The sequence below is a fragment of the Rhipicephalus microplus genome, chromosome 5, assembly GCF_043290135.1.
Source record: "Rhipicephalus microplus isolate Deutch F79 chromosome 5, USDA_Rmic, whole genome shotgun sequence".
Classification (NCBI taxonomy): domain Eukaryota; kingdom Metazoa; phylum Arthropoda; class Arachnida; order Ixodida; family Ixodidae; genus Rhipicephalus; species Rhipicephalus microplus.
Window position 1 is genome coordinate 119726681 of NC_134704.1, and position 144179 is coordinate 119870859.

Here is a 144179-nt window from a genome sequence, read left to right on the forward strand (position 1 = left end):
CGCGGACACTGCTGTCGACGTTGCGGCTCCCTGAGAATCGGTGAGGGCGAAGGCATTGCTCGCTTCCACAAATTCGCTTAGATGTGCTACCGTCGTGCCCATATTCAAGTGCCTATATTCATTGCTGAAGTTCGTCACCATTACCTTGGCTTCGCCGTTATGAAGCTTGGCTATGCCTCTTGCGACGCACATCTGACGGTTTAGGAGCAGGTGCTGGTCGCATTCGATGACACCTTGTAAGTTGGTAGACGCTTTGGTGCCGACGGAAATGATGACGCTTGACAGTGGCGGGATGGTTACCTGCTCTTCTGTCACATTCAAGGCATTGTGAGCGACGTTGCAGTCTGACGCCGTTGCATTATCCGTGGACAGCGTGATTGACCTGGATATTAGGTCGATGACTGCGCCTTGCTGGTCCAGGAAATCCATGCCTAAAATGACGTCTCGCGAGCATTGCTGCAGGACCACAAAATTCACAGAATACGTCTGGCTGTGAATCGTGACTCTTGCCGTGCAGGTTCCAGTCGGTGTTATAAGGTGGCCCCCTGCTGTTCGGATATCCGGTCCTTCCCACGCAGTCTTTACCTTCTTGAGCTTAGCGGCGAAGAGACCACTGATGATAGAGTAGTCGGCGCCGGTATCGACTAGGGCGGTGACGATGTGGCCGTCGATGATCACGTCGAGGCCGGTGGTTCGTCGTCTGGCGTTCCGGTTAGGTCGGGGCGTCGGATCACGGCTGCGTCGGCTTGGTCCGGTGCTGCTATGTCGCGTCGGCGGCGAGGCTTTGTCGTAAAGACTCTGCTCAGGCGGCGTACTGCGACTACGTCGGGAAAGTTCGTGCGTCGTGGTCGTCGTCATCGGCAGCGGCGGCGGCGGCGGAGGAGGATCTTCGGCATTGCGTCGTGCAGCAACCGCACCTCCATCGGTTGCTGCCTTTAGTTTCCCGGGTAGGGGCTTGGGGATCGGCCCCGGTTAGGGCCGGTGTACTGGCGGCGATCCGGGGAGACGTAGCGGCCAGGCGAAGGTGAACGGGATGGTCGTCGTTGTTGCCACTGCGATCCGGCGATGTAGTTGGCGATGTCGCGAGGTCGCTCACCTGGGCGCGGACGCGGCGCGTTCACGTCGAAGCCACGCAGTCCCATCTCACGGTACTGGCAGTAGCGGTAGCTGTGCCCGGCTTCGCCGCAGTGGTAGCATAGTGGGCGGTGGTTCGGGGTGCGCCAAACGTCAGTTTTCCTCGGCGAGCGCTGGATTACTGGTGAGCGGGAAGGTGTCGGGGGTGGCGGCGGTGGCTGGCGACGAAACTGCGGAGACGTTGGGTCCTGGTGTTGGCGAGGAGCGGCGACAGGTCGTCGTGCAGTAGCGGCGTAGGTCATCGCCTCCGGTTGGGGCTGTGGCCGTTCAGGAACGCTGAGTGAGCGCTGTAGTTCCTCGCGGACTACGTCTTCGAGAGAGGCGACTTGGGGCTGAGACGATGGCAACATGCGGCGCAGTTCTTCACGAACAATAGCGCGTATGGTCTCGCGCAGGTCGTCGGGGCAGAGTCCTCGGACTTCTGCGACGTCTGGCGACATGCGCCGATCGTATTGGTGGGTCCGCATTTCAAGAGTCTTCTCGATGGTGGTAGCCTCGGAGAGGAACTCTTGTACCGTCTTTGGTGGGTTTCTGATCAGTCCGGCGAAGAGCTCCTGCTTCACTCCTCGCTTAAGCAGGCGAACCTTCTTGTCCTCAGACATGTCGGCGTCGGCGTGGCGGAAAAGTCACGTCATCTCCTCCGTGAAGATCGTTACGTTTTCGTTGGGGAGCTGCACCTGAGTTTCAAGCAGTGATGCGGCTCTTTCCTTCCGCACGACGCTTGCAAAGGCGCGCAGGAAAGCAACGCGGAAGTCGTCCCAGGTTGGAAGCGTTGACTCGCGGTTCTCGAACCAAGTCCTTGCGGCGTCTTCCAGTTAAAAATACACATGACGCAGCTTGTCGTCCGGGTCCCACTTATTGAGGGCTGCGACGCGGTCGTAAATGTCAAGCCAGCTTTCCGGGTCTTCGTAGGTCGATCCGCGGAAGGTAGGCGGCTCTTTGGGCTGGTTGACGACCACGGTTGCCGAAGACCTTGCTTCCGTCATCGTGGATGCCGGCTTCGTAGCAGCCTTTGTTTTCTTGTCCTTGTCGGGGAGCGGCAGGTATTCGGGCGGTAGTCCTTGTTGTCTTCGGCTCACTCGAACGACCGGGTCAGCGTCGTCCTCTTGGCGGCTTGGGCTTGGCTCACGGCTGGACGGGGGCGTACGGTACATGGACCGAGAAGCACCTCCACCAGATGTCACGAGGTTGTGATACACGCAGCACTTGAGAGGAAGCACGCAGGAGTCAGGGCGGTGTCAGGTGAACTGTTTATTGGGCGAACTTGTGCCCAGCAAAACAAGGCCAAACACAACTCACCGCAACAGCGGCGTGAACAGTCGTCGGCCGACGGAAAAAAAAAGACCCCCCAGTGGCGCACGGCGCCGGCTTTTATACACGCATCGTAACGCGTTCCAGAGTGGCATACAAGATAAACGCGGCCTGCGTTGCGCTTAACAGAAAGTGATAGCGGCTTCCTTCGTAAACCAAAAGAACCGCACGTGTCAGTCTTTTATACACGTGTCATAACGCGTTCCAGAGTGACATACAAGATGAACGCGGCCTGCGTTGCGCTTAACAGAAAGTGATAGCGGCTTTCTTCGTAAACCAAAAGAACCGCACGTGTCAATATCAACAATAAAGAGCGTCATTCTTTTAAATGAAAGAAGCTAATGTATGCTTGCAATCTGGGTACTCGATTTTCTTGGTTATAGCTCGCCGGGCCTTCATCGGGAAAACACAGTTCTGTATTTCACTATATTTATCTGCTCGCTCATGCATTCGCCTCATATCGCCCTTATGTAACCGGATAATACCCGTGACACACGGGCAAAAGTGAAGTACTTTGAAGTAAACCCCCTTTTGTCGCCTAAGGGGACCATTTGCAGAAAGGAGTGGCGCTGATGACACACGGCACCGGACTACTGCTTTAGGCGGTGCCTCAGAAGAACGCTGCAGAAACAATGGCGCTGTTTGTGGAAGCAGCAAGATTGGAAATATTAAAAAGAATCTGCGCATGTACATCACATTCAGGGACGCCGGAGCATAAAATCGTTTTTTTTATTGTCTAGTGGCTTATAAAGCGAATACCTGTAATTTTATTTCGCTTTTTTGCGTTTTTAGCAGCAACTTAAGTTCGTCTGGCAACTATGAACAGTCGGTGTCTTGCTGTTTTTTTTTTGTCGTGCTTTTTACATGGCTGCGTCCAGCTTGGTCAGTGACGACATGCCGCGTTTCATTGTGGTTCTTCGATGTCTCAGCGCAGAGGCAGAGATAAAGCAACAGTTGAGGTAGGCCTGACTCTTGTCGCTCTCGGCTCCATCGAGGATTAGCTAAACGCTGCGAAGGCAATTTTGCTGTGAATTTGCGCCCGTGTACGGGGAATACCGGCGTCGGTGAGGCTCTCGGAAATCGCCTGGTACACTCCACCGTTGTGCTTTTGCCCTCGCAAGGCGTCCAAATGGTCCTCCCATAGCTTTATCAGCGCCCAGGTCTTCTTTTCAGTCCACTGGACGCGCGATTTTTTCTTCACCGACTGAGCCGACTCCACTGTTACAAGATACTACGTCACCGACACAGCAACTGCCGCTGCCAACCCTAACATGATCGCGCTAGTGACGTAATGCAGGCGTTTGAGAGTATGGAAAGACTATAGGCCTTCACTTTTCAACAAATCGCACTGCTGCTGAAAACGAAAACATTTTCTGAGCGCAAAAAAATACTGACAGGGCACCGCAGTGTTGCGACACGTTTTCTTCTATTGATAAATTATGCACACTGTATGCGAGAGTACTCCCTTCCTGCCAGAAAAGTAGATGCGGGATCTGCTTTTGCGAAAAGGATCTTTGCCGGAAAGGAGTTACTCCTTTGTCGTGTGTCACTGCGCCCGAACGCCTTTCCGAAAGATGTCCCCTTGTCTAAAGGACTTCAGGGTGCCCGTGCGTCAGGGGCATAGGTGACTGTCAACATGTGCGACGAGACACTGCCGGTCACAAAAATAGGTATTACGCTCCGTCTGAGCAACTGAATTGCTTATCTATGAAGGCTCACTTTCAGTCACTGTTGCTAATGAATAAAACGAAGGGTTGAAACATGTCGCTTTTACACCGAGTTCCGAAAGAAAAAAAATGTTTCTTGCGCAGAACGTTTCAGAAGTCAGGTACACTATTAGTCGAATCCTGGTAAGATAATAATTGTTGTGGTTTAACATCCCAAAACCATCATATCTTTATGAGAGACACCGTATAGTGGAGAGCGTCGGAAATTTAGACCACAAGGGGTTCCTAACGTGTGCATAAAACCAAGCACAAGGGCCTAAAGCATTTTCGCCTCGATAGAAAATGCTTTGCGAAAATGCTCTATCGAAAATGCTGGACAGGAGCATTACTTACCGTTCAGGTTCCGAGCACTTCTGAGCATGCAGCGTGCGCATCATCTTGCATTCTATAGTCGCGGTGACAGGTTCGCTTGAGGCCTGAGAAACATCACGAAAGGAACGTGCTTCTGTTGCCGTCACCAAGCACCGTTCACGTACTGCAGCGTGGTGAACACAGTCTAGCTGCTAACACAACACACCAACACGACACCACCGAAGTGTGGTGAACACATTCTGGCTGCCAACACAACACACGCACATGATACCGCTGAAGGATGGTGAATACAGTATAGCTGCCAACATAACAGCTGCAGCGGCGGCTGGGATTCGATCCCATGAAGATCAGCAGCCGATTCCCTTAGACCATGAATAACCAAAGCGGGTCGATATGGTGGCTAGAATACACACCAGCAAGCAATAAAGCCAGTCAAATTTTGTCCGTTTCAAGTCAGTTTGTTGTCCAGAGGAAGCGGCCCGATTCTAAATGGCCTTCGAAATAGACGTGACGGCATTTGGCCAGGATTTTAAGTCAAATAACAAAGAAATAAAGGTTAAGGATATCACATATAGAATTGAAGTCGAGAAGAAGAAATGAACATGAGCCGGGCGCGTAGCACGTAGACAGGATAACCACTGGTAACTTGTTCAACTCCACGGTCACCTAGTGCAGACTTCCCAGTGCAGACCATCCACCTGTTACAAGCGCCACGAGCGTGCATTTGCTCTGCTTTTTATACATGTGATTTCTTTTGAGCAGCTGGTGCGAATCAAAACTCGAAAGGTGCACAAGCCGTCACACGCAATGGTTCATTGTTGGAAAAAGTATACAACGAACGGGATGCATCTGCGCGATAACGTAGCCACCAGTACATTATATTCTAAGCACTGTAGTGCACGCCATCTAGTTGATGTTCTTCACCAAGTCTTAACGCGGGGTAAAACAACAATTTGTGATAACTAGCGTACACTGTTCGCAACTCTTTTATGAAAGGTGATTTTATATAAAAATATTTGTTTCATACAAACGATTGTGTGGTGGAACAAAAACTTCCAGAATAGTTCTCTTCTGTATCAACTGCAAGCGCTGGGAAACGTGGGCTCATGGTCATGCAACATAGTATTATCGAGCATAAGTCAACACAGGATGAACACAAGCAAATCAATTATGGGAAGAGAGCGAAATGAAAAGAAAAATCGGCGTAAAGGCCATGTGACCAAAGGAGGGCACAACAAAGTAGGTATTTCACTTTAGTACTTGTACAAAGAACTTTGCTTAAGTTGTGGTTCCTTGAAAGGAATCATATCGCACAAAATATCTTCGACAATGCGCGCATGCGTGTCGAATAAGTGGCCGTATGAAGTATTAAGTTCTGCCATCGCAGTAGTCGTCACATGCGCATCAGGCCCCGCCCAGTGTTGCTGTGTGCGTGTGATGTCCTTTTCTTTCTTTTTGTTTTTAATCTTTCTTTCCTACAACACACAGTGGAGAACATGGAGGAAGGAAAGGTAGGAGAGGCCCTGCTATCATTCGTTGTGAAGCCGTGATGAAGCCGGAAGTCGGCCATATTGACTGGGGAAATTCTCCTCTCTTGCTTACATCCGAAAGCAAAGCAGAAAGCACGACTCTCTCTCTAGCTCGGAAAGCACATGAGCTACGCAGCACGCGTGTCGTGACGATCCGAAACTAATGCAATGGGGCTCAGCACTCTGGGCCAGCGCGAAACCTTCAGCGAATTCATTTCGTCGAAGTATAAAAGCGAGTAACAGCTCACCGACAACAAAGCAAGTACAAGAGAACGCGCGCTAGATGCACTGACAAGGGCAAGTGTTTTCACGTCATTGATTGAGCAACTGTACCAAGAACACAATCGGTCGTGCGCCTTCTACGTTTGCATTCCGCCACGCGGCCGACGCAGCGTCCGGCCCCTGTGTCCGTATTCCGCGTGAAACTCACTGGCGTCAGCATTTTGCGACCGTGGTTACTTTGAGCACGGTGCAAGTGTCAGTTGAACGTGGTTGCTGTTACGTTGAGATTACATGTAATGCTGGGGGAGAATATACAAAGCGAAACAGAAAAGGTGTTTTAATACGCGCATGCAAGTTGTCACTGTACACACAACACGAAACTACGTATGTGCACATGGTCCTCATTGCGTCTTGCTGGGCTTAACAGCATCGTCCGTTGTCACAAACAGGAGCACTGCCGAACCATCACTGACCTGCAAGGCGTTCGTCGTCGTTCCGCTTCGTCATGGCGCCCAACGCAATTTCACTGAACACTATTTGCTTCATCCACGTCATCCGCCGCACGACACATGGATATGCACTCGTTCTACGCACTGTTCAGGCCTCGTGGTAGACGAAACGTTTTGTAAACGTTGCTGAGAGTACAGTAACTGCCAGGAGAAAACAGCGTATCCACTAAAGCGGCGCAGAGCACGTATATTGTCCACCACGGCTCAGCACGAGACCTGGGGAGGCACACATTCCACTACTGCCAGCCGCGGCCACTCGTTGCTAGACCAGCTCCACTGCCCAACACGAAACCGTAGCAACACCGTCATTGTGCCCACTGATTACAGCCGCCATGATGTCATTTCCTCCACACTTTTCACGTAGCGCGCCGGGGGGACATGCCCTCTCCTATCTTTCTTTCCTCCGTGGTGCAGAACAATAACTCTAAGCACCCGAGTTACAATATGGATAAGGACACGGAAAACAGGAGCATTACTTACCGTTCAGGTTCCGAGCACTTCTGAGCATGCAGCGTGCGCATCATCTTGCATTCTATAGTTGCGGTGACAGGTTCGCTTGAGGCCTGAGAAACATCACGAAAGGAACGTGCTTCTGTTGCCGTCACCAAGCACCGTTCACGTACTGCAGCGTGGTGAACACAGTCTAGCTGCCAACACAACACACCAACATGACACCACCGAAGTGTGTTGAACACAGTCTGGCTACCAACACAACACACGCACAAGATACCGCTGAAGGATGGTGAATACAGTATAGCTGCCAACGTGACACGCACACACATGACACCGCTGAGCCATTCAGAAACGCTGGTCACAAGATAACGGAACGAATTAACTACGCTATGCAAGCAACGAAGTATCCGTGAGCACATCGCTGCTGGCGTTATCTAGCACTGCAGTTCTACCGCGCCGCGCCGGCCCATGCCAGGCCAGGCCCGCACTGCGGCTCTCTCCTTTTTCTTTATCTTTTTTTGCCGTAACGTGCGCTGAACCCACCGTGCACGCAATGTTAGGCTTTCATTGCAGGCAACGTAGTTCTTCAGACGCCTGTAGGCAGGACTATCATAGGGACTACTGCTTAGCGTGGGGATTCGAGAACCTCCTCGGACATTGTTTTATGCCAGGGTCCACCACGGCTCCGAAGATATATTTCCGTCACAGATATGACGCGGTAAAATACAAACGAGTACTAACAGATGGAAAATGGCAGCATATCCACGGAGTGAATGATGGGGAGTGGGGCGAAGCATTCGTCCGTCCATTCGTTCTTGCATCTCTCCATTCCTGCGTACGTCTGTGTAACCGTCCATGCGTCCACCCACCCGTCCGTGCGTGCGTCTGTTCGTGCGTCCGTCCCTGCGTTCGTCCATGCATCCGTGCCTGCGTCCGTTCATGCGTCCATCCATGCATCTGTCTGTGTGTCCGTTCGTCCATCTATTCAGCACTCCAAGTACCACCATCTCGCATCTTTTCATCATATATTCTCCATATAGAAGCACCGCCATCCAGCGGATATTTCAAGGACTAAACGGGAGGTGGCACATGCACACTTTCTTACGGCTTGCGCTTCGGGTTTACTTCCCACCTTGAACCACCTCGAGTTCATGGTATATACTAGTTCACTGTATTCATGGCTATGCGGCCCAACGCTCGCTAAACCTTTCTAAAACCAAGGAGGTTACACCCAGCGAGTATAACGTAGCAACCTTTTCTTGTCAGATCGTGCTCAATGTACATGCCAATAGCTGCTAAGGGGGATCGCAGCGTGCGCGTTACCTAAAGGCCGAATGCTCCTGTCTCTCATTCCCCCTTAGTAGCCATTAACATGTGCATTGTGCACTATCTTTTATTGTTCAACAACGCACAGAAGAAATCTCTCACCGGAACCACCTTGGAGGTCAAAATTGTAGGGACCGCTACTTCGGGTATGTGCCACTGGTGGTTACGTACTACGAGGGATGCACAAGCCACGCCATAAGGAGCTTCGCCCCTAAAAAAACGAGTCACTGGGGTGCGTTGAACCAGTCACCTCAAGCCGTTAGGCCTAGTTCACACTGAAACATCCGCTTTCTACAGCGACCGAAATTTCCCTGCCGCCGAAACGCAGCGCTGTTCGCACTGGACGTGCCCCGAGCCGCCGAATATGCCATCTACCACCGGGCGAACGCGGGGTAGATGCGCTGCCACCCAGTTGTTGTCGCGGCTCGCAAATGTCACTACGATATCCGGTGGTGTATACTTCGATGATTCTCGTACGCAGGAAGCAAGAAAAGACAGTACTGCTTAAGTTGCTGGCACGTGGCTGTCTTGTAATGCACGAAGAGCAGAAAAAAACCACCGACTCCAGCGGTGTTGATAGGTTCGTTTTGCACTGCAAGACCGCAACAAGCTCGGTCACGCCAACAGCAAGCTCGGTCACCTCTTCCACGAAATACGGACGCGAAGTAGGCACAGAGTAGGTTAAACTCTCGTTGGTTTCAACATTCAGTTACGTGCACTGCGGTATAACAAGTGAGTAGGGCTTGGCCGCCATTTTTCAAAATTCCTTGACTAGCGCTCTTATTGGTCCGCGGTGACCGATTCGGCGGCAGACGCCGCAAAAATTGGTCCGAGAGCGATCGGCGTGGAGAGGGCCCTTTCGGCGGATCTCGCCGCCGCCGAACCGGATTCGGAGCACTTTGGGCGGCCGGAATGCTCAGTGTGAACGCGGCCTCAGTACGCCATGCTGAACACTAAGCCAGAGAGCAACCTTCTCTAGCTTGCATAGGGCGAGCCATTTCTATACACGACGTGCCGCTGGCGTTCCTCAGAGCTCAGCAAATTGAGCGCATTTTCGTCATAACTACCCAGATGGCACGACGGGTGCGCGTGGCCTCAAGGTCTTCGTGCCGCGCCACATTACGCGTCGCTGTGCATGTGCCTCCACGTGGCATGCGTGGTGGCTCCGAAAATTGGGTGGCTCACTCAAGCACGCGCTTCATTTGGGTTTTTTACCTCTTGTGCTCCCACCGCAAGTTTGCTTTGAAAATACGGTAGTTAAAGAGCGCAGGAACGTCACTTCGCTCGCTGCCACAGCCGCGTTTACGAAAACAGCCTGCTGCTCACACACGAAGTAAAAATTGTGGCAGTTCATACTCGTTCTGTGTATACGTATGTGTTCATTTCGTGCGAATTTCTTTCTGTTTGAGCAGTGGAAGTTTCGAGCTATGACAGTCATCTGTATGCGCTCGTCCTTTGTATTCTCATTTAAACCGTACTTTCTGCTTGACGTCTGGACTGCATATTTCGAGCTGCTTGCCGTTTCTCGCTTGACACTGCAATTTCTCGCTTCAGCATTCATTCCACACTGGAGCATTCATTTCACATTCATTCCAATGTTGCATTCAATGCACTCTAAACTCTCAACTATTTCTGCCAGGACACGTTTCACTTTCGTGTTATACCAATTCCTAAAAAGAGAGATCACCCATGTTTTTTTTTTACAGCGAAAGCTGTTACGAGATCACTTTTCCGGTCACGCACAGTTGTTGTCCGCCGCTACCACTGCCGCCACCGGTGTTCGTAAGCACATCGCACGAAATTAGAAAAAAGAAACCTTGCACCAAATACAGTGGGGCTTGAACCCGGGCCCGCTGGGTACCAGCCCAATATTCTACCACTGAGTTACGCCTGTGCTTGTAAGTTATTTTCAAACTTGCCTTAGGTAGGCCTGACCTAGAACCAATGGCACAGTAGGGCTGAACCCGCGTCCGCATGGTGTTAGCCCAGTATTTTGCCACTGGGCTAGACGGGTGCTTTTTTTTCTTTATTACATGAAAACAATGCAATCAAAGGTTATCAGAATCATGTATAAAATTAAACGTTCCAAAATTATGCTCGCACGTGGACATGTAGAAGTGACTTGTCAAACTTGCCTTAGGCAGGCTTGATGTCGGGAAACCAATCGCGTTAATACGACTTAGAAAGCGATTTACAACAGCGAAAGAACGATGAGTCGTCGCGAAATTCAAATAGCGTAACGAGTGGGCCGTCCAATGCTCTATACCATCACACAATCTTGTTCTTGTTCCCCTTTTAACTTTGGTGCATACCTACTTCAGCCATAATTCCTCATCGTCGTCAGCCACTGCATGGACAATTGGCAAAAGTTTCTTGCAAGTGTTTAGCGGATACCATGCTTCTCAGAAGAATCGCAAAAATAGCATAGCGAATGCCGGCCTACCACTCAAAAGGTTATTAAAAATGCCGCCCTAGTGGGTACAAAGCACGTGTGCCTGCAGTAATTACCCCATGAGTGTTTTGAAAAGGCTCTGAAAGGCCGCTCTTCTTGCTTTCGCTGTGACTGTGCTGCGCTATACCACACAGGCCCCGGTGTTTTTCTTTTCCTTCACTGCACTCCTACAAGCAGGATTTTATTGAGTAAGTGAGTGCGCACCGCTTCTATGCAGTTCGTTATCCAGTAGCTGGCTGAGAGAGTGCGCAGACTTATCAGCCTTTCTGAAAGTTCTGCACACACAAACATGCGTGCGCACGCATGCACGCACGCGCACCATTACTATATGTAGTCCAAGTTGTCATTTTGTTCTCTTACCGCTTTGCACCTTGATAACTCAGGAATTTTTATGTTCGCTTTGTATGATGCACACATGCTCTAGTCAGTGAGTGTTTATGCCCGCAGCAATAAAGAAAAAAATGTTGCTATCTACGCGAAGAAAATAATGATGAGGGAGGCTTATCGACCAAACCATGGACCCACATTCGTCCACAGATCACATAAAGACTCGACTCGTTGTTATAGAGATGTTTCTATATAAACATTTACACACGATGAATAATATTTAAATATGGATAAAAGTACACACACTTATATACACAAAATTTATGATCATTTACGTAGCGATGAAGTTATAGAGAAGGATGGCATCACTGATTCCAAAACTGCGGAATGCGTTTTCCTTTGAAGATGAAAATTTTGTAGTTGGTAAAGTACGAGGGGAGAGGATCTTGGATGAAATGTGGTATTTAAAAGCTGGAGAAGGCTATTTACACCCAGGTCCCTCTGATGATGGTGGGACGCTTGTGGCCGTACGAGCTGCACCAGAGACCGTAACGGGACATCATGCGCGAAACTATCCCGCAGCCGTCATCCGCCACGATGTCCACGTTGAAGTCTCCGATGAACACGAATTGACTGTGTTTGAATTCCCCCTTATCTTCAGCTACTGGAACTCTCGACGCTCCCACTGCATGCGGAACGATAATTGTGCCTAATCGGGAGTGCTGCCGACGCTAGCGTCTATCTTCGCTCCGGCGAGCTCTTACCACGGAACATTGGCGGCGGGCGCGCATTGCAGCCGCGTTGCGAGCTCTCCAGGCGGGCCACTGTCTTCTTTTCCAAGGTGTACGTACATACTGAGTAGCTGCGTAGAGATAAGAACTCATTGAGATACCGTTTATTTGAAGAAAGCATGCCAAAAAGCTCAAGTCGAAAACTACACGGCGTGCCGAGTAGCTTGCGCCGAGCAAGAAGAGCTTCGCCCCTGAAAGAAAACGCTAACCTAGCGGGTACGTGGTGCTTTGTTGGCAACCCGTGTAATAAAAATAACAACAAAAAGTATCTAGTAACGTTGAAAATAACTGTTGGGCGTTTCTATCAGCAAAACACGATGTGCTCCACAAAACGCGATGGTATACACGACGCGGAAGGCTCCTGAAATACTGACCACCCGAGGTTTTTCAACGTGCCATTTAACGTGAGTACGCGGGCCTGTGGCGTGTCGTCGCTCTCGAAAAATTGCCACCGCGGCTGGAATTAAATCCCCAAACTCTGTGTCAGGCGCCGGGTGCCGTAACCTCAAGACATCTTCAGGTGACAATGCTACGTTGAACAAGATAGTCAACTGCAAAACAGTACTAATGCTCGAACAAATATTCCACTTCGAATTATTGCTTTCTCGTGGAGTCTTGAACACGAGCTTTAGGTGGCACGTTCGATACGGCAGATCAGTGGCTAGGGTAGTCAGCTGCTGACCCGAAGGTCACGCGTTAGATCGCGGCAACGGTGGCCACATCTCGAAGGTGGCGAAACGGTTGAGGCCTGTGTACTATGCGACGTTAGTGCACGTTTAAAAACACCAGCTGGTTAGAATTTCCAGAGCCCTTCATTACAGAGTCCCTAATAAACGTATGTTGGTTATGGGGCGTGAAAGCCACCTTGCTTTCTATTGCTCTAGGTGGTTCGTTATCGCTAGACTTTATAACGTGTAGCTTTCCAGACTAACAATGAATATATACTGATATTATAGGACATCATACAAAAACTAATCTGTTCTTTCACTTGAAGATTTCTTGCTTGGCTATTGGAAAGCCTGTGCCTTAATTCTCGGTGTCTATGCTTAACAGTGTAGCAAAGTAGGGTACAGTGTATATCTAGCATGTATATATAAGGTGCAATGTTTGCAAAAACATAGATGTAAATAGGAGACAGGGTGACAAAAAGACTCTCTTTCGCGTTTTTTATTTGTTGTTTCATTTTGCCTAATTACCCCGATCAGAAAAGCTTCAACTTGTCTAACACAGTACTCTCCTAAATCACCGGAGGGAACACAGCGTATAGAAAACGCGGACGAACTAGGATGACATACAGCGCTGAGGGTGTCACCTTTTTTTGTCCTGATCTTACGTTGCATTGCGTTCCTCCCAATGTTTTACAAACACATCCATGCATCTTTACACTAGCTTTCATAGTGGTTGTGATCCTGTATTCTTAGGAGTTCAGGTGTTCCTTGCGTCTGAAATGAAATCTATAAGATGCATCGGTGCAGTGCTTGCAAACATTAAGCATGCCCACTACTCAACGAATATACTTGCGACTGTCCGCTGTATAACATCCAGAGACAGTCACTGGCGTTCATTTTTGCGCGCATCGACAACAGCCAAATGTCTGGGGACACTATTCTGTCAAGTGCCCGAGAGAAGACATTTCAACAGAAGCCGACAAAAGTTCTGTTGAAATTCCTACGCAACACGGACTTGAACAAGCGGCTGTAACAGCCATGTCACACACCACGAAAGACAAGACTTGACTATGACGGAGTGTGCACTCGTGTGCTGCCAAATGTGCTGTGTTTATCTCTCTTCCCTCTCTGCTCTCTATTTTTCATCCCCCTCATCCCCTCCAATGCGCAGGGTAGCAAACTGGCTGCCTATAGACTGGTTAACCTCCCTGACGTTCTTTTTCTCCTATTTTCCTTCCTTCCTTCCTACAGAGACCACTATGAAGATCAGCAGGTGCAGTTTCCTTAATTTGAGAAAACAAAAATATCCTAGCCTTCAGTCTAGCACGAACTGCTTGGAGCAGCAATGTCTCGGCTATGGAAGAACTACATTTTCTGCGACACAGACAATTTATTGTTTGTCTTTCTGTCAAATGACCGCTCAACGTTATCTATTAATGTACGCGGAAACCATAACAAACGGGCACTCGCTCTACGCTAAAATACGAGTTGCGGAAATGTCCTCCATGAATCATGAGCGTCTCCTTGGCACACACAAAAGCCCGTAAACCTTACTGTTTATTGTAGACCTCGCTGCCCTGAAGCATGCAAGCAATATGACAATTGTACGTTTGGTGAATCCCGCATGTAGCGTTTAAGCCCCAAGCAATGTTGCAAGAGGTTAATGTAAGCGTATCTTCGTCGCAAATTCACTAGAAAGAGACTTGGTCTATCTTCATTTATCATGCAAGATGGCAGACACACGGCTGGATTAGAGCTGAACCTAATTAAAGCAGAAAGTTGACCTGTTTGTTCAAGATTCATCATAACAGCTAGCATGCGTGGAAACATGGAGAGACAAAGGGCATTAAACAAACGCTAACAGCGTTTCTTGTTTCATCGCTTTCTGGTCTTGTACCCGTGTTCGTGAGCTCACCTTATGCTATCAGGGATTAAGTGCGCTTTCACTGACGGTGAAGAGAAGCCGAGGAATATAAGGATAAAAAAAATATCAAAAGGAAAATCACAACGCCCTGTATTTCTTGCATGGTATTGTATGATACGCTGTTGTTCAGGCATTGATTACACACTAGCACAGCCAAGACAAAACTAGTCCCTGCACTCAAGTTTCGAAGATTGCGCACCTCCGGAAAATTCTTGTGGCCTGGCTTAAATTTCTATGCGGCATTTAGTGAACCCGTGCGAAAGCCAAACACGCATAATTGTTTTCAGCATTTTACGAATTTCAGTCGAGATTAGCCAATACGTTTGTTTATTTTTTGTTTTTAAGAATTTAGCCACGTCATAACGTTATTGCTCACTGAATGTTTAGCGCTCCTCCATGGTAGTTCTCGGTGATATGCTATTATTTGTCCTCTCCGAAGAGAAACGTCGTTTTTTATTTCTTATACCTGTGTCACACGGGCGCGCAAAAAGTCTTTTAAGTAAGCGGTCTTTTACGAAGTTGAAAGACTTTTAACCAAGAGGTGTTTGCGGCGCAGACACACGGCAGCAACGATCTCCTTTTAGTGTTTTCGTTCGAAGACGCTAGCGAAAGCGTGGCGCTAGCAGTTAACAGAGAAGCAATGAAAATTGAACGATGTATCACGATGTACAAATTAAAGACTTGTTGCACTGCTCGTTTCTTCAAATAAATTTAAGAATAAGAGAAGAAGAAACACCAATGTAAAATTTTTTTGCTCTAGATAAGGAAGCATTCCCATAACTAGCAACGTGCACAAGTCCGTCTGGCACCACTGTGCTTTTATTTACCGTATTTGTTTTTCGCTGCTCTCGACACGTTATGGGCGACCGTACGGGAGAAAAAGCGAGGATCGCAAGCCTCACAGCCTGCCTTCTCGCTCTGGAAAGCGAGGCAGACGCTGCAAAAGCCGCCAAGGAGAGGATATAGCAGCGCAAGACCGAGCGTCACCACGTGATATTGCCGACGCGTTGTAGCTGCTTACGAGAGTAGAAAAGGAAATAACCATTAAAAGAGTTCATTACACCGTCTGCAGGATATGAAATTTGTTTTTACAAAGAGTTTTGGTGACAGAAAAATAAGCATTCGCTCTTTTTTTCCCACCACTCGAAAATTGCTGGCGCCCACTGGTTTCGAGGCTACTCATTCGGAGCCGTAAAAGAGATCGACGAACGCAGTTTACGAAAAAGACCGCTTCTGAAAAGGAGTTCGCTCTGTGCCGTGTGTCTGCTGTCAGGAACTCCTTTTCGGAAAAAGACCGCTTACTTAAAAGACTTTTAAGTGCCCGTGTGACAGGGGTATTATACACACATTGAGAACGCTTTTGAAAAACCAGCCAGAACTCTACAGCGAAATACTCCAACTAGGCTATTCCCACCAACTCCCTACCAGAAAAAAAAGAAAAACAGAAAACATATCACGAACGAACTTTTCAGTATGTTCGTTCTAAATATTATGACTTTATGTGTATTGAAATATATTGGTTATTTTGTTTTTAGCTTTGATGTGCGTTATCACTTCTGGCTTTATGAATCTCAGTGCCTCCCATTCATAAATAAAAAATGGATGATACTGGAATATTTATGAAGCATTAGCAGTGACCATTACCCAAATAATAATTGATATTTTTTGGTACAATGACTTATGCTAGAGTAATTTTTAAAAACTGTTAAAAAACGTTAGACGTTAAAAAAACCCAAGTGGTCCGAATTTCCGGAGCCTAGCTTCCACTACGGCGTCCTTCATATTAACACAGTGGTTTTGGCACGTGAAACCCCAACAAGTAATATTTTTATTATTAATAATTCTACATAAACCAAGAGCATGGACTTTGTGGAAGCATATCGCCCAATACTGTCAACCGGAATCCTGTTTACCCTTGCTCTTTGCCCTAGCACTCGCAACACTCCTTCACACTACCCAATGTTCACCTTATCAGCACATCACATGACTTGGTGCAATTTAGTGATGAAAAAAAAAGGATGCACCCAGGCTACGCTTTTTTGCCTATACCTCGGGTATCATTTTGTATTCAAGCAGTGTTCATTAATTTTTAGCTCAGTTCATTGCTTCCAGCTCGCCGGAAATATTTTAAACCTTAAAGCAACGTTTCTAGGGTTCTGTAATAATACAAACTGGGTGTGCCGAAAGTACAAGTTCTGAATGCACTGGCGCACAGTCTTTCTTGAAATGGAGGCTTGTTCATATTTTTGCGATATTTATCAAAGGCTGGCGCGATCGCTGCAGCGAAGGCCTTTTTTATTTCCTTTATTCAATTCGCAGCGTTGGTGCGGTTGCGCAGCCTCTTGCAGTTGACTCAGCCTGGCAGTGTCCCGATTCCGGTTTCACTTCGGTTACTTCCGGAGAAGATGAACCCCGGGATCGTTCTGCGGGAGATCGCAAAGAACGGCGAAAGCAACATCGTGCTCGACGTGGCGACTCACAAGCTGGGTGATTTGTTGAGACATGTACGGGAACATTCATAATTTGATATGAGTATAGTGTACGCCTCTGCTTACGTTTGTTTACTGTCGTTTTCTGGGCTATCGGGTCCTTGAATTTATATTTCAGTCTTACTGAAATCTGTTGAACTTTTTTTCAGTCACTATGTTTAAACTACCGTCCACACGAGAAAAGTAAACAAATCTTTGAACACCGACCTTCATTCGTATATCACCCTTAACTAAGCGAAACGTAAATTGGTACGCACTCAACTACGTTGCGTTGTTTAGTTTCTTTTGGGTGTTCAAAAAATAGAAAATAGAACCATAACTTTTTGTCACTTAATCCTATCGGCATTTGAGCACTTTTCGAGAGCGTCATTCCTGTTTGATTTGAGGTATTCGCACGAGCAGTTTTGAGCAATTCTTTTGTCGGAAATTCATTAGTGCTGATACATACTCTTGTGTTCTTTTAAAATGCCCTTATTCTATGAAACACACATCGCATCTCACATAATGTGAAAATATTTTTACAGGCACAAAGAGTTGGAATCGTGAATGAGTATCACAACTTCATTGTCACCACACTGGTAAGCGCCATCGACAATTTTTTGCAATGACATTGGTGTCCTATCTGTCGTGCTTTCTTTCGATGTTCTGTTTACAAAAACTGATACAGCAGGGGCAATAAAATTATCGATTACAAAAGTTATTTCTGCGGACCAGCTTGTTTATCACCCAGCCCTAGATGGTGTTGAAGAGCGGACCGTTCCCGCATAATGTCTCAAGAAAGTGTTCTTTAGAGCATGCGTCCACATACATAACTGAAGAAATGCCGGACATCAAAATAGTGGATTGTATGCAAGGGTCATCTTAGTGTACACTTGCATTCATAATTAAAAGCTGCAGTGTTTTATTGCGATAAATAAAGAGAAACACAGATGCAGGTTCACAAAAACCAATCTCCTCGTGGCGCCATCTCACTTTTTATTCTTCGAGATGTACTTTTCAGTTCATTTAACTTGTCTGTCTACAAGTGTGGATCGCCAAATGCCCTTTTCAGCTGTTAGTTTGTTGTGTTGCCTTGTGAAGATACAGATTTATTTAACCACAGGTTTTTGCTTGGTTTTGCACGATATGCGGAATTTTTTGTTCATTACTGCATTTCAAAATAAAAGGTCAAAATGAGCACTCTTATTACATAACGTGCTATAGCGTGGCAGAAATCAATGCCTGACTGTTATATCCGAGATTTTGTGGAAAAATATGATAGAGATGCATTGTCGCCCATTGTCAGTGATAAAGAAATAATATGTTCTGCACTTAACGCGTATCGATCCTAAAATAATAGTAAGCTATACGAGTGAACTTAAGTCAAAAGATACAACCTATAGAAGTGTAAATTGCACAAAAATGTTGCCATATTTATGAACCTAGATTCCTGGTTTCGCTATTTAAACCAAGTATCTGGATGGCGCAGGACCTCCACAGTGTCGACCTGACAGCCTTGCAAAAGTCTGCGACGAATTTGACTGGCTTCATGCTCCTGAAGAGAGAAGTCTGGGAACAGGACATTGGAGCTGTACGTGAGAAGTACACAAAAACTGGCTTATACCCACTCTTCTTGACTCATCGAGTCTCCTGGAAGCAAATAAGGGTGAGTTCTTAAAGCCGTGCACTCTCATCACCACTGTTTGCAGACTTGGTTGTCACAGTTAAAGGACTCAAGCTGCTTTGTAAACAAGGTGGAAAATATTATATATAAGTTTTTTGCATCGTTTTACGCGTCTCAAATACACTCTATATCTTGTGACTATATTCAAATAAAACAGCGCATCAGTCGAGCGGCTTGAATTAGGTAGTTAGTTTAGTAAGGGTTCAATTTCTCTGTTGAACATTTATAACAGTTACAGAAAAGACTACATCATACTCAAACCACAATTCGTCACGAGTAGATATATTGTAAAATTTATACACTTAGCAGTAGTAGCATAATCACTGAAATTACTCGTTTATATTAGGAGCATCAACCACCATCTGTTATAGCGATAACACTGTGTCTCCATCAGTAGAAAATAACATGGTGTTCGGTACTCCCGCAAGAATAGATATCAGTTTGCACATCGAGGTAGATATTAGCCCCGAAGAAACTGCACGCTTTCGGCAGATTCTGCTAAGCGATGCACTGAATCTTAGTCGAAAAACGGTGTCATGAAGGAGAAGTGAAATTTGCGTGTCTTAAACCATGAAGCTCGCTTAATATAATTGATCTGCACTCACTACAGAGGTTTAACAAAGCATAATAGTCACACTCTAATGTTATGCTGTAGAAAACACCGTGTTCTCAAAAGCAGTGTACTAATCGTGAAAAGCCGTGCACTGAAAACTCATATCTGCAGCTGCTACCACGTTTCCATAATCATCGTCATCATCAGTCTGACTATGTCCACTGCAGGACAAAGGCCTCTCCCATGTTCTGCCAGTTCACCCGCTCCTGCGCTTGCTGCTGCCAATTTATACCCGCAAACTTCACAATCTGATCTGCCCACCTAACCTTCTGTCTTCCCCTAACCCGCTTGCTTTCTCTAGAATTTCAGTTAGTTACTCTTGATGACCAGTGGTTATCCTGTCTACGCGCTACATGCCCGGCCCATGTCCATTTCCTCTTCTTCATTTCAACTATGATGTCCTTAACCCACGTCTGTTTCCTAATCCACTCTGCTCTCTTCTTGTCTCTTAAGGTTACACCTACCATTTTTCTTTCCATTGCTCGCTGCGTCGTCCTCAATTTAAGCTGAACCCGCTTTGTAAGTCTCCAGGTTTCTGCTCCATAGCTAAGCACCGGCAAGATACAGCTGTTATATACCTTCCTCTTGAGGGATAGTGGCAAACTACCTGTCATAATTTGAGAGTGCTTGCCAAATGTGCTCCACTCCATTCCTATTCTTTTATTTACTTCAATCTTGTGGCTCGTTTCCGCGGTTATTACCTGCCCTAAGTAGACATAGTCTTTTATAACTTGAAGTGCAATATTACCTATCTCGAAGCACTGCTCTCTTCCAAGGTTGTTGCACATTACTTTCGCTTTCTGCAGAATAATTTTAAGACCCATCTTTCTGCTCTCCTTGTCTAACTCCGTAATCATGAGTTGACATTCGTCTCCTGAGTTACTCAGCAATGCAGGGTCATCGGCGAAGCGCAGGTTATTAAGGCACTCTCCATTAACTCTTATCCCTAACTGTTTCCATTCTAGACTTCTGAAAACCTCCTGTAAGCACGCCACGCTAAATAGCATTGGGAAGATTGTGTCCCTCTGCCTTACACCCTATTTCATTGACATTTTGTTGCTTTCTTTATGAAACACTAAGGTAGCAGTTGATGCGCTGTACATTTCTTCCAGGATGTTTAAATATACTTCATCGATGCCCTGATTTTGCAGTGTGTGCATGACGGCTGATATTTCTACTCAATCAAACGCCTTCTTGTAATCAATGAAGGCTATGTATAGTGGCTGGTTATAATCTGAGCATTTCTGTATTACCTGATGGATAGTATGAATGTGGTCGATTGTTGAGTAGCCTGTTCGAAATCTTGCTTGTTGCTTTGGTTGATTGAATTTTAATGTTTTCTTCACTCTGTTAGCAATTACCTTTGTAAATAGCTTGTATACGGCAGAGAGCAAGCTGATCAGCCTGTAATTCTTCAAGTCCTTGTCATCTCCTTTCTTATGTATTCAGGTGATGATAGCATTATTCCAAGACTCTGGTACTCTTCCCGTCAGGAAACATTTCGTAAATAGGGTGGCTAGTTTTTTTAACACAATCTGTCCTCAATCTTTCAGCAGATGAGGCGTTACCTGATCCTCACCAGCAGATTTGCCTCTTTGCATGCTTCCCAAAGCTTTTCTGACTTCTGTCATTACTGGTGGGGTGGCAACTGGGTTACTGCTAGTTCTTACAGTATTAAGTTCGTGGTTGTCCCGGCTACTGTAAAGATCTTAGTAAAACTCCTCCAATATTTTAACAATCCTATTCATATTGGTAGTTATTTTGCCTTCTTTGTCCCTTAGTGTATACATCCAATTTTTGCCTATCCCAAGTTTCCTCTTCACTGCTTTGACGCTTCCTTCGTTTTTCAAAGCGTGTTCAATTTTCTCCATGTTATACCTTCTTACATCGCATACTCTACGCCTATTAATTAACTTCGAAAGCTCTATTATGGGCAGAAACAGCGCACAAATTCACGGGACGAATAGAAGAGACACAAACAAGCGCTGCTTTGTGTCCCTTCTCTTCGTCCCGTGAGTTTGTGCGCTGTTTCTGCCCATAATGTATCACCAACTAGCCCAACTTTCAGTATTGCGTCCAAAGCTCTGCCAGTTCTATTTTGTCTGTTGGGTTTGACACTTTCATGATATGATGCTTCTTAATGAGATTCTTCATTTCCTGGGACAGCTTGTCAGTGTCCTGTCTAACAACCCTGCCTCCAACTTCCACTTCACACTCCGCAATGATACTCGTCAGATTATCATTCATTGTATCTATGAAGAGGTTGGTTTCCTCACTAAGAGCCAAGCACCTGTTTTGAAGCAAAACTCTGAATTATTGTACTTTCCCTCTCAGTGCTAGCTCATTAATTGGCATCTTACGTATCAGTTTCTGTCGTTCCTCCTTCAAGTCTAGGCGAATTCGAGACCGCACCATTAATGCTCACTGCATCGTACCTTGCCAACCACTTCCACATCCTGCGTGATGCCTTGGAGTGCACTCATTATGAAGTCTATTTCGTTCTTATTTTCTCCATAAGGGCTCCTCAATGTCCCACTGTGGTTTCCTCGTTTTCGGTAGAAGGTATTCAAAATCCGTAAATTATTGCGTTCTGCGAGTTCTACTAGTAGCTCTCTTCTGGCGTTTATAGTACCGATGCCATAATATCCTACTGCCTGGTCTCCAGCCTTCTTCTTCTCTACCTTTACAATAAAGTCTCTCATCAGTATAGTATACTGTGTTTTTACCTTACCCATTGCCGATTCCCTGTCTTCATAGAAGCTTTCAAATAAAGAGTCATCATGGCTTGATGTAGGCGCGTAAGCCTGTACCACCTTCAACTTGTATATTTTATTCAGTTTAATCACGATACCTACCACTCTTTCATCAATGCTATAGTATTTCTCAATGTTGCCCGCTATGTTTCTGTGAACTAGGAACCCCACTCCAAGTTCTCTTTTGTTGGCCAAGCCCGGATAGCAAAGAAAGTGCCCATTCTGTAGCACCGTATATGCCTCATCTGTCCTCCTAACCTCACTGAGCCCTATTATATCCCATTCATTTTACACCTTCTAGATTCTCGAATATTACAGCTAGACTTCCCTCGCTAGATAAAGTTCTAGCGTTAAACGTTGCCAAGTTCAGCTTCTAATGGCGACCTGTCCGGATCCAAAAATTCTTTGCACCCTCTGCTGCGTTGCAGATCTGACTGCCGCTGTGGGCAGTTGCTTCGCAGGTGCTGGGGACTGAGGGCCGTGAGTTAACTGACGTATGCATGTGGGAGGTAGTGGCCAGATACTGCACCAGGGTGGCTAATCCTTCTCTGGTGAGGGAGTGCGTTCTCGGCGGTGGTTGCAGGTGGGGCCGCAGCCCAGTTCTCTCTTGATGCAGTGTTATATTCACGCGGATTTTTATGTGCGAAACGGGGAAGTTTATTGCAAACTGGTAACAACATTTCAGGTGAGTACAACTGTCTGGTGTAACGAAATTACTTTAGTGGCGTGTAGAAACAAGAGAACATAGACCGAATGTAACACACAGCACTTCCAATATTCTCACAGATAACGAATCACTCAAGAAAACAAAGAGAAGCTCCTTATAGCGACACCCGTTCGTCCCTCGTAGCCGTCGTTGTAGTGCGTAACAAGTATAACATTTTGACCTCCAAGGTGGTGCCGGTGAGAGATTTTTTCTGTACGTTGTTGAACAATAAAAGATAGTGCTCAATGTACATGCCAATGGCTGCTAAGGAAGAATGAGAGACAGGAGAATTCGGCTTTTAATTCGGCTTTCAACGCGCACGCTGCAAATTTTTCATTGTTCAACAACGCACAGAAGACAAGAAAGGGTTGCTACGTTATACTCGCTGGGCATAAGCTCTTGGGCTTTAGAGAGGTTTAGTGAGCGTTGGGCCACAGTGCCATGAATACAGTGAACTAGTATATACCATGAACTCGAGGAGGTTAAAGGTGGGAAGTAGACTCAAAGCGTAAGCCGTAAGAAAGTGTGCGTGTGCCTCCTCTCGTTCAGTCCTTGGAATGTCCGCTAAATAGTGGTGTTTCTACATGAAGAGTATATGATGAAAATTTACGAGATGGTGGTACTTGGAGTGTTGATTAGGTGGACGACCGGACACACAGACAGATGCATGGATGGACGCATGGACGGCTGCACGGACGGATGGACGGATGGAGGGGCGCAGGAGCGGATGCATGGATCGACGCAGGAGCAGATGCATGGACGAAAGCAGGGATGAACGCTCAGATGAACGTGCGGACGCACGAGCAGACGCACGCACGGACGGGCAGATGGACTCACGGGTGGCCACGCAGACGCACGCATGGATGGACGGAAGCAAGAACAAATGGATGGACGGATGCTTTGCCCCACTATCCATCATTCACTGCGTGGATATGCTGCCAATTTTTTTTATCCGGTTGGGAACTGCGTTGCACCGGGATTTGAGCCCCGGGCCATTTGCATGCGAGGTGGATGCTCTAACCACTACGCCATCGCCGCATTAACTTGGTATGGCTAAGTAAGTCGTTGTACATAGGCACATCACATGTCACAACAAGTGCATGCCTCCAATCAATGAAAGCTGACTACACCATGCATCACAACCACTGGTAGGTCAAGCTGAAAGGCTTCACTGCAATACTTAGTTCTGAGAAGCATCACAAGATAGGTCGAGGTTCCCTGTTTAAGACTGACTGTGACAGAAGGTGCGTATGTGCAGCTTCTGGAGCATATACAACCTCGATTTAGAGCAGCAAATGAGCTTTTACAGCAGGTAACAGACCCAATGTTAGAATGCAAACATTGTGTAATATATAGCAGTTTTATGTTTAATGAAAAGAAGTTATGCACACATGAACGCATATTTATAAATAAAATTCCGGAAGATGAATTTTTTAATTGAATGTATGTAAGGAGAGATTGGCACCAACCTCTCGTTACATACATTTATTAATAAAAAAGGTCATTGTCTTCGGTTTTCTCGTGCTCATTTCTCGTGCTTAACCCTGAGCTTCTTAGATCACATGACTATTGATCACCCCACATTTAACTGCAAGCAATACAATTTACATTTGTAAAAACATGATGCTCTTCCGATGCCTTGAAATTACTCGTTTATATTAGGAACTTTGTCTGCTTACCCCGTTTGCACCCCGTTTACCATGACACAAATAGCTCCATAGTTTTATAATACTCTTCTCATATCCAACGACCGCCTGTAAACTGTGTGTGCTCCCCGAGTGTGCTCGTGATTGTGTGTACCTTCTCATCTTTCCGCAACCTCTTTTCTCCCCTTTATCCCCTCCCCAGTGCAGGGTAGCAAACCGGATGTGCGTCTGGTTAACCTTCCTGCCTTTCCTTGCATCTTTATCTCTCTCTCTCTCTTCTCATATCCAATATCTTAGTTCAACTACCTTTCGCCATTGCTATTTCGCATTCGCTATTTTTGCCGTTGTACCTGTTTTGGTGAAAATAAAATATATAAAACAAAATAAAATAAAATAATAAATACCTCGAGAAACAGAGAGGATAATTGTTTTTTCCTGAATACATAGTTAAGACTAACAAAAAATTTGGGGAGCTTAAAGTTTAGCCTTCACAAGTTGAATGCCATAGCGACAGCTTGTTCTTAGCGCGTATTGCAGATATTTAGTGCATGAAACCTTTTCGAATTAGCCATGCCTCCACTATACGTGACCTTAAAGGAATAGGTGCAGTGCCATGTGGGCCTTTTGTAGGGGGGTACTGGCTTTCAACCATGGAGCTATTATGATAATCACATATTCTGACGCCCTTTGGCAATGGAAGCTTGTACCACGCAATAATACTGCAATATTGCATCTTACATCTCGATGAATGTATACAGGACGCGTGTGTTTGGGAAGCATGAAAGCTACTTTCACCGAATTAGCAAGCAGACGAAGTTCTTGTCGCTGTTTTCACAAGCAGAGGGGTGGTCATGTGGTAGAATATCCGCCTGCCACGCAAACAACCCAGGTTCGGTCGCCACTCAAGCCCAAACAACCCTGGTGCGTTCCTTACTCTTCTTCAAGATTTTATGGCGTTTACTTACTTTACTTGCATCAATCTCGATTTTTGAGTAACGGATAAGATGATTTTTCGCTCACTACCAAAGACTCCAACACCAGAATTTATGCGAAACGATCTCTCTAATGCTTTCGCGTTAAAATATTATCTTTTGCACGGTAGTGCAGAAGTGGTTCGGAAAAAAGTTCACAAGAGTGGAAAGACGCCCACTTGCATGTGAGCCTGTATCTTGTGTACTTTCTTCCAAACCGACTTGTGCCCCCTCCTACGCAACATGCTCCGCCAACGGACCCAAAAGTACAATATTTTGCAAAATTACAATAGGTGTGTGGTGTAAAATTCAAAACTGCCTGAGTTGCTTGAAACTCGGGGTGACAAAGCTTCAAAACGGGAACGAGAACACTGGGTAGAGAAACACGCAGGATGCAGGACTAAGCGAGTTTGTAATGTGTTTATGTACAGCCATCGGCACTGCCTTTTAGAATAACTCTAAATAAATTTCAGGCAATCTGCTTTCAGCCAAGCAGCTTCACGTCCTCTTGTTTCGGTAAATGTCCTCGGGCTCATGGTGTACCCGTGTCAATTGGATTTCTTTATCCGCTCTCAGTGAAGATGAACCAAGTAACTGAGAATGAAAGGCACGGAGATCAAACAGTTTAGAGCAACTGGTATGCTACTTCACATATTGCAAAGAGGATCAGGAACATTGCAACTTGCAAAGTATTGAGCATACGAAACAGGCGGTATATGCTATGCGTGTCGGTCTCAGTCACTATTGGATCACTCTTTATAATGCTCTCCTGACTCAGAAATCAGTCATTATCATGAATAAATATCCGGCTTCCTATATTGTTGTCGATGTGCTGCGAATTCTTGCATTCCTTCCATCGAACAAACTGGTAATAGACAACCACAACACATTTTAGTATTATTTTTTATTATCAAATTATCTCTATATGAAAATTTACAATTATAAATTTCCTATGAATTTCGAAATATGGTTGACCAAGTCAAATGTGTGAAAAACTTCGAAATGAGCACTTTGAATCAGCGTTACTCACAGCGTTGCAAGTGAACAATCGCAAAAAGTCCTGGTGTTTGCGTCCAGACAGACGTGGCTCTCACTCAAGATGCTCTGATCGTTTTGGTGCGAGCCATCGAGAGCCTAGCCAAGGCGCGTGCATTGGAGGCACCACCACGATTCAACTGCCATACAAGCTCTGCGGAAAGGAACCTGACTCAGTCAAACATGCTTAAAGAGGCAGTGAGAAAGGTAAGCCCAATATCTTGAATATACTTTCATACAACCAGTTGCGACACTTGTTATATGGATATTAAAACTTTTTATTGGGGTCCTGAAGAATTCCAAGCATCATTTTAATACGATACCATACCGTAGGTGCAACACGCACAAAAAGAGGTTTGTTTTGAATATGACGTCTAAGAGTGATTTTGAACGTAACAACGCGTCGTGAAGTTGCGTCATCAAACCTTCTCAATAACTGCCGTAGAGTTTTCAATCTTGCCAAGGTGGCATTGAAATGTGCCTTGTCATTGTTGCAATATAGAGCTAACAAAGTGGAATGCGCAGGCCGAAGGTTCTTTATAGAAACCTGCGTACAATACAGCAGCGAGATTGCTCATATTCGTAAAGAATTGTGTGTATTCATTGCAGAATAAAACATTGTCTCGGGCTTTGACTCAAAGCCATGCTGTGTGGCGGACACCATGCAGTTTTTTTTTATTTTCAGAAGAAATCACATAACGAATTCGTCCAGTTCTAATGGCAATTTTGCTTACTTCGTAGCATATATAGTAGCACCACCATATCGGCCATATGACATGTACGGTCAAACTAAATTTTAACATAGTGATCTCACTCGTAAGCCTAACCATGGCTTCTTTGAAAATGCACTGTGTGTTGGTTGAAAAACATCAGTTCCATGTTTAGGTGCTAATAGGAGCAAACAATTTGCCCATGCTCCATCATATGGTTTGACGCTGTTGGACGAATAAGCCCTTGAGACCACGGCCATAATTTTGTGTGTATCACGCAAGAAGCACTAACTCCCTTAAATCAAATATGTCAAATAGACGTAATAGCTAGAGCTCTGAAGGAGGTGTCCTTAATGTGTAATTTTCTTGTCCACAGTGGTAAATTTGCCGGCTGTGGACATGTTCGAAGTTCCGTCACATTAGAGCGCTAATGACGTATGAGAGAGAAACAAGAAATGAACGTTAGAGATGTTGTATTTCGTGGTTCGAGAAACCAAACGTTACTAAAATTTAGTGATTTTTTGGTAACATGGTCTATTTCTTCACAAATAAGGGGCTATTAGTCAAACTAATCAGAAATGTCTGGCACCGAACATTGTTTGAAAGGTAGACAAAGATCTTTAATTTCACGGTTTCAAAAAAGAACAGGAGATAAGTAAGATTTAGTGATTCTGATTGCAAAGTCTACATCTTCACAAATGAGGGGTGTACTTAAAGTATGAGTAGTGAAACTGATAGAATATATTTGGTAGCGAACCTTGTTAGGAAGTATTACAGGATATCGCGCAGACTGTACGCGAGATATACAACGCCAACATCCTGAGCGTAAATCAACAAATTGTGTAGTGCTCATTCGTATACATTGACCTTGATAATCCCTCGCGAGACTTCACCTGCCAATTTGATAGCAAGGTGTACTTCTGAGTGCTCGCATGACATTCTGTGCTGTCGCTGCAACTGAAACCGTTGAGTCACCTAACAACGCGAGGAAGACTAGGAATGGTACCTTGTCGTTCGGGGTGTTCTACACTATGAGTAGTACCACCTTTGCGCATTAAACCTCGCTAAGTCGCTTTCTCGTCACCCACACTTTTTACAGTACCTTCAACCATTGCATGTAGCAAGATTACTCACGGCAGTGGTACCTTCAATTATTGCATGTAACAAGATTACTTACGGCAAGCCTCGTTCTCCATACTTTCTACAAGTACCGTTTGCTACGAAAAGCAAACATTTCTCTCGTTTTCGCGTTGTAACATGCAGTCGTCACGAAATAACGAAAGCAGGCAGTCTTCAATCTCATTTCTTTTCATGAGTCAATAGTAATTTTAAATGCGAAGCATTTCTTAGCGAACTTCGGCGACTTTGAGCGTATCTATCTATCTAGCCGCCTACGACCTTTAGGTCTCCTGGCCGTTTCAATAATGGTATCGATACCAAACTTGGTATGGTATAACATGACTCTATCAAGAACTTATTTGAATAGTCATGACATGAAAATGATGATATGTATGTCAAGAATGTCATGATTTACATTTCATGGTCCTGCAGCTCTTGCGGTGGTTTCGTTCACATGGCATATTGCAAAACTGGTACAGCATGACATGATTGCATGGCGAACACAAGCGACATACCCTGACAATAAAATCATGACTTGCGTGTCATGTAACAACATGAGTACATGTCACGCTCATGATGCGCTCGCGGCGGTTTCGGTATCGTCACATACCAAATTTGGTATAACACTACGTGAATCGATGACGAAGGTATGCAACTGGTGCAAACATGATAATCATGAGATGTGTGTCATGCAACAACATGACTACATGCCACGCTTATGATATGCAGGAAGCCGTTTCGCTAGCTTCACTTATGGCAAATTTGGTATTACGGGACGTGAATCGATGACGAAAGTATGTGACTGGTGCAAACAATATAATGATGAGATGCGTGTCATGCATCATCATGACTACATGCCACGCTCAATATTCGCTGGCGGCCGTTTCGCATGCTTCACTTATACCAAATTTGGTATTACGGGACGTGAACGGATGACGAAGGTATGATAATGCTGCAAACTTGATAAACATTAGGTGCGGGTCATGCAATAACATGACTACATGCCACGGTCATGATGCGCTCGTGGCCGTTTCGCTAGCGTCAAATATACCAAATTTGGTATTACAGTAAGTGAATGGATGACAAACATATAATACTGGTACGAACATGATAAACATGAAATGCATGTCATGTATGACTACAAGCTACGCTCATGATGCGCTCACGACCGCTTCGCTAGCTTCCCATGTACCAAATGCGGTATATCGTGACGTGAACGGATGACGAAGGTATGATAATGGTGCAAACATGATAAAAATGAGATGCGTGTCATGCAATAACGTGACTACATGCCACAATCAAGGCACCAATAAATTTCGATCTGACGCTGTGTACGTGCTCGCTGGCGTTCATTTCGTCGCGTCACGCCGGGGTTGCCACGCCAGGCGCCGGTCCTGCCATATACTAGAAGGAGTGCGCCGCGCTGCGTTGCTTTGACGCATGCACGTTTCAGCGCGTCCAGCGTCCCTTCATCATGAAAAGAGGGAGACGCAGTGTCGTCTGGGTAAGGCATCGGCGCGAAATGCAGCATATCGCATTTCGCGCTGGTTGCTGCCGGCCGCGCCAACGGATGCTGGTCGCGCCCGGCGTCAGACTATAGAGTGCTCGCATTTTGCTAACGTAGCGTCGTTATGCCCAGCGTGCGCGCGCGTCAACGCTAAATTGGAGCATATTGGGCAATTCATGATGCGCTCATGGCTGTGTTGCTAGCTCCACATATAGCAAATTTGGGGTTACGTGACGTCAATGGATGACGAAATATATTACTGGGGCAAACATGATAATCTTGACATGCGTGTCATGCAAGAACTTGACAACATACCACGCTCATAGTGTGCTCGCGGTCTTTTCGCTAGCTCCAGATATACTAAATTTGGTAGCAAGTGACATGAATTGATGACGAAGGTGAACGATAAATACAAACATGATAATCAAGACGCAAAAGTCATGTACAGCATCATTTACCTTCACCTCTTAAGGTTGTGCTGATTTTGAAGTGACATATCAACAGTTGTCATTCGTACTTCTCATATCATCGATTCCCTCTTCACGTGGGATCTGCCTTTTTTTTTTGTATCTTACACCGGAGCTTTTCTATGTCAGAGAAATAAAAGTGTCGTCACAGTGTTTTACTTTACAGGCCACTAGATATTAGGTTTATCTACAAAAGCAGCTAGCAGCTGCAATATAGGAGCGGAAGTAAATATACTAGAGCGACAAATATCGCGAGCAGCGACCAACGTTTGTAAAGTTATCTTCCGCTCCCAGTAATAAGGAACAGGAAAAGTATATGCGGCTGTAAGCGCGCAAGGCAAGCTTTTAACGATAAGGACACTGAGTATACACATGGTTCAGTGTACCTAGTCTAAGAATTAGGCACCAGAGAAGTGGCTGCCTGAAGGGCTGTACTGGATAATACTTGATCAGGGTTTGGTTTTGATAAGGCACCTTACCAGATTCTCCACTGTAAAAGCATTTAAAACTCTGCATAAACAGAGCCACAGGCGATAGAATTATATTCAGCAGAAACTGACTAATGAGGAGTTCGTAGCTGTACAGGAGTCGCGAACAAGCACAGCCAATTACCAGCGCTATGTATGTGTGCGGAAGTTGGGAAATTTACTTTCTCGAAAAAAGGCTTGCTGTTATTTCGGCAACAACACATGGTGCTTTTCGCGTTTGTTCTAAGTAGATCCATAATACATGCTCATGCTTACTATTCGCAGAAGGACCGTTTTTTATTTACAATTAGTAGAATAATGAGGATGTTTTCAGGGACCGGAATATTTTATGCGGATGGGAAGAAAATTAGGCGAAATGATCAGTTTACGTTACCCATATAAAAAATCAGAAAGACGTCCATGAGGAGGCTGGGTTTTCGCAACGACGACGACGTTCAAGTACGCAAGACATCTTGTCCAAGACAGGTGTTTTTCAACTTCATACAGATGAGCAGAAGCTTTTTTGGTACTCTTGCCTAAACCATTGTTTAGAAAAAAGGTCTCGAAAATTTATTTATCGGCGAAGAACAAAGAAAGAGAGCCACTCAATGAGAAACATTCCTCCTTGTTTTGTCTTTGCAACGTCACAGTATTTACTAAAGAAAGTAGCCCATTCTCATATTTTAAGCTTTGACTTTATTAAAAAAGCGGCCTTGGCTAAGTGCATTTTGCCACTAGCCGGCCAGCTTCGAAAAGTGACACGCGTGAAAGTGTTATTTGTGAAAATGTTCGCTGGAGGACATTCTGAGTGTGATACATTTTGGTAAACGATGGCAAGCTGCTGTCAGCCCAAGCAAAGCACAACCTTTATTATTGTTTTGTATTCAAAGTGCCTATGCTCAGATAATTGCTAACCATTTTAGACAAGGCAAATATAACTTTATTGATGGTCGTCAATGGTGTCCAAGGTGGGCAAGGTTGCGACTTCCTTGCCTCTCCTTTCATACATTTCCCGGTGGCCCTTTTTCACAGTGAGGAACTGGTTGAAAGTTGTTTGAAATTTCATCTCACTTAATCATGTTTTTGGCAGATACGTTTCTCGGGCTTGAGTGGACCAATGTGGCTGGATTCTTCGGGCCAGTGGAGAAACGTGTCACTGTACGTAGCAAAACTCAAGCGTACGGGACTCACTTCGGTAAGTGATGTCGAATACTAATAGCAGACACGAGCGGTGGCCCAGACAGCAAAAAGAGCGCGCAGATCTAAGCCTGGTATCTCACAAATCTGCGATTGGAACGCACACATCTCGACTGGAGCAGTTTGTGAGCGGAAATAAAGCAAATGAGCATGTCAGGGCGTGAGTGAGCGCAAAGCGTTTTACGGACATCCATTCATGATTGGATGAAAGGCGGGTGCACAGAATAGGTCCCGTGAACTTCCCGTCAAATTCGCCGGTTTTGGTGGAACAAGAATTCTTGCTCCAAAAATCAATCCATGATCTGCGGTTGCTCTCAATCTGCCATTTGAACACACAACGCACGCTTCTGATTCACGATTGGAATGTGATTGCTCCGCTTAGAGCAGAAAATCTTGATCTAGCTGTGCCATTAGAATTCAACATTGAATGCTTGGTTTTTATCAATGACGTGGTTTACAAGTGACATTTAGTTCACTTGTTCACATACAATATTACCTTGAAACTATGTTTTTTTTTCACCACAGTGTTAGACATTACGTGCATTTAATTTTATAAGGGGAGGGACGTCGCGGATAGTTAAAATTACATGCAATCGTGCCTGCTATGAGATGGGTGCACCTATGTTTTGTAGGGTAACAATTTTATACGCGTCTCTCGAGGACTTAAATTGTAAGCCATTGAACAGGTTCAACACCAGCTGACGTCAGTAAACACCGGTTTACTTGTTACCTAACCTTGCATACTGAAGCCACTCAGGCGCAACTGTGGTGGATCGTAGGACAGAGTGTCAGATATATGTAACATATGACAACAAAGACTGCACTACCTACGTCACAACTCTTATTATTAATCTGGAGAGCACTTTATTTAGCTGTTATCAGCAAATTTGCCTGCTGCCGCTTTGGTTGAATTTATGTAACTTGTTTACTATTCCACATTATGAACCCTGTTACGCAAATTTTCAGCTTGAATGGTGAATGAACGAATAATGCGTGGCCATGATGTAAGTATAACCTGGCGTTGGCATGCGATACATAGAACAATGTGATTTTCCCGTGGTGGTTGAATTTCGTGGACAACAAATCGCGTTTGCTCAGTTAAGTAATATATCTTAATGTGCAACTGTAGCACAGCATCCTCGTGTTCCTTTGTTAATATCTGATGCTTTTACAGCTCGCCGAATTTTTTTCTGCAGTGAAGATATTATAATGTGATATCATTAGGGGGAGACAGAAGGTTAGGTGGGCAGATATGAATAAGAAGGTCACGGGTATAAATTGGCAGCAGCAAGCACAGGACCGGGTTAACTGGCAGAACATGGGAGAGGCCTTTGTCCTGCAGTGGACGTAGTCAGGCTGATGATGATGATGATGATGATGATGATGATGATGATGATGATGATGATGATGATGATGATGATGAGCATTAAACGGCTGGTTTAGCTGAAATTTTGGCATCGGTGTTGGCAATGAATACTTGGTAGATAGTGAAAGTGGTCGAGAGATGAAATTCGACATACATGCGAATAAAAATATCTTGAAAACTTTGGTCAAAGTTAGAATCGAACTGGCACTTTCTGAGGCTAGTCGGTGTTCTTTCAGAGAGCCATTTCCACCCTTCAGACTGTTTAAGAAGAACGTTATTATAATGTTATCTACCAAGGGGTCATCTAGATGAAAGAATTATTACGTTGCAGAATCTTACCATTGCACCAGGCTTAAAAACGTGCGAATTGCGCAATGAGTCAGCTGTTTAAAGCAGCCCGCTCATTGCAAAGTGGGTTGCTGCGCAGATGCGCACGGCGCCTTGCGGGCGGGTACTTCGCCAATTTTCTAATCGAATAAGTATGACGTCGTGAACACATCGCAACTGCTCTTGCAGCAAGCATGCTGTAATAGCTCGAAAAAGCCAATGCCACGTGCATAGACAATCATTGCCTATGGCATTGTGAAGCATGACGAACTGAAAGACAGAATGCGCCATGTCATCCTACTTCAGAAGGTGAAAGTTAGGGGTGCTCGAAGTAACTTTTTTTTTCGTTTTCAAATCGTGCGTACAAACTAACTTTAACTTAAAGTGCCGCCCTAGGAAGATTGCAAAAAATTGTATTTTTGCGATAGCATTTTTTTGTCTAATCGTACTTTTTATGTTTCTGTGTTTATTCTCAGGTTGGAACGTGGAATATGTCATCCGGGCTAAACATTACTCGAGCAGAAAAGATGTTTGAGGACGAAATACTCAGCGTGTTGAAGAACAAGACTTTGAGAATAACGACGATATTGGTGAGCCCGTCGTTCACTATTATGACCTGGTGGAAGTTGTGGCGCCTGGCTTAGTTATCTGTATAGTAGGTGGTCGGCCTGGTAAAGCCTGCATTTCGTGAGATCATAGTAGCATATATATATATACGTGTATAAATATATATATATATATATATATATATATATATATATATATATATATATATATATATATATATATATATATATATATATATATATATATATCCATATATATATCCATATATATATATATATATATATATATATATATATATATGTAGTAGGAGTAATAATTCAATGGGCCAGTTAGTCTTTGTGAAGGTATGGGATATGGCACAACGGGAGCGTTGTCAACAAGGATAAATGTATTTATTTCCAAACAGTTTCGGGACTCATCTCCTGCTGAAGGGAGGACCCCTCCCGAAACTGTTGGGAAATAAATATATTTATACTTGTTGACAACGCTCCCGTTGTGCCATATCCCATACCTATATATATATATATATATATATATATATATATATATATATATTTATATATATATATATATATATATATATATATATAGTGGGAGTAATAATTCAATGGGCCAGTTAGTCTTCGTGTAGGTATGGGATATGGCACAACGGGAGCGTTGTCAACAAGGATAAATATATTTATTTCCCAACAGTTTCGGGAGGGGACCTCCCTTCATCAGGGGATGAGTTATACTGACATGAACTGACACACGCCAAGAACTGAACAGCACGTGATATGAACCGTAGGTGGATGTACACGGACAGTTGGCCTCGTCCTCAGTGTTGACAGTGGTTCTTCCTGTTTTTTACTTTCTTTCTTTTCTTTCTTTTTTCGTCTTTTTTCTCTCTTTTTTTCCTTCTTCCAGTTCCCTCTCACTCTCGCAAACGTCTTTCAAGGCGAGAGGGACGCGGCAGCAAGGAAGTTCATGTTAGTATAACTCATCCCCTGATGAAGGGAGGTCCCCTCCCGAAACTGTTGGGAAATAAATATATTTATCCTTGTTGACAACGCTCCCGTTGTGCCATATCCTATATATATATATATATATATATATATATATATATATATATATATATATATATATATATATATATATATATATATATATATATATATATATATATATATATATATATATATATATATAGTTTTGCCTTTTTGAATGTCAAAGGTTAAATTGGCCGACAGATGCTAGTGTGAAGGACTGTGTACCCAAAACAAAGTACAAAGTGAGAGATTTCAAGCAATTTGGCAAAACGGGTATCTGCATGTTAGATACTGTCAGAAGCAGGCAAAATAAATTACATGAAAAGTGTTATTAGGTTGCTAGAGAGAGAAAAAATAAGTAAGGGGAAAGATGGTAAGATCATTCAAAATCAAACATCTGGTTTACTTACTGCCCTCCATTTTTTCAAGGTGAATATAGAGGGGAAAAAAGCGGAAAGAAAAATCGGAGGGAAAAGGCGGGCTACAAGATAACACATTAAATCAATCACTTCAGACCCGTAAAGCAGACCAACATAAAAATAGTGTTCAAATGAGCCATTCACTTGAGGTAATGTAAAAAATACGTGGTTTCGCATATTTACCAATCTTATTTGCATTTACGGCAGCTCCCAGCAAACTTCGCAATCAACGAAAACCTAGTAGCTAGTTTAAACGTGTTTAGTATGTGCCAGCCGAATGTGCGCCAAGTGTAAATACTTGCGTAGTTGTGCTCATTCTTGTGCATACTTCTGCATGATTATTAAAGTCTACATGCTATATCGTTTCAATACGAAATTATCAAGTATGCTACACAGTAATAGGGGCTCTTAGCGTATACGTATGTTTTCTGACGTTAATGTGATATCAAATATCGTCTTGAATCAGCGCTTGCGCATGTGTTTATGAAACTTATACTGGCTTCACGGAATGTAAACTAATCACCAGGTATTTTTCACGTCCACTACCATACATAGATTTTGAATTCGCCTTCGTTCACGGCAACTTCCTCGCTTATCCAATGGCTAAGGCAATCGACTGCTGACCCGTAGGCCACAATATCGAATCCCGGCAGCGGCGGTCACATTATCGATGGTGGTGAAAATGCTTGAAGTGGATGTGCTTAGATTTACGTGCACTTTAAAACACACCATGAGGTCGAAATTACCGCATGCCTCCACTACGGCGTTAATCATAATTAATAACTTAAACTCCAATCAATATTAATTTTTGTGATCTAGAAAATGGAAGCCGTAAACGTGAGTGGCATAAATCCCCTTAAAGGTTTGATTGATATGTGAGGTTTAACGTCCCAAAACCACCATATGATTATGAGAGACGCCGTAGTGGAGGGCTCCGGAAATTTCGACCACCTGGGGTTCTTTAACGTGCACCCAAATCCCCTTAAAGGTTTAATTGGTGGTGCCATCTATAGCGAGGAAGACAAAAATGGGGCAAGCATCAAATTATTTTTGTAGAAACGCGTTGCAGCAGCGTAGTTAAGAATGAGTGTCCTTCGTATTCAACAGAAAAAAAAACGTGTTCATGTGTATGGTTCCTCAAGTGTGGCAAAATTTCGGCACCGCCGGGCGGTAACACGATCTTCCAATACCTCTATGCGTAGCCTGGGACACCGTACACGCTAAATACGGCTAATGTTATTTTTCCGCAATGGTGACTGCGTGTTATTAAAGGAAACGTAGTTTTAATAGAGTTATAAAGGGCTTTTAGCTTCTATGTATACTTTTTTAGTTTACCGCGTAATCAGACACCAGAACTAAAATGCGCATGCACAAGCCTCTACAAGACGTGAAACTTTTATGAACCGTATACTACTCTCCCGAAAGATTTTACGTTTTTGGCCCTATCTCACTAAGTGACCTTCGTTCGTGGCTAAGCATGGTTTGTAAGGGATTCTTGAGAGAGAGAAAAGAAGATAAAAGTAAGCCCCGTAACTGTCTGCATCGTAGTGCGACACCTCAACAGTGACTCACTAAGGATGGTGGTAAGGAGTATATAAAATGGATATGGATAGAGATAGGGGCAGGGACAGAGAGATACACATACAGAAAAAAGAAGATAGAAAACATGGACACGGTCGCATGAGTCCGAGGACAGGGCACCACTCAGTGAGAGCTTCACGGCGTGAGGAGTTGGTGGGGGACAGGCCGGTCGGCCATAGCTGCGCTGTCATCAGAGATCGAGGAGGCAGAACTGGTTGGCACAGAATCTAACGAGCGAGTCCAAGCCCAGTTTCCATCTTGCGGAGACTCAAGCCGCAAATTTGAGTGCGAATCGTTGTCAGCTTGCTTCACCCACCTTACTGAATCTGGAGGACCTGGAATGCCGCAAACATAAACGTAAGAGACCTTAAGCCCCCCGTATTGCTGGATAGGTGGCGCCATCTAAAGTGGTCAAGCAAAACCAGGAGAGCACAAAATTGTTTTGCAGAAATTTCATGCATTCCACTCCCTGAATAAATGCTTTGTAGCGGGACAATGTCGAAATAGTTCCTTTTTTAGTTATATTTCCTTCATAGCATTTTATTCATTGATGCAATTTACCACGCTTTGTGAGTGTGTTTATTTTGTATATTTTTGGATGTAACCCCTCTGCTGTAATGCCAAATGAGGCGATGCAGGTATACAATAAATAAATAAATAAATAAATAAATAAATAAATACTAGGTGCTAACAAACGTGCCCATGTCATCACGTGGTGTCAATACCTTCGTACAGTAATCCAGTGTTTTTATACAACAGCATACGTCAAACAGTAAAAACATCTAATATTCTGCCTCAGTTATGATTCAATTTTGACTAAATCAAATATAATGTGAGACGGTGTCAGGTATGCGAAAGAGCCACCGTTGTATTTTCAACACAGATGCGTGAGCCAGCAACCGAACACGCGGCGAGAGAATACGACGATCATGATCATGATTTGTATGCGCAGGTGATGAATTACACGGTCAGCACTCACACTTTTTCTTCCCTACACGAAAGCGGTCAGCCAGACCCCCATTTAGTAAGGGTACGAGCGTCGGATATAAGGCTTAAGACAAGACACATGAACAATCTTGGTCCCGTGACGACGGCGATCAGAAGCCGAAGTAACCAGATAGACGCGATAATTCATGGCCGATGTTGGTTCAAGCACGGTGTAAGGACCCAAGTATCTGTAAATGAATTTTTCACTGAGGCCGGGTGTACGAACAGGTGTCCAGAGGAGCATTTCGTCGCCTGAGTAGAAGGACACAACTTGACGTGTCAACTTGACGTGTCCCATCCCAATGAACCTTTCGCTGGGCCTGAATACTAGGTTTTTGCGCGGGAGATTGTGCGGCAGTGGTTGACACGGGCAGCGAACTGTTCCGGAAGGAAAGCAGATGAAACAGAGGGCGTGGCCAAGAAGCTGCTGTCTAGAACAAAAGATGGTGGACGGCCATCGAGGAAGTACAAGAAAAAACGGGCTGTAACTTGTAGTGCGTTGAATGGCAGTGTTGTAGGCGAACATTACGAAAGGTATTATTGTGTTCCAGTTCCTGTGCTTGGGTTGGATATACATAGAGAGGTCACGTCTGACAAACTTCTATGAAAACGCTCAGTGAGACCATTTGTTTGCGGGTGATATGCGGAGGTGGTCTTATGGATGATGTCAGAGGCCTGTAGGACTTCAAAGAGCACATTAGAAAGAAATGTTCTGCCACGGTCTTTCAGAAGAACGCGAGGAGCACCGTGGCGCAAGATAATAGCACTCAGAACAACGTCGGCCAGTACGGAGGCAGCGCCAGAAGAAAGAGCTGCCGTCTCAGCATAGCGAGTAAGATGGTATACGGCAGCAACAATCCAACGGTGACCAGCGGGGGTAAGCGTAAGGGGTCCGTATACGTCTATACCAACGAACTCGAAGGGAGCAGATGGGCACTGGAGAGGTTGTAGGGGGCCGGCGGGAGCAGATTTCGAACGTTGTCGATGCTGACATGGCGAACAGGAAGTGTCGTACTTGGCAACATTAGTGGAGAGGCCAGGCCTGATGCAGGTAGTCTTATTGTGACCGTAGGTTTTATGAAAACCCAAGTGGCCAGCCGTCGGGTCGTCATGACACGCTTCTAAAACTTTGAATCGCAGTGAGCGAGGTATGACACGGACCCATCGGCTACGAAGAGGATGGTAAATAACCGAAGTAGTGCCCCATCATGAAGTTTGAAACACGCGAGTTGTCGTCGTAAGCGGCTGTTGGGAGCACGGGGAAAGCCAGTGAGCCGATCGATGATTGCACGGCAGTATGTGTCTGCACGTTGGAGTGAAGTGAGGTCTGCGGACTGAAGGAGGTCATACGGTGCAGTGAAATTGATAGGTCTAAGACTGGTCATCTGCGTGGTGAGCTTAGGAAAGTGCAACACAGCGGCCTCCTTGTCGGCATCAGGTTCGATGTCAAGCTTGCTGACAACATGACCTAATATTTTGATGCTACGGCTCGCAAACTTCATGGTATTTTGCTGGAGACTGTCTTTGGCTAGACATGTGAGAACTTCGTATAGATGTTCTAAGTGTTGCGAGAAGATTGATGAAAAGATGACGATGTGGTATAGGTAACAAAGACAGGTCTTCCATTTTAGGCCCCGAAGCACCATGTCGATCATCCGCTCAAATGTGGCTGGGGAAATGCAGAGCCCAAAAGGCATCTCATTAAATTCGAAGAGGGCATCAGGACTATAGCAAATGCCGTCTTCACTTTATCAGACTCATGCATCAGGATCTACCAATAGCCAGATCATAGGTCAAGGCTCGATAAGTATTCTGCACCCTGTAAGGAGTTTAGGGCATCGTCAATCCGAGGCATGGGATATACATCCTTCCGGGTCATTTTGTTTAGTGCCCTGTAATCAACGCAAACTCGCACTGATCCGTCCTTCTTCTTAACTAGGACAACAGAAGACCAAGGGCTTGCTGAAGGCCTGATAACGTAGCGTGCGAGCATGTTATTGACTTGCTCCTCGATAACCTTGATTATTACTTGGGGTTTTAACGTCCCAATACCACCATATGATTATAAGAGACGCCGTAGTGGAGGGCTCCAGAAATTTCGACCACCGGAAATTTCGACCACTGTTAAAGAACCTGGGGTTCTTTAACGTGCACCCAAATTTGAGCACATGGGCCTACAACATTTCCGCCTCCATCGGAAATGCAGCCGCCACAGCCGGGATTTGATCCCGTGACCTGCGGGTCAGCAGCCGAGTACCTTAGCCACTAGACCACTGCGGAGGGGCTCCTCGATAGCCTTGCGTTCTGAATGCGACCCACGGTAGGGGCGACGGCGAATGATACGAGACCTGTCTGTGGCGATGCGATGAGAAGCCGCCGTAGTTTGACCCCAGCCATCCGGACAAACGTCAAACCAAGTCTGGTGTTTTGTGAAAAGAGCCAATAAGTTATTAGTTTTCGTTGAAGGAAGAAATGGACTAAAAGTAGCTTCAAGCGCATTAGATGAGCCTCTTGGTGGCGTTCACTTGGCGACTGACGAAAGAGACGATACAGTGACGACATATACCGGTGCTATGTCAATAAGGCTGGCAACGGTGGACCCCTCTCGCAGTAGTTGCGGCTCTGTCATCGTGTTGTAGGCGATGAAACTGGCATGACCATGCGAAAACTGAACTAAACAACAGACGATGGCGATTCCACGGAGAATGCAGCGATGATCAAGGTCAACCACTGCGTCCCCGTCAATAGAACCGCTCGACCTAGTGGTGAGGATGCGTCCTTGGGCCGGGGTACATTACAAAATCTGCAGCTGCGACAAGGTGAGGCGATGCAGTTTTCATCACCATTTAAAGATTTTCACAAACGAGAAGATATACGTCTACGTACGTGCATAAAAGTTTAGGCATGGGGAGCTAAAACTTTGCAAAATCATGCGTTTCTCTATTCTCATGGCATGGTAATGTAAAAATGCATAGACACAAGCTAAAAGCCTCTTGAAGCAGAAAACATGAAAGCGATATCCCCCAAACTTCAGAGTGAAGCTCTCGCGTATGCCTTACACGATCATTACTGCAGAATGAACCATACGTCATGCTCAAGAAATCCGCGCACAAGCTCGAGGGAAACGACCGCTTCGAGGGTTACTGCGTGGATTTGCTCCATGAAATATCTGCAACGCTGGGCTTCCGCTACCGGCTCAAGCTCGTCAGAGATGGCACCTACGGAACACGTGACTCACAGGGCAGGTGGAATGGCATAATGCGCGAACTTGTGGACATGGTAAGTTTTGATTCAGAAAATTCACTGCGTACGCCAACAAATGAGTGTAACTGTAGACAGCTTTAAGGACAACTGTCGTACTTGCTTGTGCAGATTGTGATTATAACACTTCGCGTGCTTCTTAAGCAGCCCACGCAGTACTTCTAAAAGTTTGGTTGCGTTCCCGTTCACAACATACAGCCCTTATGCACTATCTTGTGCTTTAAAAGCTTTGTTGTCTTCAGAATAAATGGTATCTTAAACATAAAACTATCGTTTAGCTTCTGCTGCTCTTAATACCAACAATAACTTCTAACAGACTAGCAACCAGGTTAGGCTATCGTGATTCTTTAAAAAAAACGTCACCATACCGTAGACTTGGTTCACATACATAGACAGCTTTCACCGCTTGTGTCATATGCGTAAAAGCGCAGTATGGCTAATGTGCCATGCACCATACGTATTCGCCCTCATTCTTTGTTGAGCGCATTTACACGCCAGCCTCAAAAAAAAAGAACGCACCCAATTGTCTAACTGAGGCTAAAGGTCAAGCAGCCGCAGTGCTTAATAGTTAATAATAATATTGGGACTTGAGTTATCATTTTTGAGTTATAGACACCAAAGTCCTAACCACTTTCATTTCGTAGGAATAAATTTAGACGCGTGCTGTCATGTTCTTTTCATTGTGAACAGAACTCCGTGTTCTAAAGCTTTGTTGTATTTGACCCTATGATTAGGGATGACGTTACCGGGGACAAGTGGGTAATAAGTGAAATGACACCATCTCGTATATTAAAGGTGAAGCTTGTAAGCCTCAGGTGGCTAGGTTTAGACTGTTTAGCTAAGCTTAGTGAAGGTATTGAGACATTTCAACCAGAATTATCTGAGGGTAAATACTGGCTACCTTTCATTTGCAAATATTGTGAACCATTGACTTTACAGCTTTTATTTGAATGTGTCAACCACCAAAATTATCTGAAAATTTCTTAAAGACAATTGTAGCGTCATACGTTTTTCAGTATACAAGAGTACTTATAACCCACCTCATTTCTAGCAAATATCTTTATTTTAAACGGCTCAACTGTTCGACGATTTCTGCGTCTTCACTGCAGGAGGCAGACCTGGCGATTGGTGACCTGACCATCACCTCAGAGCGCGAGCAATCTGTCGACTTCACTATGCCTTTCATGACGTTGGGGGTCAGCATACTCTACAAGAAGACCGACCAGAAGCGTTCCCTCCTATTCTTCCTGTCTCCGCTTTCGGAGGATGTGTGGTTTTGTGTCGCCGGGGCGTGCGTCGCTGTGAGCGTGATTCTGTGCTGCGTCGCTCGTGCTCAGAGTGCAGGGTGTCGCAGAAGTAGTGCCATATCGCGACGTTATGGATGCTGCTGCTGCGAAAACAGTTTAGTGCGCAGTGATGTAGATTGGTACACTGAAAGGGACAGTGGTCGTGCCAGGCTCGACATCATCAAGGGTCAGGAAGCAGTCGGTTCCTCCGACCTACAACAAGATACAATATATTCTGACAGCCGGAGAAATAGTACTCTGCCAACGGTGCAAAGTGACTTCACTCTCCCTAACAGTTTTTGGTTTATAGTTAGCGCCATCATGAGGCAGGATTGTGGTATTTTTCCTAGGTAAGTGGAAAATTATCTTTCTTTCATCAACTGCTTCATTGCATAGATTTTGTTTAAAAGAAAACATTGCGATTTTTGTTCTCGATCTTTTCTGTGTTCGCATATCAAAGAGAAAACTTCAACTAAGCAAATGTTTGGTTTTTGAACTTATGCTGATAAAATAGATTGTTCAAAAGACAAAAGTTAGCGCTTGAGGGGTCGCTTCATTCTGTTGCGCGAGATAGGACTACGCTGAATAGTTAAATAACACCAATTCTTCTAAAGTAAGCATAGATTTAAAAAATGATTATTCACCAAGTGGTATGTTAGACCTTGAGCCTAAAAAGTAATGTTACTTTGCGCACAGATCTAAACTCGGCTCACAGATTGAGGTGATATGTGGCTAATAGCCTTAGTGAATTGTTCTCGCTCGGAAAGACGTCCTCCAGTCCCGCTTGTAAGAACTGGCCTATTCTTGTGACACACCTTAGATTTGGCCATCTCGGTTGAAATATTCTATGCCACGTGTTCGAAGTACTATCGACGAGATGACGCTGCCCCATGATAGACAGCAACAAAGTAATTAACGGTGGCATGAATCCAACATATATATTAAAAACAAAACAGGGAGAACATACTTTAACAACTATGGTGTTTCGCAGTGGTTTGTTGCGGCCTGGTAAATTTTTTAGCAAAAATTACAGAAAAGTACTTATTCGGTGTTTCCGGTGTTTAGAAAGTAACAATTTTTTGTGCATTTCCCGACTTTTTGTTGCCTATTTTTTACATGTTTTTAACGCAACCTTAAGGATAGTTTGCAATGTTCGCATTACTTACATTTGGCCCGTTTTGCATAGCTTCTTTTATTATTACCTATTTCTGCCAGAAATCAGACATCATGCATCTACATGCCATATACAAAACATATAAGATAGCACACTCCTTATAGGATGGCATTGTGTCGACAAAGTTCCACCCTGTGGCCTGCTTGGGCACTCCCTGTTCAAGATAATTTTACATAACATGGTATAATGTACAGGGAAGCTTCAGCGCGCATCATCGCTGCAACTTGGTGGATCTTCTCCTTCTTGCTGGTTTCCTCTTACACGGCTAACCTGGCAGCTTTACTGACTAAAGAGAGGCTGCTGTCACCCATCGAGAGTGCCGAAGACTTGGCGAAGCAGTCAGCCGTGCGCTACGGATGCGTTCGCTCAGGATCGACTCAAGCCTTGTTCAAGGTATGGCGCCGTCTATAAGCGACAAGTGTTATGATCGGCTGCTGATAAATGCGTGCAGTATTGCTTATAAAGGTGCTATGTACCAAACATAAAGCAAGTGGTCTCGTTAAAATATTTTGTATTGAGCAGCATCGTTATCACAACAGCAATAATTATACAATTGGCGTGCTGTTAGTGAAGTCATAGTTCTTCGAAAACAGAATTCAATATTTTGTGGGGGTTACGTCCCAAAACTACAATACGCATATCAGAAACGCCTTAGTAGGAGGCTCCGAAAATTTTGTCTACATGAGATTCTTTAATGCGCACGCAACTCTAAGTACACGAGCCACAAGCGTTTTTGAGTTCATCGAAAATGAAGCTGCCGCAGCCGGGAAAAGAACCCTTTGAAGCTGGGGCACATTTTATATCAAAGTGGATGTCTGTTTCGGTGATGGCCTTGTAGGGTACTATGTATGTCCTGTAAAACGAATGATGTGTTCGCAAAACACATAATTCGTTTACAGGACATACATCGACATTCGTTTACAGGACATAAAGGCGTAAACACTACGTACGTTCAGGAATAGGCAGACAAATTCGCCTGGTCACGTAGTTTTAAAAAAAGTTCCAAAGGAGAGAAGCTGTTGTGGTGATATATTTGTGAGGCAATCATTTTGATAAAGCCAAATTCTGCTCAGACACTAGTTTTAAACAAAGGCATAGAAATATGTGTGGCTGAACTTTATCAACAAGACTTAATTACGTATCAGATGCTTTGAAGTTAACCGCTGCGTAAAAACACCTGGCATTATCAAGTTAACGAAGACTCGAAAGACCTGAAAAATAGTGCTGACTTTGTGGGCCAAATGTTAGTGTTACGTTTAAATAGGGATACAGTGGTTTGTTCAATAGAACGCTGAATGACGAGGTCGCACGGGACAAAGGTGCCGAGAGAGAGATCTTCCAAAGTCCACACTTCTATTCTCTTTTCTCGGTCCAGAACATACACGTCGTAATATTAGTACATCTTCACGTGGTGAGTGCAGTAAACAAGTCGGATGAGCAAAAAAAAAAGAAGGATGGACATTCATGTATCAGTTCACTATATCTCCCTGTAAAAAAATCTAGAAAAACTTAAGGAAACGTGAGTGTTTCAATTAGGTGACTGAAATGGCACTAGCGTGTAGGATTCGGTCAACTTCTGGTTCACATTGGGTTCACTTGTGTGCAAAAAGGTTGCGCCATCAAATTTGTGGCATGCGTGTTCTTTGCTGTAATCGTTTTCTTCAGCTTCGGGAAGCATGATGCGTACACCATGGTTCGTGTATTTTCGCTAAATCAATTATTATTACTCTACTTATGTGGACCATTTTGGGTTTCAGTTTCGCGGTTCCGAATTAGGAATTGACGTCGATGTATAGGTGGCTTGCTCACTAGAGCACACAAGGCTGTGACGCACAGACAGTCGCCATGACCAGCTGCAGTAGCATCGAGGCAGTGGCAAAGAAAACGGCAGCAAGAAGAAAACAAAGCGTTTATATGTGTGTTTAGAAAAAGTGGGTAACAATTTAGAGTACTAAGTACTCTACTATGGGAGAGAGTAAAGCTGTCCCATGTATAGTATGTTACTCTATGGCTTCACTTTGAAACATTTGCAACGTTCGAACGACGTGGACGAGGAAGCCGCCCGACGCTTGATGCGCCGGCTTTATATTCACCTTTTCATAAACGCCTCGCTGGGGGCCGCCATAGCCCTCCTTGGGCTGTGCAAATGGACCCAACCCCTCGAAAATGCACTGAGAACGTTGCGCCCTTAGTCTTTGTACTCCCGCGCACAGCCCATCATGGCGGTGTTTTTTTCCTTCCTGTGAAAAGGTGTATAGGCGCCAAGATGCTGATGGGGGATGAGACAGCCCCGCTGTTGAACGCGCGCAGTGTTTCTGAACGACGCGTCGAGTGTCTTTTCGAAAGCACCCAGAGTCCTTGAGAGACGCACACAGTGTCTCTGCAAGGGACGCCAGCACACTCGCAACAGCAGGCATGCTAGTTCTTTTCTTGTTCACAAAATGCGTTTCAGAGATAGCGGAGGTCACTCACGTCACTACAAATCTGGTGTGACGTCACGACAACTGCCGTTACTTCTTGTATTCAGTGGGTGTTCCAATACTCACCGTAGATGGCTAAATAGACAGCTAAATTGATGGCGGCCAACTTAAGTCCCATTGCAATTCTCACGTTTCCAGCAAAATAGACAGCTCCGAGAAGACCGTGTCGTAGAAAAATACAATTCAAGCTACTTTGCTGCCTAAACAAGATGGCGGCTCAGCGAATCGCTAAGATAGATTGAATCTAGCCGGAATGATCGTCAGCACAAAAGCAGATGCTTCTTCAGACGGTCAATTTGAGTAACGCTTAATTTTTTAAGATTTACACACGAAATAAGCCAGAAAACACAACTGTTACGTTTGTTTAATTTGGCTTTCTCTTCTCGACGCGAGGTAGCACACCGTCGCGTAAAAGCCATACAGACAGACGTGTTCCAATTCTCGGACAGCATGGGCTCGGTGCTGTCTTCTAAGCAGTCTGCGTAACCTGTCTACGTGCTGTCTAATTATTGGAACACAGCCATATGAAACGTCAGTGTTGCTGCGCATGCGATTCACCTACATAGCGAAACTGAGCATTCGACTACACATTTAGAAGTGAATTAAAGTATATTCTACGCGTTCTGTTTGTCCGACTCGTCCTGTGGAGAGTCTTTGCACACAGAAGAAACACACAACAGGCTTGAAATTTAGTGTCATCGCCCCTTTAGGTATTGAAAGAAAACAGATCAGTAGTAAGTATGTGCCACCTCCATGACAAGCGTAAATCAACGCTCGACTCCTTCAATCAACATTCTTATTTCTATCAGAGAACAAAGATCGTCTGACTGCTTCTTCTGTAAGCATTTTTATTTATTTGAAGTGTTATCTCTAAATAAACTTTTCAGATTGCTTTTAGTTTCAAATTACATTACTTTCAACATCCTCACACTCAGATCTTGGGAATTACTTTTGTGGGTGATTTTTATTGATAAGAAACCATCATCAACATCATCAACTCGTTTATTTGTTTGAGGCCATACTGCTAGCTGATGGATGAATGGATGGATGCGAAACTTTATTCGAAGTGCTGAGGTGCACGACCCAACGTGCAGCTGGGCTGCTCTCACGTTGGAGCAGTCAGGCAAGCCCAAGTGCCACATCATGGGCCCCCTGGACAGCTAGCTCACAGTGAACCCCGATCCGGGCTCTTCTTAGCGTATAACCCTTTTTCTTCATTCGATTGGTCCGTGCCACACAACGAGGGGCAACATCAGAGCAGGAGGAGGTGGGAGGAAGGAAAGAAATGCAAGGCAGGGTGGTAAACCAGGCGCACGTCTGGTTTGCTACCCTGTACTGGGGGAAGGGGTGAGGGCATTAAAGGAAAAGAGAGAGAGAAGTGATGGACAACGTGTGTGTAGATGTGAACTTGTCCATTGCACGCTTATAAGCGGTCGCGTAGTCCGGTCGTCTTTCGAAAACTTAGCAATGCCCGCGTCGCTTTGCTGGCCTGCGATGCATAGAGCCATGAACCAAGGATCTTCTATTGGGAAAAAGGTCTACTGTCTAGTGTCTCTAACGTTTCGCGTAGCAAGTTGCGTTCGCTCGCAAAACGTTCACATGAACACAGTAGATGTGCTATTGTCTCGTCCGTGACGCACGATTCAGATCGGGACCTATCCGCCATTCCTATGCGAAAGGAGTACGCCTTCGTAAAAGCTACTCCTAACCACATGTGGCACATTAAAGCTGCATCCTGGCGGGAGATGTCCGATAAAACTTGAAGCTTTCTCGATGGGTCCAATTTGTGTAGGCGGCGGTTCCCGACACTAGGGCCACTCAGCCAAGTTTCTGACATAGTGTTAGCGAACGATTGAAGGCCCCTCACAGCGTCGGTTCTCGACAATGGAATTGGGGTTGTCTGGGCGTTCTCGTGAGCTGATCGGGCAGTATTATCAGCAAGGTCGTTACCGACAATACCACGATGTCCCGGTAACCACTGGAACACCACGTCATGCCCTTTTGATAAAACTTCGTGAAGCACTTCTCTTATTTCATTCACTAGTTGTTGATGCACCCTTTGTCGTAAAGCTGATTGCAAGCTCTGAAGGGATGCCTTGGAGTCACAGAACACAGCCCATTTTTGATGTCGGGCTTCCGATATATAAAGTGTAGCAGTACGTAAGGCAACAAGCTCCGCTGCTGTGGATGTTGTCCTACGCAACAGTTTGAACTTTATAGTGATCTGGTACGTCGGGATGACAACAACACCTGTGGAGCTGTCAGCCGAGACCAATCCATCGGTTTAAATGTGGGTCCTCTGGCCGTATTTTTCGTTGAGTAGCGACAGTGCCACCTGTCATAGGACCACTGTTGAATGACGGCTCTTGTTCGTTATTCCCGGAATAGTGAGGCACACCTGTGGTTGTTGTAGGCACCACGGAGGTGACGCTGGTCTTGTTGCTGGAGTGAAGCCAAAAGGAAGGCATTCTCTATGGGCAGAAATAATTATTTGAAAACATCGCTTGTGGTCTTTGAAGTGGCAACACTGCAACATGGTGACTAGGAACTCGACAGAGGTGTCTTATGTGGGCTCTCAAATGGTCAGTGGTGACGTACGTTCGAATTGGATGCTCTCTTGCGATCATAATTGCCCCGTATGTTGAGGTGCATCGAGGCAATCTTAAGCACACGCGTAGTGCTTGTCCTTGCAGACTTTCGAAAGTGCGGATGTTCGTCTTGCACGTACTTGCCAGTAACGGCAAGCTGTAGCGCAAAAATCCCAAAAACAGTGCCCTGTAATGCTGCATCATTGACCTTATCGATGCGCCCAAAGATTTTCCGCAGAGGAACCGCATTATATGGAAGATGGAAGTTAGCCTTCACTTCAGGTAATTGCAGTGGGCACTTCACGAAAAGTCCCTGTCAATAATCACACCAAGGAAGTGGTGGTTCTTCTGTTATGGAATATTTTATTGATGGTAACGGGGTATTGTGTCATGGCTCTGCGAGTAAACGCAACCAATCCACACTTCTCCGTTGAGACGGAAAGACTTTTCTTGCGGAGATATGAGCTTGTCACGGTGGCAGCCTGCTGGAATCTTGCACGTTTTTGTAGACGAGTTACAGCCGAAGTCCATAGACAAATATCCCCAGCATATATAGATATGAGGACAGTACCGGGCAAAATTTCACGAAGACCTACCATAACGAGGTTAAATAAAGTGGGACTTAATACGGTGCCCCAAGGGACGCCACGGGAAGTATAGTAATTGGTGGTAGGTCTATCTACGGTTTGTACAAAAAAGGACCTTCTCGTCAAAGAATCCTGGATACATTGGAACATCCGACCGCTGATTCCGACAGCTTCCAAGGAGTCTAGAATGGCTTTATGTGTTACGTTATCATAAGCCCCTTTGATGTCGAGGAAGCGTGCCAGTGGTATGCTCTTGAGGCTCTTATTTTGCTTCATAAATGTTGTGATATCACTCACGTTGTCAAGAGATTATTTACCTCACCGAAGTCCCGTCATGCAGTTTGGGCATACGTTGTAGCGCTCGCTGTAGCATACAAGCTATCTACAAAGGTAATTGCTAACAGAGTAAAGAAAACAATAAAATTCAATCAACCAAAGGAACAAGCACGATTTCGAACAGGCTACTCAAAAATCGACCACATTCATAGTATCAATCAGGTAATAGATAAATGCTCAGAATATAACCAACCACTATACATAGCCCTTATAGATTACGAGAAGGCGTTTGATTCAGTAGAATTATCAGCCGTCCTGCAGACACTGCGGAATCAAGGCGTCGATGAAGTATATATAAACATCCCGGAAGAAATCTACAGGGGATCAACTGCTCCCATAGTGCTTCATAAAGAAAGCAACAGAATACCAATCAAGCAGGGTGTAAGGCAGGGGGACACGATCTCCCCATTGCTATTTACCGCGTGCTTACAGGAGGTTTTCAGAAGTCTAGAATGGGAACAGTTAGGGATAATAGATAATAGAGAGTACCTTAGTAACCTGCGCTTCGCCGATGACATTGCATTGCTGAGTAACTCAGGGGACGAATTGCAACCCACGATTTCGGAGTTAGACAAGAAGAGCAGAAAGGTGACTCTTAAAATGAATCTGCAGAGAACGAAAGTAATGTACAACAACCTCGGAAAAGAGCAGCGCTTCGAGATAGGTAATAGTGCACTTCAAGTTGTAAAAGACTATGTCTACTTAGGGCAGGTAATAACCGCGGAGCCGAATCACGAGATTGAAGTAACTAGAAGAATAAGAATGGGGTGGAGCACATTTGGCAAGCACTCTCAAGTTATGACAGGTAGGTTGCCACTATACCTCAAGAGGAAGGTATATAAGAGCTGTATCTTGCCGGTACTTAGCTACGGAGCAGAAACCTGGAGACTTACATTGAGGGTTCAGCTTAATTTGAGAACGGCGCAGCGAGCAATGGAAAGAAAAATGGTAAGTGTAATTTTAAGAGACAAGAAGAGAGCAGAGTGGATTACGGAACAAATGGTGGTTAAGGATATCATAGCTGAAATCGAGAACAAGAAATGGACATGGGGAGAGCATGTAGCGCGTAGACAGGATAACCGCTGGTCATTAAGGGTAACTGACTGTGATCCCAGAGAAGGCAAGCGGGTTAGGGGGAGACAAAAAGTCAGGTGGACAGATGTGATTAAGAAGTTTGCGGGTATAAATTGGCAGCAACAAGCACAGGACCGTATTAACTGGCGGAACATGGGAGAGGCCTTTGTCCTGCAGTCGACGTAGCCAGGCTGATGATTATGATGATGATGTAGCGCTCAAGGTACCATTCTAGGCGTGTAAGTGTCATCCTTTCCATGACTTTTCTTACGCAACTTGCGAGGGCAATATGGACCAATGATGTCAAATCAAATGGTGACTTTCCTGGTTTGAGTAGTGGCACAAGTATACTTATCTTCCAATCCTGGGGAACAATGCCCGCCTGCCATGAGTGGTTGTAATAGCATAACAACTGTCCCCTGACCTCCTGTTGAAGGTTGGCTAGAGCGGCGTAGGTGATGCCATCGGGTCCTGGTGAAGATGATCGTCGGGAAGCCGCCAAAAATTCGTCAAGTTCTTATACCGTAAAATGTTTGTCCATTTCGGAGATGCGTGGTTTAGGGACAAAACTCTTGACGGTGCCAGCGGACAAAGCGTACACACCAGCGATTCGCATACTGAACTTCTGTGCCAATTCAAGTTGGGTGCAGCCTTAATGTAGGGCTAAAGCCATGAAAGAATGTCCTTGTTGGGGAGTCAAGTCCAGGCCACGAATAGTGCTCCAGATGCGTGACAACGGCTTTCGGGAATACAATGATTCACAGAATGGTTTCCAGCGTTCCTGTTCAAGTTTGTCTAAACGTCGTTAGACTTTTCTCTGTATGCGTCATGCCAGCCTCAAGTCGCATATTGCTTTCGTCCGTCTGTATCTCCTTTCCGCCCTTCGGCGAAACGCACACAGCTTTTTCAGTTCAACGTCGAAATCTGAACGCTTGACGGTGAACGGGAGAAGACAGGAAGCTTCCCTCATTGCCTCTTTGATGACATCTTCAAAGTTCCTGTCAGGGTCTTAACGGCATGTATTTTCCATGAGTCACTGAAATCTGGACCAATCAATTCTTCGTATTGTGGTCCTAGGAGAGGAGTTAGTAAGACCCCTTATACTACATATAAGTTGGAATGTGGTCACTCCCATGCGTTTCGATGTCTGAAAACCAGTGCACTTGCAACCGGAAGTTTCTGGATACCAGAGTCAAATCGAGGCAACTGCTGTACGTAAGGCCCCGTAGGTATGTAGGACTGCCATCATTTAAAAAAACTTAGGTCGTGCTTGGAGGCAAATGACACGAGGTTTCTTCATATAGCGTTGATCGTCGAACTACCCCAGATTAAGTGATGTGCGTTAATGTCTCCAGGTATAACCCATGGGCCCATAGTTGTTGTCAGTGTCTCGTAGTCGGTCTTGTTCAAACCACCCGGATGGTGATATGTAGACACCAATGAGTGTGAATGACACTTTTTTCTTTTTAACACGTAAGCAGACATATTGATTGTCATCATGCGGTTTAACTGCGTGATTCACATGTGTGAAATTGGTGCGAATATTAACAACCACCTTGCTGCGTTCAATATGTTCATTATACGGTGAAGAAACGGAAGATTGATACCCTGATAGTTTAGGATGTTGTTGCACGTTTGGTTCACATATACCTATTACAGGAATACGATTCATGAATTTATACTGACGTAATGAAGAGATGCGGGATCTCAGGCCTCTCGCGTTCCACTGCAGTATCGACGCTTGTCGGACCTCGTTGCGAAAGGAGAAAATTGGTCAAGCCATGCTTGCTACCGGAGACTTGCAAATACTGGACTTAGAGCATCGAGTACTTGTAGTGCACTCTGAGCGAGTGGAGACTTCCGACTGCTGCACAGCTTTCGCATGGCATCTAGCAATGTTCAGAACATTCTGATGTCTTTTGTGTCCTCCTCAGGCAGCTTGACAGCGGCTGGCTGGAGGGATGTGATTGTCGATGTGCGCATGGAATTTGCAGGTGGCTGTGATTTAGGCAATGAAGGCCAAATTGATTCATCTGTAACATTGCTGTTCGGTGGTTTGTTGACCGCGCTTGCCACCTTCAGTCTGGAAGGCAAGGGTGGTGGAAGAGAAGGGTGGTGGAGTGGCGCTGTTGATGCAATGTCTGCGGCATTCTTTGATGGACTGCGGCGATGATGACGCCTCTTTCGGACGGTCCTGGCAGCCTCTCAATGCGACGAATTGTCTCTGACAATTTGTTTCAATACCGCTATTTGTCTTTGCATTTTGGGGTATTCTTTTGACGAAGCTGCATGTGAGCCATGACTATTTTAGCATTTGAGGGTAGTTGCTTCGCAGTCATCCGCAGATTGCGCTTCCGCGCAACGAGGACATACCGTCTTATTTTCGCGTACGCTTCTCACGTGGCCTTGCTTCATGCACTTATGACACTTTAAGGGCTTCGGTACGAAAGGTCGGACAGAATGCCTAAAATGGCCCACCTTCACGTGTGAAGGAAGATAGTCGCCCTTAAACATGATCAAGCAGCGTGAGTTTCCCAAACGGACAACTTTTGCGATGACGCTGGCTTCATTTGCCGGTTTGACCAGATTATCGAAGTCGAAGCTGGGAATGGCAGTATCCACATCATAGATGACTCCAGTGACGAAGTAAGAGCTCACTGGAATGTAGGAACGAACTTTCATTTCCCCCAGCTCGTTGACGTTGCGCAGTATATTAAGTGCCGCAGCATGTAAAACGTCGATGGCCAATACGCTCTTACGCGTGTTCACTCTGATGTTTGTGATCTCGTTTGGCACGAGTCCTTTCAGCATCACCGAAACAGATTGCCTGTTGAGGCGCTTAATGTTACCGTCAGGTACCTCAGGGACAAAAAGCATAGTGTTTGTCACGGGCCTCCATGCCAGTCTTTCGTTCAACGTACTCGATGACGAAGATGTTCTGACGTTCCGCCTCTTCGGTTTATGGCTCAGCACCAGCTTAAAATCATCGTCGTTAGAAGGCTCTTCGCTGATCAATGAGTAAACAAGAGTGCCCTCGCTGTCGTAGTCGCTGTAGAGTCCCGTACGCTTCCTGGATGCGGCCACCGCCGACGCCGCCATATCTGGCGGACGTCCGTGGAGGTCCACGTCCATCACCGACGGACACGGAAGTGATATTCGCGAAGTTCACTTATAATTTGGCGAAAAAAATAGAGCACCTACTGGAACAGCGATCTGCTTGTTTGTTTGTTTGTTTGTTTGTATCCTCTAATCCGTGGCTCGTACCCACTCTTGGAGTTGGCGAAGAGAACATATAGTCTCAGATGGACGGTAACTGCAATATTGCTTACAACGAAAAAAAGGGGGGGGGGAGTTGTATAGTGAATACAGTATGTTGAAAAAAGAAGAAAGAAACCAAAGATTTAGATAGTGAGAAAAAAGAATCAACAACAAAGTAGACACTAATAGCTTTAACTTGATTTTGGGAGCCGACCAGACAGCTGGTTTTGCCGAACCCGATTAATTTGATATGTCATGGATTTATCCAGAATTGAAAATTAGTTTTCGACCCGGTTTTTTTGAGCACCTGTTAACGTGGGCTTTATGTTGAAAAACGTTTAGAGTCTTGAATAAAATTACACACCTCATCCAATGCATCTCTGTGGAAATTTCCCGAAACAGAGGCACCAAAATTTAGAACATTTTTTGTGCTTAAATATAAACCAAGCTTCGCAAATTGAATATCTGAAAGTCGTTTCCTAATTAATGCACAGTTACGACATGAGCCAAAATAATGTTCAATAGTTTCTAATTCTTCGCAAAACGGACAAAGGCGGGAAAGTGTCAGACCAGCTCTGTGTAAATAAAAGTTTAATGGGGGAACACGTCACCGGAATCTGGAGATTATAATTTCAAGTTTTTTTGGCGGACTCCACTGGGCTTTCCATGGAAATTTGAGGTGCTGATAATGTGTCCATTGTGTGATATTTTCTAAACTATCTGTAAAAATAGCGAATTTCCTATATCTAACCCCTGATAAGTATTCTAACTCAGGAATACTGAAATTACTGGTCCATCGAGTGATGCTCGTGCCAAAGCATCTGCCAATTCATTTAATTGTAATCCGCAGTGACCTGGGACCCACAATAATTTGAGGAGTTTTAAATGTGGTGGTGCTAATATGTGAAACGCTGCAAGGGCACGAGATTGTTCAGAGGTTGTAAGAGCTCCACACACCGAAAGTGAGTCTGTTATGATGATTACACTGGTCTCGGTCGTAGGAATTTTACGAAGAGCTAAAATAATAGCCACTAGCTCGGCTTCAAATATAGGAGTGAAATTTGGAAGCCTTACTAAAAAAAGACCAGCCGAGGAAATCAGACGCAATTTCTACGCCTGCCTTTTCATTGTTGACAGAAGCATCTGTAGCTATTACACTTTTTGTTTCTTCATGTACCAAGTAATCGTTCAATGTAGTGGTCAAAAATCTAAGAGATTGTAAATTGGCTTGTGGGGGAAGATTTCATCGTACTCTATTCTAATGTTGATGCTTGAGGAATTAGTTTCAATTACTGTGCTAATGTCTTCATTTATGCAATCCAGTTTCTATTTAACGAAAATTATCTGAGTGGTATGAAATCGAGGCCAATGTGCAAGAAAGAAAGAGTCAGGGTCGCCGATAAATGCGTACTCTGATCTTCGCGCCGGTAAACTGTAGAACTTTAAGATGGTTTGAACCGTTAGAATGCGGAATCGACAGAGGAGTGTTGGCAATCGCGCTTCTTGATACAATACATTATTCGCCACGAACCTGAAAAGTCCCAGGCATATTCGCAGGGCTTCTCGCTCTAACATTACTAGCGGTTTAATTTTATAACCACACAGTAAACCGATTCTGACCCTTAAGGGTGTCAAAAAGGGTGCCGACATCCTAAGAACACCCTTTGAGCACCCTATTCGCGTCTCAGCACTCTACAAGCGGAACCTAAAGGGTGAACACATCAAAAGGGTGGAAACTAGGGTGCAAAAAGGGTGCAACAACTTATGGGTGCTGATGAGCGCCCATTAGGGTGCACAGTCGCCGACAAAGCTTTGTGAGTAACGTGGTCATAGAGCATAACCAACAGCTTTTATATTTTTATTTATTTTTATTTCTATTTAATGCATACTGCAGACCTTCACATGTCCAAGCAGGTGGGCACGGTACAAGTAGTAAGTACATGTTAGGCACTCAAGTCACATAGAAAAGGAAAGAAAAAAGAATTCAACATACAAATACAGGTTTACACACCCAACACACAGTTTACACACAGTAAATCAACCAAAGTGAATCTTTATACAGAGTTTAGAAAGTTCCATTCTTCCACTGTTCGTGGAAAAAAAGAAAATTTAAATACATCTGTCCGTGCAAAATAAGGTGTTAGGGTTCCGGGGTGATGGTGTCTCGTATGCCTTGTCGATATGGGTTAGACACCACCTATTGGTTAGACACCATGGTCTCAATAATAGCCCCACCGCAGTAACTGATATCTGAATAGCGATAGTGCCCAGCTGAACGTAAGTTCTGCACTGGTTCTTGCATTTTTGCTGCCTTTTTCTCGTCGCCTCACGGCCAGCGCTGACCAAGCCATGCGCTACAAGCTCACTAGCCAATGGCGGAGTACGCAGCTTGTAGAGCTACAACAGGATTGTGACTTACACATATAGAGCTCTCGGCCTCGTTTGCGCCTAACATTGAAAACGAAGCTTCGTCCATGATAGTATATATAAATCATACATTTGTTAATGCAAAGAAATACAAACCAACAAGACCGTGGTAGATAAAATTGTTTTTGTGTTGTACAAATATTTGTTAACCTTATGTGATGGTTAAGGACGTTCGTCACTATGTTTGTTGACAGCGGACGAAAAAGGATTCACATCAACAATGGATGCGAACAAAAGAAGCGTTATATTGTACACTAGAGAACGTCATGGCAGGCGAAAATAAAACTATATGTCCAACCCTACACGCCGAGCGTCACGCAACATGTACGAGAGTCAGACCTCTAGCATGCGGAGAGCTCGCGGCTACGCTTACTCCGAGTCCAGTGCGTAGAGTTCTCAGTTCACAAGAGGAAAACGCTGCCTCACAGTTTGGGTCCCCGTCGTCCCGACATGATGCGATTGTCGACGTGCGCGAGGGCAAAGGTGGCACGGCTGGAGCGGCTGGAACGGCTTACGGCACACGGATGCGCTACCGTGTGCAGCGCCGTTTAGTCAGACGTCGCGGCCAGCAGTCAGGGTCGCAACTCCTGAGGTTCAGGGTCAGGCCCCGGCTCACGAGGACCACGCCCGGTAGGCCTCGCCACGAACCTGCTCCCGGCCACTGCACCCAGGCAGGAGCCGTTCAGCAGGCCCCGTCCTTGCACCTTGAACAGGCCGGCGGACTCGACCCCGAACGAACACGCCGGAGCTCGACCTGGCCGACACGTACGGGTCCCACGTCCGGCTCAGGAACGCTCCCAGGAACTCGTCCAGCTCGAGCGGCGCACTGCTTCGTCTGCCTTCCAGGCCTCCACGCTCGAGCTCCCTTTCGCACGTTCCTTCTTGGCCAGGGCACCGCCAGGTACCCTCGGGTGCACCCTGCAGCTCATGAGCTCGTGGCCCACGTCCGAGTCTGGCCCGTCGCTCGGCACCGCTCGGCGATCCTAGATGCAGCCAGTCTCTCCCCTGGCATCTGAATCCTCGGCCACCCTGAATCCTCACCCGGCTCCGTGCTCCTCCGTGCTCCTCTGTGCGCACTCCCGCGGCTCGCCCGGCAGAACATCTCGCTTGTCCCTTGCCGAAGTGCGACGCTCTCGTGACACCGGCGCTTGATGGCATGGGTGCGGCCACGGAGCAGTCAACCCGCATCGGAGACGCGATGCTCCATGCGGGGCATGGCCAGCCCGTCCAGCGGAGAGCGTGCGCCGAGACGCGATGCTCGACGCATCCGTGACCATTAGCCAGGCCACGTTCATCGCTGTGTCGAACGGCTGACCGTGGAGACGCCTCGCCGAGATCCGCGATGCCCTCGGCAAGGAAGAGAACAGCAGGCCAGGCCGTGCCCCGAGATGCAGTACTCGTGCCGGCAACGCCACCCCAGCTGGTAGTTGGACGGCAGTAGCGTGGACGGCCGCGTTCCCTGGCCGGAACCTGGATCACCTGCGTCCGACGCTTCGGCCCGCTGTCTCCCGTCTGCCGCTGCTTCGGCTCGTCCCCAGCCACAAAGCCCACTGCCACGTGATGGTCGCCCATGGCCCAATCGTGGCACGCCACCTCTATGGGCCACCACAGGTCATCAGCTGATTCGCTGACACTCACGCGCACATTACACGCGCCTTGCCCCGCACTTCCGTCGTTGTCGTTTTCTTCACTCATCACAATAACCCCCCGCACAAGAAAGTTGTTTCAGTCAAACAACTTTTCTCACAATACACAGTGATGAGGAAGAACAGTCCCGTGGACTCACGACTCTCGAGCAGTGGTGGCGGAGATGGCTGGACCAGCGTGGCCTCGGGCCTCGTTTACGAGCTCTCTGGTCCCTCATTTCTTTTTCCTCCGCGCTCACCCATGCCAGCAAAGCCTCTCCACTCAGCCTCATCTCCTTCCCTAGCTCAACTAGCGTTCTCTTGTCCATTCTCGTCCGCCACACACAAACAACGTGAGGCTCTCAGATATAACGCGAGAGCTTAGTCCTGGCAGGCTCGCCATTTATTGTGATGGTTAACGGACGTTCGTCACTATGTTTGTTGATAGCGGACGAGAAAGCATTAACATGAACTTTTTATTTCATGGCATGAGTGGAACGGCTGACGACGCACGGATACGCTACCGTGTGCAGCGCTGTTGAGTCGGACGTCGCGGCCAAATCAGCAGTCAGGGTCGCAACTCCGGAGGTCCTGGATCAGGCCACGGCTCACGACGACCACACCCGGTAGGCCTCGTCCACGAACCTGCTCCCGGCCACTGCACTCAGGCAGGAGCCGTTCGGCAGGTCTCGGCATTGGACCTTGAACAGACACACCGGAGCTCGACCTGGCCGACACGTACGGGTCTCACGTCCGGCTCAGGAACGCTGCCAGGAACTCGTCCTCTCGAGCGGCACACCGTTTCGTCTGCCTTCGTGGCCTCAACTCTCGAGCTGCAGTGGCGGAGATGCCTTGATCAGCGCGACCTCGGACCTCGTTTCCAAGCTTTTGATCACCTTCCGGGCGTAGCGGTTCCACGTGCGGGTTCTGGCCAGCACAGCACCGTCTGTGCCGTGCTGAAATGCTGCTCACTACAGCTGCGGTGCGGCAGCTCACTCACCGGCGTTCGTCGCCTTGGCCAGGGCACAGCCAGGTGCCCTCGGGTGCGCACTTCGTGAGCTCGCGGCCCACTTTCGAGGCTGGCGCATCACTCGGCACCGCTCGGCGATCCTAGATGCAGCCAGTCTCTCCCCTGGCATCTGAATCCTCGGCCACCCTGAATCCTCACCCGGCTCCGTGCTCCTCCGTGCTCCTCTGTGCGCACTCCCGCGGCTCGCCCGGCAGAACATCTCGCTCGTCCCTTGCCGATGTGCGACACTCTGGTGACACCGGCGCTTGATGGCATGGGTGCGACTACTGAGCAGTCAACCCGCATCGGAGACGCGATGCTCCATGCGGGGCATGGCCAGCCCGTCCAGCGGAGAGCGTGCGCCGAGACGCGATGCTCGACGCATCCGTGACCATTAGCCAGGCCACGTTCATCGCTGTGTCGAACGGCTGACCGTGGAGACGCCTCGCCGAGATCCGCGATGCCCTCGGCAAGGAAGAGAACAGCAGGCCAGGCCGTGCCCCGAGATGCAGTACTCGTGCCGGCAACGCCACCCCAGCTGGTAGTTGGACGGCAGCAGCGTGGACGGCCGCGTTCCCTGGCCGGAACCTGGATCACCTGCGTCCGACGCTTCGGCCCGCTGTCTCCCGTCTGCCGCTGCTTCGGCTCGTCCCCAGCCACAAAGCCCACTGCCACGTGATGGTCGCCCATGGCCCAATCGTGGCACGCCACCTCTATGGGCCACCACAGGTCATCAGCTGATTCGCTGACACTCACGCGCACATTACACGCGCCTTGCCCCGCACTTCCGTCGTTGTCGTTTTCTTCACTCATCACACCTTACAATGTATTAGTTGACACGTGTTACCAATTTTTATGGCTGGCTATGGACTTTGACGTTCTAATATTATAACATTAAAGAAACATTTTCTTGATTTTGTTCATAGAAATATTCTTCAAAGCAAGTTAAAATGAGCCTTGACTAAAACATTTTCGTAAAGAAAATTCACTAAAGACAACTAAAATATTGTTTGCCAACTAATACGCTTATGTTGATGTGACAAGTTTTGCTTGCTGCCTGTACTTTGTACTAATATACAACCGCTTTGACACTGTTTTTAACAGCCAGCTTAACCACTCAACTAATGTACAGATGCTAACAAGGTATCGGTATAAGAAATACACAAGCAAGCAAACGTTTCAAATTTCGCGCGCTCTTTCACATTTCAAATTTTGCGCAAATACGCGTTATGTGATTTTGTCATTTTCAAAGGTAAAAAATATGCTATGCAATACGCGCTAGCGTATCTTCTATCTTCACTATTTTTTACTTTAAATTTAAGCAGAAATAATCTATTTACTTAGTATATAAAAAATTATGTGCGCAAATGCGGATCGGTGGCGTCAGCAGGACAGAAATGGCGGTATCTTCCTGGAGGCCGCGACGGCCGTGTGCCGAGCGTTTAAAGTCGATTTTTTATGTTGTTCAAAGTGTGCTTGCGTTGTCTTTTGTGTTCTGTCGGTGCTGCTTGTTACGAAGATGCACTATACTCAAGAGAGGACCAGCTGCTTTGTACCGTCGAGCGCTCGCCAAACTAAAAAGGTAGGTGGATGTTTCTGCTGTCGACGCTTTGTTTTTTGCTTCTCCGGCCAGGCCGCGGCGTGCCCGATCCAGGCTGTTATGCTTCCGCTCGCATCCTCGGCTCCTCCCGCGGTTAACACCGAAAGCGCTATGGTATAACAACGTTGTGAACTAAGGTTTTTCTAGCTGGTAGACGATAAGTGAGTTTTTATTAACGTAGCGAGCCTGCTGGCGTGTCTGATTTCATTAGGCTCAAGTCTAAGCTCAGGGACGTTACGCGTGGATGAATTTTTTCTGTGGGGAAGGAAGTTAAAGCAATGTGCGCTGTGATGCTGTGAGTCGGCGGGCGATGCTCTTGACGCTATGAATCACTATATTTTTGCAATGCCGTCGGACGCCGTTCGGGGACTGCGCATGGAAGCCGTAAGCGTCGTCTGTGTGTCGCGTGCGTTGGAGCATTGCGGTGATTCGCGTTGAATTAGATCTTTGCGTATTTAATTCAGAAGAATGGAGAAGAATAACGTGGTGTCCGCGTTGGTATTGCGCGGCCTTGTTCGTTTTCTGTGCCAAAGAAGTATGTGAAGAAAGTTTTATATGTTACGCGTCCTCTTTTCAACAGCTACATGATAATTAAATCTGTGTGACTTCTATAAGGTAGATGTGTTTTCCTGTGTGACCAAATGTGTTTGCATCCACCGGGCACGTATAATATTAAATTACCATGATATTCAGCTTAATTAAGTGTGTGTAAACTTGACACAACGTGCTGTAGGTGCGGTTCTCAAAGCGTGCAATTACGCCTGGGTCAATACATTTTCTCTATGAGTGGCCGAATAGCCGTACCTTAGCTGTGCAAGCGTTGGTTGAGCAGTAGTTCACTCGTTCGAGTGCAATTTTGGTGGTACTGCTTGTTCCCCCCTGCTCACATATCATTGCATTCTTCTGGTTTGTAAAAGAATTGTGGGCGCTGCAGCCCACTTTAGAGTTAAAACTTTGCCAAATACCTATACGTCTACAAACATTCTAAAACTAAGTTCTACCAAAACTTCCAATGACACTTTCGAATACAAGTGTAACGCTTTATCTGATATCATAAATTCTTTATGACCTCGCTGCAGATTTACAAGTGACCTGTGATATATGCAGTGTATGAATGCCTAATTTATTGCTCAAAACACAATAAGGTTATACATCACAATATGCGTGCCAAATGCTTGCATGTTGCTGCTGACATGCAAACTTAGACATTGTATTTATCTAAGAATGAACAAATCTAAACTGCCGTTTTTTGAAGATATACGCATCAGACCAATTGCATAATATCAAAAATAATGTTCACCAAGTGATTGTTGTTTATTGCCTTGCACCAACGTCACTAAAACCGCCTTGTTGGTACTTAGACCACATGGTAGGATGCAAGATTAATGACACCATATTTAATGTTAATGTCACATGATATGCTAGGTAAATTGTTTTTAGCATACAGAGGCCAATAACGTTATGGCCTCATCGTTATCATATTGAAGCAGGTTAGGCAATATATGATTCTGCTGCCTTTACGTCATGTTGGGAAACCATTACGTTATGTAGCTATCTGCAGTGTCTGAGATCCTGGTGGCCGTTCAATATTGCAGAAGCTTGCCTGCTTAATTGCGATGGCATGGGGTTCAAGATTGATGTTTTGTCTTAGCGTTTCCACTTTTCCTCCCCTATGGTCATTAGACAGCTTGTGCTGTTTGATTAGAAGTGAGGAGTAGTGCCTTTTTAGCCAACCAGAACAATTTAGATCAATGATCACTATGAAGCAGCACATAATATTCATTTAGTGAACTCAATTTCAGGCAAATTATAAACGTCCGAATGTTAGCCGCTTGAAGAAAGCTTCATTCGTTGAACTCATGAGAATAAATGGTAGAGAAGGAAAGGCAGGGAGGTAAGCCAGACCAGCAAAGACGGTCTATCACCCTACACGGGGGAACAGGGAGATTGAAGTCCTGTCGCAGTGGTCTAGTCGCTAAGGTACTCGGTTTCTAACCCGAAGGTCGCAGGATGATATTCCGGCCTTGCTGGCTGCTTTTTCAATAAAGGTGAAAATGCTGTAGGCCTGTGTTCTCAGATTTGTGTGCACGTTAAAGAACCCCAGGTGGTCGAAATTTCTGGAGCCCTCCACTACCTTGGTAAAAAAGTGATGTGTCAGTATTGCTTTAATTTTATGCTTTATCTGCAGTGGATGCATATGCACATACGGACATGTATATGCAGTGGTATTGTATTTTTACGGAATGAAATATTCATATGGTGCATATTGCATGGCATTTACTTAAGAAACACATCACTTGGGTATCATAACTACAGAAATGCAAATGTGCCTCTATGTATGCACTCGTGCATATATTTGGTCAGCTTCAAGAACAGAATTTATTGATTGCAGGCAACAGCATTACTCACGCATGCTTATCTTTTAATTACGTGCAGTCGATACAGCTAAAAGGGGGTGTCTTCATCTAAAAGTTCTAACTTCATCTTCGTGCATGAGTGAGCTATAAAGGTGAATGAAAATTCACATGTATGACATCGACATGAAAAGCTCTGCAGCAGCATGTTTTTCGTTGTATTTATACTGCAGCATGCCCTTTTTGTATTTCTCAGTTGCGTGCCGCTAAATATATGTTGGCCATGCGTTTCTAGCCATTCACTGCAATTTGGCAAGCAGCGCATGCAGTCTAGACAAACCTCACTAAAATAATTTTTTTGCAGTGGTGCAGAAATTCTTCGGCACGGTCTGTCATTTCATTTGAGTGAGGCTGCTCAAGGAAATTTCCTGACAAGGTCAAGGAGCCCAAGCACCAGTGAACTGTGAACCATTGTTTCAAGCATCAGCTCTGTTCACCCTGCTTATGCGCTGTGCCTCACCAAGCTACTGGCCGCTGCCTACTTATATGAAGTGCTCTCCATATTCTCCTCAGTTTGGCAGCAGTGTGTGTGGTCTTCACAGTGCTTGCGAAAATCATTTTTGCACAGGTGAGACACTTATTTCTTGCTTTAATTGTGTTAGTATTACTGCATGCACTCCTGCCAAGCAAGAGTACTAATGTTTCCTGTGAATTGTTTGTCATGGTAAACAGAGGATTTCAAGCACAAAATTCATACTGAACTTTGGTCCTTCAAGAAGTGTGGAACGAAGGTGGTGACCGTGTCAACGCGCTCTCTTTAGAAATAAAGGCTTTGCATGAAGAGCCTGTCGCACCTTGAAACAGGCACAAAAAAACTTCCAGGTGAAAATAAGCAACTTCAGTTGAAAATTGAAGAATTTACTCTGTATTCAAGGTTGAACTATCCGACATCAAAGGCGTCTCAGATGAGGGTTTTCTTTTGACGCTGTCCGAAATATTTGGGCCATGATGGAAAAAACCATTACTCGTGTTGATATTGACACTGCAGAGTAGGAACAAACAAGCCTAGTTTGAAAAAAAATAGTAGTGCATTATGAACGATGTTACAAATGAAATGTTCTGAATAAGACAAAAAACTTACGTCTGTCTACAGTGGCCTTTCCTTTTAGATCAAGTAGTCCTATTTATGTCAACGAACACACGACAAGACAAGGTAAGCAGTTAGTGAGAGCACGAATGCAAAAAAACAAGTTGGATGGAGGTTCATTTGGATGCAAAGCACGAAATTTATAGCAAAAAAATTGGAAACATTAGCAATTTTAAAGACTGCCTTCTTAGAAGATCTGGCGAAACGCTGTGTTGATGCCTTCAGAGCCACACTTTTCTTGAGCTTGCGATGTCAGTAAACTATGACTGACATGGCAGAATTATGATACCTAGATAGTGAAAAATTTATACCTATATAGTGAAAAAGGCCACCAGCTATCTTCAATGCCTTTACCTTAAATGCTCTTAGCATTATAAATAAGACTAGTAGCCTGTGTCTCTTATTTCGATGACATGCCGGTAAAATTTGATGCCATTCTTTTGACATATTCCTTGTATTTTTTGTGCGATATAGCCCACCAAAAATACCAGGGTACAATTGTCATGGCATTGTGTAGTTCATGAAATGGGGAAAAGGAATAGCGCTGTACATCTAACGTTAATTTTTGGCCGATGTCAATAGACTTCCGTGTGTTAAGCCCTGTGTTGAGTGTCTAGTAGTACGACTTGGGAGTTTTGTTTTGCAGCAATTAGCACACCTCCATTAGGTCATAAGTAGGAATTTTGAGTTTCTGGAAACTAGGTAACTTGATTTTTCGGTCACAGATGCACAGACAATTTTTCGCTCACAACCAACGGGGCAGACGCCGGCAGCGGGTTTTCTGCGACACGAGCTCTTCAACGCTATCATGTTAAAAAGCTGACATAGGCAGCATTGACCAAATGAATGCAAAGAATAAAGTCAAATGTCCTAGCAGAAATCGAAACCTAGTATTCTGCTTGGTAATTAGGTATTCTACCACAGAGCCATGCCCGGCCTCGGTTATACTTTCCAAATAGTCTCAAGTGTTTGTGTAACATCAACTGTCGTTGAAATGCTGGCTATCAAATTTTATAACTATTACATGTGCACTCCTATGATGCAGCCGTGAGGTCGAGTCAAAGTCAATTGTAGTCAGGCACCATCCTGTGAAGTATTTGTGTAGCAGTGTTGAGGGCTACCATCGTCGCAAGTGCCAGCGCAAACACCAGTGCTTCATACCAGCCTACCACTTCTAGTGTGGCTAATATCCATGTTTCTGTTGGCATCGTTACGAAACAGCAAATACCTGCTAATGTTGTCAAAGATGTGACATCTCCCCATAACAAATGAAACACATGCGGCTGTTTAACGTACGTGTGTGCGAGAATTTGTACTTATATTGAGCTCCACTTCATAAGATCGCTCAATAAAAAATTTAAATACATGTTATGCGTGTTTCGCATAACATGTATTCCCAAAGTATGTGGGGTCTGCCAAATTTTTAGCATCAATTTTGTAACCTAAATGCTACCATAAACAATTATTTATTGAACATGAACAGCTGGACTGCAACATACTAAGTTTTAGGTATAAGGAAAACTGAATATGTTCATGACTACAGCATACCTAACAGACAAATACTAGTACTACATACATGACACACTATTGTAGAGCTAGACTAGAATATTGCTTATTGGCAGTTTACAATTCTTTAAAAACCCTAATTAACTTCAGTGCCTTATTCGGTTATCGGATGTGCGCAATTACTTGATGAATAGCTTTTTTACTCAAACCTAACTCATGTTTCACGTGTGCATCATGCTGAATCATTGCTCAGGTGTTTCTTGTGTTTAAATTTCCTTTCTACTATGCTGTTTGTTTTTTATGTGAAATCTGTTGTACGTGCTACCCTCTGTAGGCCCCCAGGTACTGTCAAGTTGTTTACACAGTTTTTTGCCTGGGGGACCTCCAACAAGCATGTTTTCAGTTGAAAACAAAGTGAATTTCGATGCTGACTTCTGCTCACATAGAACTAAGAACACTCCAGTATGACAAAGCATATTGTATCTTGGACAGTCTTGTGAAACTCTTAGTGATTACTTCTGTCTTTATTTTAGGCTTCCGGGTGCGGATGTGCTGTAGAGAAGGAGCGCCCTGACCACACTTTTGTAAGAGGAACCAAAGTCGCCTGGGCAGCTGAAGATAGATTGTGCAAGTGTTTGAATGATAACATTATATTAATCCAACACCACTTGCATAACTTTGCCAATATTTGTGATTTTGTAACGCACAAGTTTAGAAACACACACACATATATAAAGAGAGAGCTGTAAATAAGCCTTGAGCAAGTTTGTAGTCAAGGCTTTTAGCATGATGACCAAAGCATGTTATATAATCCCACATGTTTTACCACACACCTACTTTGCTATCTATTTTCTTTTTCAATTTTGTGGGCACTGGCAACACCCTCAATAAGCGCCTTTGGACTGCTGGTGCCTCTGACTTATATTTTGTTGTTCTAAATAATTTATTTGTTACCTACTATGCAAGGAGGGAAGTCAGAATGTTAAAAGTTAAAAAAGATGTCTCGTCACAAAAAAGATGTCTACTCGTAAGAAAAAAGATTTGAAAAAACAGAAGATTGATCCTCACTCACAAAGATCTCACCATTACAATCGATGCAGAAGGTCATAGCTCATGTTTACTATTGTCAATCTTTTTTGGTTGTATGCTATGTACAATAAAATAGTGACTATTGGCATCATGTTAATTTATTTGTCATAAATATTTGTTGGGGCCTAATATCTTGCATTCTCACATGCATAAAAGCTCACGTCTGCTACACATAATTTAAAGGAGCGCAATGTGGTAAGGTTCTGTATTTAGTGCATATTATCTGTGTGTCTTTCAAAGTGAGTATATGGCATTTGAAATAATTAGCAGTATTCGAAACTTGTGAATTTGAATTTGCAGGCATGCATGTCTGTATGGTGACCAAGCATCCATAAATTGTGCATGCATGTGTGCAGCAAAAGGCCTTGAATAGATTACTTTTATTCTGGACCAAAAATGGGTAGCACAGGCCATATACGCACTTTGGGATCAATTTCATGATTATTGAAACACACATATTTATTCAGTATAGCTTGCTTTAAGGTATATATTTACATATTGTCTACTTCCACCTTGAACATTGCACCATGCATCCGGCACTCTGCTGAGCGCTTCTTGAGGGCACTTTGGTAACTAGTACACAAACGTACAGACAGCTGTAAGTGGGCCTCCACTTTGTTGACAGCTGGAGAACAACGGCTTCGCCAAATCACACTTTCTTTGTGGTGAAGCTAACTTTGCTCTTGCAACAGTACCAGCTTATCTAAAATTCGACACTGTTCTTTAGAAGTGCAGCTTGTTCTATCCAGAGCAGCCAAAAACGAAAACCTGAGGAACAGCACCTGGACAGGGTAAGGCACAATTGCAGCACTTCTCGATAACAGTGCCGGATTCTCTATTTGCCTACACATAGAGAAAGGAAAACACTGGAGCCAACTTACCAGTAGCTTCCCTGCAGAGACACTGTGTTTTAAAAGACGATGATGCAAAAGCCCCACCTAGAGCTGTCACTATGTTTCAGTGCTAGTTTCATAAGCGCCTGCGGAAGGCACTCTGTGGAGGGCCGGCCGCGTGCATGGTGCACGTGTTCAGGGTGGAATGGACGACTTAGTACATGTGTTCAAGTACTAACAAACTGTATGTGGGCTGTCACTGAGCATGGTCTACAGAGTATACAGCAATCTGCATTTTTAGCCATCTCCAGCGTCAATCCTAGATTTGGCCCATTGGTACGTCGATGTGGAGCACCCTTCCAGCACCCAATTGAAAGGGTGTTATGACATCACAGCACCTTTTTTTAAAGGGTGCACTCATTACACCCTTGAAAATTTTTGCTCTGCACCCTTTTCTTAAGGGTGCTCAGCTTTGCACCCTTTCTCAGCACCCTTTTTTGAACACCCAATAGGGAGCAAAGGGTGTTCGTCTGGCGACAAGCTCATATACACCCTTAAGGGTCAGAATTGGTTTAGTGTGCAGCAGCCCCCGAGAATTCCAATATTGGTCGCACATACATTTTGTATATCATTAACATCGCGTGTCTGCGCAGCCCGTATCTCCTGTTGCTTAACCTGCGTAGTAAACCTAACGCCCGTTGTGCCTTTGCTGTTATATATTCAATGTGTGGGCTCCAATTTAGCTTTTCATTATAAATCATTCCTAAGTACTTGACTGAATCTACTTGTGGAATAGGTTCCTGATTATACAATACAGAAATTGAAACTGTATCTGCTATAGGAAAAACCAATAGCGCACTTTTACTGATGTTCAATGACAATAAATTGGATTGCAACCGAATTATTAGTATATTAATATATCTTTGCAGTTTTTGATGTAGTGAGTAAATGTCGCTCTCTGCAGCGAAGAACGCGATATCATCTGCATAAATGTAGACACTGACATCCTGAACACTTGAAATAGATAAGTACAGAACAATTGGAATTCATAAGTATATTGAATAATGCTGGAGATAGGACGGACTCTTGGGGAACACCACGTTTCTGTTTGAATTTATGCGAAAAACAGTCATCCTTCACGCAATACGATTCCCTTGATTTTAGAAATTCTGCTATCCACTCAGTTATATACTGAGGAAACTTGAGACTCTGCAAGGTGGTCAGTAGAATATAGTGCTCGACACTGTCGTACGCTTTGGCTATGTCGAGAGTGTTACAAAGCAGTAACGAAGTCCTTGGGCCGGATGCCCCCAAGCGTGCCTTCCCGTCATCTCGGACATTCTGTGTGGGGCCGGGTTGTCACCTGCACCGGCTCTGTTTGTCTCGGCTGTGCGCTTTGCCTGCGGGGCAGTGGCTACGGGCGGGCCCCTCTGGAATGTGCGAAAGGCCGGTTGTGTGCTACAGGAGGGACTGCCGTGAATTTCTCCTGCGTGGTCGCTTCCGAGTCCCCGCGCGTGTGCCACGTGCACCTGCCACATGTGTGAAGGGACACTTGTGTTGTGCTCTCGATTAGTGGTTGGTTCCCCGAAGAGACATTCCGCCTATATCTTCGGAACTGCACGGTGAGGCAGGGGCAGCAGCCCGCCAGAAGCAAACAGGAGAGTGTCGCGAGAAGAGTCGTCGTTCGGACGTTACTGTCCAACATGTTGCAAATAAACGTCTTGTTAAGTTTTCCTTTACGCCTGTCCCTCTGCCTCAGCTCTCGAGAGTTCTGAACGTCCCCGTGGCCTGCGGGATGACGACCACCACCAAGCTCCATGCTACCTACTTGTTCCGCTGCGGCCACCGACGCGGCTCGTAACAACTGGATGGCAGCAACGGGATTCTGCTCACGCCAAGTCGCAACAAGCTCGGGCCAGCATCGGGATCATCTCCGCTGAGATCATTGCTGCAGGGTGCGGTGAGTGCTTGACTTTTCTTCACTGAGATTTTACCAGGCTTTATCTAGAGTTTTGTAGGAAAGGTGGTAAATTTGGATAACTACTCTACGTTGACCTGTGCATGGGAACGTAGCATCCTAGTAGTAGTGAAGTTAGCAGCACTTGTAGCAACCATGAATCTGAAGGCACTGAAAAAACCGCTTTTGCTAGAGTTAGCTAAAAGTTTGGGTTTGGATGTTCGTGAACAAATGAGAAAGCCAGAGATTATCGAGGCTATTGAGAACCTTAACGCAGACGACGACGAGCTCTCAGAGTGTCTAGAGCTGATAGACGAACATGAAAGGCGTAAAGCTGAAGAGAAAGAGAGAAATGAGAGGCTCATACGCGAAGCAGCAGAAAGGGGTCCTGAGATGAAGCGCCTTGAAATCGAGCTGCTCAAGGCTCGAGGTAGTAGTGAAGGTAGCGAAGCGTCTAGCGGAGTAGAACGGAAGGCGTTCAGGATGAAAGACCTAATGCAACCTTACCACTCCGGAGAGAACATGGGTCTGTTCTTGGTAAATTTCGAGCGCACATGCGAGAAGGCGCGTGTTACCAAAACGATGTGGCCGCAGTGTTTGCTTGCCCTACTACCCTGTGAGGCTGCCGAGGTAATTGCCCGCTTGATAAAAGAAGAAGCAGATGATTACGACCAAGTTAAGTCGAGCCTGCTAAAGAAATATAGATTGTCAGCAGAAGCATTCAGGCAGAAGTTCCGGAATGCCTTAAAGCAGAAAGACGAGTCGTATGCTGACTTCGCATACAAGTTAATGTCTAATATGAGGGAGTGGCTCAAAGAGGCTGAGGCGTTCGAGCATAAAGAGAAAATCGTGGAGTGTTTCGGACTCGAGCAGTTTTACCGTCGTTTGCCCCAAGACGTTAGGCTCTGGCTGCAAGACAGGGAGGAGGTAACCACAGTGTCGAGGGCCGCGGAGCTAGTGGAGGATTTTGTTTCGCGCCACGCGCTTGATAGAAGAGAAATTCCCCAGTGGGAGGGCCAAATCAAAAAGGCAACTGGGTGGAGGGGACATTCAGTCCAAGAGAATCGAGAGCGCAACACTGGTCCCGAAAAGCAACGAAAGGTAAGTAATGAGACCATGGTTGAGGAAAAGCACCAAAACAGTGCGTTTGAAAAGAGGCGACCACTTGTGTGCTATAAATGCCACAAGCCAGGTCACATTGCGGCCGTCTGCAAGAGTCCAAAAGTAGTTTGCTTCTCAGTCGACAGCGAGGGTGAAAACATGCGACTGCTGGAGCCATATATCAGGGAGCTGATAGTAAATGGAAAAGAGTGTCGCGTGCTGCGAGATTCGGCAGCGACAATGGACGTGGTCCATCTCTTGTATGTTGAAGCTGAACATTTCACAGGAGAGTGCGCTTGGATTAAACAAGCAGTGGAGCCATCAAGCGTGTGGCTTCCGATTGCTAAGGTATGCATCGAGGGCCCCTTTGGCGCATTGCACACAGAGGCTGCAGTATCTGCTTATATGCCAAAGCAGTGCGCATACTTGTTTTCAAACAGATCCGATTGGTTACCAGGACAGAAGAACCTAGCGTACGGGGATGGAGTTGTGTGCGCGCTCACTCGCTCAAAGGCGCGAGAACTCGCAACTAGAGCCGCACCGCTCGATGTTCCCTCGAAAATCACCAAGAAAGCCGGAGATGGAGAGCCCACGAACACGGTAGACACGGTCACAACAAGCACTGATCAAGTGAGCGATGAAGGCGCGGATGAAAACGAGGAAGACCCTCTTCAGTCTGGAAGTGTGTGTGAGGAAATGATTACTCCTGCATCTAGTAGGCTGCAGACTTTGCTGAAAGTGGATCGATCGTCCCTTATAGAGCAGCAAAGAGCAGACCCCACTCTTCAAAATATAAGGAGTCAGACTAATGAGGGTATTTCAAAGAAAAACGTGATGTATCAGAACAGGGCCGGCATACTTTATCGTAAGTATCTAGATCGCAGACGGGTGCAGTTTGATCAGTTAGTGGTACCGGAACGTTACCGCATGATCTTTTACACTTAGCTCACGGTAGCTCATGGTCGGATCACTTGGGGGTCAAAAAAACGAAGGATCGCCTGCTGCAGGAATACTATTGGCCGGGTTGTTTCCGGGAAATAAAGAATTTTGTCAGAACCTGCGACACCTGTCAGCGTGTAGGAAAACCAGGGGATAAGGTTCGTGCCCCAATGAAGCTTGTGGCAGTGATCACTGAGCCCTTTCGACGACTCGTGATCGACACAGTAGGGCCTCTTCCAACAACAACATCCGGTTACCGTCATGTCTTAACAGTAATTTGTCCCGCGACCAAGTTTCCTGAGGCAGTGCCTTTAAAGGAACTGAGCTCGGTAGAAGTAGTAAACGCGCTGTTGTCTATTTTCGCACGCGTTGGTTTTCCCGCTGAAATACAGTCCGATCAAGGGACCGTTTTTACGAGTGCACTGACTACAACTTTCTTAGAGAAATGTGGAATCCGATTAATCCACAGCTCGGTGTATCACCCCCAGTCAAACCCAGTAGAAAAGTTACACTCGGTAATGAAACGCGTCCTTCGAGCACTCTGTTTCGAGCGCAAAGTCGACTGGGATGTGTGCTTGCCAGCAACCATGTTTGCGCTCAGGACTGCACCTCATGAAGCCACTGGATTTACCCCGGCAGAATTGGTCTACGGTCGCTCTCTGCGATCCCCACTCCGTATTCTTCGGGAGTCATGGGAAGGGCGAGCGGAGGACCCCACAGCGGTTGAATATGTGCTAACTATGTTAGAAAGGTTGCATAGAGCACAGGAGCTGGCAGGGGATGAGATGAGCAAGGCACAGGCTCGGGCCAAACGCTACTACGACAGGTCGGCAAGATCACGCCGGTTTGAAGCTGGAGATCAAGTAATGCGGCTGAAACCTTCACCAATGAATAAGCTAGATGTCCAATGGGAAGGTCCGGCGGAAGTCGTTCAAAGGCTGTCCGACGCAAACTATCTAGTAAGGATGCCAGGTAGACGTAAGACGCAGCAGATCTACCACAGCAATCTGCTCAAACCGTATCGAGAGAGAGAGGTTGTCGTAAACATGGCGGTAAACGTGCCCGAAGAGCCATCACTAGATTTCCCCTTTGCGGGAGCGGAAAGAAAGGAGGATAACGCTGGTCGAACGCTCAAGGCCGTGGTTGAGGTAGCTGAGCTCACAGCAAACGAGAAGCGTGACCTAGAAAGCCTCCTGATAGAATATGAGGACATGTTCTCGGAGAAACCGGGCCGAACAAATTTGGTAGTGCATGACATAGAGCTTACGGCCACTCAGCCCGTGCGGTCAAAGGCGTATCGAGTGTCGCCGCGTCAGCGTACCATTATTGAGACCGATATTAAAAAAATGCTCGAGCTCGATGTGATTGAAGCTTGTGAAAGCGATTATACCTCTTCGCTTATATTAGTGGAGGTTCCTGGGAAAGATCCGCGACCATGCGTTGATTACCGGAGGTTCAATCACATAACGAAGGATCAGACCTACCCCCTACCAAATATAGAGAAAAGAATTGAGGCAGTAAGCAGTGCTAAGTACATCTCTACCTTCGACCTTGTTCGGGGTTATTGGCAGGTGCCTGGCAGGTGCTGGACCGAAAGGGCCAGCAGATATGCGGCGTTTATTTCTCCCATAGGAACATACCGCCCTAAGGTGTTGAGCTTCGGCTTAAAGAATTCCCCCTACTGTTTCTCAGCTCTCATAGACAAGGTATTGCGGGGTTTAGAGGGGTTTGCCCTGCCTTATCTAGATGATGTAGCAGTATTTTCACGGTCATGGTCCGAATATCTCACCCACTTGCGAGCAGTGCTTCAACGCTTCCGCGAAGCAGGTCTGACCGTGAAGGCTCGGAAGTGCCAACTTGGCCGAGCAGAGGTTACTTACCTGGGTCACATAGTGGGGCAAGGCCACCGCAGACCTTCCGATGTCAAAGTGGCGGCAGTTAATAGTTTTCCGCAGCCCCGGACAAAGACAGATGTGCGGTCGTTCCTAGGATTGGCAGGGTACTACCAGCATTACATTCCCCGTTATTCAGAGCTGGCCAGCCCGCTTACTGACGCTCTTAGAAAAACCGAACCTCAGATTCTGGAGTGGGGTGAAAAGAAAGCGAGGGCATTCTTAGCGCTGAAAAATGCGCTCATGCGCCAACCTGTATTTCAAGCCCCCGACTACGCTAGACCCTTCGTGGTTCAGTGCGATGCAAGTGACCGCGGCATGGGCGTAGTATTGTGTCAGAGAAACGACGCAGGAGAGGAACATCCCGTGCTATATGCAAGCCGCAAACTAACTGTAAGGGAGGAAGCCTATAGCGCTTCAGAGAAAGAATGCGCCTGTGTTGTATGGGCGGTTCAGAAGCTCGCATGCTATCTCGCGGGATCAGAGTTTATTATCGAGACGGACCACTGTCCCCTCACGTGGTTGCAAACGATGCCGCCTAAGAACGGCCGGCTACTTTGCTGAAGCTTGCTATTGCAACAATACTCTTTCGAAATTCGTTACAAGAGAGGCAAATTGAATGGCAACGCTGACGGCTTAAGTCGTTGTTTCTAGGGATCTTGATGGCATCAGGTAATCTGGCTTGGGTATTTAGGTCCCATTTTTTTTGTGTGTGTGACAGGTTTACAATTGCTTTTTTGTATTTGTGCTTTATCACGACACCTTTTTGTGAATTTGAGCAGCCTCTTTCAGGTTGGGTTGTTAGAATTGCTGCTGCTATTGTAATGAAGAACAGGTCGTTTTGGATAAATTAAAAGCCTGGTGGGTCTCAGGAAGAGAGTATGGGCGCTTGCCTGCTTGGCAGTTGTGTTTCTCGCGTGGTGGACACATGTGCTGTCTTTCGAGAAGGAATGTTGGCCAGCAGAGCGGGAGCCTTTCTCCAATTTTGGACGACGCTACCAGAGGCTGCAGATCACCAGGGTGCCAGAGGATTGCAGCAGAGCCGCATCGAGGTGTCCACGGCTTCAGCACACCAGCATTGTCTTCATCGACCTCTCCACACAAGGGTGGATGACCTTCGTACGTCGAAGTCTCGGCCGGCCGCCGGGGAAGCTGTTACAAAGCAGTAACGAAGTCCTTTGGCCGGATGCCCCCAAGCGTGCCTTCCCGTCATCTCGGACATTCTGTGTGGGGGCGGGTTGTCACCAGCACCGGCTCTGTTTGTCTCGGCTGTGCGCTTTGCCTGCGGGGCAGTGGCTACGGGCGGGCCCCTCTGGAATGTGCGAAAGGCCGGTTGTGTGCTACAGGAGGGACTGCCGTGAATTTCTCCTGCGTGGTCGCTTCCGAGTCCCCGCGCGTGTGCCACGTGCACCTGCCACATGTGTGAAGGGACACTTGTGTTGTGCTCTCGATTAGTGGTTGGTTCCCCGAAGAGACATTCCGCCTATATCTTCGGAACTGCACGGTGAGGCAGGGGCAGCAGCCCGCCAGAACCAAACAGGAGAGTGTCGCGAGAAGAGTCGTCGTTCGGACGTTACTGTCCAACATGTTGCAAATAAACGTCTTGTTAAGTTTTCCTTTACGCCTGTCCCTCTGCCTCAGTTCTCGAGGGTTCTGAACGTCCCCGTGGCCTGCAGAATGACGACCACCACCCAGCTCCATGCTACCTACTGGGTCCGCTGCGGCCACCGACGCGGCGCGTAACAAGAGTTACTAATGCGGCGTACTGTTTCCTTTTACGAGAAAGCTGTATTCGACTCTCTAAATCCGCATGGGCGCACGAAATTGAGCATTCACAACGAAACCCAATTTGATTTGACTTTATTATGACCTTATTCGTCATCCAGGAGTTTATTCGGCCCTTTAGAACCCTCTCTGTGAGTTTCACCATGATCGAAGTTAGCGAGATGGGTCTGATATTTTCTATTGTAAAACCTAATCCTTGCTTTTTTGTTAATGGGATTACCTTGGCTATTTTCCAGTCATACGGTATTCTTTAAAGAGTAGTTTATAATATTGAGGACGTCGCCGGGGGATAGCTTGAATAAAATTTTAATCATAGGAACTGTAATTCCATCTGGACCAGGAGCAGACGATGGTAGATCTCGAACGACTTTTCATGCTTCAGACAGCGTTACGTTTTCAAAGTCAGTGCTCATGCTAGACATTTGCCAGTTGAAAGCCATAGTCGAAGAGAATCTAATTTCCAGACCTCTGCCAATTGGCCTTAAAGAGTTCTTCGTTTCTTGCAATGATAGTTTTTCATAAACAGTATTTACTCTAGACGGCAGGATTTTGCGAGATCGCATATATTAAAATAAGGCTTTCTTATTTTTAGAATTCGAGAGAAAATCGAAATGTCTTTTATCATATTCTTTTTTAGCTTGGGCCACCGTGTGTTTAAATGAAGCGGCAAGAAATTTATAATCTGACCAGTTCTTAGGGGACTGATTATGTATTAGCTTCTTCCAAGCTGCCTGTCTTCGTCTGTGACCTCGTGAACAGTTGGAATTCCACCAGGGGCTATAGGGTACTCCCTTCGCAGATTTAACAGCAAATTCAGCGTTTTTGTATGCCCTTTTGATTACTGCGCTTAATTTCATAGCTTCAGTGTCATCTCCATCCTGAGAAGGAGCGTCTAAAGCAGTTTTTAGGTCGTGTTGAAATTTTGAATAATTTATATAGGTCCGGGCATGGAAGCATGATGGTTTGACGGGGCAATCTCGAACATTATTGGAAAGTGGTCACTGTTGGAGGCGCAATCAAGGGCTGTCCACGATGTGCTAGCAATGGCCGAACTTACAAAGCTTAAATCTAAGGCGGAGCGTGATTGACCTCGAATAAATGTTGGAGTTCTAGCGTTAAGGCACAATAAGTTATTGTCGACCGACCAGTCCCACAACCGTTGTCCACACTTATCTGTTTTAAAACCCCAGCAGGTAAGGTGAGAGTTGAAGTCACCAACTATAATTTTTTCTTTACAGCCTGAATTAGCAGCCATATCTAACAATCTCGTGTCTTGAACGCCTACAGGAAAGTAGACGTTTATTAGCGAGAAAGGCAAGTATCCTGGCAAGGTAATATCTATCGCAAAAATTTCGCATTCAGAAGACATACAATTGTATGAGTTTTTGACTTCAAAACTAATTTTATTGTTTATAAAGGAAGCTAAACATCCACCTTTGGATGAACGGTCTAGACGAAAGGTTTGGAAGTTGGGTAGGTGAAATAAGTAATGTGTGGATAGCCAAGTTTCTTGTTATGCAATAATAGCCGGATCGAATTTGGAAGACAGGTATAACAGATCTGTTATGGCTGAGTGAAGAGATCGGCAATTCCAATGTATAATTTTAATAGACCCTATGATTCCGTTAAAATGGTTTCGGCAATTACCTTATCTAAAATACTTTCTTTTAGAAAATCGGTTTTTGAAAGGTTGTCTTTCTGGTATTTCTTGCTTTTTACATGTTTCGGCGAGCCAGGTTTTTTCGATACAGGGGATCTAGAACGCTTTAGGCATTTGAGATCTATGTCCATATCTTGTGTGTCCTGAGAAGCTTCCTGTGCACGCTCGCTTTGCCTCTGAACGCCTTCTGCAGAGGGCTCTGCAGACTGTGCATCCGGTGGAGTTGTCTAAGATTCTGCCTCACTTGTCGTGTGTGCAGACTCAGCATTGTTTACAGCCGTACTTTTATCTATCTGTGCTCCATAGACTTGTGCGATTTGATTACTCACAATGTGCGACAGCGACTCACATAGGGGGGTAGCAAGGCGTTGCATAGCCTTATGCACAGCCTTCTCGATCATGTCCGCAATTGACAGAGAAAAGGATGCTTCCATTGCTATGTTATGGCGGGCAGCTGCTCCTGCAAACCCTTGAGTTGGGCTTGCATTTCAGCAATGGCATCTTTTCGGGAGCATAGCCTTCTGTCTACAATTTCAAGGATTTGGATTTCACGTGCCTTGGCTGAGAAGTTTGGGTTATCAGTGCAGTGTGCTTCATGGCAAAGACAGCACTTTTCTTCATTACTTTTACAGTCGTTTGAGTTGTGCGTCTCACCACAAATTCTACATCTAGGTACTGACCTGCATCCTTTCACTGTGTACCCATAACGCCAACACCTAATACACAGAAGGGGACGAGGTGATAGTGGCTCCACTATGTATATTAAAGGCCATGCTTTGATTTCGGTTGGGCGATTCGACCCGGCAACTGTAGCAATCACAGGACTCCGTTGGGACCTTGTTCTTGTCCACAACTCGACTACATCTATAGATAGCTGTCACACCTGCTTCTAAAAACATATCTAATATCTCAGTTGGGGTCAAGTTGACATCGACACCCCGAACGAGGCCTTTGACGCAAGCTAGGTGAGGTGGAATGAATGCGCTCACCGGGTTGGTAGCGAATACCGGGCATTTTAGTAGGTCTAGAACACAGAGCTGGTCACACGAGAAGCAAAGAATGCCACCCTTGCCGAACTGCCTGACCACTGTGATGCTTTGGTAGTGAGTTGTAGCGGCTCTCAACTCCGCCTGCATCATTTTTGGATTCTTCATCCGTATAATACCATCGTTGCTTGGGACCAATGACACAGGAACAGATGAGATACCATTGCGTAAAAACAAGTCCACTGGCAATTCCTGCGAAGGAAGAGAAGCAGACCAGAGGAAAGCCCCTGGTCCAGGTGAGGAAAACGGCATCTGCCTGGTCGTACTATCTGAAAATACACTCGCCAGATAATTAGAACACTATAGAAACGCTTACGAAAAAAAAGAATAAACTAAATCAATCACAACTACTGAATTCTTGGCCAAACCCTCAGAGCAGGCAAACGTCAGTCGCTGATCGATCTGCGATCAATAGCGACTGCTCGATAGCGATCGATAGCGACTGCTCGATAGCGACGAAGTGATTGCTAAGCAATCACTTCGTCGTCGTCTCTTCAGATCACGTGGTCTAAAGAACTATTAGGATAAATGTCGGGATAAATTTTGTGCAATAAAGCCAAGCTGCGATACGAACCCGTCTGCAATAGACTGAGAGCCAAAGCCTGCGCTTGATTCACCCTATTGTGAGGAAGAGGAAAGCCTCTCCTGCCGAGATAAAATGGCTAGATAATTTCATTATAAGTGGTCGGGTGATCTCTATTCTACACAACTGCGGGCTGGCAGGGGAGTTCTCCGATGTCGTGGAAAGCGAGACCTCGCGCCTTTGAGTGGGCTAGCTCGTTCAGGTTTGTGGGGCCTCTCCTGATGAATCCCATATAGGTGGAGAACCAGCTGCGCTTATTTCTGTGTTGCCTTCGATATCGACTCTGCCAGCATCTTCTAGCGCTGTAGACGCGTATCTCAGAGGTCACATAGCGAAAAGCATGTCGTTGAGGTAAGGCTACGATTCCAGTTGTTCATAAGAAAAGTCTGCACTTCCAAGTAACTAATAAATCAAATTTCACTAAATATAATTGCAGCTAGCGGGCTCTTACTCAATCCAAACCCATGCTTGGATATCATATGTATTCTGTACAAGCCTTAGCTTCGACCATTGCCTCATTTTATATTTGTTTTGTTTATTACAATTTCGCAACATTCGAGCCGGATGGACGACTTCGACTCTGCTGGGGACCAATTCTGTTGTGCTCTTCAAAAAACCTAATGCCACTTCGAGCTAGCGCCATGATAAGACACACCCTTATTGTGTTTCCGTTTATTACTATTTCTTGTAGGGAGTGTCGCTTACTTTTTCGTGTAATCTCTACTCGTCAAAATATTCAGAAGGGTCAACATATCCGCATTCGCAAAAACAAGCACAATGAAAAGCTCACCCTCTAAAGCGAAAGCGCTTGTGGTGCGCTTTGAGATTGTCCCAATTTAATTGAAAAAAAAAATCAGAAAGCATTTGCACCCTGCTAAAGCATCATTTAAATAAATAATTTTCTTTCATATTATCGGAATAACTGGTTCACAGGAGTGGAAGCACGAGACGTACGAGATGATGTGGCACGCCATGAAAGAGGACTTAGTGTCTTCCATCGCCGAGGGCATTGGGCGAGTGGAACGCGGTGGCTACGCCTTCCTCATGGAGTCTACGAGCATTGAGTACGTGGTACGAAGACGGTGCCAGCTCAAGCAGATCGGGGGTCTTCTAGACTCCAAGGGTTACGGAATCGCCACGCCGCATGGTGAGCCTTAACTTGTGAAATGTGTCTCATTTTCATATTCATTATAATTATTGTCATATTCCCTATCATGAAGCTGACTCTACTCACCCCAGGAGAAGAAGTGCCCCTTTCGGGCTCCAGTTTTGACCAATTGATGTGATGCCGTGTTTGCCAAGGCCTCGTTATTCCTGTAGACTACCGGCAACATAATTTGCCCAACTAACTTTCTGCGCCCTCTTCGAGCGCCTGACCTCACGCTGCATGCTCCTGTCATGATTATTTCGTCGTGTTATTTATTCTGATGGTAATAATGAACATTTATTTCTTCGCTGCACTCTGCTCTCTTCTTGTCTATAAATGTTACGCCTATCATATTTCTTGCATTGGCTCGCTGCATCGTCCACAATTGTGCGCTAACCACACTCTATTGAACGACACTTTGCTCATAAACAACCATGTCATTAGGAGCTCCATGTAATAACCATGTAATGGAGGTGATGTCAGCGTGTATTTTTGTGGATAGTTTTTCATCTATGAAACTGCAATTTCATAATCGTACGACTTCTTTATATTATTTTAATTATTTATTAATACTGTCAGCCCTCACTTGAGGGTCATAATAGGGAGGGAGTACAATAGTAAGTACAAACAGAAAACCAAAACAACTGGCACTCAAATAGCAGTGCACAGAAGAAACCAACATTGGCACTAGTTAAATTCAAGTTGATACGTAATTACTAAGATCTATGTTTCATGATACTTCCTCTTCTGACAATATTTAAAGAATTTCAAAGGCACGTTTCTTTAACGCAACTTTAAAGAAGTTTAGTGCGTAAAGAGTCCAAAAGTCTTACAGGTGACGTATTTATTGAGTGTTTAGTCAATTCACGTTATTGTACTATCATTTCATCAAAGTTATGCATGCAGGTAAATATGCCCTGCCTATAGTTTTTTGACATTGCCTCTCTTTTCTCTAGAATTCCTTATTTGCCATTGAGCGCGTAATAGAAAAATTTAAAGCTGCGTTTGTCTTTGACGGCAATTCCTATTTAAGATTGTGTTGTATTGTTGTCTATAAGCAGGTCTGGTAGTGCTTTGAACTATAGTAAGTAATGCAATATTTTGCCATTTACCCCATGTTACATGTCTCAGCACACAGTTTGTGTCAAAATGAAGCTGGGTTCATGTCTGTAAAGCAAAAATGAACGGGTAATTCCGAGGTCACAGCAAGTGGCATAACACGAAAGCAAAACCTGTTGTTCCCGAAGTAGTTAAATGCTTACTCTACGTTGATATAAGCGAGGAAGCTCAATGTCTGTTGTTTTGGGGTACCTATAGCACTGTTCAACGTAGATCAACGCACGTTGGCGCCTGGTTGCACATCTCTATGCCGACAACCTAACAGCATGATCAAAGAATAAATGAAGCTCTGTGGTAACTGTAGTAGTTACCGCTGAGAGCGCAAGCAGAGAAAGTGGTGCGAAATCCAGAAGAGCGTTTCTGACTGAACTCACATCTTGGACAAAGGCCGCCATCCCACGGCATTTTGGAGCGAAATGCAACGAGCGTTGATTGCAGCCTCTAGCGTGGCAGCGATCTTTCTGAGGGTGAACGTTAAGTGGAAAGCACAGCGTTATAATGGCGGTGTTGTTGCCAGTGTGAATTAGGAACAATGTGAATTCAACATGGGGACACAAGAAGAGACCCCAACAAGAAAAGACTGTACAGCACTTGTCAGTGTTTTTTCTTGTGTACCCGTGTTGAATTTATGCTGTTAGTACTTCGTACTGCTAAACCAACTAACCCAAAGCTTCACTTAATCAAGTTTTAGCCAGGTAAGGCAAGTGTGCATCGTACAGCTATTATTCGTATGGATAGATCGTATCTTGGGCTAACGTCGCCAACTCGTGGTGGGCCACGACGTCGACGGAATTGCGCTTCTATCATTGTAAAGGCATCGAATGAAACGGAAGCATAAGAACAATGACCTGAAGGAACTAATAGTGGAGGTCCCGGTCACGATGCATTGCTTCATTTTGCTGCTTGCAGATGGTGACATCATCCTGCCCGCCCAGATCACTGCGACATGAAAGGGTACGATATAAAAGAGGGGTGGTAACGCTATCAGAGTTTGCGACCGCAAAACAATGTATACGTTTCTCCTCGAATGAAGACTTTCACTTTAAGATGCACGCTTGTATACTTGCCGTGAAGACAAGGCAAAAGACTATAATTTTTTTTCTCTTGGACGTAAACTGCAGATTGTGCCGAAACCATGAGACAATTGATAAACGTTTCATTAGTTTTTATTAGGAAGTAATATTTAAAAATATTCTGCAGCAAAAATTAAAAAAAAATAGACTGAATTCAATTCCGTGAACAATAGGCCCATCGACGCGACCGTGAATAGCACTGCCTTTCAATTGCGTTCACTTTTCTACGCCATTTTCTGGATGGAAATACGTCACAACAGTCTTCGTGCGTCCCTGAATAAAACTTTATTTTTAACAAACCATGTCATATAATGATTTATTCGTGCAGGATCTCCGTACCGCAACATTCTATCGTCAACGTTACTACGGCTGCAGGAGCGTGGCACCCTGCAAAAATTCAAGGATCGTTGGTGGAAAGTACGGGATCCGCTCAAAGGATGTCCTATTACCGAAGCCGGCAAATCTAGGACTAATGCAGCTAGCAAGCTGGGCCTGCGAACAGTCGGTGGCTTGTTCGTCGTTCTCCTTGCTGGTCTTGGTCTGGCCTGCCTCATCGCTTTCGCCGAGTTGTTCTGTAAAGCGAGATTAGGACGCAGTAGAAGGAGTGCCTGAGCCTTTTGCGTCTCAGCGCATGAAGTGGATTATTTAGCTTGTGTTCATTTTGAACAATGACAGGCGCAACAAAGTTTATGCGTGATGCACAAAAAAATTGCAATTGATCCTTGCATGGAATATTGTGTTTCACTTAAGATGGTTTGAAACCTTGCTGGCTGTAATTTGTACGGACAGAGAAAGAGAGGAATAAAATATGCGTGGAAATGCTGAGAGCTCCTGTGAGAGTGTGCAGCGTTTTTTTCTGTTTGAGCATTGATCATTAGCCTAATAAAGTGCATTTTCATTATGACTGCCAATATTTTGCAGTATAGCTGCTCATCTTCTCCATGTGACTGGTAGTGCGTTTTGTGAAAATGAGTCACACGTGTCTGTGTTAACGATTAAAGGAATACTCAACACCTCCATCATTATTTACGTCCCTTTTCGCAATTTGTAATTGATTCTTGTTTTCAAAATTTAAACATTTATGATATCTTAAGAACATCTTTATGAGGGTTTATTATTTCAGTAACGAAGCAAGTAGCCCTCATCAAACTATCAAATGTTTACAGCTTTAAAAGAGCATGTTCTATCGGCAGCCATATAATCAACAAAACAGACGGTGTGCTTGAGACTTCGTTTTAAAAAAAAACTTCATTATTTATCCTTTTTATGCCATCTATGCTCGTGTACAGCATTTATGCCACTAAGGCCTTTGTGGTATATTCAAAAACAAGCACAGAAAGTTGGCACCTCTTTGTGTGAACACAATGATGAAGAAGCATGGTTAATATTCATTTATTGCAAGACCATCCACAAGATACAAACTTGCTCAGACGCTGCTGTTAATGAACTGCGATGAACAGTTCTTCCAGCAAGAATGTATCTTGACCAGTGTCAGCGTTCGCAAATGCGCTGGAATATCGTGCGCCTTTCTTGGTCCTATGGAAGCGTATATACGAACACCTTGCTTCTTGATGGTTTTGCGGCAAGCACCACAAAACTTAAGTACAAAAGTATCATCCACCCACTTCCTACATAATCACTACAGCTCCAGTTTCTTCTCACTCCTTGGGTGCAATTCATTTATTTCCGCTTGCTTTTTGCATGCTGCATAGTATTGTGTACCATAAGAAAAAACCATGCTGCATCGACTACATGCAAGAGACTACAGGTTTTCCCACTCACTTTATTCCAAGTGCCAGCTTAAATAATGTGCACGCCATTGAAATAATCCGAGCACCAAGCCAATCACTTTGTGTGCCAAACACTTATTCCAAGCGCCAACTCAGTTAGGCCACGTGCGAGTGAGTTTAATCCAAGTGCCACTTTGTTTAATCCAATTGCCAAGGGCTTTCGTTCAGGTTTCAATCAGTTTAATCCCTGCACAAAAAGCTGAATACGGGGCGATAAAATGGCATTACAATTGAAATGTAGTTCTTACGATATGTATTATAATAGTCCAGTGTAGAACAAATCAGTATTATTTGCATTCAGCGCTAGTATTTGTCAAAACAATTACAACTGTTCTTCGCTTGAGCCGTGTTTGTACTTTGCTTTGTACAAGTTGGTAGATAAGTGCCTGGCCCACATGAAATACTTTTAATGGCAACGAAAGAAAAGGCACGCACATGTTAACAAACTTTGTGTTCGTCACTAAAGCTTCTAATAGGATTTCTATATCATTACATGACCGGGATAGGTCATGTAATGCCAAGTACAGACTATGGTTATTGGAGTGCCGATATACATACCAAGATATGAAATGCATACCAAGATATGAAAAAACTAGCCGTGGGCAGGGAGGGGTAAAAAGCAAGTGCATAATCAAGAAATTACGAGGCCCTAACAGGGCAGAGTGAATTAAAAATAATTGGAATAGGTTTTCGTCCTGCAGTGCACATAAGACGTAAAGTCGTGATCCTGATGTGGACAACGGAAGTCATAATATACAGTCATATTAGCTGTTATCTATTCATTCAAACAAAATTACGTGTATCAGATGACTACACGCGTGTTTCAAGTAAACACGCTTGAGCAACACTAGCGTCGTCTGCCACATGAAAACAGGAGTATTTCCTATGATGCTTTTATAAAAGACTGAGTTCAGCATGAACACTTATAAATGCATGTTTAGTTTTTTCTGATAGTTTTGCATTTATGTTGTCTGCGTGGTTGATAACAAAAATGCTAAAGCAAATTCTATTTTACTAGTGAGTCTCACTGAAGTATGGATCTTTTGATAACATTGGCTGCACTTGCCGGTCATCTTGTTGGTGGGGGATAGGGAGGATGAGGATTTGTTCTTCAGCTGTTGCAGATACTAATTGCGGCTCAATATTCGCACGAAGAAAAATTACGATTTATATCTCACACGTTACCTTTTTATTTGAAGTACTGGTGTCGTTCGCACTATTCAATGCTTTGCATCCCACCTCTCCTGCAGTACGATGAATGCCGAAAGATTGCGGCTTAGAAATGCAGATTTAAGCGCAAAATAAAGTCCGAAAATATTTCAATTTCACTTCTCGCATGGAAAAATAAATGCCGTAATCATTGTTAACGGTGGTGAAGATTTAGTAGCGTCATTTGCAGAGTGTTATCGAAGGTCTCTGTCTTTATTTCTTCTGAGGGGAGAGGATGTAGGCACTGGTGGCGAGAATTCGCATATCAATTCAACACAGCAGTCTCTATATTTTTATATTTCTCCCGTCCTTAACTCTGTTTTGAAATTCACTTTATTCTTGCTTTATTCACTACCACAGGTTTGTTTCTGCACTGCGGTATCATTTTTTGTCCGAGATGGGCTGCCGTAGTTTTGTTTAGCTTTTCAAATAAAGAAAGGAGCGCTGTGCTGTCTGCATAAATTATCGAACCACTAAGTTCCGCAAGCACTAGACCCTGCATAACCTCTAAATGACAGCCTGAGTGGACATCTATAAGGACATGGTCGACTGAGTATTTACGGCTGAGCATGAATCTTCTATATAATTTTAAGTTGTTGTCATAGATTTGTTTTTTTAGTGTTTGTGTGAGTCAGACAGCGTTTATTTATTTGCGATAGAAAGAGCAAGACTTCCTTTCATGTGTCGATCTAACAGGAACACATAATGGCCTTCATGCGTGACTGCTTTTTTCGCAATCACAAAGATATTTATGAAATGAACGTACGCAGTGCTGTTGGCCTCTATTTTATGGCAAGAATGGAAGAACAAAGGTTGTTCTATGGCAATTGTGATCTCGCGAGAGCGCCTAATGATGAAGCGGACTAGCCGATATTTTTTTTCGTGTATGTATTATTTTTATATCACCTGTGTTACTTTTATTTATTTGGATTGATTGATATGTGGGGCTTAACATCCCAAAATCACCATATGATTATGAGAGACGCCGTAGTGTGTGCGCGTGTGTGTGCGTGTTTTTGTGCGTGTGCGCGCGCGCGTGTGTGTGTGTGTGTGTGTGCCCCGCCTGCTATGGCCAAGTTGGTCTGAATTATTTTGAAATAAATAAATAAATAAATAAATAAATAAATAAATAAAAGGACACCGGAGATGCCAGATTCACAAGACACTCAAACACGTCCATACTTATCAGTGCAATACTGAAAGTATCTTAACAAGTCAGTCTTAAGAAGAATAATTTTACTCTGTCACATATACGGAAGAAAAATTGAGATAACGTTAGCATGAGTTTACGAAATCTCGCGCTTCAATAAAATTACTTGGGTGAAAATAATTGTCGACTTTCAGTCACCTTAGCATGCCATTTAAACGGGGGTTTACCACGTGCTTCACTCTGAAACGACCATGAAAATAATACCTTCATTGTGCGATGTGAAAACAAAATTAACGTGAGTTAATTGCTGGTTCGTCTCACAATAACTTTCGTCAAAGCCCGAAGACAAAAAATCTTACAAATTTTACCATAGTACCCAGTGTCTCTTCTTTGTTGGCCTCGTCTTCGCCAGCGCTAAGATACCACCTTTTCAAATATGCACCAACAAGCTCACATTGCTCCACTTGGCGGAAGAATGACTATTCTACTTAATTTATGCACAATACGGAAACAAACATTAACATGTAAAGGCAAAACGATTGTAATGAGCGAGACAGACACAACACCCGTTCGTCGGGCAAGCTGTTCTATTCTGCCTATTCTTTCTCCTCGTCACTCGCCTAGCATGTGCGTCTGTGCGAGATTTGGTTTTGGTCTTCGATTTGGTTTTGGCCAGTTTTGGTCTTCGTCATCACACTCGGCCATGACTGCAAGCATTGTCGATGGGCCATGCGACAATGTTCATGTGGGTGAGGCTAGCTGCAGCAGTTGACATTGCTTCAGGTGGGCGGGGTTGGCTGCATCGTTGTGGTTGGCCCCGACCACGCTGGAAGTTTGTCAAAATTGGCTCCCGTGGCCGACACTGGCTATGTTGCCTGGGTGATTCGCCTTGTCGTGGTGGGGACTGTGCCCTGGTTTGTCCTTTTTTTGATGATGACTCTGCGGGACGGCATTAATTGTCGCGTGGCAGTCTAGAGCCTCAGCCACGCTGTGACTTTTCACAGAAAGCAGTTCGTATTCGATTTTTCTTTGGTGGACCGAGCAGGCATTCTCGTGGTAGAAGTTTTCTGCGGTGGTGTAGTTTTCTTCGAGATGGTTTTGGCGGGCGGCCCCGACTGGATCGACATGTTCGCAGGTTGTTCACAGAACGCTTTCCTTTGTCCCACCACATTTTAGAAATTGGGGCAGGAAATGGTGGATCCGGCAACGAAACAAGCAGCATCATACTCAGCCGTCTGCGCAATTTTTGGCGGATAGAGGAATGTTTTTCAGTGCGATTAGACATCTGCACTAACTTGGGGTGAAGTTCTCATGCTGACCTGTGGCATGGCATCTGCGCCTGGACTTGCGCAGCCTCGTCACTATGGGGCTTCCGCACGCTATAAAGTCAGTGATTCTTGAAGCCACGCTGCGTACTGGCGGGAGATCCTCGATGGAAGCCGTTTCGAAAATCGGATACTCTACCGATTCGGGCAGTGCATGCGTCGCACGTATATCCTCTTCCACCTGGTCAGACGGGATGTTATTGGACTCAGCGGAGAGACCTGTCTCATTAGGTGGTAGAATGCCCAGTAGGATGGGGGCCGGTGCCTCTAAGTCGACCGGACGACCTGCGCTAGGGCCTCTTGCGGAGCGTTGCGCGAAGCTTGCCATCAGGGACCGGCCGCACACAGCTGAACTGTCTGCCCGGTGCTCCTCAGGAGCTCTAAATACGACAGCAGAAATGCCTGTGCAAGGCAGAGTTACACGATCGTGATTGTTCCCTACAGCTTGGTCACCGAGAGATGACAGGATGGGAAGGGCCTCAAATTGCATCCTCTAGGTCGGGCTTTTCCTGAGTTCCGTCCTGAGAGAAGGTCGAGTTGCATGGGAAGATGGCACAGAGATCAGACCGAAAGCAGCTATGAGCTTGTAGCTTCCCTCCACCCATGACTGCTGCTCCCAGCCGGTGCCACCCCGCTGCACCTTCCCGAAGACGGTCTATGGCCACATACCATTTCGGATTCTCTGTCGAGGCCGCGCACATTGCTAGCGCGTTGACGGTTGCCACCCAGCTGTCGGCGTCGTTCCGGACCCCGTGAAATTCCGGGAGTTCGCAGGCGGCTGGTGATTGTGGGGTGGCCGGTGGCAACGCAGAGATCAGCGACGCGAAGCAGTCGAGCTGGTGTGAGAGCTCGATGAGAGAAGACCGAATCTCCCTGCGTTCCTCCGGTGTGCTTGCCTCAAGGTCGTATGAGGCAGCTACATCCAGCACTGCGTAAATGTCACACAATACTGGCAACATTGTAGGTCACACGATTCTGGCAACGCCGTCCACAGGTGGTCTGAAGGGTGGCTAAAGCGGCGGGTGAGAACCCATCGCTAAGGAAGCGTGAACGGCGTTCCTTGATGGAGAAGCCCGCGCTGCCGACGAACCACGAAGACACGTACCCGTAGGTTTCTGCAGAGGGTTCACTTGTCGGACTATGCCATTGTAATGATCGAGGCAGACACGACACCCGTTCGGCGATGATGATGAACCTTCAGCTTTGCTGCCACTCGCCTAAAAAGGGGGATCGGCCAAGAACCAGGCGGCAGGATCATCAAGTGTGCTAAGTCATACATTCAGGTAGTCTCGTAGCCGTAAATAATAACAATAGATTAACAAGGTAATCTTTTTGTTGCCATTATGTACTCGCACACAGCAGAGAAAACCTGCCTGTGGCTATAACCTAATCTAATCTCTCCGAAGGATAAAATTACTTCCACGTTTATTTTGAAATCTAGCTTCTCAATTGGTTCGACCAGGTATCTGTTCGTCCAGACACCCGTTCGTCGGGCAAGCTGTTCTATTCTGCCTCTTCTTTCTCCTCCTCGCTCGCTTAGCATGCACGTCTGTGCCACATTGCCAGTTTCGGTCTTCGTCATCACACGATATAGAATCCTAATATTCTACAAAATGCTCACTTCTCTGCTTTCTCGAAGCAAGCTTCAGCAATTTCTTTGGTCCCCCGGGCCCCCGATTCATAAATATAAACATCTATGCGGAAGGGTTCTGCTACAGAAAGGTGAAAGCTGTAAGCAACAGTATATATATGAAACTGTAAATTCAACGTAGATAAATGTTGCGTATAATCACCCGAAGCACACAATCCATCCGCAGCACAAAATCAGCCGACGCACGCAATTAGTTATAGTACACAAAACACTGAATCTCGCCAGCAGCACATACCTTGATCTCAGAGAGATACTGTTAAAAACAAGCTAACGCTAACACCTAATAAATGTTATGAGCGGCTGACAGATCTTTAATCTTTCTTTTCTTTAGAAACAAGAATATGAAATTTCGTTCGTGTCTTCAATATTTGCTGCTTGTTTTTGAAGTGGTGGCGCAGCCGAAGAAAATAGGATTATCTGCAGATTTTTATTGTTAAGCTGCTTGATTCAATCTCCGCATGCGTTTGTTTTCACTTAAATTCCTCGACGTGTGTCGGTCTTCTAGTGATTTTGCTTTGTAACTGTTCTTACTATACGTGATTACTCTCGCAACTTTGTTGGTTATTGTGCATATGTGTATTGCGATACCGTGAGTTAAATATTTCCCCAAATTTGTGCATTCTCAGAGGCTGTGATCCAGAAGGAAATCGCAGAACAGTAACGTTAATCTGCTGAAAACTTACAAACACAGCAAAGCACGTGGTGCGGAAACGACACCAACATTTGTTGCCTCTTTGTTTCTCTCTCTCCTTCCAAACAACTGATATTTGCTCTTTCTGGGTGTTTCTTTAAGCTACCGAGAAGAATAAAAAACCTCAATGAAGTTTCACAAAAGTGCTGAAAGGTCACAACTATCGCCGAAACCAGGAAGGGGCTAGAGTGAAGAGTTCAAGCAGTTCAGTCACTATCAATTCAGTATATCCTGCTTTTTACCAGCATGATTCTATTTCGAGGATCTTAGTTACCGATAGTTTATAATACACGTTTTTTGTTATTGTTTTTGCTGCTGTTTTAATGCTGGGTGCAAAAAGAGAGCGCACATACCTAGCGGCAGTGTATAAATGTTTTTTTTTCTGTAAGTTCTTGACTTCAGGAGGCCCCATAAAAATTAGAAAAGAGAAAAACAGAAATCCACTTGAAGCTCTTGTATTAGTGTGCGCCTGAACAGCTGTGGCCACGCGACAAGCACCTTGTTCTTTCAGATAGCCTTTTTTTGTTCCTGGACATCATTGCGTCCTCGCTACGGCATCTAAACACAGGGTTACCCTCTCGGGAACGCGTCAATAATACGTAAAGAAATGCGAAAGAGATAAAAGAAGAAAAGACATGTTCGCTGGGGTTGAGTGAACATCGTGATGCAACGCATGGACAGACAGAATCGATCCGCCAGTAAGGCGAATTTCGCTGCATTCAAAAGGCACAGTAACTCTCAGCGCACGTTTTCCCTTAATCGCGTACGTCACTTTTTGTAACTGTGGTGGAGGAGCGCAGATGGTTATAGAAAAACGAATGCGTAAAAGATGTGAGTACAGTGAGGAGGAAATGAAAACTCGACATTGTTCGTTTCTAGGATTCCTTAGAGCTTTATACAGATTTGAAATGTGACAAGGGATGGCATTTCAGAATAACGCTACGACGGCCGGTTTACAAACAAATCGAGAGATGGAGCAAACAGCAAAAAACTGGGCATGTATTATACGTAATACGAGTGCTTAAGGTGCAACAAAGGACTACTAGAACAAGAAAGGTTGCTGTTTATTTAGTGCACCGCACATATACACATGTTTCTCGTTGATGAATTGCGCGTTGTTAGAGAATCAGTACTCTTTATTTCTAATCACAAATGCGAATATTTTCAGGCTCACATGGATTTGTTATGACTCGAAAGCATTTCCTTTCAGAGAAATTTTGTCAAAGCTGTTGAGATACAAGCAAACTGTGAAAAAGTAATTCGCAAGAATCACAGATTTTTGGCCGCTTGACCGTATGATTATTCAAAGCACCTCGTACTCAAATGTACCAGAGTAATAAAAACGGCGATCATTTACGTATTCAGCTGTTCCCTCTAGGAAACATATTGTCTCTCCAACAATACTAATTTATAATAAAATTTGCAACTACGATCTTTTCAGAAGTTTTGGCGCTGGTGTTTCCGATGTTCTCTATATGTCGGCGCTAAGTTTCTGCTGTTTCTGATGTGTCTGTCGTGCTCATAGCCGAAGAAATAAATAGCCTTATTACGTGAACTAATATTATGAATGTATTCGCCAGTTTTACGTACGTTCCAAGTGGAGAAAACCAACAAATTTGTTGTGTTGCCATCTACGCTTTTAGCCTGTCAACGGAGATAGCCGTGTTGATAGTCGCCTTAGCACGCATTATGTGCCATTACATCGTTGGCACAATGAGAATGGACCAGTGTGTTATCTCTTGGGTGCTATTTGTTGCAGCAAAAGAACTAAACGAAACGAAATGAGGTAGATGCGACGTTGTAACCACCGGGGCGTAATTTCAAAGCACCAGTGCAGCTGGGCTTATCAGACTGGCACTTTGACTTCTAGTGTACTTTTACCGAAATTTCGCTTGAACTTTGTGCCTATCTAAGAAAAAGAAAACACTGAATACATACGAAAGGGCGAGTAATTATTTGTAATTTTTAGTTGGTGATTGTTTATTGTACAAGCATGTCACGCATCATTCACTACAATGTATACGGTCCTGCTTCTTGCAGCTGTATTTAGAAGCCTTTAGGTTTAATCTTTTTCTTGCTTGATCTTGAAGTTCACAATTGAATATACAGCCCCCTTTTTTTCTTGTTATACAAACTAATGCTACGTGTGCTTTGGCAATACGGTCAACTAATCATTGTATCCTGCTGATTTCGCCAGGTATGCTGTTGAAAGCAATGTTACTTCCAAGTCAACGTCACCCGAGCAGTCCCACAGAGAAGTTTTTTTGTTAATTAAAGTACGTAATCGTGATTTGTAGGTGAACGTCATGTAAGCAGGAGCAAATGATTGCTTCTCATTCATTTGTCGCTAGACCGCCATTTCCTCAGCGTAGAAAGTATTGAACTATGGTACATCACCACTCATTAAGTATATTTCGAATGTTCTCGGTACTTTTGTGTATTACCTTCTATTTGTGTCAATAAATGATATTATGCTCACGTAAGCTTACAAACTTTCATTTGCAGTGATGAAAACCTAAACTTTACCATATTTCTGGCGCTGAAGCAATCAAGTGGTGCCAAATTGCCCCTATGTTACGGAAGTTAGGCGATGGCCTCTGACTAAACTCATTAGAGGTCATAGTGAAGTCACACAGAGGAAAACAGGAAGCGATGCAAAGAGCGAAAAAAAATCCTAAAGATGAAACCCTTGACCAACTGAAACTTGAACTGCTGAGAATTCCGCTGAGCGCGGTTCATGTAACTATGCTGTTGGTTGGGTGAAGCCGCCTGCATGGTTGCTGGTAGTTTTCTTTGCAACACTTTTATGTTGCGGAACGTTATTGCACAAGCAGTCGCGTGTAATTCTTGAATGAAAGATGGTATAAGTTCAAGATATTTTTTTTCCCGAGAGCAATCAGTGAGAAAGAAAAACAATCACAGCATATCCACGGACTGAATGATGAATGGGGTGAAGCGTTCATCCGTCTGTCCATGCCTTAGTGTTTCGTCCAACCGTCAGTGCTGCGTCCGTGCGTCCGTGCATGCGGTCTTCTGCCTGTTTGTCTGTTCGTGTATGTATCTGTCTGTCTGTCTGTCTGTCTGTCTGTCTGTCTGTCTGTACGAGCGTCCATCTGCCTGTCTGTCGTCTGTCTGCCCGTCTGTCTGTTCATCCGTCCGTCCATCTCTCTGTCCATCCGTCCGTCCGTCCATCAGTCTGTCCTTCTGCCTGTCCGTCTATCTGCCTCTCTATCCACCCGTCCATCCGTCCATCCGTCTGTCTGTCACTCACACTCGCGCTACCTGCTGAGTGAGTCGTACAACTAGGTGGATATGAACGGGTTATAGATATACACTGACGAAACCACGGCTTTAGGAGCTTTGCCCCTAAAATGCATGAGGTAGTGGAAAATCAGAGACGTTAACCACGCTATGGTTGATTTAATACACCATAACAACAATGAATGGAAAAGTGACCGCAGGTAAAATGAAGCAAATATAATGAAATATATAGAGCCGATTTTGCACGCACACAATTTTCTTCCAAGGCGTAAGCTGTCCCGTATGGAACTCTGTACCCAATGTTATCGGTTATAAATGATCATATGTATTCGCGCACTCGACCTTGCTTAGTATAGGCCACACAGACATAAGAAACTTCGTTTTTCCGTTAACGTGGTACGGTAAAGAGAAAAGATAAGGATACTTCTGACTGGTAATCGCATTTACAACTTAGGTATAATCTCTAATACAGGAAAGTAATGAATGAATATGTCATCATTATAGTACAACCTTATTAGAAGCACAATCACACGTTTCCGAATATGATTAAATAACTAAAAATAGTCCTTCATATGACAAAGTTACTTGACGCAGAAAGAGTGAACTATACGAAATTCTGGTTATTTCTAGAATTGCGTGGCAGGCCTTCTTTGTTTCTTCAGACAATGTGTTGCTTCTGTCTTTTTCTAAGAAGTGTTTGTGTGCGTGCCACATTCAGTCGAAACAATTGGCCCCGTATATGCATTTAATCTGCAAAAGTCGTCGAAGAATGATAATCTTGCGTGAGGAAAGAGTGAACAATTTATTTGATGTTCTGTGCAAGAAAATAGATGAATGGTATTCTCGATGTACGTAGGTAATCAACTTTATTGATTCACGAAGGAATCATTTGAGGGGGGTGTGGTAGGGGAAGTGGAATCAGGGTGACGACGAGTCCTCGGCCGTTCTAGGTGGCCGGACACTGCTGTGCTTCAGCGACCCTTCTGGCCCAGCTCACTGTCCGGAGCTGTAAACCCGGTTGCGAGCTGCGCAGAGCAGCCTCCTATCGCTCCTGGTGTTCTGACCCTTGCTACGGAGGCTTGGGTTTGTTTTGACAATTCAGAAATATGTCCTGGAAGTCGGCTCTGGTGCTAGGACATAAGTTGGTGCTAGGACATAAGTTGCAATGAGGCGAGGTTTCGCCATGTGTAAAAAGAGAGACAGGGAAAGGAGTCGTCACTGTGGCCGTTTGAAGTCTGTGCCACAAAGCCTGGTCACTTCTGGAGAGAGATTTATGTTGCGGGGGATACGTTAGGCGGGAATTTCGGTAAAATAGCGTGATATCGTGATAGCTGAGGAGTCGATCCATGGCACCTCGAAGCGAAGGCAGGTCGCTGTGAGCCCGTTTGGCGAGTGCTCGGGCTTGGGTGTGAGCGGCCGTGTTGCCTGGGTGTCCACAGTGCGCAGAGACCCAGAGGAGGGAGATAAGGTGATCAGGCGGAAGAGATGATTCAAGAATTTTATCAGCCGGAGAATAAATTCGAAGAGTGGCGAAATTACGAATTGCGGTTTTTGAATCGGAAAAAATATTCTCAGCGGAGGAGTGAACAATGGCTAAAGCAATTGCCGCCTCCTCTGCTTCCAAGGATTCTGTCGAATATGGAAGGGACGCAATAGCAACCAGTTTTTGAAATCCATCTACGACGGCTAACGCGAAAGCTCGATGATCTACATATTCGGCAGCGTCTACATAGACTGCGGGAGAATCAGGAGGGAAGCGCTTCTGAAGGGACTTGGCTCGAGCTTGCCGTCGCGCCCGATTATGGTCTGGGTGAGTATTTTTTGGGAGTGGAGGGATTAATGGGTTTCTGCTAACAGTGACGCGAACTGCGTGCGTGGCCGTGGTGTGACCAGGAATGTTGATTCCAAGTCGGCGCAGAAGTACCTGTCCTGTTTCTGTGAGTGATAGTCTTTGATATTGGCTGAAAAGATGCGCCTCTACAAGCTTTGCCAGAGTGTTGTGCACCCCAATTTGAAGTAGTTTTTCTGTGGCTGTTGATTTAGGGCGATGGAGCGCAGTTTTATAGGCATTACGAATGAGTCTGTTAAGTTGTTCGATTTCTGCGAGTGAGAGGTAGAGGTAGGGGATAGAACAGGTAATTCTGCATAGGCAAAAGGCCTGTATGAGGCGGCATGTGTCTACTTCCCTCATGCCGCGATGACGATTGGATATGCGCTTAATGAGGGAAGCTGTTTTTTGAACTGAGGTGCAGATTAACTTTATGATGTCAGCGTTCGAACCATTGTCAAAAATATCAAGGCCTAAAATATTGATTTTATTGACCCTTCGAATAGGGGTGTCATCAAGCATCACTTGAATGTGACATGTATCTTGCTTATTATAGTCAATTACTAGGAGTTCCGATTTAGCCGCCGAGCAGGTGAGCCCAATATTGTTGGCGTGTTTAACAACAATGTCAGCGGCCAATTGAAGCTTCGATTCAATTTCGCCATGGTTGCCAGTATTGACCCAGATGGTTATGTCATCCGCATACAAGGAGTGATTGATGGAAGAAATTTTGGCAAGTTCCCCCACTGTATGAGAATAACGTTAAAAAGGAATGGGGACAAAACCGATCCCAGGGATGTTTCCTTGCTACCTAGCGTGAAGGGATCGGTTTTGAAAGTGCCCAACTGTAGGCAGACGGACCTATTGCTGAGAAAGGCAGAGACATACCTGTGCGTGCGAGAGCCTACGTTTAGTTCACTAAGAGATTGTAAAATCGAGGAGTGAGAAATATTATCAAAAGCCTTATTCAGGTCCAATGCAAGGATGGCTCTGGTGATGTGCGGAAAAGTGGGATTTAGCACATCCTCCTTAAGCTGCAGCATGACATCCTGAGTGGAGAGTCCCGCCCGGAGGCCGTACATGGTGGAGGGAAACAGTTTTTCTTGTTGCATGTAGCGATTAAGACGATTGAGAATTACATGCTCCATCAGGTTTCCTGTACATGAGGTAAGGGAGATTGGTCTCAAATTATTAAGGTCTAACGGCTTATTATGTTTGGGTATGAAAGTCACCATAGCTGAGTTCCATTCCTGGGGCAGCGTGCCCTGCTCCCATTGTTGATTCATGTAATCGGTAAGAGCTGCCACTGACTTGCAGTCTAAATTGTGGAGTGTTTTGTTAGTAATTTCATCTAGTCCTGGAGCAGATGTGGTGCGAAGTTTGCTTAGGGCAGCCCAAACTTCCGCTTCTGCTATTGGTGCATCCAAGTCTGCGTTGGGAGCTCCATTGTAGGTAAGTAATGATTCTCGCCTTGGGCCAGGGAAATACGAATTTTTAGGAGCAGTTTCAACGTCTTGCCCTTCTTTTTCTACTTCAAACAAAAGTTTCGTAATTCTCTTATTACTTTCACATCGCGAGGAGCATGGATCTAACATATGGCTAAGCAGGGACCAAGACTTTTTCATATGTAGAGTACCGTCGAGTCGGTTACATATCTGGTTCCATTGCTGCAATGAAAGTTCGGCCGCGTGTTTAGTTACAAGCTGGAGTGTTTGTGACATCTTGCGTTTTATTTTACGATTGTATTTTTTCTTGAGCCATCGTTTCTCCAAGCTCTGATAGGCCTCCCATAGGTGGAGTAGCCTGCTGTCTACTGGATCACGGATATGTGTTGCTGGGGCTACTTTTTCGCTAAGAGCTACCTCTTGTTTAAGCTGAGACGCCCAGTTTTTGTAGTCTTGAATTTCTTTTTTGGGTTTTGGTCTCGGATTTCGCGAAATTTGTCCCAGTCAACAATAGGTTTTAAATGAAACTGTGGACGAAAAATGGCATGGGACAGTGTAATTGTTAGGATGTAATGATCACTGCCGAGGTTGACCCCACTGTGTGTCCAGTTGGCTTGTCGCACATTTTTAGTGAAAGTAAGGTCAGGGGTGGTATCTCTGCTCACACTGTTGCCAATTCGTGTTGGTAGCATGCAGTTAGTGACTAGAGTGCACCTGTTTCGCTGAATGTATTGAAAAAGTCTGGTGCCCTTCCGAGTGTTTCTCCTGTAACCCAAATCTACGCGCGGGGCATTAAAGTCACCCGTTACAACTATGGGAGCAGAGTTTGCTATTTGGATGGCCCTATCGATTGCTTCAAAAACAGCAGTGAGGCCATCTCTAGGATGAGAATAAATATTCAAAATAAAATATGTGCCTTGTCTTGTACGACGTGGGAGAAGTTCAAGAAGAAGGCAGTCACTGTAAATATCGGAAAGATCATGCGCTATAAATGAGATATTCCTCTGTATATATGTGGTAGCCCATGGGGAGCTAAGATGCGAATGTACAGCCTGATAGCCGAGGAGTTCGCAAGCTTTTAAAGGCTCCTGTACGGAGATGACATCAGGGGTCGGTGTAGACCGCTGTATATAAAGTGAGAGGTTGTCTCTCTTGTTTCTTAACCCACGGCAATTCCATTGCCATATGCAGAGTGAAGAGGGTGAAGATGAGGCAAGGGTGCAGGAGGGGGTTATGGCTGCGAAGGCGCTGGAGAGGGTTGAGATTGTGGGAGAGATTTGAGCCGAGCAACTAACACGTCTAGAATACTCCCCATCTTATTGAAGCATTCAGTAATTTGCGTAAAGCCTAAATCCAGCTTTTGTTTGAGTTCCCGGTGTTCTTTCCGAATCTTCTGACTGGTGCTTTTAAAATCATCCTCCGATGACTCGGGTTGCTCTGTCCTTTTCTTTTTTGCTAGCTGTGGAGAGGAATCTATAATATCGGTTCCTGACTCGGCTGACATATCAGGCTCTATGACAGAGGGGGAGATGGTTGGGGTGGAGAAGACGCGGGTGGAGCAGCTGTAAGTGTACTTAAACGTTCCAGCACCAGAGCCAACTGTTGCTTTAACTCTTGATTCTCTCGCATTAGACGTTTGATAGTTTCCTGAGTTTTAGAATTTTCTTTAGCGTCAGAGAGCATACAACAGGAGCAGGAGGCTTGCTTTGCCCAGCTCACCTTTTCAGGTTTGGTGCTGAAGTCGCGGCTTTAAGATGCACTTCGTCCAGGGCTTTTGCCTTTGCTGCCACGGTTTCGTCCAGGACTCCTGCTTCTGCTGATACGGTTTCGTCTAGGACTCTTGCTTCTGCTGCTACGATCTCTATCGTCGATGCTTGAAAAAAACTCCTTTTCGAGCTGGAACTCGGGCTGCTCCTGCTGGTGTTCTTGTTGCGGCCTTTGTCGTGGCCGAGAGAGACGGCTGAAGCCACGCTTAAAGCGTTGCTTGCATGCCCTGTCACCCGTCTTGTGAGCGTCCCCGCAGATAACGCACTGCGGAGTGCAGGGACAGTCCTCCGGGTGTTTCTGTCCGCAGCTTGAGCAAGTGAGGCGATTTGGCAAAGGACATACATCTCGTCGGTGGCCGACTTGTCTGCAGTTTAGGCACGCTTCCACCTTCGGTCGAAAGTTGAAAACGGCGTAGAGGATGCCAAACATTTTGACTGACGGAGGAAGCTCCTCAGCCATGAAGTGAATGAGCACTGAGCGTGAGGTACGCCCCATGTCTCTTGCTTGGACTATTGGTAGAAGGGGATTCACCCGACGTAATTCTTGAAGCAAGTCCTGAGGTGATTCACCATTCCAAGCGCGGTAGATGATCCCTGCCTGTGCCCCGTCCGGGGGAGCTATGTACGCGTGAATTCCCAGTTTGTTTTTACCACGTAGCGTGAGTTCTCGTATTTTTGCATAGTTGGCAACTCAGTCGGCGCAAGAAGTGGACACGGTGAAATTATTCTTGGCCAGACTGGTGCACACAAGATCTTCGTTGTCAACCACATAAGGCAGTCTGCTGTTGGCGACTACAGCCGGTCGTAACTCTCCATCGTTGTATCGGGCCAGATCTACGCCCGCACTCGAACGAAAGACAATCTTGAAGTCATCAACTGGCAACTGTGGCAGTCGTTTTAAGCGAGGACGCGCCACAGCTGTGTTGTCGAGCTTTGAAGAAGCGCTGGGCGGCGATTCCGTTTTGCGTGCTGGTGTTTCGGCAGCTGACGCCGCTTTACTTGACTGCGTTCCTTCAGTTTCTTTTGACTGTTGTCGAGGTGAGCGTTGTCGGGCATTCAGGACTACACTCCATTCTTCTGGGTTGAATTCTGTCGGAGGTAAATCCATGCCACTCACCATGTATGCCAGTGCGTTGCCGAATGAACTTGTGGACGCGCGTCAAAGCGCGAGCCCGACGCAGGTGCCGGTGGCATTAGGGCTAACGAGGCGGCGTTCCCCCGCTCAGCAAGAGTTGAAGTTTGCAAAGCTCCTCAAGAACAAAGAGGTTTGAGGCACTCACCAGCAGCGTCGGCAACTTGCTGCAGTTCAAGAAGGGCCACTGTTGGTACCAAAAAAGCAGTCTTGGTTCAACAAAAACTTCGTAGAATACGGAGCCCTTGCGAGGCACACCAGCCTTGCCTGGCCCCCTAGCGGACTCTCTGGTATTCTGGAGGCGCTCCTTTAGAGTGCCTAGAGCACACAGCGGAGGTGAACGAGCGCATGTCACACGAGTCAAGTCGAGACATGAGCGCCATCTGGCAGTTTTCTTGGAAAACGAAGCGTGTGGCTCTAAAATGGGTGTGCGCGCCCGTCTCAGAGGTTATAAGGTGTAGAACACAAAGCTACAGGTAGGTGCCACCACCTTCTCGTCTTAGCAAAGCGTTGGAAACACTCACCTTTTCGTGCAAGGGTTGCATGGTCAGCGCCGCGTGATAAGCGCTACGGTCCTTAAAATTACTTGTGCATTTCTTTTCTAGTAAAAGATGCACATGCAGAATAATATTGGGTTGTTATAGCGCCCCAGACATGATCAATAATTGCTTAATAACTCATAAATCCACAAGTATGAACGCTAATAACATTGATGGGCGCTTTGGGGTCGACCATTTGCAGTACCCGGTGCCCTTACGTGTGGACAAACAGACAATTGTACAGACAGACAGACAGACGGACAGACGGACAGATGGACAGACAGACAGACAGACGGACGGACAGATGAACAGACAGACAGACGGACAGACAGACAGTCAGACAGACAGACAGTCAGACAGTCAGACAGACAGACAGACAGACAGACCAAAATTTTTGCGTCGAAGGTCCCCAAGAAAGACTGTTTGAAATAAAGGCAGAAAGCTCGGGAGAAGAGGTAAAGTTGAAAATATAGAAAATACCCAAAAGTGAGGTGGTTCTGAAGCTTATGTTTTGACATGTTCACTCGTCTTCATCGAAGCAAGCTGCCTTGATATTTTAGAGTTGACGAGTCCACCCGCCGTAACACTGACTCTAGCAACATTGCATATTGAACGACTCTCAATTCCATCGAAGAAAACAGGACCATTTGACGCCTAATCACACTCAAAACATTTAAAAATTATGCATGATTTGTCACTATGTACTTTAGAAGTTTTAAGTTGATCAGGGTGTCTTGTCGTCTCTTGTGGGCCTTTTTTGCTTGCTACACACTTATCGTTTACATACAAAGAACAGCGGGTCAAAGAAAGCACACCCTCTTCCAGGGATCTAAATTTATTCGAGCGTCACGGTGTCACTTGAAAACGGCGCGTGAAGCCCGCTTTGGAGAACTCACTTTCTTACATCAAGAAAGTGGAAGAAATACACATGGATGGAGGAAAGCTGACACAGTAAGACGAAAGCACATGTTCCTGAAGCACAGCGCTGCGTACGTCTGCTTCGACAATAAAAGCAGCGAAACTGGCGTTTCAAGTTGCCGCGATCAACAATGCCGAAAGGCCCAGTGGGCTTCCTTCGTGCGAGCACCTTCTTTGTTCATGGTTTACGGTGAGCAATAACTTGTGTGAAGGCTCATATATCAGGGCCACTGTTACAGTGTTGCAGATACATGCCCGTCCACTGTAATTTATGGCAGTCTCTCTTGTACTTCCCCCTTTTTATAAAGAAACATAAAAAAATGACTGATACTAGCGCGGAGTACAGCTGGTTTCTTTATTAACGCTTTATCTGAAAACACATTTCGCACGTGAGTTGGGAATGGTTTTGTAACGTTTATATGGTGTTTGCCCAAGGCTAAATATAATCCTAGGAGTTATAACAACGCACTTATGTATCACTTAGCTGCTACAAAACTCACAAACGTATTTCAATTCTTAAAAATAATTTTCTAAATCATTTACTTACACAAATAAATAAAACAGACCTAGAAGCCATGAATATTAGGTTTAGCCAATATAGTGGGATAGCGTTTTATTATTATAGACTGGTTCTAAAGTTTATTTGGGATTTCGCAATAGAGAGGACTGCCTCACATCAGTCAGTTATCTCTATTTAGCTCTTATACTACGGTCATTTTCGAAAGAGAATTATGTAGGCACGTCGAACACCGTACGTGCGCATGATATTTATTCTAACACACAAAAATATTGATGATTGATTTCTGGGGTTTAACGTCCCAAAACCACCACATGATTATGAAAGACGCCGTAGTGGAGGGCACCGGAAAGTTTGACCACCTGGGGTTCTTTAATGTGCACCGAAATCTGAGCACACGGGCCTACAACATTTCCGCCTCCATCGGAAATGCAGCCGCCGCAGCCGGGATTTGATCCCGCTACCTGCGGGTCAGCAGCCGAGTACCTTAGCCACTAGACCACCGCGGCGGGGCGAAACATTATTGAGAAAAATCAGTAGTTATACTTGGCGTAACAATAAAGCCATAAAACAAAAGTGCTTGCTCGTTTTTTACTGGCAAGAAAAGTGTAAAGTTAGAGGTTTCAGGCTCAGTCACTCGTTCTATTTGTTTTCTGTAGTTCACATACTATAATGAATATAAAAAGAGAGGACTGATTGTTTGAAGCATTGCTGTTACGCACGCGCCCAGTGGTCTGTAATCGGCCATGTGAAAGATTGCCTTTTAGGATTAATCTGAAAGGGACTGAGCCCCAAAACGTTTTATGAACACACACGGATGGTACTACACCAAACACGTGTTGGACCACTGTGTGTGTGAACGTGCGTGCAACAGACACACACTAACAATGCAGAAAACGTACTAGACCGCTTGGGAAGCATGTGTGCATGTGCTTCTTTGACCTGCTATATAAAAAAATAACTAGAAAAAATGAGGGTGGCCCGCACTACCTTGAGGTATAACGGGCTCAAGCTAATCTAACATAAATGAACGAAGTGTCCTAAGAGAACTTTTGAAAAAAGCCAATCTGTGAAAAACACAAGGGTAAAAGTCAATGAGCGTGGCATAGGGGTACAAGCAATAAACCAATTAGGTTCTCAGGAGGAAGCAGGTCGACATGCATCTGCGGTGTATTTCCCTAGATCAGTGATTGAAGTTTGTGCACAAGTGTACGTGCGTGTGTCTACGTGTCTGTGTGTGTATTTAAAATGCATTGCTGTTGATCTCTGAAAATTGATTACTTGATTGCTTCAATGAAGGGCTGATTGGTTGATTGATTAGTATGTGAAGTTTAACGTGCCAAAACCACTATATGAATATTGGCTTCGACCTCTCAGAGGTCCAAGCCCATTTCTTCACTAGGAGCACGGTGGTCGGAACAACTTCCCTGTGTGCATGTGTGTGTGTTTGTGTGTGTTACAACACATGTACCTGACCGCAGTGTATGTGTGTGCTTTACACACACACACATACACACACACACACACACACGCGCGCGCACACACACACACACACACACACACAGACGAACGCATGCGAATTGTACTATATCAAATATAGTACCACACTTTCAGGTATAATTGATTAATTTGTAGAGTTTAACGTGCCAAAATTACCATTCGATAATGAGAATCGTCATAGTGGAGGGCTCCGGAAATTTTGACTACATAGGGCTCTTAAAAGGACAATAAAGGCAACTATGAAATTGACGTTGATTCTTGAAATGGTGGTCCAGGAACCTCGTAGTGTTTTTGTGCCAATGAAGGGCCTGTTTTGAAATAAAATCACTTTTTAGTGGTCTGCATCGCGTTAGCACACTTCAAATTACCCACGTCAAGAAGTGCATCGACAGGGCCGACTCACGTCACTGCTGCCCTGCCGCGGTGGTCTAGTGGCTAAGGTACTCGGCTGCTGATCCGCAGGTCGCGGGTTCGATTCCCGGCTGCGGCGGCTGCATTTCCGATGGAGGCGGAAATGTTGTAGGCCCGTGTACTCAGATTTGGGTGCACGTTAAAGAACCCCAGGTGGTCAAAATTTCCGGAGCCCTCCATTACGGCGTCTCTCATAATCAAATGGTGGTTTTGGGACGTTAAACCCCACAAATCAATCAATCACGTCACTGTTGCCGTGCACAACGTTGCCCGGACTTGCTGCGCTAGTAGCAGCAGACAAAAACAGCGGGAGCCATAGCAGCAACAACGGCAATTGAACAATTTCTCTCCATTGGCTCCGAGATCGAAGACGTTTTTCTAATTCAACTGTGCCCCGCTAGATGACACCACCTGTCCAGTTTAACTACCTGAAAATTGAATTTTTAACCACTCGTGCCATTCCCCTCAGTAACATCCGGTGGTTCTTTTTTCCATTAATCAAAAAGAAACGAACAGGCAGCATTTTATTGAATCTCTGGATGCACGCAAGGTTCTTTATTTAGTTCAGCTAGATCAATCACTAGTAATTAAATGCAGGTGGTACATCTGATGTCATCAGGTTTATTTTGAGAATGTCCTACTGTGGCTCATGTGTGCTTATGCATTCACCTCAATTTCTCGGTAATTAGGACACTGTTGATAATATTGTCATTTTAGATGTTGTCATTCTTCGAGCTTTCACTCTGACATGAATTGTTATTTGAATTTAGTGTCCCTTTAACGTGCACCTAACACTGAGCACACTGGCTTACAGCTTTCTCGCCTCCAACAAAAGTGCAGTCGCCACAGCCTAGATTCGATCCTGCGACGTGCAGGTCAGCAGCGGAGTACCTTAGCCATTCTTTACCTTAGCTTAGCATTTCTTGCTACTAGACCACCACACCTTGGCCACGACCATCTATAAGAGCTAAGCATTCATGATTGTTACCCAAACACCTGCGTCTAGTATAGTACTGGACCTAGGACACCTTTTCACTCCAGAATACAGTTTAAGAATGAAACATACGCTGCACTTATTTTTTTTGTCCATGGCAGCTGTCAGTCAGGTGGAATGTCGTTGGAGTTATTGGTTGAATGTAATTCTTTTAACAGCTAATCTAGCTTGATTTTTCCATTCCAAAAGGTTCAGTGGAAAATTTCTAGGATTGCCGGTAGTACATAAATTGTTTAAGAGCAAAGTACGCCCTTTTAAAAGTGGTAAAGAAACGCATGTGTCATAACGAGACCCTGGTGCCTTAAATGAAACGCAACGAAACTGTCCTATTGGCGCGAACATGTAACAAGATTTGCATCTTGAAAGCTAAGGTGGTTACATGCCTCTATTCTGTTTACAATTAAAATAGCAATTAACCACTTTCCGAGCCCTCCTTTCAAAGCCACCCAAACATATTACTGCGTATCAGATATACAAGATCATAGATAGCTAGTATGCAGAGGCAAGGGTGGTTGTTGCGTGGCGTAGTTTTCGAGCACTGCTTTCATCTCGTTACGCGCAAAACAAACGAAATCTGTTAACTCATAGACATTTCCGCGTCGACTTGTTTTCAAGTTTTATTTGCTCTTGAATAGGTTTCAGGCCTCCTGCCAGAATTCTGCAAAGTACTGGCATAATTGACACACCTTAAAAGAAACTTTAGCAAAACACTCGACGCACTGTTTACGTTTTGGGCCCTTTTGAAGGAGCGCCCAACAAACTTCGAAATGACAATGAATGAGAGAAGAGTGCGTAAAATCTGCCCTTGCTTTGCACCGAAAAGTAGGAGGTGGTATTTAATTAAACGTTGAACTTTCCACGCTTCAACACTATTTTGCTCTGTACCGAGTGTGGCGTGGGCCAGAATAGTCGGCTTCCAAAGGCGTAAGGCTTTTGATCGCCCAGCGCACCGGTACGACCGGAATGCCGCGCCCGGTGGGGCGCTTCATGCTTTTCTGCGTTACCCGATTCCTGGCTCGACGTCTTCCATGCTGGAGTGACTGGGGGATCACAAAGATGATTTACGAAACTTCTGAGGTAAACATGACTGAAAGTAAGTTGCTAGAAAGCCGAAAGTATTGTGAAGCTATACTACTATACAAGCAGACATTGGGAACATTTCTGCTGCTGTGTAAACACGACGTGGATCAGGCGAGACAGAACGCAGGCGTTGAATGTAGAAGAGATAAAGGGCTGCCAATATTTATTGCAAAAAAAAAAGAAGAGAGTTTGGGGGCCTAAGCTTGATTCCGCTATATGGTTGGCGTCCCTTGTTTTGGACACCTCGTGGTGAGGCCTCGAGACACTGACTTGTACATAAAATTAAACCTACAACCCTACCTTACAGCTCAACTTTCAAGCTGTTCACTTTTTATACCTTCAAAATAAAAGGGTAGATGGCGGAAAGATATATGGTTTAAGAGGCACCTATTTGGTAAACGTAGAGTGTTGCCTAAAGAAAAAAAAAATCACGCAACTATTTGCGCATCTCGGTTTCCTGACTCTGAACAGCGCTGCGGTGGCATGAAAGGATGTATGTTTAAACGTAATGTAAGTTAAAAAAATCACAAGGTTCAGAGTGCAATCATTGCACACCCCTAGTTCCGTAAAGTTTATTACGTAAATAAAACAAACCGACCCTTATCAACTCCCGTAAAGCCACTGCAAATATTCCGGTTACCGGCTATACGTTCAGTTCAAAATACCACAATGACGGTGTAAGTGGCCTCAACGAAATGCCAACTATGGGTAAAAGATCCCAGTTTTTCATAAATTCACCGTCACATGTATTGTGTCTTGAGTGAGGAGGATGGCTTTATAAGTGTAACAGTAACGATAATGTAAATCCCCTTTACCGAATACTTTCGGCAGCCCGTGACCTGCAGATAACGTCACCAATGGCTTTGAGTCCACTAAAACGGCGCTAAACTTATGGCGATTCTTTCAGAATCATGCTCCAGAAACGCCAAAGGTAATGAAGTCAGTCGTAATTCCGATAAACACTTAATGTTTGCAGCTAAATAAACAGCTCTATGCAATAGGCCTGGCGTTTTTTTGCATGCATAGTTATCGTATCCGAACAATGGCGTCGACAAGTGGTGTGTGAAGTAGGCATCCTGGCGACCTCGATAGAGGTCAGAGAACCATAAAACAACTTGAGCCAATCAGTATGAGTCATTTCCCACCTTCAGTGATGTAAGTGAAAAAATATTGATTTAGGTTGAGCCATGTAATTACAAAATGTGTAAGCAGAGTCCAATGATGGCATCCGAAGTTCTGAAGAATCTGAGATGAATGGCCAGGAACAGGAGCAGGTGGCATCCAGAACGACAGAGAATAGTCAGTGAACTAGGTATCGAGGTGTTTTGTACATATTATATTTTTGTTCATGTTGTTGAGCAGGCGTCAAAAACTCGCCATTTGTTGGCATGGATCACCGTGTTGGGTGATCGCCGATACATGTTATAAGAGGGACCCGCTGGCGGTGCGAAAAGTGCATGAAATTACGCTTGAAGATTCACAGGTGTGATAAAAAAAGTTCGAAGTCCTGAAGTGGCTTAGTAGGTTGTGTTGTATACTTATACGACAACCATAACTAGAAAATGCCGACGGGATTGGTCTGACGCAACCAGCCTCGACATGTCACCAAGAGTTCAGTTAAACTATTCAGTTAAGCCACTGGTTTGTGGGTGACAAGAGGTAAAGGTCCTGTGAAAAAAACTCGCACTCACATAGTAGTCACTGCAGCACTCATAGGGTTCACTTTCTCAATAGCGGTTAATGTTCAGTAGTGCCGAGTAGGCTCCGAGCAGCTGCCGAGCTCAGAAGCTCAATAGTTCCCGAGGTGCACTATGCCAGAAAACTGTGTTTTATAAATTTATTGAGATAACACAATAATTTATATCTAATAGAGTGCTTACTCCTCTAGAGGAACAGAATAGGTTACAGGAGAGCCCTCTCCAACCTTGACATTCTTGATTGTTTATTGTGAAATATCAATCCAAGGTGAACGCGGGTCCAAATGGATAATTATCATATATATTGTTTCATGTGCCAAAACTTGAGGTGATTCAGGTACGCCTTAGTGGTGGCTCAAGATATTGAGACAACCTGCTGTTTCCTAACGTGTTCGTAAATTAGACAGTGAACGGCGGGCTTGTAGCACTTTGCATGGCAGGCCCGGATGAAACCAACACTTTCCGGGTCAGCAGCCTACCACCATAGCGACTATGCTATTGATGTTGTCCACGGAAAATTATGAATCAGAGAATAATAAACAAAGAATGAAAACATACGTGACATTTCAACAGTATTCCATTATTTATAACTCTTATGGACCCAGAAGAAAGGAGGCTGAGTTTTCTAGTGTCCGTGCCGCGGAAGCCTTGCTTTTAGAATAAAGAGAAAGATTGATGTACATAGTAATGTACCAGGTTCATTGATCCAACTTTGTTGTGTCATGCAGTTTTGTGTTTTTTTTTTCGTTTGGAATTAAGTTTTGACACCACCAGTTCAATTTTTCCTATTTAATTCTCCTCTCAGTATCATGTTTTTATACCAGCAAAGACTACCATCTTCTATACCGAAGGCACTCTGTCAGAGTTAATGGTTCCCATGGGGTTACCCAGAAGGAAGACTATTTGAGCAGTTAATTGAAGAGGCCTTCCACCCGTATGACTGTGACTGCATCGCGATAGTCGAGGGTGATTGGTTTGCAGTCATACAAATGCTGTCTCTTCTTGTCGTTTGTGCATTTTCTTGATGCTTTCTTTCAAAACAAGAGTAAAGCTGGCTCAACATGGTGGTTTTACGTAGTATTTTTTTTAACTTTGTGGCCGTGGTGGTTTCTTCCCAACATTTAGTGCAGGCTTTTAAGCCGCACTCGGAAATGCACGGAGAAAATCAAGTTTTTTTTTCCTGATTTTCTCGTTATGTTTCCCAATACTGGCATTTATATTCGGAGGGGTTGCTGTTTTCTGAAGGTTAGGAAGTTGAGATTCTTTACACGGATAAGGAATGTTGTTAATGGTCTACACTTTGCATCCTTTTGACAGTTTGCTTTTACTACGCTTGATAAGGAGATATCGAGGACGTGTAGTAAAAGGAGAATATCGTAAAAGTTTTTCGCTGTTTGTTGAAGTTTTCAGTACAGAAATATTCACATGATTATGACATACACCGTGCGTACGGCACCAGATGTTTTTGGAGTCCGCGGATTCTCAACGTGCAGTCTAGAGGGGCCTATGTATTTAACCTGCTTAACATGTGAGCACCGTTGCTGTGATCAAACCCACGACTTTCGCGTCAGCAGTTACGTACGGCAAAAGATGTCCCACCAAGGGGGTAGTTTTTCCCTAATTATTTTAGGCAACATTTGAATAGAATGCACGTCAGTAATTTACTTTACCGAATAGTTGGCCAGGTCTTTTAGCAGGTAAAACGAACAGCAACGCGACATTCAAGAAAAAGAAGGCCACATGCACAGCGTAAAATTTCAACTCAATGTGTTATTCAAGAGGACACATATTTATGTAGAATACTAATACACCAATAACATAACCACGAGAAAGTGACTGGTTTGTGTATTATCTCCTGATACACAAACCAGTCACTTTCTTCGATGAAAGCCAGGTATAAGCGATAGAAATTTAAAGAACCAAATGAACAGAAAAGCTCTCGCTAGTTTTGTCACTCTGATGTTCGAACGATGACATATATTCTTGTGAGTCAGCTCAAAAAGGCGAAGCGTGGCGATTTTTTTTCTACAAGGATTCACAACAAAGTTAACCATTGAACATTGAAGGAGGTACCTCCTTCAATGTTCAACCCCCTGAGTGAGAAGCGTTACGTAAGGGGCTACTCATGTTGAATTGCCACAGTGCTGTGCAGAAATCGGCGTATCAGGCTTTTGGTTTGCTGCGCTATGCAAAATGGAGAAAATACATAGAGTAACGAATATTTGAAGTCGTAAGTTCACAAAAGAAGTTTCGCAATAAACATTGTAGCACTTCGTCACAATGTTGTAGGCAGATCGTTGTGAATGGTGCGCCGATTCGTCGCCCGTAGAACGTGTGTGACCGAGAAACATTTTTGTCGCCAAATAATTTAAATTCTACATGAATTTCAATTCAGGTGACAATTGATTTAACTTCAAACTATATAACTTGGCTCAAGTGTGTCAAGCGATTGTTCGAGATTAGTAAATTGTTAATGCATATTCATATTTTTGTTGAAATAGATTTTACTGAAAAATTGGAAAAAATGTACGCACACGTATACAAAAGGTCAACGGAAGACCAAAAATTACAAATAGGTGAGAGCTAGTTTAGCTCGTAATTATTAAAGAAAAATAGCTCAACGTATGAACGGAAATTACGCCCTTTGTTGACAAGAACATGCGACTTGATGAGGTCGTTTTCACGTGCTGTTGCAAACTGTTAAAGCTTCCGCGAGAGTTCCCATATGGCTTCCTATGGCTTGCCCACAAACATTTCTTTTTTTGCATTATCTTGCACGTGCTCAAAGAACAATAACTGTTGTGACAGTCAAGCGCAGCCGGGGCACATTTGCTGGTCCGGCCTTTATCGCTAGCTGGCTCCACGTTGCTGCTCCAAATAAACGCTGATGGCATTTCAGAGTAACGCTAAACGTGGCCATTAGGACCACGACCCATAATATTCTGGTGGTTTCGCAACACCCACGCGTCAGTGTGTCTTATCTCGTAATGGTAAGAATTGCAGTTATCAACACATTTGCTTCATCCGCACGTTAGTGAGACATGCAAGTCTCGGGAGCACGCTATGAGCGTGGAATGTTTTCGTGTGCTTACATAATACGCGAGTCAGGATTGTCGTGTTTGCACCAGTCGTATATCTTGTCATCCATTGAGGTCACGTAACACAAAATTTGGTATAGGTGGAGCTAGCGAAACGACCACGAGCGCATAATGAAGGGCCCAATATACTCTGACGCAACGTCTACGCACGCGTAGGCTGGCCCAGTGAGGCCACGCTAGCAAAACGCGAGGCCTCTACAGTCTGACGCCAAGCGCGACCAGCGCGACCAGTGTCCGTCGACTCGGCCCGATGGCGACCGGCTCGAAATGCGACATGCTGCATATCGTGCCGATGCGTTACCCAGACAACACTGTGCCTCCCTCATTTTGTAACAGAGGGACGCCGGACGCGCTGGAACGCGCATACGTCAAAGCACTGCAGCACGGCACGCGCCTGCGAGTACATGGCAGGACGGGCGCCTGGCATGGCAACGCCGGCGTTACGCAACGAAATGAACGCCGGAGAGCAAGTGCACCGCGTCACGTCAAAATGTATTGGCACCTTGACTGTGGCATGTAGTCATGTTCTCACACGACATGCATCTCATGATTATCATGTTTGCACCAGTATCATATCTTCGTCATCCATTCACGTCCCGTAATACCAGTTTTGGCATACGTGAAGCTAATAGAACGGCCGCCAGCGCATCATAAGCGTGGAATGTAGTCACATTGTTACATGACACGGCATCTCATGGTTATTATGTTTGCGTCAGTCACATAACTTCGTCATTCATTCAAGTGCCGTACTACCAAATTCGGTATACGTGACACTAGCGAAACAGCCGCGAGCGCATCATGAGCAAGGCATGTAGTCATGTTGTTACATGACACGCATGTCTATATTTTCATGTTAGCGTCCGTTGCTTGTGTTCGCCATGCAATCATGTCATACCACACCAGTTTTGCAACATGCCATATGAACAAAACCACCGCAAGAGCTGCAGGACCATGAAATGTAAATTATGACATTCATGCTAAACATATCATGATTTTCACATTAGGACTAGTGAAATGTGCTCTCCAGACAGTTATGTTTTACCATACCAAATTTATTATCGATACCATTATCGAAACGGCCAGGAGAGCTAAAAGTCGTAGGCGGCTAGATAGATAGATGGATACGCTCAAAGTTGCCAAAGTTTGCTAAGAAATGCTTCGCATGTAAAAAACTATTGTGGTGGCGGGCATGCAAAGCCTCTTCTTCTTATGTAGCTTAGAGAATCGCGCCGTTTTTGTGAGCCCATGCGCGGGTTAGGTATTTGCCTTAACACAAATAATGCCTTACCTAACATCATTATCAAGTTAAGCTGAACAACCAACAGCCGCGTCACAATGAAGATTATAGCACTAGTCGCATATCTGTCTTTCCTGGCAGAAAAATACCTACGCTAATATATTTACGCTTTATCACGTTAGAAAAATTAACAACGCTATTTTTTGAGAAAGCTGCATGCTGCCTAGTTCCCAATCACATATTAAAAACATCTATTGCTGTATTCACGAAAATGTGGTATAATATGTAAACGATAATTTGCAGACAAAAATAATGATAATTTGAATTATTGTTGCTGCCTGCCTGCAATATTTAAGTGCATAAATTAGTCTTATGAACGACTAAACGCCTATTATTTGAGTATGTCAACAAATTTTATTTTCACCAATATTACTTCAGTTTTCAACTAAAGTAAGTCTTGTAACAAATCTTGCGTTTTCTCTTTTGCCACAACGTTCTCATCTTCATTCCTGCTTGCTTTCACAATTTCTCAGTACGAGAAGTGGTTACACCGCTTTGTAGTGGCTTCGCATTTAAAGAAGAAGTAGCTTTTCTTTCACACTTTGCACCATTTGTAAGCGATTCACGTAAGCACGTGAACAAGAACAATAGGCAAAGTTGCCTTCCGGTGCCACGATGTACGTTTTTATGCTTTGTGTGGTAAACCTCAGTGAAGTGCAGTGAACCTAGCTACTAAAATTGCGAGGCACGTTTCAAGAAAGGTCGCTGAAACATTTCCCAGTTTTGCGGTGTTTTCTTTTTGTACGTGATGACGTTAACTTGTTGAGAAATAAATATTTACCCTCTTTTTTTAAAATGTGGTTATTTGCGAAGAATCACAAACAATCACTATTTGAACTCCAAAGATACGTGTAGAAGCAACGCTGATAGCAAGTATAAACAATGCGCTTGAAAATTCACGGCGTTCTTATCGATAGCACAATATGGTTAGTAGAAAAAAAAGAAACAAACAAACAACACTCTAGCCTTAGGGAGCAAACTCGTCCGACCAGACAGAGTGCTTAACGAGAGGCAACAGGCACCGCTCCTCGTATTTTGCACAAGCGAATGCAAATGCCACTGGCTGAGTTCAATATCGATAACTGGCAAGTCGAATAAGCAGAGCTGAAAATACTATTACTCTCTCTTCATCTTCGTGATTGATCGGCGCACATGAGGCCGCCAAAGATTGAACGCTGCACTGCCTCACACGCCTGAAGGCACGCATTGTTTCTTAAGAATTTTCTCAGCTCTGGCATTCAATGCATTTCAAAGAGAAGCAATTTAGGGTACTACTTTTGCAGCCGCTCAACCAAGGCACCATGAGATAAGCGTACAAGATTGTGATCGTTATCGAATGAAAAGGAATAAGAAGACAGGAAGAGAATATTTATTGGTTCAGTATATGCGATTAAGTGTTTATCTATCATGGTGAGTGCCGGACACCGGGCCTACATCCATTACTCGCAAACATTACACGTGCGCATTGTTCATAATAACAATATGTGGAGTTTAATAACCTTGGTATGAGAGGTGCCGTAGTGAAAAACTCAGGAAAATTTAGCTGTCTGGTGTTCTTTACCGCACTCTGCGATCGCACGATGCAAGAGCATCTCTTTTTTAACGAAATGACACGTAGGAAATCGAGCCCGTGAGATTCGGGATACCAGCCGAGCACCGCAAATGGCGGGTCACGGTTGATCGTGCGCATAATACTCTGTACAGGAATATATGATAAATATGAAACAGTGGTTTAAACAATGAACACGCGCGAATGAGTGACACATGCGTAGACTATAATCTGATTTATTGGAAAAAAAACCACATCATATATTAACGGAGTGAATGCTAATGAGTGGAGTGAAGCGTCCATCCGCCCGTCCGTGTCTCCATCCGTTCGTGCGTCCGGATGGCAAGACGGACGGAAGCACGAACAGACAGACGAATGGACGTACGGACAGATGGACAGACGAATGGATAGATAGAAGGACGCACGGACGTACTCACGGACCGACAGATGGACTATTGGACGCACGGATGCAAGCAACAACAAACAGACACATCTATAGACGCAAGCATGGGCGGACAGACGCATGAATGGATGCACGGATAGACGGACTGAAGCACGACAAAACGGGCGAAAGAACGGAAGCATGGACGTAAGCATGGACGGACGGATGGACAGGTAGGCGGAGAAAAGGATGGACGGAAGCATGCACGAACAGACAGACGGATGGACGCATGAACGAACAGATGGACAGAAGCACACAGTGGTGGACGGACTGACGGATGGATGGATGGACAGTTGGACACACGAACAAATAGACGAACGCTTCACCCCACTCGTCTTCCTCCACTCCGCAGATATGCTGTGAAAAGCACTAACGCTATCCATATTACTGTCAAAGACATACACACAGCGCCATGTATTGAGGAAGTCACAAATAAAAAGTAGCTACATACATACGGAAGATGTAACGCCCCTAAAATGATGTTAAGCAAAGAAACCTGAAGAAAGCGCACGTGCATACTGTCAGAAAAATGCTTTCGTCATTCCTGAAAACACCACCACTTAAAATCACAACAATCATGCCCTGGTTATTCAGCTGGAAATAAACGCATTTCCAGGACAGTGCCTTTTGCGTTTTCCTTCTCTACTTGTCCGTATGTGATGGGCTGTTTTGTGTTTATATTAGAAACTTACAAACACCTTCAATTTGTCTCTCAGTTCGCTTTTGGCCACCGCAAAATGCGTCAGTGGTGGTAGCAATCAAAACCACTGCTTAACACCTTAACAATAAAAATATTGAAGCGTGACGCATACAGATGGCACTACTGCTGTTTCTGTGAAGTTGTGTGAACAAGACTATAATTAATGGGATGACGATGTTTAGCAACATCCACGTGAAGTGAATTGCCACGTTGAAGTGCAAGTCAAACAGTGCCTCTGGAAGTTGAATAACTAAAACTCTTGAATTGAGCATGATCAAACAATAAAATAGGTTCGCACTGTCTGACAAGTCTGAAGCTTTTCTAAGCTAAGTACTGTAAAAATCTTACTTAAAATGTCAATGTCTGAGTTTCTTGCACCACAAGTTTTCCATGAATAACAATACTTTATTCAATTACTTGATTCTCAATGCTTCGACTGCTTGTATGGAGTTCACTTAAGGGGCAGGCTACCCAATAATTGCTTCCTATTATCTTTCTTTCGACCTCAAGTGTAAAGAAGGAAGCAAAGCGTGAAATTACTCTCGTTCGATCGTGCTCCAAAAGAGAACGTGGTGCTTGCACACAGTGACGAACAAGCTTGGAAACGGGAGCGTTCTGCTTGTATTGCAGGACGACAAAGGACCTGTTCATTGGCACAAATGTTAAAGAGGAAACAAAATGCAAGAGCCGGCATTACCGGCTAGCGAAGCACTTCTGAGATACGCGAAAGAAATAATCGTACTCTTGGACGAGAGTTAATTGCGTATGCTTATGTATGCTTCAGGTTTAGGTCACGTAGCGCCAAATCCAGCGGAAGTATTCTGATTGCCTGCTAATATCGAGTACATCAACTAAGGCTTTACACGCACTGTTAACGTTGTATTACCACGTCGTCTCGGTGCATGCACTGTTTATCGGCTGCAAAAGACTTGGTGGTCTGCTCACGTGTGATGGACAATAACATACCGAAAGATACATCCGTTAACAGAATACGCCCTTTTGGAGTAAGTGCGCCAAAACTAACTGAAATATAGTTCTACTCAAAGTTGGAATAATTCTCAACAAGTGGTTAAACTGTGAAGCTGAAACATGGCCCACATAATACTAGTTTAATTCCGAACATTCATTATTGCAGTAAACGGTTAACGTAGCGTCGGGAAAAAAACTAGACGGCTCACAAATAAATGACACGACAAGCAGTACTTGTACATGCATCATTGTATTGGACGCTTATTGGTTACGTCTATGGCAAAATGTTATGTAGTTCATGTGGTCTGTTTTTTTTTGTTTCGTACTAATAATTAGATTTCGTTTTAATATTGGCGGCATGTTACCATTTCATCCTCTTTTCCTTCTTCAGAGTTACATTGCAATTACAACTAATAGCATTGCCTATACATTTCTTCGCATCATCGGCTGGTATGTCTCAATATATTTTGTCTATCAAACACGTCTTCCTCATTCATTTTAGTGTCCCAAGGGTGAATGGTGGAGTTTGCTTAGCTTCTGTGGAGTACACAGGTAAGAAGATTAGGAGCACAATGAACGAGTAAATTTTGCTTTCGCCTACTCTCTTAAAAAATTCCACGCTTATCGTGCCGCTTCATGGTCAATTTAACCGTTATGCTTATGTAAATCACTAGTGATAGACGCTTCAAGAACCACGTGACCAGAATTAACAGTGTTTTTCCTTCAGATCCTTGTGAGGGTAAGGCTGCGTGCCGTGGTTCTGTCATGTGTAAGCATGAACGAGCCGAGCGCGCCTGTGTGGCAGTAATCACACGCTCACAATCCCCGTGGCGAACACCGGGAATCATCTGCGTTCGTCAATGCATCCGCCCCTGCGTCCATCCATGCATCTGTCTCTGTGTCCATTCGTCCATCTACTCAACACTCCAAGTACCACCATCTCTCATCTTTTCGTCATATGTGGCCGAGCACGCCATGCTCAACCGCCTCACTGACCACCTCGAGTCTAACGAATGCTATACCCACAACATGATTGGCTTTCGGTCGGGGCTCTCGACTCAGGACGCCATGAAGCTGATCAAGCACCAGGTCATTGACTCCGGCCCCACCGACACCAAGGCGATTCTTGGATTGGATTTGGAAAAGGCTTTTGACAACATATCACACGCCTTTATTCTCAAGAGCTTGTCTGAGTTTCACGTCGGCAAGCGGGCGTACAATTTTGTGCGCTCCTTCCTTTCGTCGCGGTCCACAAGACTGAAGATTGACGATTTTTTGACCCACGAAATTACCCTTGGGCCAAAAAGGACACCTCAGGGGGCGGTGATCTCCCCGACGCTGTTCAATATCTGCATGATCAACCTGTCGAGGGCCTTGAACAAAATCCCGAACATTAACCACACGATCTACGCAGACGACATCACCATCTGGTGCCTCAGCGGATGTGAGGGTCAGGTCAAGAGTGCTTTGCAAGAGGCCATCGATGTGACGGAGCGCTATCTCATCCCCACCGGGCTAAGGTGCTCGCCCGCTAAGTCCGAGCTCTTACTGTATAAGAAGAGGCCCAGAGGCGGTTCTCACCGGTCCTGGAAGCCAGCAATGGAGAGCCACATTACGTTATTCACCGGTAACGGCTCCCCAGTTCCGCGGGTGGACACTATCAGGGTCCTTGGAATGTTTATCGAGTCTAACGGAGCCAATGGAGCCGCCGTCAAACGCATTTGTTCCAAGACCGAAAGCGCCCTCGGACTGATTCGAAGAATCGCTAACAGGCACCGCGGAATCAGGGAGGACAATCTGATCCGGATTATCCACGCATTCGTGCTATGCCACCTCGCTTATACGGCGGCTATGCACAACTGGCTCGTGTCGGAGCGCAACAAAATCAATGCCCTAATCAGAAGAGTCTTCAAGCTGGCCCTTGGCATTCCCGTTCGAACGCACACGGAAGACCTCCTGAAGTTGGGAATCCACAACACGTTCGAAGAAATTGTCGAAGCCCAAGAGTTTGCACAGTTTGTCAGACTGTCTGGCACCCCAGCGGGTAGAGCCATACTCGGCATGCTGGGACGAAACCCCACGGTTGTCGGTCCTGACGCTGTGAAGCTGCCCAGCGACGTAAGATCCAAGATCCAGATTGCGCGGATGCCGCGCAATATGCATCCAACCTACAACGAAGCACGAAGACGAGCCAGGGGTAAATCTCTGCTCGCCAGTGCCCGCTTGGACAAGGATCGAGCCTGCTTCGTCGATGCTGCTTCGTACATTCAAGAAGAAGCCTTCTCCTCAGTGGTCGTCGACTGTGATTGCAGAGTCATCAGCTGCGCTACCATCCGCACTTCTAGTTCCAGCGTTGCAGAGCAGGTTGCCATTGCTCTTGCATTGACGGACGGTGTACATGACACAATTTATTCAGACTCCAAGGCCGCTATCAAGGCCTTCCAGATGGGCATGGTGGCTCCCCAGGTCCTACAGATTATTCAAAAAGTCAAAGACCTCAAAAATCACTCATTGGTCTGGTTTCCTGCGCATCTTGGAACCATTGAGGGTGCCTCGCTCAATCCCAACGAGGAGGCGCACTCGGCTGCACGAGGTTTGACTGACCGTGTGCCGGGTAACGCGTCATCTCCTGGGCGACCTGAGCCTCTCTGCTCGTACAACGAGATATGCAAGCACCACTATCTGTCAAGAAGACTGCTGCCTCTACCACACTCCTCGCTATGCAGGGCCCAAGCTGTTACTCTCCGACTGCTACAAACAAACACTTACCCGAGTCCTGCGGCACTGCACAAAATGTACCCTGAACGGTTTCCAAGCCCGGACTGCCCCCTGTGTGGTGGTTATGCGGACTTAGAACATGTACTGTGGGGCTGCGCCTCTGCCGGTCCCCCTTTCACCCAAGAGGAAATGAAGCGACTCATCAAGGCCCAGGACCAGACCTCTCAAATCCTGGCCGTCCAGAGGGCCCGCGCGAGGGCCGTCAGATTTAACCTAATGGTCCCCGAGTGGGCCTAGCCAGGTGACGCTGAGTTTACTCGCGTCTATTGTGGACCAAATAAAGTTGTTTCACTCACTCACTCATCACGCATATACAAATCTTAATTGGGGAGCCACAATATGCAGGGAAGCCTGCCCGAACGGTGAGCATGTGCACCCGTTACAACGAACGTGGCGAGGTGCATTCCCATGCGCATACACCGCCGCCTGGCGCCAACTGAGAAGAATACGGAACTTATTCACGGAAGGGTCTCGAAGATCGTGCGTTCGAAAAGCTGCTTAGCACCATATTTGTTTTGGGTTCTGCAGAGAATCGTCACGATGTTTAGTCCTTGCAGTTCATATATTTCTGTCTTGTTCACCTCTTTACAGACACTCTCGGAATTCAACGCAAGTGCATGGTGCAAGCACACCCATTGTGATTGGGCCGTGTTGTGTAAGAAAATCCACCATCCTCTAGTAGCTCGGGAGCAGCATCGCTACATGGATGGCGTATATACTGAGGCCACTGAACTTCCATTCATGGACGATTGAAAGATATGAACGTTAGTTATGCTTCCCCTATACTCTATGCCAGCAGACATTAATGATCTGCAAGAGTTTCTGGCTTCGTTGCTGCATGTGTGGTGTGAAAGAAGCTTCATCGACGCATTTTGTTTAGTGGATGGCTATAACCTGCTGTCGGAGCAATAAAACACGCTCTCTGTCGCTTTTTTAAGCAGCTTGAAAACCGGACCAGTAAACTTCTTGGAGTGGTCATTTTGCAAGTTTTTTTTTTCAGGAAGTGATGTGTTTCGCAGTTGCCTCTTGCACTTTTGCTAACATTATATTTATCAGCGCTTTCAGTAGTCTTTTGAAAGGCAGTAGATGCCCGTATATCATTCCTGTGTGGCTTATGCTGTGTCGAGTGATTAGATTGCACTTTGAAATACCACGCAACAAGCCCAACGTTCTGCTCTATTGAAGCACTACGTAGTAACGATACAAGGCAAAGTTATTTTAGGAATTTTATAAAGCTAGAACGTGACTCCACGAATATAGACTACTCATTTTTGATTACTTTCACTCATCTGCGAGAGCACTATAGTGAACCGCGTATATCTCTTGGGGGGCGCGGCGCTGATGTTTTGGAAAACTGGGACCCTCACATATTGTATAAGGAGCTGACAAAACATTTTTACCTGGCGTGGAGACAATACGCACCACCACACAGAAAACTAAGCAGAGCTCAATCTCTGACCCTCAGGCTTCTTCAAATCAGGGCGTACCCTAACCGCGCGCTTTTGCACAAAATTTATTCCAAACTACGGCAAACAAATACATGTTCCTTCTGCAATTATATAGATAATTTAGTACGCATGATCTGGCGGTGCCCAGCGTTGTGCTATGCTGTAGTCTAGCACCTTCTGAATGGGTGGTTCCTATTGCCAGCTTCGAACTCGAACAACAATTATGGCAGCCCAACGGGCCCTCAACGCAGCAGAGAGACTCGATCCTACTGTTCCGACATGGGAGCGACGCAGAACGTGCTGTAGAGCGCGTTCTGAAAGACTTATTAAGTTCATTCGCCCATCCAGTGCTCCGCGCCCGCTGGCATTTCAAAACGCGTTTAGAGGAGGAGTTTGGAGTTGCCAATGTGCATTCTGTGCCGCGTCTACTCACACATTTTAAAACGCAGCTGGCGGAGCAATACTGAGGTTACGGCGTACTATTCCTGGCTTAGAATAGCATAACCCGATTCAGTCTCTGATTAATAATTCTCCTTTTGTACACACAAATTTTGTAAAAATTTGAAGACTACATAAAACTACTTCTGATTCTGATGAAAGCAACCGCTCTACGTTTTACGTGGTGCACGACCACGCCATCTGTGGAAGCCTTGCCGTGTCTAAATGTGACACGGGCCCTCATGAATGATAGAGCACAAGCTTGTGTGTGTTGATAATCGATTTCTACATTTCAGCAGGCTCTTAGACAAAACAGACGACTGGGAAGTGACACAAAAACGGCGCTGTATTCCCTGTGTGTTGTGTTCCTGTCGTCTTTCAGTCGTCTATTTTGTTAACATGTGCACGAAAATATAATTCTGAATGTTGCCCCTGGTCGGTGTTGTAGAGGGGCAGGGGTTCAGCTTGTGGGCTACCATGAGACCTTGCAACGGTTTTTCGCAGTATTGGTACTTTTACTTGTCGCTGTAATAATTGCAGCACATATTTACAGTGTGTTGTTGTAGATACAGAAAAAGTTGACAGTTTTGTCACGTATTTGCAGAAAACCTGCGTTTCAAAAGCGATTAATGAATTGCGCTGTAAATGAGCCTATTTTCTGTGTCCAGCTCAAATTTTTTTTTCAATTTTTTGTTTAAACAGCATGCAACGGTGTTTTGTTGTTTTGCGAACATGATTATTCTATGCCCGTGCTGGTTTTATTAAGCAACCCTTCAGTATTTTCCAGTATTTTGTTGTTATGTGCGCCTTGATTTGATACATAAAGAACTTAAATGCGCGCAAATATGTCTATCCTTAGTTCGACACTTGCGCAGCATGCACATATGTGTCGATAGAATTGTGTTTGTTCTTGTGGCTTTGCAATTTGATCTGTCTTTTTCTCTTTTTTGAAAGATTGAGCCATAATTGTGTCCTATCTATTGCATTGCACGTCGCTGTTGCATTGCGTCCAGTGGCTACAAGTAAGTCAAACCGTTCATGACAGCTTTTTCAGCAGGTCCCTGATTGTGTTTCTGGGGCTGGAACAAACATATATTATTATTATTATTATTATTATTATTATTATTATTATTATTATTATTATTATTATTATTATTATTATTATTATTATTATTATTATTTTTATTATTATTATTATTATTTCTAGCTTCAAACCAAACCACTTCGTACCAGCAACACAATGCCTTTGGTGAACTGCTGGGAAAATCCGCGTGATAAGGGAAGTTGGAAGCCGTGGAACACGTCTGTGCTTTTGTGGACGAAAGAAATGGGTGAGCAATATATCACTGTTGTAGAAATATTTGTACCTTCACGTTATTGTCTCTGTGTTTCTTAGCGGCATTTTTATCGCTCAGATACCAATGGAGAGGCTAGAAGCGGCATACAACAATTGTCAGGCCACGGAAAAGCAACAACGAAAGAGGAAAGACAGGGCACACAAATCTATGAAGACTATTTTCTAGAAAAGGCAGTTCTCACATTGCAGACAAGTAAATCGTGTCAAAAAGGCTCGAATTTTACGAATTATAAGTGTATAACTTTAAATATCTATCACACCTGAATATTAGTGTTTTAGCTTTTTTGTAAAAATTGGTTCCAAATCTTCAGAATATACCGGAAATGTAGTCGAAAGATGGCAGTCTTGCTTCAGAAGAGAGTGAACAAAACGTTTATTTGATGTTCTGCGCAAGAAAATCGGAGAAGGGTATTCTGGAGGCGCTGCGTTAGAGTGCCTCGAGTGTCTAGCGGAGGTGAACGAGTGTATCGAGGCACGTTAGACACAAGAGCCATCCGGCAGTTATCTTCAAAACGAAAGCGTGCAGCCCACGGCGAAAAATGCGCGCCAGTCTCGGAGGTGATAAGGGGTAGAACGCAAAACGACAGGCAGGTGCCACAACCGTGACGTCGTAGCAAAGCCTTGGAAACACCTTTTTGAGCATCGCGTTACACTGTAAGCGCAGCGCGCTAAAACGCTACACTCCTTAGAGTTGTGTGTGCGTCTTCTAGTATACAGGCAGACATACAAAATTTCCAAGTGTTGTTATAGCGCTCAGGTATGTACAATAATTGATTTTTAATTGACAATAGCACAGCTATGAACGCTAAACGTTGAGCAATATTGGTGGGCGCTGCGAATAGGGTTGGCCATTCGGTGCCGTTTGAGGTATCGTTAGGGCGGACAAAAACACAGACAGACAGACAGACAGACAGACAGACAGACAGACAGACAGACAGACAGACAGACAGACAGACAGACAGACAGACAGACAGACAGACAGACAGACAGACGGACAGACAGACAGACCAAAGTTTTTCCGTCGAATGTTCCCAAGAAGGACTATCGTCTATAAAACACTTCTAGAGAGTTACAACCTTGTGCATGTACTGGTTGCAAGGCAAATTATGCTTGAAGGACGTGAAAGAAAGCCAGTCTCGCTCTGGATACCTTTTGTTCTATATGTGTACAGGAATATGCCATTATGTGTTACTGGTGTGCGCTTTCTTTTCAACTATTTTGCCACTGGAGCCACGAGGTATTTACAAAGTCGAATACATTTGTTGACTCGAAAAAACTACACTAATAAAAACCAAACTCTCGGAAGCTCGAAAATTTCAAGGTGGTCTAGAGCAGCTTCGTTCAGTTGGCCTAATTCTCAAACAAAATTGATTGCGATTTCTCGCGTTCACACAAAAAAACGTTATTCTCGCTTGCTTTTTTGTAGATGAACGGCTAAGGGATCTTGAGAAACTTATTGCAGAAGCTGGTTGTTTACTCCCATTTCACTACTCTTCCTCTATAACGCGTTGAATAAATGGGCTTCTCAAAAGAAGGTATCCATACAGCATACAAAAAGAGTGATGAAGGCATCTTTTCCAATCTGATGTCAACAAGCAGTTACAGCAATACCCACGTCTATGCTACGCCAAGAGCTGATGACGGACGCATTTATATTGTTTTGGATACCCTATGTACCCGATGTGCAATATTGTTATAAGCGTGTGACAGTGAACATGTCATTGAAATACCAGAAATCACGTTTGGTATTGACACCAAACAATTTCCTGCATCAGCAACCAACAAGAAAAAGGTTGGAGGCTTTACAATGGTTTTGGTAATACTTTTTCTCTGTACTTACATAAGTTTATGTCGGATCACCCTGTACTAATATTTTGACTTACAATTTTTATTACATCATTGATTGAGCATAACTGTGTATTTTACGAAATTTTGGCTTACATGTGAAAACATTTTATTGAATCTGTGGTCGGTGGTGTCGGAATTTAAACTTCGGTTTTAATGGCAGCATGATGACCTGATATCACGGAATGCTATTTGTCTTATGTGCATTTCGTACAGTGTTCCTTTATTTTCCAGGTAGCCGTCACACATGACTTTAGACATGTACGTCTGACCCAGATTGGCTAAGCATGCTCTGATTGCGGCATTAAGTTGACTTCATTCCCCATACAGGCTGCCTATAAAAGCTTCTTTACTGAAATATTGCATAAGCGGCTGCTAGAACAAAATTTAGAAGTGGAATCAGTGTTAAGTCAGTCAAAAAGCAAGTGTTTGTTAGGTACCTTTACAACATGATGTTAAGTGTCTTTTCCTCTATAAATCATTAGGGTTTGTTTAATAAGACCTTTGTTTTTTTTGCAGACACACCTCACGTACACATTAGGACCTTGCACATTATGCGGGAAAAAGAACGCTTCTTTCTCATAGGCAAGAAAGAGCTGATACGACTGAAGAGATGCCTCCAAAGAGGGCCATAGTGATGTGTCTTCGCCTGTATTACATGAAATATTGGACATATCTAGCTGCATATGACCAACTGATTAGTTGGCCATATGCAGTGACACAAATAAGATTAAGGAGTTTGTGTACTGCATTGCGCTTCCAAATATAAAATTTACCCCAATTAAGCCTCCTCAGCAACACAAAATTATCACAACTGTAAATTGTGTAAAGTCTGTTCTTAGGTACCATTTAGGTGCATCGCGTTCTGTGGAAGTGTATATTACCACAACAAAAGATAATATATGGGTCGTATATCTTCCGTAGCTTAAATATTTTGCGCCTTTACAATGGGATGCCAGATAACTATTTATTAGGCATTGTTCGGTCAACATTGTGTACACTGATTGCTTGACGGGAGAAATACTGTTTTATTCTTCGCATGATTTGCTATTTTCGATTAGCCATTGAGGCACAGCGTCTTTGATATAGCGTTTGTTCATTTGTGCCAAGAAATAAGGAGATGATTAATGCTTGTTGACACATTATATTGCTTTGCATCCTTGAAACACACCCAGACTTACCCAAACGGTTTGTTAATTGTTAGTTTCAGTGACCATGGTTGCAGTACCTTACATAACCTCTCTTGAAAACATTCAGCAACTGCTTTGCCTGCCTGCTGCTAAGATGGGAGGAAAGAACAGCGTATCGGGAGATGCGACCCAATCGGACAGTGACCGGTGCTGACTACTGCCTGCTCCCAAGGAGACACGAAAGAGGCGGTAAGTCGCCCAACGCCCTCTCTTTCCTCGTGTGGCACACACTATAGTAGGCGTAAGGAAAGGGTCCCGTATGTAATACCTGCCATGCGTCAAGAGATGTTTGCTGATCACTTTTAACAGGCGTTACGAGTAAGCCTCGAGAAACATCGTGCACACCTTAATTAATTGAGTAAATATCTTGAAGCGGAGCGTTGCATTTTTTGATGTCTAGGAATATAACGCTTCTCTCTAAAACATCTCATTCAGCTTTAGATGCATTGTGCTTTGACAAAAGTCATCCTTGTCTGGCCGACCAGCACTCAGAAGTCTGATTAATTGATTGATATGTGGGATTCACCGTCCCTAAACCACCATTTGACTATGAGAGACGCCGTAGTAGAGGGCTTCGGAAAATTTGACCACGAGGGGCTCTTTAACGTGCACACAAATCTGAGCACATGGGCCTACAGCATTGTCGCCTCTAACTAAAATGTAGCCGCAGTAGCCGGGATTCATACCCGTGACCCGCGGGTCAGCAGCCGAGTACCTTAGCTACTAGACCACCGCGGTAAGGCAAGTGCCCAGAAGTTTGGAGCTTCCCAACGTGTACCATCAAAACTGAGTGATATTCTTTAATTTTCATGGAAATAATGTCAAATTTTTGTTACCTTTATTATTGTTAGGCAGTGGGAGGTTTCACAGAAACAGTTACTTCGAAAATGCAACTCAATGTCTACGTTACATTGGTCAGTACAGAACACGCATCTCTGATGTACGTGCGTGAAAATTCTATTCGGTAAAGAAAGTTCCTGGGATGAAATAATATTGTCCCAAAAAGTTTATTTCTTTTCATAATGATGGGTGCAGTATAACTAAAGGGTCACTGAGGGTATTTCAAGCTACTTAAATAATTGCCTTCGGGATACGTAATGCGTTTTCTAGACATATGTATGAGATAATTATAAAACCACGTGCCCCACAACACTCGCACCAGGGTCGTCAGTACATGTTATAAAAATATATTTGAGCTGCTCTATTTCAGTGAAATTCTTTATATTCATGTCGTACCTGATGACTTGCGCCACAAGTGCGTGTGCATGAAATCAATATTAGGCTTAACGCGTAGTCATCTCGGTTGTTGCAAATGTGTTATCCTGGCGTCGCAGTAGTCGCTACAACTTAATGTCGATGAATTTTTCATCGTAGAAGTTACGGTAAGCAAAAAGTAGATGCAGTGTGAAAGTAACTTTTAAGAGTGGTAATCAGCTACAAATGTTCTGCGCCACCCTGTACCAGAAATAATGTACAGGTGAGAGGAAGGAAGGCGATGGACTTGGATGTGTTTTAAAGATATGGCAATGAGTTTGCTGAAAACCCAACTTTTTCACAAATAGACTCCCCAGAATTCGTCTTGAAAAAATATTAGCGCGACAAATATAGGGATGGGAAAAAATAAAAACTACAGCGCTGTCGTATGTCTTTTTTCCCCCGTCTTCATTTCCTCACGCTAATATCCGTTCACGATGAAAGCAAGCGAACTCGCCTGATTGCCCGTTTTGATATCTCTAGCCTCGTCTAGTATGAAGTTATCAACATTAAAACTGGCCCTACTTTTCGGGGCTTGTTTGATCTGTTTTTCCGGTGGTGGCTGTGATGCCCAGAGGAAGATACTGAATTGGTCGTGAAACGTAGTTGCAGGTCTGATTATTATAGCTGCCCCGCCGTGGTGTAGTCGCTAAGGTACAAGGGTGTTGACCTATAGGTTGCGCGATCGAATCCCGGCTGCGGTGGCAGCACTTTTGACGAAGGCGATAATGCTGTAGGCCTGTGTGCTCAGATTTGGGCGCATGTTAAAGAACCCTAGGTAGTCGAAATTTCTGGAGCCCTCAACTACGGCGTCTCTCATGATTATATCGTGGTTCTGTTACCTTAAACCCCACATATCAATCAATCAACAAAATTTCACGTTGGAACTGTTTCCCTTGTGGACATTGTCGAGTGCTGGAGTGACGACTGGACTCGCCTTCTGTGAGCGTGTGCGGACAAGTCCTGATTAAGGCTCCCAGATTTCTACCAAAGCGCAAGCCTTCAATTAATTGCCAGCCTTGATGCTCACTGGTTCTGTTCTCCCGTGTTTTCGTTTGTATGTCTTGTTTATCTTCCAGGCTTCAACAAATTGAATCACATAGGAACGCAATGATGTTACCATCTTTTTATTGATTTACGTCGTGATACTGAATCTATTTTGGCTGTAACTTCTGGTAGGCCAACACTACACTTTGATGTATATCCTGCTTTCGTGAAGCCAGTGGTCTATTTTGAAAAGAAGGGGTCATGTACTTTTTCCTTGTGTGGGACAATCCTTAGAATTTATATAAAACTGTTCGGCAAGACAGCTGAGTTATTATTCCCACATGGCGTGTGGAGACGAAGCTATAGAGGATGTAGCCCGTGGCAGCTTTTAGAAGGACTAAGTCATTGTTTTGTGGAGCTTAGTATTTCACGGTACTTGTAACGACACTTACAATGCGGTGAACACATGCACTCTTTTGCTACATTTTGAACCAGCATACTTGAATAGCTGGTATGTGCTAAAAAAAGAGAACCTGACGAACAGGCTTATTGCAAGTTTTTTTTTCCTTAAAGTTCTCTTCTACTAAGCACTCCAAAATGTGTGGTAGTACGCTGCTTTATGATCGTGAGTCAAGCTTTGTTCAGACGTATTCCGAAATTAAATGCTGGATGGCTTTTCGTCAGAGTGCGTGAAGAGCTGTTGAAGGTATGTTATTAACACACAAAAAACACGCCACTCAAGCTAGGATACCCATGTTTTTTATTGTCTTGCGTCAGTGGGAGATGCGAGAATGGAAAATTATGAGGGGTTCATGACAGCGTGCTGGCGGCCCGTAACGTCAAGGGGTGCTGACGCCATCAATAATGCGGAAGACAGGCACCTCTCATCTCGCTTTTTGGAGCCAGAGAAAGCGGATGACGTTCACAGCTGCCAGCGCCAATGAAGACAAAAGAATTCAAGCGCCACGGAAAGCAGACGGGTGGTCGTGCTGTTCAGACTGCGATGCTTCCTGCACTCAACGCGGCATCGGTGAAATGACAAGCATTAGCACTCGATCCTGCTGCCGTGTGTTCGCACGATTTCGCGCTCTGTCAGAACTGCTAGAAACGTACGGTCGACTTCAACGCTAAGTTGTGCTAGAGGTGGGTGGCAGGTGGTTAAATTCTGTCAGAGCACCTTTCTTTATTTCTTTTTTTCCCTAATCTTGAAACATTTCACTGTACTTGTTTGTTTAGCGCTATGTCTCAAGAGGAATCAATTTCAGCTAGCGAGACTGTTTGTTTCCTTGCTTTTCTCCCTGTATGATGGGACACACCGACTCAGGTGAGTTGGCCAAGAAAGAATAGCGTAAGCTTTCAACCAGAACTGAGCTACTGCTCATTAGTGTACTTTAAAGATTATCAAATACAAACAATGTAAAAAATTTTCAACAGACAGAGAGGGAGAGAAAAAATTAAAGAACAGAAAAAATTAAATTATGAAATTTTGAAAAGAGGAGGCCACTGTGTTTACTTCACCCAACAATTTACAGTAAATGAAAAAAATGCTTATTATTGCGCCTTCAACAGTCGAGTTCAGTTGAAAATTTCAAGCAGAAATCAATTAGGGACCTAAATCAAATCGCAAACCGCCCTAAATACGTCAGTGTGCCCATCATATGCCAATGTCCTAACACGGAACCACCAAATTTTAGCAATGTTGCCGCCTTAGGACCTATGTCTGCATTCAAGGAAGGAATAATTACATGTTTTTATCTAGGTGAAGAGTTCCACGACGACATGATAGCTCACTGTATTGCTTTATTGTTTTTATTTTTCACTTCGCGAGAGAGACTGGCTGACAGAAAGAATCCTCTTTCACACGTTTTGTTTAATCTTTCCAGGTTTTATCAATCTTGTCAATGTGAAGAGAACTTTTTTTCTGTGCATTTTTTTGCAAGCTCTAACCATTACCGACTGATCAGTTGGCCTTGTTGCTTGCTGGCCTCTTTAATCATAGACAATAAAAGTGATACACTAGGGTTTAAGAGTAAAAATCGCAGTGTGATTATGAGGCGAGCCGCTGTGATAGCCTTTAGAGTGGCTTCGGTCAACTGGTACTCTTTAACGTGCACTTTCATATAAGCTAAAATATTTCGACGGAGTTGCCTGTTTGGCAATTTGGTCAATTATTATACGACTTTCTTGAGCCTCCAACCAAGAAATCAAATATTAACCATCGGCGTAATGCTAAAGAAAGAAGATGAAGCAGTCGTGCTCAAGCCAGTCACAAAATGAATCTCCGTCTGCCGATAGCCATGAAACATGCGCCAGAAAAAAAGCACAAGGTGTCGTAGAAAAGGTCCAATGTTTCGAGTGTCAGGCTGCATAAATTGATTAAATAAACAAAAAAACCTAAATAGAAAATTTAGGAAGCATAATTGAAGTGAAAAGGATTCTAAGACAGTGAAACCCCTTACAGAACACTCAGAAGACGCAGACTATAGCAAGCGTTGCATAAAAAAATGAAATCCTGACAACAGAATCTAACCAACAAAAACGACTACTGCAGTAACCATGGTACAGCCAAAACAGTAAAAAACAACGGTAAAGATTCTAAAAGAATCCTGCCGTATATTTTTAACGGCCTAACCACTGCAGGAAAAACAAGTCATACGAAGACCTCAATTATCCGCTGTCAGCCTTAGCCCATCCATCTCACACAACCACAGCAAACACAAGCCACTTAAGACTCGCCCCACGAAAGAAGATGCGCCTTTTCTGTTTTTTCTCAGATGGTCCGTCAATGAAACTAAATGTGTCACCTCAGCCTCTTCGCTGTCATTCTTCCCGAAGAAAGAATCAGTTGATTCCAAAACGTCAAAAAAGAGACCGATTTTATGGTTGGGGCCTTGTGAAAGTCAAAAGTTTCATATGATTTTATTGTTGGCATATCGCCTTATTCTAACTGCGATCACCGTGACCGGGAGCCCAACAGGACTCGTTCAGTCTGTTATAGCGCAGCGCCTTCTTTATAGAACTACTGCGGTGTATTATTCAAGCAGAAACCAAGACATGATATTGTTACGTAAAAATGACACGAGGCGTGTCTATTTAAAATCTATATTCAAACTGATGCGTATGGCGTCAGTTTGAACTAAGATGGAAGCAACACACACAACCGACAGACCACTTCCTCGTTGTCGTCTTCTGACCGCTGATACGTCAGCTACGTAGCATTACCACCCCCTCCCCGGCGGTAAAAGCTCCGTCTTGATGCACATTAACTACGGTCTTCAGTAGGCAGGTGGTAAGGTTTTAGCCTGCTGACGTGCACAACATCACTGGGTGTGGTTGCAGGCAGGCTTGTGGTCTCAGATGCAGGAATGATCTCATAGGTGACGTCGGTTACCTGGCTGATGACTCGGTAAGGACCCATGTAGCGAGACAATAACTTCTCTGCTAAGCCAACTCGAAGAACTGGGCACCACAGGAGAACAAGAGAACCGGGTGAGAAGTGAACGTCAGCATGCCAGCTGTCGTAGATGGCTTTCTGGGTGGCTTGCGAAGCCGGAAGTCTAGAGCGGGCAATCTGACGTGCGTGGCCGGCACGAGCAATAGCGTCGCGTGCATATTCGGTTGACGGCGTTGTAGTAATTGGAAGTAAGATGTCGAGTGGTAACGTCGACACCTTACTTGTATGCGAAGGTCACGCGAAAATTGTACGCGAAGGTCACGTGAGGTAGCGCCAGGTCCCAGTCATGGTGGTCGGAGGACACATACATCGCGAGCACGTCCGTTAGGGTCCGATTTAGCCGTTCGGTAAGGCCATTTGTTTGGGGATGGTAGGAAGTGGTCAGCTTTTGGTGCGTCGAGGAAGAGCGCAGAAGATCGTCGATCACACGGGACAAAAATGCGCGGCCACGATCCGGAGTAATTGGCGAGGAGCGCCATGGTGTAGGATGACGTCGTGGAGCGAAAAGTTCACAACGTCAGTAGCGGTGCTGGTGGGGAGCGCTCGAGTGATGGCATACCTAGTCGCGTAGTCTATAGCAACGTTGACCCACTTGTTGCCCGATTTCAACTCGGGAAAAGGATCGAGAAGATCTATACCAACACGGAAGAAAGGTTCGGTTGGGATGGATATTGGTTGAAGAAGTCCAGCCGGGGGCGCAGTAGGTCGCTTCCTACGTTGGCATTTATCGCAGGAGGACACGTAACGGCGAACGAACCGGGCGAGACCATGCCAAAAGAAGCGGCGTCGCACGCGGTCGTACGTCCGAGATACACCCAGATGACCAGCAGTTGACCAGCAGCAGATGACCAGCGGCACGACAAGAAGGAGCTCAGGGCCACCTGGCTGGAGGCTACGACGGTACAGCGTGCCATTCAGGAGGACGTACATGCGAAGTGACGTGTCGTTCGGAGCAGATTCGAGAGGGTCAATAAGTTGTCGCAGAGAAGCATCACGACGTTGTTTATCACCAATCTGAAGAAACTGGGACATTGACATGACGCTGAGGCTAGGCTCGATGTCTGCTTCTTCGGACTGATCAACAGGGTAGCGGGATAAGCAATCGGCGTCCAGCTGGAGACGTCCAGACTTATAAGCAACCATGTAGGAATACTCCTGTAGGCGTAATGCCCAACGACCAAGCCGTCCAGTGGGGTCCTTCAGAGAAGAAAGCCAACACAGCGCGTGATGATCTGTGATGACACGGAAAAGGCAGCCATACAAGTAAGGATGGAATTTCGAAACCACCAAAACAAGAGCGAGACATTACCGTTCTGTTATAGAATAATTGCGCTCAGACTTAGCAGACGGCTTGCGCACGCGATTGCACGGCCGTTGCCCCGCTGAATTTGCGCCAAAACCACACCAATTCCGTGACCACTCGCGTCTGTTCGTACTTCTGTGGGAGCATCGGGGTCGAAATATGCAAGAATAGGAAGTGTCGTTAGAGCAGTGATAAGCTGAGAGAAGGCTTCAGCTTGAGGAGGGCCCCAAGAAAATGGGACGTCTTGTTTGAGAAGGTCGGTGAGTGGCCGTACGAGTGCGGCAAAATTTTTCACGAACCGGCGATAGTAGGAGCAGAGGCCCACAAAACTGCGAACATCTTGAACAGAGCGTGGGACTGGGAAATTTGTTACAGCGCGTACTTTCGCCGGGTCTGGCCGTACGCCGGCAGCGTCAACAAAGTGACCCAATACGGTAATCTGAAGAAGACCGAAGTGGCACTTGGAGGAATCGAGCTGCAGGACGGTCCGTCGAAATATGGATAGAATGGTCGAAAGACGTTCAAGGTGGGTTGCAAAGGTAGGTGAGAAAATGATCACGTCATCCAGGTAACACAAACACGTCGACCATTTAAATTTTTGTAGGAGCGTGTCCATCATTCTCTCGAATGTCGCTGGAGCGTTGAATAGACTGAATGGCATGACCTTGAATTGGTAAAGACCATCAAGGGTAACGAAGGCGGTCTTATCTCGGTCCATGTCATCTACAGCAATTAGCCAGTAGCCATATCGGAGGTCGAGAGATGAAAAGAAGGTGGCACCATGGAGGCAATCAAGGGCATCGTCAATGCGTGGTAGAGGGTACACGTCTTTTTTGGTAATTTTGTTGAGGTGGCGATAATCAACGCAGAAACGCCATGAGCCGTCTTTATTTTTTACTAATACCACGGGAGATGCCCAAGGGCTCGTTGATGGTTCGAATACGTTTTTCGTAAGCATTTTGGCCGCTTCTTTCTGAATCACTTCTCGCTCGGATGCTGACACGCGGTGCGGCCGACGGTGAATGGGCGCAGAGTCACCAGTGTGGATTCGGTGAGTGACAGTTTTAGTCTGGCCCGAGGTACGATCGTCGGTGTCGAAAATGTCACTGTATGAGGCCAAACCTTGGCAGAGAGCGTCGGCCTGGTGAGGCGACAGCTCTGATTTATTCATGTTTCGAAAAACACCATCGTCTGAGCTGGGTGACCGTGAGACTGCGCTTCGATCAAGAGCAGATACAGCGACAACACTGACATCGTCCTCTGTTATGGCAGTTAGCTGGGCTGGAGACATCTGGCAGGGCAACACTTGAGGGGTGAAACCAAAGTTAAAGAGCGAAAGTAACATACAGTTATCCGCTATGGTCGCAATGGTATAGGGCACAGTAACACTGCGCGTCAGCCGAACGTCAGTAATTGGCGTAACGGTATAATCACCGTCAGGAACGGGAGGGGTCGATGACAAAGACACGTACGTGACGGCTCGAGGTGGCAGGCGAACGAAAGTGGTTGGGCTCAAGCGGCTGGTGGGCTTTCCAGAATAGTCGGCAAAGATTGGCAGATCAAGGCTGAGGGTACCAGATGAACAATCAATTAAGGCCGAGTATGCCGAAAGGAAATCAAGGCCAAGTATGAGGTCATGAGGGCAGCAGGCTAGCACAATTATCCGCTATGGTTCAAAAAGGACCACGGCGTGACGACCGGCAATGCTGACAAGAGCAGTGCACATTCCGATTACTGGTACAGTACCGTCATCGGCCACACGTATTGCCTGCGTGGTAGATCGCGTCATAATCTTTTGTAAGCGGCAGCGTAGAGAAGCGCTCATAATAGACACGTGCGCACCTTTGTCATTGAGGGCGGTCACAGGAACATGGTGGACTTGTACTTCAAGCAGGCTATGGTGCGTGGGAAGCGTCAGTAGAGGATTTTCGGCCGTCATTCGTATTGCAGCTTCACCTCTATAAGCTGCAATATCTAGTTTTCCTGCTGCGGTCGTCCAGAGAAGCTCGGCGAGGAAAAGCGCCTAGGTGGCGGAGGGCGGGATTGGCGACGTAGCGGCGACGGGGAGCGAGAGCTGCGGCGACCGGACGAAGGGGCGTCAGGGTAGCAGCGACCGGGCAAAGGGGCGTCAGTGGAAGGCTCGTAAGATGACGAGGAATAGAAATTGAAGGGTGCGGCGACTGAACGTCGAGGGGTTGTCGGATGCATGAGTGCCGAGGTAGAGAAAGTCTGAAGTGATTGGTTTGACCAACGGCGGCGAAAATAGCGAGAAACGTGCCCAGGCTAGTGGCAGGAAAAACAAATAGGCCGGTCGTCGGGTGTTCGCCATTCCGAAGGGTTACGAAAGGGCATTGTTGGAGGTGAACGGTGAGCGTGTCCTCGGGAGTAGGACGGGACTGCAGAGCGAGTCAAGGGACATGCTGATGGAAGTCCGAGGTTCGCAAACTCCTGCCTCACCACAGCTTGTATTGACGCCACTGGCGGCTGTTGTTGGTCAGAGGCGAGCGTTGCGAAAACGGGTGGCTGAAGAGGAGCCGGACCGGCGGCTTCGATTTCCTGACGAACGATGCGTGTGACGTTGTCATACGTCGGGGACTGGCGGGCGGCTTGACACGATGAGGTCGCGGCCGTGTTGGGCAGCCGTGTGAATCACTGAGTAATACGGCGGCTCTTGGCTTCTTCGAACCACCGGCACTCTTTAATGATGGCGTCGACGGTGGCAACGTTGTTGTAAACTAGAAGATTAACTGCGTCGTCTGCAATGCCTTTCAGCACATGGGCCAGTTTCTCCAACTCACTCATGTGCTCGTCAATCTGGCGGCATAGGGCGATGACGTCATAAATGTACGCGACGTAAGACTCCGTCGACGTCTGTGCACGAGCCGCCAGTTGATTCCGCGCTGCGATCTGCCGCCCAACGGTGTCGCCAAAAAGGTCGCGGATCTTCTCTTTAAAGGAGTCCCAGCTCGTAATCTCCGCTTCGTGTGTCTTGAACCACACTCGCGGTGGGCCATCAAGGTAAAAAAGCACATTGGAAAGCATAAGAGTCGGGTCCCACCTATAGCTTGCGCTGACCCGTTCGTACCGGTTCATCTATTTGTCGACGTCAACGCCATTCTGACCGGAAAATACACCGGGATCACGAGCAGGAGGTAGAACGACGTATGTAGAAGTCACGGTAAGGGCAGGTGGCGAAGACGATGGTTGTTCAACCTGTGACATGGTTGGACCTATGATGATGCGGCCGTTGCGCAGCTTCGTGATGAAGACGGGGAAGTACCCAGGATCTCCACCACAAAGATGTTACGTAAATATGACACGAGGCGTGTCCATTTAAAATTTATATTTTAAGATGATGATGATGACCTCTTATGGATGGCGCTCACCCACACAGGGGGATGGGCCAAGAACCTGGCGGCAGGATACTTAAATAAAACTAAAATGAAAATGAAGCCAATCTGAAAAAGTAGTTCAAAAATAATACTACAAAAAACAAAAATGTTTGCTGAGCAAGCGGTGAAATCATCTCTTGTTTTTGATAGACATAACTACGAACTATAAACTAAAAATCTGAAAAGGTTGTGGTTCACTAGCACGGTAATCTTTTAGTTGCATTGATGTAATCAAACACAGTGGAACATACATCCCTGTGGCAGTAACCAATTGAAGTTCCGCCGAGTGATAAAATTACTGGTAGAATTACTTGTATTCCTAGCTTTTGTAATCGGGCTACTAAACATCTTTTTCTCTGATAAGAATGACGATGGCAGAATAAAAATAAATGTTCAATTGTTTCAATTTCGTTGCACCAATTGCATAGCGGTGACGCCTTGAGTCGAGCTTTGTTAAGGTAATAATTTAGTTGTGGAACTGCACAGCGCCATCTGGTATAAGTGACCTCTAACTGGCAAGATACACACCACTGTTTATTCCAGCAATAGCTCAAATGCTCGAAATCTTTGAATTTATCCAAATTACCTTTTCCCCACTGCAGGCAAGCATTTCGGAACCTTAGCGCTGTCACGTAAGCCGTATCTGGCAAAACTGGGTTGGTGGGCCCATCCAGGGATACTGCTGCTAATGAGTCCGCCATTTCGTTCAAATATAACCCGCGGTGGCCCGGTACCCATAGCAAATGCAGTTTTTTTACGGTTTTCGGTACTAAATGCCGAAACGTATTCATCAGCTCTACATTTACGGCCACAGAAAGTGCATTACAAACTGATAACAAATCGGTAATGATAACTGCTAATGATTCGCTTGAGGGCAATTTGCGTAGGGCAAGAACAATGGCCAATAATTCTGCAATGAATATTGGGGTATAATCTGGGAGTCGAATCGAAAAGGACCAGTCCAAAAAAGGAGAGAAGATGCCAACCCCAGCCTTTTCTTTTGACACAGATGCATCAGTCGCAATGATATTGCTTATCTCTAGTTGAGCTAAATAATCTGCTAACTGGTCATATAAATACCTATGTGCCAATTGTTTCGCGTTATGAGGAAATATATCATCAAATTGTATGCTAAGCATTGACTTTGGGTTGTGTAAGCAGCACACACAACCGACAGACCACTTCCCCGTTGTCGTCTTTTGACCGCTGATACGTCAGCTACGTATCAATATGAAATCAAGAATACGTGTCAGAAATACTCAACGATGATATACTCGATGCAGTCGCAATACAGATAACATGATAACCAGCAATTATAAATACCAGTATTCGTGAAAAACAAACATGCGTGTGCGAGCATTACGAACCGCAACGCGTGAGAACGTTACTAGGGGTCCAGCGTTGTATGACGCATACAGAGTTCTACACCCAATGACCAAGGAAATAAGTCGCATTGTCCTCCATACCTTTGGCTCAGGCCACGCTAACGTGAAAGCGATCTTCTTTTTCTTTGCAGTAAATTGTATCGGCAACCTCATCTTCAACTTTTCGCCCCTTAGAAGATGAATTCATTCTAATTGGGCCGGCTGTTGTTTTCCCCGAAAATCATGCACTTTTCTGAAATTAACCGGAGAAGACTCTGGAACTCTGATTGTTCAGCGACCATGAGAATGATGAATGTAGTACAAAAATTTTCCTAGTTTTCGTACTTGCGGGTTTTAAACGCACTTGTGACTATTTATTGTTGTGTTTTGCCTTTCTTCAAATAAAAAAAAAACAGACTGTTGTAAACTGTGTGGCTCGATTTGAATTGGTGAGCCTAAAAAGTTGGGGTACTGAGGTATAACTGCTGAACAATTGCTGATTTTTCTTTGATGACAAAGCAACTTCAAGTGACGCGACACCAAAGAGAGCCACAAAAACGAAGATAAGATAAATCTGTGTACTAGCTATAATTTTGATACTCATTGAAATGCCGTGGGTTGCAGCTCCCATATATGCAATAGCGCCTCAATTTCCTCTAGTGTATTTATAAGAAACTCATGCCCTCCATAGCCTGTTGAGTCCAGCGTGTTTTACACAGCCTTCTGATTATGTTGGAGGCACTAGAAGCACACAGAGGAATGGACTTACATTGAAGAAAGCTGTGGGCCAGCAGCAGACCTTCGGGTGAGCGGCCGAGTACCTTAGCTACTAGACGAGAGTCCTGTGATTATAAACGAATGCTTCCTTCATCTCAGTTATTAGGTATTCTATGGCAACTGTGTATTCAACCTCCTTATGGATTCCTCTGAGACTATCTATCTATCTATCTATCTATCTATCTATCTATCTATCTATCTATCTATCTATCTATCTATCTATCTATCTATCTATCTATCTATCTATCTATCTATCTATCTATCTATCTATCTATCGATCCGCCTACGTCTGCGTCTCCGTGTTCTCGTGATCGCCGCCTTGACTTGGGGCAAGCCACAAATAATAAATGGGAGGCTGAGATTCCTGGATCAATATAACTCACAGGTTACGACAATAATAATGTGACAATCTCGTCCTGTCCGTCATCGAACCCTTTCCACAAGACACCTTTCGCACATAACCGTATATAAAGGGTGAGTATGTACGACAGGTATGTGGGTATGTGCCACAACTGATTGACAGTGTACATTTACCCAGTGACGGCGAGAGCAGTGGCTATTCATAGATTTTGTTGTATATGCACAAAAAAGAAGGTAGGCAAAGCAATCAACTAACTGTGTTGCGAGAACGTTTCAGATGATTCGCAACAATGCTACTGCGTACTTTTCGAGTTCGATACAGAACAACTTTATCAGAGCACACACACAATGGCGAGATTGAAACCACTGCAACGCTTGCGTTCGTATTGAGCGCGGTCTCATTGAAGCACTAGTAGTGCACGGGATAACTCCCCATTTCGTGTTTGCAGCTGAAAGACCATTGAACGTTTACTGCAGAAAGTCAAGTGGCCATAGTGTGAATTCTTTCAAAGGAGATCAGAGTTAACAGGTCACGTGTGTCTTTGCATATTGTCCTCAGAAGAAACGGATGCCCAGACGCACGCAAATATCTCTTTGAGTCAGTCTGAAATTCTTTTCAGGTAAACAATAGACGCGAGTATACAGTGCTCTTGCTAAAAAGCAGAGCAAGGATCAGTTCTAGGAGATGCGCAAACAGTTCCCTTAGCGGATTACGTGAATCGTGAAACTAGAGCAGAGTAAGCGACAAGGATCAACAAAAATGGTACCAATAAGGAACGCCAAAGAAGGCAGATGCTTTATTTATAGGTGTAACAATGCGTTAGTTTTTGTCATGGAAATGTTTTCAATTAGCAAGGAAAGCTGCAAAGACGCGAAATGGGGATAGGGGTGCTGAACACAGTAGCCTATTAAATCAAGTAAATATAACGCATACATACGTGCATAAATACATACATGTTGGAGCTGTGCGCAATTACCTTTGTGCGCTGAATGAATGGAGCTACATTTTTCTCAATGCAATAATTATTAAAATAGCTTGGCAAGTACAGAGATTCTTGAAGTCATTACCTGACCTCAAACACCAACTGTAACAGCTTAGAAACTTGATTGATTGATTTGTGGGGTTTAGCGTCCCAAAACCACCATATGATTATGAGATACGCAGTAGTGGAGGGCTCCGGAAATTTCGACCACCTAGGGTTCTTTAACGTGCACCCAAATCCGAGTACACGGGCCTACAACATTTCAGCCTCCATCGGAAATACAGCCACCACAGCCGGGATTTGATCCGGCGATGTGAGGGTCAGCAGCCGAGTACCTCAGCCACTAGACGACCGTGGCGGGGCGGCTTAGAAACCTTACGCTTATCGTTTACAGTAATTATTGCCTGAGGCGTTACGTCCAAAAAGTGCTCATTGGTCACGTAAAAAAGCATCAAAAGCGAAAAGCTAAGGTGTTGAGATTGGAGTTCACGATGTTATCACAATTATAAAACTGTCGCTGACAGTTTGATTGTGCTCAAAACCAAAATTTTGTACGAGCGCCTTGCAAAGCGCGGGAGTTCTCGCGTTCAGACTCGCAAGCTTCATCTTTCTCACTGTCCGTGCGGCAATCAAAAGGCGAGGGCACTCCTGATTGCTGTCCACCAAGGTTGGACAGCAATCTAGCTGTCGGAAGTCCACGCGATGATTCTCTGACCGATGAGGCAGTGGGTCGGGCTTTCCGGACGCACGTAATGAGTCAGAATCTGCCTATTCCGGGATGCCTTCTTCTACGAGTTGAGAGCAGAAGTTTTTTTTAATGTGAAGGAATATACGAGACTAAAACAAGCTCAACAGTAGGCACAACGTAGCAATTATAAGTAACTTTTTTTCCTTTGATAACTCTTCCACTTTGAAGCTGGTACAGCACTGGTAATTATACCGCTGGTAATTATGTTGCACTTGTGGCAGACACCACTAGGCTCTAATGAACATGGCAGACAATAATGTAAAAAGTTACTCCACTGCTATTTTAGGAAACAGACATATTTTAACACCGCTACTTCCAATACCAAATCAACTTTGATCAACCACCTTGCAGAGGTTGTAGCTTTACTTTCATGCTTGTGTTGGTCAAAGGCATATATGGCTCTGCGCGTATGCGCACTGTACGAGAATAATTTTGCTTTTACACCAACTTGTGAAAGTACAGAGCAATTATTTTAGTGCGACAAATGAACGTGTTGATGTGTGTTTTTACGTATCTGCCCTCTCATTGTACTCTTCAGTGGGTTGTATACACTCCAATATTCGAGGAAAATTTAACCAGTGTACCTTGAAGGACAAAGACTGCTCGAACTTTAATGAAGATTTACCATCGGAGCTAACAAAGCCCCTCATTCTGCCGTTTGCCGTGACCAGAAAACTAGTCAGGGCCTAACGCGTGCAGCGCCATAACTGGCCCGACATACTTCATCTACGTCATCTGCTTCATCTTAATATTGACTTTAAATAGAGTTTGCTCATGGTGACGTGCAATACAGGAAGGAAAATGTTTGTTGTATGATACTTTGTATCGCCTAGTATTTTGCGGATGAGTAGGTCTGTTACACTGATAGCCAAGTTCTGGCTAGGATAAACGCATGCTGGCAAGAAATTTGGTCAAATTATGGTCGTTTCTAGTCAGTTTGTTACGCGGCAATTGCGCCAGGAAGCGCCCATATTTTCTAAGTAGCGTTCAGAATAACCACGGCGAGGACTAGCCGAGCTATCCACTCAACATTTTCTTGGCTAGCTACTGGCTACGGTTTGACGTGACGGACCGGAATAGGTGGCCTGTCTGTTTACGTGGTTCTGACGTGGTTGCGGTAAAAAAAGGTTCAGTTTTTAACACTTTTAACGCTTTCACTGCACTGTCTCACCAATTCTCGTAGTACTAACTATCACTACGGGTAAATAGTGGTTCATAAGTAATACATTTATTGACTAAATCGACAGTCCCATGCTAAATACACATAGCACTGTAATCGGACTCGTGACCACATGCCCCGCAAGCAGACACCGAAAGCACTGCAGTGCAGCGCCACGGTGTCAAAGCTGGCTCTCTTAAGGGGTATATAACTGAGTTCTTCGCAAAGCATCGACTGAACGTTCGAATTTCTTGTTACGTCATATGCATGTTTTTCACCATGATTTATGTCAACAAATGGTTTGCCGCACTTCATAAACTTGAGACAACCATGGCAAGCGCCTCCGTCTCTGACGTCGGTTCACGGTGCTACTCGCTGCAAGAACAATTAAAGTGTGTCTGCGTCAGTCGTTTTTAAAGAGTCCCTTTCCATAAACCACACGCGTTTTGCTCACTGTTATTTTGTGGATACCAGCGTGACGAGGATCTCTTCGGCTCTCGCAAAATCGTGCGCTGCCAGTAATTTCGCTTATTTGTGTCGCTAGCACACTCGTGTAAGTGACAGCAGCTCCTTCTCGGCTGTTCGAAGACCTTGTGCATTCGCACGTTAACGTCGAATGGGTATTTTAGCGTGCCAAAACTAGCACTAGCATTTTGCGCGTTTGAACTGTCGTCAGCGGCACGCTGGGGCAGTAGCACCTCTTCGGCATTTGGACGATCATTTATTTCCGCTGTTAGGATTTAGGCGTGCTATTTGGTGATATATAGTAGTTGATGATGACAATAAATGATGCTTTATGGCGCAAGGGCCACGGATGGCCATACAGCACCAGAACAAAATATGGCTAGTGAACGATGATGGTGTTAGGTGGCTTTGTAATGGCCTAAAATTCTGCCCAATAACATGCGTCAAACAAATAGTGTTTAAAGTCATGACATCGACATGAATGAGTGCAATGAAAATGAGTGGCAGGAGGTCGTTTAAGTAGCACTGTAAGACTAATCGACCAGCACGGATGCCTCACTAATTATCTTGAGACTAAGGGCTGGGAGGCTGGTGCTTTCTATAGAGTATGTATCACAGCAGCAGCCTTTCTTGTGAGGTCGTGCTACGGGTTACCTGGACAGATGACATTGAAAGCATGCACAAGTTTAAAAAAACTATTAAAATTACTCGTTTTTAATGAAAGGTTCTTTGCCTAAAACATTAAAATATGGAAAGGAGTTTGCTGCTTGTAAAGTATAGGGAAACGCTTTCTTCTATACGGCTTTAGTTCTGCACATTCTATGAGGATATGCAACACTGTGAGGGGCTCACCACATCTATCGCAGCTTGGTGAGTCACCCGCGGACAAAAGCTCTACGTGGATACTGTAAGTTTGGCCTATTCTTTATCCACTGAGTGTGACTTCTGAACTACGTGTTTTTGATGTTGCTGGCCAGTTACCTAGCTCTGGCTTGACCAGGTGCCGCTTGTTTTCTATTTGACTTTTCCAAAGGTATTGCCGTGTGACTTGAGTGTTTTCTTCAGAAAGGGCTTCAGATCCAATGCCGGGATCTCCCTTGATCTCTCAGAGCCGTCTGGAAGGATAGATGTGGCTAACCGGACAGCTATTTCATTGTCTTCGATATCTCGGTGCCCAGCCAACCAACACACCACAACGTTCCGCTGGCACGAGTAAACGATGCATAACAGTAAATAGAGCCAAATTATTACAGGATGTTTGTGTTTTTTCGTTGTTTTCAGTGCTTTCACGACGCTTAAAGAGTCCGTGTATATAACTGCTTTAGGTATGTTTGATTCTTTAATGTGCCTAACATCCACTAATATTGTGTATGCTTCTGCCGTGAATATGGTTGTATGTAGATGCAGTATGCCAGCCTCTGACAGGGATGGGCCGACTGCTGAGTACGATACGCCATCATGAGAACTCGATGCGTTTGTGAAGAATTTGGGACAACAATAGTTATGCTGAAGCTGAAGAAAGTGTGCGTGATTATGTGTGGCAGGGGCATGCTTCGTAAGTTCTTTAAAAGACAAATTACAGTTTATGAGCTGCCACCATTCCCACGGCGAGAACGGTTCAACTGGAGCCATGAGCTGATATTCAAAAAAACTGGCCCGTATCTGCATTTAATCTGCATATGTCTTCGAAAGAAGATAGTTTTGCGCGTGGAGAGAGTGATCAAACATTTATTTGATGGTCTGCTCAAGAAAATTCGTAAATAGTATTCTGGAGGCGCTGCGTCAGAGTGCCTCGAGCATGCAGCGGAGGCGAACAAGCGCATCAAGTCACGTAACACGGGAAACATGAGCGCCATCTGGTAGTTTTTTCTCAAAAACAAAGCGCGTGGCTCTGAGACGGGTGTGCACGCTCACCTCAGAGGTGATAAGATGTAGAACGCAAGGCGACGGGTAGGTACCACCATCGTCTCATTTTAGCAAAGTGTTGGAAACACTTGCTTTTCCATGCAAGCGTTGGGTGGTCAGCGCAGCGTGATCAGTGCTATGGTGCTTAAAATTACTTTTGTATGCGTTTTCTAGTAAAAGGTGCACATGAAAAATATGTACGTGTTGTTATGGTGCCCCAGACACGCCCAATAGTTGCTTTTTAATCAACAGTTGCACAAGTATCAACACTGAATCTTGAGCAACATAGGCGTGCGCTGCGGATGGGGTCAGCCGTTTCAAACACCCGATGCTGTTAAGAGTGGACAAACAAATGTACAGAAAGACAAACACACAGACAGACAGACAGACAGACAGACAGACAGACAGACAGACAGACAGACAGACAGACGGACAGACAGACAGACCAAAATGTTTGCGTTGAAGGTCCCCAAGAAAGACTATCGCCTTTAAAAGTGAGACGCTCATTTCCTGAGCCAGAGCTCTTACACACAGAGAGTATGGCTCTCTCATAGCAGGACGGTTACGAAACAAAGAGCTGTACGGATCATCTACAGCATAATATGCTTGATGTTTGTTGTTTGCAATAACTTTCAGGAAGTACATGAACGATAAGTAAGATCTTTGTAATTTCAACGACCTTTCGTTTGCTTCTCTATAAAGTCGTTGTATTGGACTTGTCCTGAAGGCTCCGGTGGAAAGGCGGATGCCCAGATGGTGGACCGTATCCAACATTTTCAAAGCTTTTGATGTGGCGGACTGATAGACTATAGCCCCATAGTCTACGCGCGTGATCATAAGGCTCTTGTATAGACTTAAGAAACATCTTACGTCCCTGTCCCAATTTGTGGGGGATAAAACGTTTAGGAAATTCATTGTTTTCATGCACTTGTTTCTAATATATTTGATGTGTGATACAAATGTCAGTTTCATATACAGTGTCCTTTCTTAGAATTTAAGTCCCGTTTTTACCGGAAGACGATGGCCCTACAGGTCAATATTTGGATCTGAATGCAGGGTCTCCTCCTGGAAAATAGGATGCAGGTCTCTTTTGTGGATTAGGGCAGAATCAATTTTCGTCTGCACATTTCGACACCTTATTTAGACCAAGCTGAACTTGCCTCTCGCATATTGAAATGTGGCATGATTTGAAGATTCTCTGGATATCATCTACGTGAGACGAGTAGGACATGGTTTGTGGGGCACATAGGCACAGGCTCTTCATTTTTGTCATAAAACGTGTGCAGTTCAACGCAACACCTTGTGATACTCCAGTTTTCTGAACAAACAGTTGGGAAAAAAGGTTTCCCAGTTTAACACCGAAGGTTTGGTTAGACAAGTAGGTCTCAATAAAATTCAGAATTTCCCCACGAATACCAAAGTCTGAGAGGTCTCTCAGAGTTCCGAATTGCTATGTGGTGTCGTATGCTTTCTCCATGTCTAAAAACACACAGAAAAAAATTAATTGTCGATAGAAACGTCTCTATTGTGTGTTTCAATCTGTACGAGATGGTCAGTAGCGGGTTTTCCTTCTCGAAATTCACACTGTTGTGGATCAAGTAGGCACTTTGCTTTCAAGAAATGTGTTAATCGACAGCTTACCATTTTCGCGAAACGCTTACAGAGGCAGCTTCTCAGAGCTATCGGTCTGTAGCTCGAAACAGAGAACAAATGCTTGCCCTGCTTCGAGATAGGGAGCACAATGGCTTCTTTCCAAGAGGTAGGAATTACACCA

General features: G+C 45.1%; 2 protein-coding genes across 2 annotated transcripts; both read left to right on the forward strand.

Annotated features, from left to right (window-relative positions):
* The first annotated feature begins 17010 nt into the window (after positions 1–17010).
* LOC142817553 (glutamate receptor ionotropic, kainate 3-like) lies at positions 17011–22431 on the forward strand. The gene is made up of 4 exons (XM_075894591.1): positions 17011–17189; positions 17699–17752; positions 18643–18819; positions 22366–22431. The coding sequence occupies exons 1-4, from the start codon at positions 17091–17093 to the stop codon at positions 22429–22431; spliced, it is 396 nt and encodes a 131-aa protein (XP_075750706.1). The 5' UTR covers positions 17011–17090.
* A 4181-nt stretch (positions 22432–26612) lies between these two features.
* On the forward strand, positions 26613–82851 carry LOC119186102 (glutamate receptor ionotropic, kainate 2). The gene is made up of 8 exons (XM_075894592.1): positions 26613–26768; positions 31922–32026; positions 34198–34311; positions 41379–41582; positions 42674–43200; positions 44219–44417; positions 79834–80047; positions 82568–82851. Exons 1-8 carry the CDS (start codon positions 26745–26747, stop codon positions 82849–82851), a joined length of 1671 nt encoding a protein of 556 aa, XP_075750707.1. The 5' UTR covers positions 26613–26744.
* The last annotated feature ends 61328 nt before the right edge of the window (positions 82852–144179 follow it).

Coding starts and splice junctions, on each gene's coding strand:
- LOC119186102 (XM_075894592.1), top strand. CDS start 26,745: ATGCTTAAAGAGGCAGTGAGAAAG. Junction 32,027..34,197: donor AGCGTACGGGACTCACTTCG/GTAAGTGATGTC, acceptor GTTTATTCTCAG/GTTGGAACGTGGAATATGTC. Junction 41,583..42,673: donor TGCGCGAACTTGTGGACATG/GTAAGTTTTGAT, acceptor TCTTCACTGCAG/GAGGCAGACCTGGCGATTGG.
- LOC142817553 (XM_075894591.1), top strand. CDS start 17,091: ATGAACCCCGGGATCGTTCTGCGGGAGATCGCAAAGAACGGCGAAAGC. Junction 17,190..17,698: donor TGGGTGATTTGTTGAGACAT/GTACGGGAACAT, acceptor ATATTTTTACAG/GCACAAAGAGTTGGAATCGT. Junction 17,753..18,642: donor ACTTCATTGTCACCACACTG/GTAAGCGCCATC, acceptor TGGATGGCGCAG/GACCTCCACAGTGTCGACCT.